This window comes from Prionailurus bengalensis (genome assembly GCF_016509475.1).
Source record: "Prionailurus bengalensis isolate Pbe53 chromosome B2 unlocalized genomic scaffold, Fcat_Pben_1.1_paternal_pri B2_random_Un_scaffold_46, whole genome shotgun sequence".
Classification (NCBI taxonomy): domain Eukaryota; kingdom Metazoa; phylum Chordata; class Mammalia; order Carnivora; family Felidae; genus Prionailurus; species Prionailurus bengalensis.
Window position 1 is genome coordinate 838011 of NW_025091153.1, and position 103742 is coordinate 941752.

At 50.8% G+C, this 103742-nt stretch overlaps 10 protein-coding genes and 1 long non-coding RNA gene across 19 annotated transcripts; 4 read left to right on the top strand and 7 right to left on the bottom strand.

Annotated features, from left to right (window-relative positions):
- Positions 1-351: 351 nt before the first annotated feature.
- On the bottom strand, positions 352-3961 carry PRRT1 (proline rich transmembrane protein 1). The gene is given in 5 exon segments (XM_043571829.1): positions 352-1430; positions 1573-1742; positions 1745-1757; positions 2383-2921; positions 3821-3961. Coding segments are annotated over 5 exon segments (918 nt in total). The 5' UTR covers positions 3840-3961; the 3' UTR covers positions 352-1253.
- A 1133-nt stretch (positions 3962-5094) lies between these two features.
- LOC122478252 lies at positions 5095-6492 on the bottom strand. The gene is made up of 2 exons (XR_006295924.1): positions 6144-6492; positions 5095-5738 (listed from the first exon to the last, which is right to left on the bottom strand). It is a non-coding gene; the product is annotated as an uncharacterized LOC122478252 (long non-coding RNA).
- PPT2 (palmitoyl-protein thioesterase 2) lies at positions 5397-12768 on the top strand. The gene is made up of 9 exons (XM_043571828.1): positions 5397-5559; positions 6491-6684; positions 6937-7090; positions 7552-7647; positions 7736-7843; positions 8599-8682; positions 8802-8886; positions 11721-11775; positions 11950-12768. Exons 1-9 carry the CDS (start codon positions 5550-5552, stop codon positions 12091-12093), a joined length of 930 nt encoding a protein of 309 aa, XP_043427763.1. The 5' UTR covers positions 5397-5549; the 3' UTR covers positions 12094-12768.
- A 120-nt stretch (positions 12769-12888) lies between these two features.
- On the top strand, positions 12889-16474 carry EGFL8 (EGF like domain multiple 8). 2 transcript variants are annotated; one of them, XM_043571832.1, is made up of 9 exons: positions 12889-13828; positions 14280-14406; positions 14618-14740; positions 14843-14952; positions 15051-15146; positions 15253-15423; positions 15497-15576; positions 15659-15812; positions 16082-16474. In XM_043571832.1, exons 2-9 carry the CDS (start codon positions 14306-14308, stop codon positions 16165-16167), a joined length of 921 nt encoding a protein of 306 aa, XP_043427767.1. In that variant the 5' UTR covers positions 12889-13828; positions 14280-14305; the 3' UTR covers positions 16168-16474. The 2 variants fall into 2 exon arrangements, with proteins under 2 accessions (XP_043427767.1, XP_043427766.1); XM_043571831.1 differs by having other exon boundaries at positions 12889-13786.
- On the bottom strand, positions 16394-25447 carry AGPAT1 (1-acylglycerol-3-phosphate O-acyltransferase 1). Of its 3 annotated transcripts, none has more exons than XM_043571827.1 (7): positions 25275-25447; positions 19401-19609; positions 19050-19183; positions 18581-18756; positions 18349-18444; positions 18151-18223; positions 16394-17636 (listed from the first exon to the last, which is right to left on the bottom strand). In XM_043571827.1, the coding sequence occupies exons 2-7, from the start codon at positions 19598-19600 to the stop codon at positions 17452-17454; spliced, it is 864 nt and encodes a 287-aa protein (XP_043427762.1). In that variant the 5' UTR covers positions 19601-19609; positions 25275-25447; the 3' UTR covers positions 16394-17451. The 3 variants fall into 3 exon arrangements, with proteins under 3 accessions (XP_043427762.1, XP_043427760.1, XP_043427761.1); XM_043571825.1 differs by lacking the exon at positions 25275-25447 and adding an exon at positions 23452-23745; XM_043571826.1 differs by lacking the exon at positions 25275-25447 and adding an exon at positions 23452-23717 and having other exon boundaries at positions 17410-17636; positions 18151-18204.
- A 700-nt stretch (positions 25448-26147) lies between these two features.
- Positions 26148-28571, top strand: RNF5 (ring finger protein 5). 3 transcript variants are annotated; one of them, XM_043571834.1, is made up of 6 exons: positions 26148-26385; positions 27322-27340; positions 27436-27548; positions 27656-27710; positions 27786-27903; positions 28010-28571. In XM_043571834.1, the coding sequence occupies exons 1-6, from the start codon at positions 26246-26248 to the stop codon at positions 28105-28107; spliced, it is 543 nt and encodes a 180-aa protein (XP_043427769.1). In that variant the 5' UTR covers positions 26148-26245; the 3' UTR covers positions 28108-28571. The 3 variants fall into 3 exon arrangements, with proteins under 3 accessions (XP_043427769.1, XP_043427768.1, XP_043427770.1); XM_043571833.1 differs by having other exon boundaries at positions 26191-26385; positions 27322-27548; XM_043571835.1 differs by lacking the exon at positions 27322-27340 and having other exon boundaries at positions 26292-26385.
- A 184-nt stretch (positions 28572-28755) lies between these two features.
- AGER (advanced glycosylation end-product specific receptor) lies at positions 28756-32141 on the bottom strand. Of its 4 annotated transcripts, XM_043571823.1 has the most exons (11): positions 31643-31927; positions 31361-31467; positions 31037-31229; positions 30791-30855; positions 30560-30647; positions 30277-30459; positions 30034-30161; positions 29695-29836; positions 29401-29424; positions 29154-29280; positions 28756-29030 (listed from the first exon to the last, which is right to left on the bottom strand). In XM_043571823.1, the coding sequence occupies exons 1-11, from the start codon at positions 31692-31694 to the stop codon at positions 28928-28930; spliced, it is 1212 nt and encodes a 403-aa protein (XP_043427758.1). In that variant the 5' UTR covers positions 31695-31927; the 3' UTR covers positions 28756-28927. The 4 variants fall into 4 exon arrangements, with proteins under 4 accessions (XP_043427758.1, XP_043427759.1, XP_043427755.1 ...); XM_043571824.1 differs by lacking the exon at positions 31643-31927 and adding an exon at positions 31934-32141 and having other exon boundaries at positions 31037-31467; XM_043571820.1 differs by having other exon boundaries at positions 31361-31927.
- Positions 32142-32251: 110 nt separating this feature from the next.
- Positions 32252-37393, bottom strand: PBX2 (PBX homeobox 2). Its single transcript, XM_043571819.1, has 9 exons — positions 37158-37393; positions 36148-36221; positions 35663-35910; positions 35374-35564; positions 35056-35191; positions 34788-34941; positions 34305-34393; positions 34112-34198; positions 32252-33985 (listed from the first exon to the last, which is right to left on the bottom strand). Exons 1-9 carry the CDS (start codon positions 37376-37378, stop codon positions 33893-33895), a joined length of 1293 nt encoding a protein of 430 aa, XP_043427754.1. The 5' UTR covers positions 37379-37393; the 3' UTR covers positions 32252-33892.
- An 881-nt stretch (positions 37394-38274) lies between these two features.
- Positions 38275-40408, bottom strand: GPSM3 (G protein signaling modulator 3). Its single transcript, XM_043571836.1, has 4 exons — positions 39966-40408; positions 39648-39756; positions 39252-39451; positions 38275-39028 (listed from the first exon to the last, which is right to left on the bottom strand). Exons 1-4 carry the CDS (start codon positions 40005-40007, stop codon positions 38891-38893), a joined length of 489 nt encoding a protein of 162 aa, XP_043427771.1. The 5' UTR covers positions 40008-40408; the 3' UTR covers positions 38275-38890.
- A 1266-nt stretch (positions 40409-41674) lies between these two features.
- Positions 41675-64729, bottom strand: NOTCH4 (notch receptor 4). The gene is made up of 30 exons (XM_043571837.1): positions 64552-64729; positions 63685-63766; positions 63198-63490; positions 61331-61678; positions 61131-61253; positions 60776-61012; positions 60506-60661; positions 60003-60197; positions 58488-58601; positions 57003-57116; positions 56793-56915; positions 55888-56047; positions 54489-54634; positions 54055-54207; positions 53722-53839; positions 53417-53504; positions 52909-53062; positions 51919-52103; positions 49234-49486; positions 48894-49006; positions 47549-48072; positions 46607-46990; positions 46326-46501; positions 45568-45787; positions 45342-45414; positions 45100-45238; positions 44276-44571; positions 43899-44046; positions 43281-43378; positions 41675-42911 (listed from the first exon to the last, which is right to left on the bottom strand). The coding sequence occupies exons 1-30, from the start codon at positions 64607-64609 to the stop codon at positions 42207-42209; spliced, it is 5976 nt and encodes a 1991-aa protein (XP_043427772.1). The 5' UTR covers positions 64610-64729; the 3' UTR covers positions 41675-42206.
- A 24080-nt stretch (positions 64730-88809) lies between these two features.
- On the top strand, positions 88810-102446 carry LOC122478257 (butyrophilin-like protein 1). Its single transcript, XM_043571843.1, has 9 exons — positions 88810-88911; positions 91302-91649; positions 96001-96286; positions 96400-96599; positions 96841-96861; positions 96954-96980; positions 97990-98016; positions 100987-101013; positions 101435-102446. Exons 1-9 carry the CDS (start codon positions 88827-88829, stop codon positions 102097-102099), a joined length of 1686 nt encoding a protein of 561 aa, XP_043427778.1. The 5' UTR covers positions 88810-88826; the 3' UTR covers positions 102100-102446.
- The last annotated feature ends 1296 nt before the right edge of the window (positions 102447-103742 follow it).

Consider the following 103742-nt stretch of genomic DNA (forward strand, 5'->3'; position numbering starts at 1 on the left):
TTTCTCCCGATTTCCTGGAGTTCTGGGATAGATACTTGGGTCTACTTGTAAATTCCCTCTCTCCAAAGCCCTAAGCCCAGTCTAATAGAAAGTGAAAAATGTGTGCTGGGGGAAAGAAATCCCCACCAAGAATGGACCCCATACCAGATTTCCCTGGTAGGATTCCTAAGGAGCCTCCCCTCCCCCCTCCCATGGTTGTGTCTGTCTCTGTGGTGTCTTGGGAATCTGTCTCCTCCCACATTTGTCTCTGTCAGTTTTCTTTTATCTTTCTTTCCCTCGGAAGGGAAGCTAAGAGGAGGTAAAAGAGGGAACCAAAGGAGGAGGGTCTTTGTAAGGCGGCAGTCTTCGGAATTGCGGGTGATAAATCCACTTAGTCTCTTTAATATTCTTTCAGAAATTCACACACACACTCACGCACAAATCAGAACAAGGTAGGGACTGCCGAGGGGAGCGGGGAACGGGGCTGGCTCCTCCTGACGTTGGGAGGTCCTACCCTGGGTTACCTTCTGCCCGGCTGCCCACTGATTGGAATAGGTGGAAGGGAATATTTACAGAGAACGGGGACGTTCGTCATCCCAGGGTGAAAGGTCCTAAACTGGGAACCTCCGAAATCTCATTCCAAAATTACCAAAAGTAGAGGTTCTGGGATTAGCAAGAAAATAGTAAGAGACCTGGGTGGAGAAGACAAAACTGTACCACCAAAAATGAGAGAGCGTGGGGGCGTGACTACCTCGGGGCTAGGTCCCCGAGCCAGGAGAAGGGGAGGAGTGTGTCAGTCTGGGGGCGAGGCCTAGCGCCACAACCCAATCACCGGACGCAATCACCTCGCGGGGAAGGAAAAGAAGGCGGAGCCTGCCGCCCTGGAGGCGGGGTTTTGACAGAGCCAGGGCGGAGCCTATAGAGGAGGCGGGGCTTTGGGGACCGGTCTCCCAGCTGCGAGCGGAGACCCAAGGAGCTCCGCTGGGGTCGCTGCATTTAGAGGCGGCGGGGTACTGGAGTGACTGAGGGCCCGGCATTTGGCGGGGATCCCGGAAAGTGGCATCCCTGGGGGGGGGGGGTTTCGGGGTTCCTGAGGAACTGGATTCGGAGCGTGCCCGCAAGGCGAGAGGTTCCGTGGAGGCAGAGTTTAGGATGTAACGAAATTCGGTGGCCCCAGAGGCATGTGTGCGGGGCACCCACTGGATCCGCTGCGTGGCTGCAGAACGCGCTTGGGAGGTTGAGGGGCGCGGGGCGGGGCCAGGCCGGGTGCGTCCTTACGGATCCCAGTAGTTCTCATGGTGCTGAGCGGCAATGATGATGACTACGGTGAGGATGGTACAGAGCACCATGGCTGCGATGCCCACCGCTAGGGAGATGAAGGAGAAGTTCCGGGCCTCGCGGGAAGCGATCTCGGCAGACACCATGTCTCCGCGGGCCAAGGCCGTGCGCACCTGCGGGAGACGGGCGGAAGAAAGCTGATCAGAGCTGCTGCTCCCTCTGAGATGCTTCCCAGAACATTCGGCACTCCCTTGGAATAAGAAAAACCGGGTGAGGGCTCCCTTCCCAGATGCCCGCCCTCTGCCCCACTTCCACCTGCACTGCCTTGAAGATGGCGATGATGCCCGTAGGCCAGAAGCAACAGATGGTGGTCAGCACCGCGATGGGCATGTAGTCGTGCGGCGGGCGCCTCGGCTCTAGCAGGGCCAGCCCTGGGGCCTGGGGCGGCGGGGGGAGCGTGGAGGTTACTCCCGTCCCCCCGGGGTCCCGCCTGTATAGGGCTGTGTAGAGAAGGTTGGGGGGAGAGAATGTCATTCCCATCGTCTCTGAGCCCACCAACATTCTGTGTCTGGCACGATGGTTTTTAAAGTACAATTCTTGCACGTTGCTTCTCAGAGAAACTTATCATCCACGACCCTTCCAGGACACCCATAAATTCCACTAGGTTCTTCTCTCTTCACTGCTGTCATTAACCCTATATTCTTGGTGATCTCCACACTCCCTCTCCCAAGGTATGGCCGCACCAGGGCTGCCCTGGCCTCACTTCAGACCTCGTTTCTTCTCTCCAAATATCTGCCAGGCCTTCCCTATTCAGTCAGTTCCAGGTTTACTCTCCCTCATCCTCCTCCATGGTTCCCAGGTTTCTTCTCCCCCTCTCTCCAGGCTGTTTCCTTCTTTCAAACCTCCTCTGGACTTCTAGGCTCCCTTCCCCTTCTCTGACCCCAAATGACAACCAGACCCTTCCACCCCCCCCCCCCATCCCCATTCCCAAGCCTTTCCTAGTCCCTCCTCTCTCTAGGCCTTGTCCTAGGAACGCCGCCTGGTCCCAGGCCCTGTTTCTCTATCTCACTAGCCCCCTGTGTGTCCCCACCCCTTCCTCCCAGGCCCCATCTGCCCTGTACTCACCGTGCCCACTGGGTAGACCGGCACGTAGGCAGTGCAAGGCTGCAGCTGTAAGGGGTAGCCGGGGGCTACATAGCCCCCCAGTGGCAGCGTGCCTACCGCCCCCGTGTGCGTGGGCACTACGAAGCCCGGAGCCTGGGCCGTATGGGAGGGAGCCGGCGGGGGTGGGGCGGCGGCGGCCGGCGGCGGCGGGGGCAGTGGGCCCTCGAAGCGAGTCTCCTGCAGGTAAGGGTCGGGTGGCATGCGGGGCAAGGTAGCGCAGCCGGGTGGGGGCGCCCCGGCGGCCGGGCCAGGTGGAGCGTGGTGTGGCGGTCGTGGCAGGGTGGCGGAGGATGAGGGACCGCGCTGACCAGTGGCCACGGAAGAAGCCAGGCCGCCTGCCCCCAAGCGCGGGAGGGTGGCGGTCCCGGACTGGTGGTAGTGGTGGTGGTGGTGATGGTGAGAGGAAGGGGCTGCCTGTGGGGGTGGGGCAGGGGGCTCGGCCGGGGGCTGGGGGGCATTATAGGGTGGTGGAGAGGTGTGAGGGACTGAGTCTGAGAGGCCTGGGGGCAGTGAGCACAGGAGAGGGTATGGGGAGAGAGGCAAGACAGGCAGAGAAGAGATAAGGGGGTAGGGGGAGACACAGGGCCAGGGATGGAGAAAGATAATGGGAGAGACAGAGGAGATGGGTGAGAAGCCATCTCTTGGTCTTAGGGGCAGGAAAGGGGTTGTATCTAAGCCATCTGCCCACCCCCCTTGTTTCTTTCAATCTAGTTTTGAAGTGGAAACCCTCCTCTGCTCATCTCCCCCTTCAGCAACGGTGCCCACAGCTTTCACCTGCACACCCAAGCTATGGCTGCCTTGGGCTTGCCCATCTGAGCTAGTCCTGTGTGTGCACGTGTGTAGACATGCAACACTGTGTTAACATGTGCTCAATTCAACAGTTGTATAAACACATGAAGGATGACATATTCCACTCTGTCTTCTTGCACTGGGGATGGGTGCCCTAGCCTCTCTGGGAATCTCAGCACCTCATTTAGGGCAGATGAACAAGGGTCTTCTGGATTCTACTCCCCTGACAACCTCTATCTCATCATGTTTTTATTATTTCCCCACTGGATGTCTCCATGTGAGCCAGTGTCATCTGTCCATCTGTCACTCCCAATGATGCTATCCCTGCAGTACCTGGATGATGCTAAGCCACTCTTGTACTTCCTTCACCCTTTCAACCTGTCCCCTTTCCATGTTGTTGGCAAGGGGACAAGGCTGAGATTGGAAGGAGAGGAAGGAGGGGAATACAGAAAGAGAAAGGGATGGGGGGGTTGAGAGCTGGACCCAAATGAAATGAAATAGAATCGCCGCCCCCCCCCAACGGAGGGGTGAGGGAGGGGGTTGGGGCCAAGGATGGGGGGAGAGTCTGGAGATGGTGGAAAGGGCAGGAGGTTTTGTTGTTGTTTTTTACCTGACTTTTCCGATGACATGCCTGTGGTGTCGCTGGGACAGGGTGTCTGCAGCGGGAGTTGGGGTCCCTGGCTGGCGTCAGAGTCTTGGTGTGCGGATTGCGCAGCCGGTGGCGGGCGGCAGCACAGAGATGGAGAGATGAAGACAGCGGCGGGGGGCGGAGGGAGAGCCGGGAAGGGGGGGGGAGCTTAAAGGGGCCGAGGAGAGGGAGGGGGAGAGTTTCCGAGGTACCCTCACTAGGTCTCTCCTCCTCTCACCCCAGCATTCAGGCCCCCAGTTTGGGCTCCCTTGGAGTTGTCATGGAAACAGGGAGGCGAGCAAGACCAGGCAAGGCGGGTGGGACTAAGGGAAGGAGGGAGTGGGGGGGGGGGGGGAGGGGGGAGAACTCTCTAGAGTCTTCCCCTCCAAGACTGGCTACAGTGATTATACTGTGGGAGGAAGTGAGCAGGTGCTCGGTGGATTCAATACCCCAGTCCCCACCGGATCTGGTTCACCCTAGTCAGATGTCCCCCTCCTCAGCTTCCCTCAGAGTCCCTGCAAGTTCTCAGGACCTTCTCCCCAATGCTTGGCCTTAGCTGCCCCCACTTTAAGAAAGATAACTGCGTGAGAGAGAACTGCAGAGTTGAGACCCGCGATGACCTGAAAGAGTTCCCAGGGTTATGGTCTGGGTGAATTGCAGGTAAAATGGGGGGCTTGGGTCTAGAGTATTTCTACGGGAGTTGGACCTGCGGTTGGGGGGGTGGGGGTGGGAGAAGGACAGAGAGTAAGTTTGGGGGATAATATATGCTCTTTTCCCACTTGATTATCGGGCTTCTTAGAGTTCCTGGGCCCCTCAGTGTTCAGATCCATTTTTTAAAATCCCACCCATCCACCCACCACCTCTGCCAAGACGCAACGCCACCTCCTGAGTCGACGGGAGTGCGAGGTTCAGGGCACAGCAGTAATTGCAGTCTTGTATTTGTTCATTGTATCTTGGGGGCACGTATATGGGGAGGGGAGGTGAAGACAGGCCGTCTACCGAGACTTACAGGAGTTGGGCTTTTTGCGAAAACGCAGTCGGGGACCCTCCCCTACCTCCACCTTCAGATTAGTACTGCCCAACCCCCACCCGAGGCAGTCGCTCTCCCGGGCTGTGTCCTCGCCCTCGCGTCCAAGTGGAGCCTACAGAGCTCCAGACATTTAGGTCACGGCCCCAAGCTGGTTGTTCCAGTTTCCAAGGCGTTTGCCTGAGCCCCCGACCCCCCACTGCCACCCCATCCTCACACTACACAACTCGGGGCACAGATTGGTTTTATTGAGAGACTTTAGACCGGCAAAGACCTTGTGAACAGGAGGGATTCAGACAAGCTTCGAAATCCTTTTCTCGACGGAAGCGTCTTTAAATGCTAAGCAAAAGCCCACCTAGGTATCGGGTAGGAATCAAGGCGGAGTTGCAGGACTTCTGGAACTCGGAAGTCTGGAAGGGGTTCGAAGGTCTGCGTCGGGAGCCGCACACAGGAACTCCCGGCTAAAGGCCGATTGTGGGGGTCTCTCAAGTTGAAAGACTGGTGGAAACCACGCACGCGTGAGTCAGCGCTGCCCCAGGGGCCCTCCGCCCCTTGGAGGTGGGTCGTGTACTAGGAGTGGAGTAGAGTAGGCCAGGAGAAACTGGGCCAGGCTGCACTTTTAGCTCGAGGGGCCTCGAGGACTCTTCGCGTCTCTGGAGACAAGGGCACTACACGCACTTCATAATGAAGAGTTGTAAGACGCTGACCTGGGGCCTGCCGGCGGGCGGGTGGGGATGGGGAGGGGTCCGCTTGGGCTGGCTTCAGCCCTGATCCGGTGGCCTGAGACGAAATGCGGAGGACTGCTTTTCCGCAGCGCCCTCCCACCTCCCGCGGGGGCAGGGGAACTTCGCGTTCCGCAGCGGAGCCGGACGCCTGAATTGGGAAGTGGGGCGAATCGAGACCAGGAATTCGGACCCTGGTATCGCTGGTGCCTGGCAGGGCCAGAACTGGCCTTCTCACGATTCCCAGGATTTGTTTGATGCTTCTTCCTCTCCCCACCAGTCTAAAATGGATCGCTCTGTCTTTTTCCTCCCCCCGCTCGCGGAGTGCAGTGGAATGTTCCATTGCCCCTCCAGTCCTGGGCCTGCGTTACAGGGGACGCGGGCACGGTTGCCAGGGAAAGCCCCGGACGTGACGGCGAAGCGCGACCCCTTGCAGCCTCCCCTCTCCCATCCGTCATTCCCCTGCGCGAGCTCTCTTCACAGCCTTCCCCTCCCCCCACCTTGCGGGTTCCAGTCTAGGGAGAAGTAAACAGCTGGCGGAGCCAGGCTCACGGACCTAGGCCAGGTGGGAGCTTGCATTCTCCAGAAGCCTGCGCTGCTGCTCGGGGGTCTTTCTTGCAAAACCCAGGGTCGTGCATGGCTGGGATGATGCATTAAGAAGATCCTCGGCCTAGGGCCCGAGTCCCCGTAGAGTTGGGGGCGGGGCTTCGGGTGCGCGTCCGTGCGCAAATGTGTAGGGGTGTGTGTTTCCCCACAACCTTGAAGTAAGTTAAAAGTAGGCTGTTTTGTGACCTGAACCTAGTGTGAGCACGGGCGGGGAGGGGGATCTTGATGCCAGGCGTCTGCTTCGAGGGGAGGGTATGTTGTCATCTCTCTCACAGGCCCTCATCGCCCCCTTCTTAGGCGGGAGCATGCTGGGGCTCAGGGGGCTGCGGCTGCCCCCGGCGGGGATCCTGCTTCTGTTGCCGTTCCTGTCGCTGCTGCTGCTGCCCGCAGCCCCCGCGCCCCATCGCGCTCCCTACAAGCCGGTCATCGTGGTGCACGGGCTCTTTGACAGCTCGTACAGCTTCCGCCACCTGCTGGAATATATCAACGAGGTCTGGTAGGGGACACCCTGTTGTGGGGCGTTGGAGGCGTCTGTAGTGGCTGGGGAAAGAGAATGGGGAACCGAAAGTTGCCATTCTGGGCCTGCTCAGTTCCTGGAGGAGCTGGTGCTGGCGTTGGGAGATCGGGGGATGAGATCCCTGGTTCTAGCAGGGCACAATTAGGCATGTGGACACTGCCCAGGGGGGCGGTGTGGAGGGGCTCCACAGTCCATCCCCTGTTGCAGCATTGCCCCCTTCCCACAGACACACCCCGGGACTGTGGTGACAGTGCTCGATCTCTTCGATGGGAGAGAGAGCTTGCGACCCTTGTGGGAACAGGTGCAAGGGTTCGGAGAGGCTGTGGCCCCCATCATGGCAAAGGCCCCTCAAGGGGTGCATCTCATCTGCTACTCGCAGGGTAGGCGCCCTCCCCCTCCCAACTCCTAAGCCCTCTCTGAGGCTTGATCTTTATCTGAGGGACACATTCTAGTGTCCCCTTTTCTGAACCACATTCTTCCAGCCCTGGTACCTGAGCCCTACTTTTCTGACTTCCTTCAGCACTTGGGTCTTATCTCTGTGTCCTGAGTGGGAGGGAGGCTCCCTGCACTGCTGTCCCCTTTTGCCATTACCCATGGTTCTTGGAAATAAGGGATAATGGGGAAGTAAAAAACACCCTACAGTTAGAGTCAGAAGACCCAGAATCTAATCTGGCTCTGTCACTTACATGATGTATATAGCCTTTTGCCACAGGGTGTGCCTGTTTTCTCTGGGCCTCAGTCTCCTTGTGTACATTGTGGTGGGTGGAGGGGGGTGCCTAGTGGAGAGGCTGTTGGCCTGGCTGTCCCTGAGTCCCTGTCCAATGTGGTATTCTGCCTCCAGGGGGCCTGGTGTGCCGGGCGCTGCTCTCTGTCATGGATGAGCACAATGTGGATTCTTTCATCTCTCTCTCCTCTCCACAAATGGGACAGTATGGAGGTGAGCGGGGATCATGAGGTCAAAGGGCGCCCCGAGTTTTGAGGACACAAAGGTTTGGGGCCACTTGATACTGCTGTTCTCTTGCCAGATACAGACTATTTGAAGTGGCTCTTCCCTACCTCCATGAGGTCTAACCTCTATCGGATCTGCTATAGCCCCTGGGGCCAGGAATTCTCCATCTGCAACTACTGGCACGGTGAGTAGGGGATGCCAAACGGGATTCCATGAGAGGGCGCCCTGGAGGGTAGGGCCGGCTGCTCCCACCTGTACCATAACCAACAGCAGTGATGATGAAGATAACTTCATGTAATGAGCACTTACTGTGTGAACAGTCGCTGTTCAGAATGCTTTATGTGTGTTACCTTATCACCTCAGAGTATAGTCTGGTGCAGAGATCACAAGCCAGATAGTACATAATTTTGGTTTAGCAGGCCATATGGTCTCTGTCGCAAATACAATTCTGCCACAGTAGTTTGAAAGCAACCATACACCATATGTAAATGCATGTATCTGTGTTCCAAAAAACTTTATTTATACAGGTAAGCAGTGGGCTGGGTTTGGCCCATGGTCCATAGTTTGCAAACACCTAGTGTAGTTTTTAAGACCATGGATGCTGGGTCCAGACTACTTGTGTTTGAAGCTTGACCCTGTCGGGTGACTGTGGACAAGTTACTTAACCTTACTGTGGCTGTTTTCCTTATCTGTAAAATAATAATCTAGTATCTACCCTATAGGTGGTTGTGAAGATTGAATAAATTAACAAATGTAATGTACTTTGAACAGTATCTGACATAGTAAGTGCTGGACAAAGGTGTTTGGTATCGTGTTTACAATTATTATTATTGTTGATACTATTCACCTTACCTGCTATTGTAGTCTCCTGGTCGTTTTTTCAGACTCTGATCTTGCTTCTTTTCCCTGCTTCTCTTTCTAACTGCTGTTTGTACCTAGACCCCCACCACGATGACTTGTACCTCAACGCCAGCAGCTTTCTGGCCCTGATCAATGGGGAAAGAGATCATCCCAATGCCACTGGTGAGACTCTAGGCTCCTGCCTGGGTCCCGTTTTCTGCTTCTCCAACCCCCTGTGTTTCCCTCTCCAACCTGGCCTGACCCCTGTGACTGACTCAGGCTCTTTTCTTCCCACCCTTCAGCATGGAGGAAGAACTTTCTTCGTGTGGGCCGCCTGGTGCTGATTGGGGGCCCTGATGATGGTGTTATTACCCCCTGGCAGTCCAGGTAATATGGGACTGTGTGGCCCAAAGATTGGCTAAGGATACCCCTTAGCCCCCAACAATTAATCTCCTGCCTGAAACTGGCCTGTACCTCCCACTGGTCAGCTAATGCTCCCATCCTCCATATATCCTGTCACTCAACAACAAAACCTGGGAGTCATTCCTCAATGCCTTGTATCTAGCCCGTCAGACTCTACTTCCCCTCCATCCCTAAACCCCTGCTTTGTAAAAACTTTTAACTTTGAAATAATTACAGATTCATAGGAAGTTGCAAAGATAGTTTAGAGAGGTCCTACATAGGTATCTTTTGCCCGGTTCCCCCAGTGATTGCATCCTATGTAACTACAGCACACTATCAAAACCAGGAAATCGTCATTGGTAGGATGTGTGTGTATAATTCCATGCCACGTTTCCTTCCACCTCTTTTATATACCTGGACTTTTGTAATAGCCTCCAGCCTTATCTCCTCCATCCGATTCCTCAGGAAAATCTATGGCTCCATTGTGCTATGTGTGGGCCTCTGCTGCAATTCATCATGAGTGATCTGAAATGTCACCTAAGCTCCTTTAGTCATTCAACAAATATTTATTGAGCACTGTATATATGCCCAGGCCCTGTTCTGGGCCATTGGGATGCAGCGGTGAATGAAAGAGAAGTCCCCGCTCTTACGTAGTTTAATGTCTAGTGTGGGAGACAGAAAAATAGATGCAAATATGTATGTCAGGTGGTGATGAGACAGGCAGGGGAAGGGATTAGAGGGTGACTGGACCCTATGTCAGATAGTGGCCAGATAAGTTCTGGAAGACTTGTCATGGGAGTAGAAACTTAAGGAAGTGAGGGAAGGAGCTGTGCAACAATCTGGGTGGGGGGGGGACGACTCAGGGAAAAGGAGTGGCACCTACAGAGGTCCTGGGGCTGGTGTGAGGAATAGGGTCGCCAGTGTGGCTAGAGCCCAGGGAGCCGGGAAGAGGGTGGGAGAGGAGATGAAAGAGGTAGCAGGGAGCCAGTAATATTGACCCTTTGTAGGGCAAAGTAAGGCCCTTGTATTTTATTTTTGTTTTTTCCTAAAATATACAGAACATAAAATTTACCATTTTAAGTGTGCAGTGCAGCGGCAATGAAGCACATTGGCATTCTTGTGTAACCATCACCACCATCCATATTCAGAACTTTTTTTTTCTTCCCAAACTGAAACTCCATAGCCATTAAACAAGAACTCCCCATCCCTGCCTCCCCCCAGCTCCTGGCAACCATGGCCCTTGATTTTTTAATCTGAGTGAGATGAAAAAGGCATTGGAGGGTTTTAAGTGAAGGAGTCCTGTTCCTTATAATAGCAAGGGTTGGGATTTATTCTATCTCATTTTACATCTATGACCCTCTGAAGATTGTAATAGCTCACAGTTATATAGTACCTTTTATGTCCCAAGGCACAATTCTAAGTACTTTTCAAATAAATCTCCTTTAATCCTCCTTTGACATATAAGGAGACAGGGTTCATGGTAATTACTATTATCCTTGTTTAACATGTAAGGAAACTTAGGTGCAAGGAGCTTAAATAACTTGTCTCCATTCATAGAGTTAGTAACTGGTGAAGTCAGGCTATCTAACTTAATCAGGGTGTTTCACTTCCTCTCTGAAAAGGAAGTATTCTTAAATAGGACAAAGAGGATAAGTAATATGCTCAACCACATACATTTGGGAGTGTGTGGCAGAGCTGGAGTTCCATCCAGGTCTGTGTGCCCCTACTGCTCTCCTATACCTGATGAAATCCAGCCCCTCCATGTGGTCTTCAGGCCCCCAACCCAGCTCCTCCATGTGCCCAGCTGGGCCTCACCTCTGTACCTTTGCTCCTGCTCTTCTGTTTGCTGGGGGGATCAGCCTTCCCTAGTGGAGAATACCTCACTGGGAAGGCTTTGTTGGTGCTCTAAAACCAGCGGGGTGGTCTTTTTTTGTTCCCATTGTCCCTTGGACTTAGCACTATTAACGTTTGTTGTTCATGGTCAGTGCCCACTCACTGCCCATGCCAATTAAATATTACTTTTCAAAATTTTAAGAATTTTTTATTTTGAAATAACTTCATACTTAATAAGTTGCTTAAGTATTACAAAACAATTGTGTATACTCTTCACCTAGATTTTCTAAAGGTTACCATTTTGCCATGTTTATGTCCTCATTCTTTCTTCCCTCTAAATATGTATACGGGGGTATAGGTGTGTTTGTGAACCATTTGAGAGTAGGTTGTAGACATGATATCTCTTTACTCCTAAAACTTCAGTGTGTCAGTGTCTGTTTTGTGTATACAGGACTTCTCTTTACATATCCACAATATAATTATCAAAGTCAGGAAGTTAACATCAATAAGATACTCTATAGACCTTATTCAAATATTTTCCAGTTGTCCTCATAGGGGAAAAAAAAAATGCAGTGCAAGATCTAACCTGGGATCATGTGTTGCATTTACTTGTCCGTGTCTCTTTAGTCTCTCTCTCTCTCTCTCTCTCTCTTTTTTTTTTCCCCCTGGGATATTTCCTCTGTCTTCGTCCATTACATTGATATTTTTGAACTATTTTGTAGAATGTCCCTCAGTTTGGGTTTGTTGGCTGTTTCCTCATGATTAGATTCAGGTTTGCATTTTTGATGGGACTCTGTAGAAGCAACGCTGTAGCCTCTGTGTCACCTTGTGAGGTACATGATATCCACTTGAATATTGTGAGTGTCTTCCTTGCTGCCTATCTCCCAATAGGCCATGAGTTCCTGAGGTCCCTCCCCTAGCCTACCTTGATTTTCTCCCGCTCTCCTGATAACCTCCTCCCCTACCCGCCCTCAATCTCTTTGTAGCTTCTTTGGTTTCTATGATGCAAATGAGACGGTCTTGGAGATGGAGGAGCAACCGGTGAGCCCCCTGGGATGACTTCCCCTTTCTTCTGGCACAGCCCCACCTCAGTCTGTAGCCCTCCCTGCCACTGACCCCTTGAGCTGAAGGGTTCACCCTGTGGGGAGGGGACCTGGGACACCAGGAGGAGCTCACTTTGTTTCTCCTTTTATGACTCTTGAACCCACCTTGAAGGTTTATCTGCGGGATTCTTTTGGGTTGAAGACTCTCTTGGCTCGGGGAGCCATAGTGAGGTGTCCGATGGCTGGGATCTCCCATACGGCCTGGCACTCCAACCGTACCCTTTATGAGACCTGCATTGAACCTTGGCTCTCCTGAGGATGTCCTCAGGGATCCCTCAGGAACTTCCCAGCCCAGAGACCAAGCGGTGGCCTTGGAAAGCAGATGTCAGCTCCGGTGTGCCTGCAACCACCCCATTGTTCCCACACTGCCCCCACCAACCAGGGCTCCCAGGACTCCCTTCCTGTGCTCCTCTGTAGATGACAAATCCTGGTCTCCCCCACCCTCATGTCTGGGGTTTGCTCCATGCTCTCACTCTCCCGAGGCCAACGCCGAGGTCGGGAAAAGAGAAACCAGGTTTTTATCTCGTGGCTGCTCCTGCTGCTGTGGCTGCTCTGTCTCTGGCTGTATAGGAGAACCCAGCCCCTGCCCACTACAGGGGTCTCCTTCTAGGCCACTCAGGACATTTTTAGCTCCTGTTCTCCCCATGTTCCCTTTTCCCTTTTTCTCAGCCCTCCCAACTCCCAGGAAGGACTACCCATGAGAGTGGGGTTCTGAGGCTCCCCTATGGGGACAGTTCCGTTCTTGAAATGTCAGTGTTGGGGAATATCTATGGCCTGTGAGGCCCATCTCAGGTTTGGGGATCCCCCAGTCCCTCTGTTCAGTGTTGGGGTACCCCCTGGGAGCCTAGTGTCTTTGAGGCCCCAGCCCCTTTTAGCTACCATTGAATGGGTGTTAACCCTGTATTTATGGAAATAAAAGTCCATTTCCTCAGTGTGGTTTGGCTCCTTTCCAGGTGAGGGGGACCTGGCTCCCCAAGGAGGGTGGGGATGGAGAGCCTGAGGTCTGGGTGCCCGGATGCCTGGTGTGGGGTGGGACCCCCTTGGTGTTTCCGCTCTCTAAATGCCCATTCTGTGTGGGTTCCTGATTCTCTGTGGGTTCTTTCCTGCAGAGGACAATTCTCTTCCTGTTCCAGCCTAAGCCTGGGGGGCTGAGCCCAGGGCTTCAGTGGTTTGTGCCCTAGCCTCATGGGTGGAATGTGTCTGCCACCCCCAGGCTAGACGAGGGGGCTAAGGGTCAGGGTGGGCATTTGTTGCACCCCTTTTCGACCTTTGTAGGCCTGAGTTGGGTGAGGGGCTGGACAATGAGCCTCCTCTTCCTTAAAAGAAGGAATTTTGGTGGAGACAATAGGGCCCTGTCTGCTCTGGTATGGGGGGGGGGGGTGGCTGACTCAACTCTGCCCCCCACCCCCAGGCCCTAACAAATGTCATCATCAAATGGGGGCAATTTCCCCTTAGTGCCATGGGCTTCCCACCCACCTCCCTTGTCCCTTTGTGACGATTTGCCCTCCTTTCTTTCCTCATTGAATCTTGCCTCTTCTCCCATGACCTGACCCTGCTTTTCTCTGCCAGCTCTCTCTCCCTGTTCCTCAGTTCTCCCCGAGTCTGTGTTGGGTTGAGGGGTGTGTCAAGAGCCAGGGGTACTGGTGGTGTTACAGAGCTGGTAGCCTCTGCTGATCTGGGGAGTCCAGAAATAAGGGGGTTCGAAGAGTTTGGAATTTACTTCTAGGGGGCCCTTTGCTGGGGTGGTGGTGAAGGTAGTGGGACTTAGACCCCATGGAGCTGATCAAGCAGGAGCTGTGAAGGAGGCTTGTGGGAGGGGGCAGGGATGGGAGGATTCTGTCTGGCCCAGCCCCTCCTCTCCTTTCCAGCCTGCCCAACCCGCCCACCAGTCTGAGCTGCTGTTGCTGAGGCTGGTCTGCTGGAAGTCTCCGGGAGAGAGGGAAAGACAGGTGGGGAGACAGTGTCAACAGGGAATGAGCCTTAGCGTGAGTGTGAGTTGGGGAGTGTGGTAGGAGTGAGGGTGTGGGTATGTGGGGTAGTAGGAATGTGTTTAAGGTGCAGTTTCCAGGTACATGGGTTTGTGTGCAGGGTGTGAGGGGGTGTAATGGTGAATATCTGAGACTTTGAAGGTAGAAAAATTAAGATAGAAGAGGGTTTGTTACAGATAGGAAGGTTATGGGCAGAGTGTGTGTGTAGAGAAGATGGACGGAGTGTGTTGGGGTGTGCAATTGCATGATGCATGCTTGGACCATGCTGTGCTGGATGAAGGGGTTGTGTTAAATGTACACGCAGGTGTAGACAATCCTGGTGGCTAGTGCAAATGTGTACAAGTGAACGTACTAACTCCCTTAGAGGGCACTAGCAGACTGCTTTTGGAGGGGCTGGAGCTGGAAAAGTTATGGGAGAGGGGAATGGCCTCCATTAACCTCTTCTTGCCTGCAGCCTGCAGTTTGGAGTCAAGGAGAATCATGGGGTCCAGGGATGAACCGTGCAGTCTCTTAGGCGGACTCTCATTCCTCCTGCTACTGATGTCAGTCCAGGGGGCCAAGGGTGGATCCCTCAAAGAGAGGTGATGACAGGGGGGCGGGTCCAGGGGTGAGGTCTTCAGAAAACCTGCTGGGGGTGGGGCGTCAACAGGTGACAAAACCATGAAGTTTAGAATGGGGGTGAGGTGGTCACCTCCAGGGAGGGCAGGGCCTCAGTGGAGACTTAAGGGAAATGGGACTCCTGACTGCTCCCAGGTCACTGAATGTGTCTTACCTTCTCTGGCATGGGTGCAGCCAGGGGGTCTGCTCCAGGCAGATGCTCGTGGTCCCCCTCCATTACAACGAGTCCTACAGCCAACCAGTGTATAAGCCCTACCTGACCGTGTGTGATGGAAGACGCATCTGCAGCACCTACAGGTGAGGGATAGGGAGGCTGGACTCTGGAGTCTTTCAAGAAGAAATTCAAGAACCCAGACCAAAACCCATAAAGCAATGTTCAGAGCCGGGTCTATGTTCCAGGACCACATACCGTGTGGCGTGGAGGGAGGTGAGGAGGGAGGTGCCGCAGACCCACGTCGTGTGCTGCCAGGGCTGGAAGAAGCGGCATCCAGGGGCCCTCACCTGTGATGGTGAGACTGGGTCTTCCCAGGCCTGGGGTCAGGGTGCCCCGCAGGGCTGGGGAGGCAGGCAGTGGGTCTGGTTTTGAACCACCCTTCTGTGCCCACAGCCATTTGTGCCAAGCCGTGTCAGAACCGAGGCGTCTGCGTTAGGCCAGAGCAGTGCGAGTGCGCCCCAGGCTGGGGTGGGAAGCACTGTCATGTGGGTGAGTCAACTCGCCCTGCACCCCCATACAGTGGCACCAGGACCTCATACCTTTGGGGTGCCAGCTCGCCCCACCCTTCAGCCCCCATCTTCTCTCCCATAATTAGACGTGGATGAATGTAGGACTGGTGTTGCCCTCTGCTCGCACCGTTGCCTCAATACCGCAGGCAGCTTCACTTGTGGCTGTCCTCAAGGCCTGGTGCTGGGTCTGGACAGGCGTACCTGCACAGAGGGCGCCCCGGAGCCCCCAACTGGTGCCAACATCCTCAGTGTGGCAGGTGAGTGGGAGCATGGGTGGCAGTGAGGGCCTGCACTCAACTGGGCAGTGGGTCATGTCCTCTTTTGTCCCAGTTCGGGAAGCAGAACAAGATGAGCATGCGCTGAGACAGGAGATTTGGGAGCTTCAAGGGCGCCTGGAGCGGCTGGAGCAGGTGAATGTTGGTGCCTGGGTCCAACCCCTCTTGGCAGGGTGTGCTCCACCCCCAACACTCTGAAGCGTCTCTTCCTTTGTAGTGGGCAGGTCAGGCCGGGGCCTGGGTCCGAGCCATGCTGCCCATGCCACCTGAAGAGCTACAGCCGGAACAGGTGGCAGAGCTATGGGGCCGTGGCGACAGGATCGAGTCTCTCAGCGACCAAGTGCTGCTGCTGGAGGAGAGGCTAGGTGCCTGTAAGTCCTCATGCCCTTCTCTGCTTGAATCCCCATCCCCATTAGCTGCTCCCAGCTCTCCCGGACACCCTTCCCTGGTTCACTTTTCTCTTTTCCCCAAACCCTTCCCCAACACTCAGTCTCCGCATACTGTCCTCAGATACCCATATTTCACCCCCTCTTCTGGTACCCTGTCCCCAGTCCACTTATTGCTGGGTGAGAGTGTCTCCAGTGCCCTGGCAGCCCCAGAAGTCCACAGCCAATGTGTCTGCCTCCTTGTCATTCACCAGGCTCCTGTGAGGACAACAGCCTGGGCCCAGGCCTCAATCTCAATCGGCGGCCAATAAGGAACCCCTCCAGAGCTCCTGCCCCCTAATTTATACAGAAACTGGCCCCACTAATCCTCTGGGATTGGCCAGCTGGGGAAGCGAAGATAAGGTTATCTGCCACTAAGGAGCAATGAGTGACGGAAACTTACGAGAGCTGAAGGAAGGGGGAAAGATGGGTGCCTTGGGCCCACCCCTGAGTCTTCTGGCTGGGGGAGGTGGCCTAGGCGAGAACCACTTCAATGCCTTAACAAATGCAGCCAGAAAGTGCCCAGATCTCTCTCTCTCTCTCTCAATCTTTATTCTCGGGTTTCTTGCTGTTATCCAGATAATTAATAAAAACCACACAAAACTGGGTCCCACCCTCTCTTTTTGCTCCCAGCCCACCTGCCCAGTTGTGGGCACAGGTCTGGGGTGGGAGGCAGGAGTGGCTAATGCCACAGGGAGGAAATGAAAACTGGCTCAGAGAGGGGAAGCCTCAAAAGAAAGAGAAATAAATTAAAAGCCCTCCCATCCCCTCCAGCCAGGGTTCAGTTCCTTTCCCCAACTTCCCAGGGAGCAGAAGTGAGTGCAGCACCTAATGTCTGCCTCTTCCCCTTGTGTCTGGTTAGAATGGTACAGCCGGGCTGCAGGGGACTGGGTTGGGGCCAGGACCACTGAAGAACTGTACCACAGGGATGGGGGGAAGCAGAAATGTGGAGACCAAACTGGCATCTAGGAGTATGCTCACCCCTGGGCACCTGGGTATGGGCAGGATGAAACCTCTGAGTGAGAAGAGTCCAGCCTCCACTGATAGGAGGCTCCATGGGAGGGAGGGTGAGGGTGCTGAGGAGTGTTCCCAGGATAAGCCAGGAATGTTCCAGGCATTGCTTCCAGCCACAGTGTGAGGAGTCCTCACAAACGGATAAGTCCACTGAATCCATGGACTTGTGGTAGGGTATTGTTCCATAGAATGGATGAGTCCACTGGCCAATGTGGGGTGGAGAGGGAGAGAAGATCACAAAAGAAGAGGGTCCCCTGGGGAAAGGATGGTGTGTTCCCACCCTTGTGTGGGTGAGCCACTGGAGATGAGGGGGAGGCAACCGTCCCAAAGACAAGATGGCACAGGAGGTGGGTGGGGGTCAGAGTGGAGACTGCACCGAGGCAAGAGAGTCCATGGGGGGAACTGGGAAGGGGCAAGGAGTGGTGCTATATCCACATTCACTTCAGAAATTGAAGATTCCAAAGAGGAGAACAGTGGGGAGAGGAGAAACAAGGAAGTGGGCTTGGCCCTGCTTCAGGGCCCACTGGGTTGGTAGGTGTGGGAGGAACATGGGGGTAGATGGGAAGGGAGCTCAGAGCCGGGCGTCGCCCACCCCTCCAGGCTTCTTCAGACAGTCACCACCGCCCCGGCCATCAGTGGAGATTTCCCGGAAAACGGTGAGCATGGAGTGCCGGACTCTGTCAGCCAGAGCTGGGACGTCATCTGGTGTCAGCCCTTCTGTGGGCACTGGGGGCAGCACCCGTACCTGACATCGCCCTGGGAGGGGGTGAGCACCATCATGGGCTGTCTACCTAGGCCTTTGCTCACAGGCAGGGCCCAGTTCCTGAGCTCTCCTGTTACTCCCTCCCCAACCTTTCAGTTCTCTTCCCCCTACCCTGGACAATTGCCCCTCTGCTTGCCAGCTGCTATCTGTTTTAAGGCCCTCTTGCACAAAACCTTCCCAGTCCGGACACCTCCTTAGCACCCTTCCAGCCCCCATCATCTAGGATTAACTTTCACTGCCAAGTGTTATTACAGCTTTGCACACACAGGTCTTATCTTTCCCTCTGGGCAGTAATGGCCCCTGTTGGAGGGATCAAGTGTTACCCATGTAGCAGGGTATGGTGGGCGCTTAATAAATATTTATTAGTTGATGTGGGGTCACTGGATGATCCTTTGGACATCTCAGTTCTGACACTGACCAATCCTCCTGTCTCATGGGGATGTCCACTCTCTCTCTCCCATGGCCTTTCTAGCCACCCCCAGCCCCAGATCTACTCAGAGCCCTCACCCGAAGTGAAGCGACGCTCCTTCTTGCAATAGAAGTCTTGATAGGAGGACATGACAATGGGGACAATGGGAACCTGGGGAAAGGGAAAAGCAAACAGCCCACAGTTCCCTTCCAAGGCCCCCATGACAAACCTCTGCCAAGAAAGAAAAGAATGGTGGAAGCTGGGGGCTCAGTAGCAGAGGGGGAAATAGTAATTACCTGGGCCTGTACTGCAAGGTGGAAGGCGCCACGTTTGAAGGGCAGCATGGAGCCATTGTGGTTTCTCGTGCCCTCTGGAAAAACCCAGACCCGCACCTGAGGAAGACAGAGGTCAAGAAGACATACACAGAGGGGTCCGAAAACGGTCATGAGGCTGTAATGGACCTTTGAGGGCCGCTGGCCCTGCTCTACTCCCCAGTGTTGCCACCCCCCTTTGCCACAGGGGACTCACGTCCTGGGTGAGCAGGGTCTGGGCAACTTCAGACATGACACTGATGGCATCCCCAGTGCGCTTCCGGTCGATGAAGATGACTCCTGCCAGCCAGCAGGCCAGTCCAGCAGAGCCAGCCCACAGCAGCTCACGCTTGGCAATGGGCACACAGCGGCCTGGCAGTACCTCCATCATCCCTAAGGCAAAGGTCAGGGGTGGGAGTGAAGATCAGGGTAGAGGTAAAGTGTCATGGGAAACAGGCCATCCCCCACATTCTTAAGGACGGAGATGGGGGAGAGGGGGCGGGAAGCCCTGAGGAGGATGGGGTGATTAAGTACATATTAGCCTACTTATGAGGGTAAGAAGGACTGGGGGAAAGGGAAAGGGAACAACGTCCAGACGAAGGGGAGTTGCGGACCCCTAGCGGAAGAGAGTCTGGGGAAAGGGGAAGGGCATAACTGGGGGAGGTATGCCCTACGAGGGGTCTCACCAAGCAGGTCGAGTGAGCTCTGGTGGTTGGAGACCACGACGTAGGGCTGTGAGGGAGGGAAGTGGTGGGCCCCACGCACCTCCACTCGGATCCCATACAGGTATTTGATGTGGAGCAGCATCAGACGCAAGATCCTGTGGGGTCACGGCAAGGGGTTCCAGCAGGACCCACTGATGTCCATCAGCATGCCTCACCCGCCCCCTGCCACTGCCTTTCTGGGCATCTGCAGTTCTCTCTCCTTCCTTGTCCCTGGGCCCTCTCCATCTTCCTTACACATCCCACAACCTCCCCACCCACTGCTCACTTCGGACTCTTAGGTTCTCTCATCACCCAAAACCCCTTGGCCCTCACTTCATGTTCTCAACGTTGCGTCCTCGCACAGCACACACAGGGATGGCGAGCACCGCCAGGAAGAGGATCCAGCCATTGTAGAAGGCCATCTTGAAGAAGTATTTGGCACTGGGGCTGCAGAACCACAGGGTGGGCAGCAGGAAGAGCAGCAGCAGGAAGAGCAGCAGCAGCACAGGCCATATCCCCGGCCACAACTCCATTCTGGCCACCTGCAGGGGACAGGCAAGAGACAGTGGGCCTCGTTCCTGGAGGGGAGTGGGACGGGCAAGGCACAGAAGGCATGGTTTGGGGAGCTAGGAGGGCAAGGGCCAGAGACACAGGATGGGGTCAGGGCTCCCATCAAAACCTGCCCAGACAGCCTCTCTAGGATGGGGGCGGTGGGAACAGGAGCTCGGGACTGCTCACCCAGCCCTCTCTCAGAAACCTCCAGAAATATTCACAAAGACAAGAGACATGACACATGAACACCCACAACTCACAGACATGTGATAATAGGACAACAATAACAATAACAAACACTTGTAGCTGGTAAGGGTCTTAGGATGGTCTATACCTGTCTAATACAGTAGCCACCAGCCACATATGGCTACCGAGCACTGGAAATGTGGCCTAGTTTGAACTGAATTGTGCTGGAAGTGTAAAATATGTATCAGATTTCAGACTTTGAATGAAAAACAGAATGTCAAATATCCCATTAGTAATCTTTTGTATTGATTACATTTTGAAATCAACCTTTCTGGATACTGAATTCAACAGAATATATTATTAAAATTAATTCCACCTTGTTACTTTTTATGTCTTGATGTATCTTCCAGAAAATTAAAAATTACACTGTGGCTTTTATTATATATCTGTTGGATTAGGGTTGATCTATAGACTATGTTAACCTTAAATATGAACCACATAATTTACATTTTTCGGAGATAGGCCCAGAGAGGTTGAAGAACTTACCTGTGGTGATATGGCTCCTAAGAGGCACTTCCTAGTTGAAACCTAAGTGGCTTGTGTTCCTAACCACAGTTATGCTGCGGCCAGTTTGTATGCACACAGGTGGACACACAGCAGACAGCAAATACAGTGAAAGGCACAAAACACCCACAGACATTCTCAAGGGCAGACTGGCAAGAATAAAGGCTCTGTCACTAACAAAAACAAAAACACACAGTCATACGAAGACTGACCCACTGACACACACATGCAAACTTACAATCACACCCAGTACCAGATAAAGGAAAGTAAATGCATAACTAGAAAAATCCCTCTCCACCAAGGTGTCCAACCTCCCTCCCCTTCCTGTTTCCAGATAAACCCATGGACATACCAGGAGTTGCTGCCTCTATCAATCCTGCCTCCGCAGGCAGGCAAACAAACCCTTACTCCTCCTTCTTTCCCTTCCAGGGACACCGGAGGCGACCTGGTCAGGCAGGTATATAATATGTTAAGGCCTGACCAAATGAAAGAAAGAGGGGAGAGAGTAAAAGCGACTCACACCATCTGCCCTGGGAGAGGAAAGTGTTGAGGAGGAAGAGGTGCAGGCACACAGAACCTGCCTTTTAGGTTCTTCCTCCTTCCTCCACTCTGTCCTACTGCTGGGGGCAGGGTCACAAGTCACAAAAAGGTGTTCAGGCAAATACCTGTCACTTTCAGCAAAGCTACAGTCACTGTCTTCTAATGACAGGAAGGACTGTGTTCAAAGGTAAAGGCCATTGCCAACCAGTGAAGGTTCAGAAGCAATAGAGGAAACAGGAGACTCTGCCAACTCTAAAGCTGTAGGCCTTGATTTGCTCTATCCCACTGCCCTTGTAAGTCTGGACCAGCATTTCTCTCCCCTGGACTATTTGCGACAGGTTCCTAACTCTGCTCCTCCAATTCGTCATCCACATGGCAACCACAGAGATTTTTCTGTAACACAAATCTGAGCATTTCTCCGTCTTCTAAAAGGCCCTTTCGACAAGTTGACTTCTGCTTACATCTTTGGCCACATGCCCACAAGAGTCCTTTTTGCTCCAAATTGATTTACTTCAGTTCTTCAGACACACCATGATCTTTCATGCTTCTGTGCTGTGAACAGGCTGGTCCCTTTGGCTGGAATGCCCTTCTGCCTTTCACTTGCCTGACCCAGCTCAGCGTCACACTTTGGAAGTCTTCTTGAACCCCTCCTGGCCTGAGTTTTCATTACACTTTTATCTTGATCACTGGTTCTCAAAGTGTAGAAATACATATTCTTGGACCTCACCCCAGATCTCCTGAATCAAATTCTGGGCCTTAGGCCCAAGAATAGGTATTTTAACTCCCCCAAGTGAGGGACAGCCCTCCAAGTGAGTCTGATGTGCACATCAGTTTGAGAACCACTGATCTTGACACCACAGTGTAAGTAACTGCTCATTTTTGTTTCCTTCCCCAGTCTGTAAGCAGCCTGAGGGCAGGAACTCTGTCATTTCCCCAATACCCAGGACAGAAGGAGGAGATAGTGCTCAATAAACATGCTGAACAGATTATAACGCTGTATACACAGCCTGTCATAATTAATGACAGAGCCAATCATGAATCAGATAGCTACACTCTTGAGGACTATTAACTATGAAAAGAAAAGTCATCAATAAAGCAATGAACACAACAAAAAGCCTAACAGTAACCTACTGTGAATATACACATACACTATATGGTCACACTGAGGGAGGCAACAACAATCAAGATGGTACATCCCATCTCACACAAAAGAGAAACATACAGAATGGGGATTAACATGCCACCAGGGAAAGATGCTGCTGTCATCAAATACATGCCAACAGTGCAAAAAGAGTGAGGGACAGATAATGTGCACAGCAGGGTTGACCTGAGGCATGCATTGAGCTCCATGAACACAGACTGTACACAGCCACGAGAGAGATAATGTATGTGAAAAGACATAGACGAGGAAGGTCAGCAAGGTAAGGCATATGGGAATGGTTCTCTGGGGACATGGAGGCCCAGTTACCTTTCTCTCTAGTACGTGACATTAAGTGACCCTCTCCGGAGCAGAAATGTCAGAAGATTTATAAGCACTGTGAAGTGCCATATGGGTTAATGGGCATATGACTCACAAAATATACTGTCAATAAAATTATTAAATAAATAGAATGTGTAACTAGAAGCACACATGCTGCGGTCATGTCACATCAGCGTATCATGTGAAGGAGCATGCGTATGTGCGGTGTAAACCGTGACTGGGAAAACATGCAGCAAACAGGCCAATCCGATCACATCATGAGTGTGCACTAGTGAACTAAACCACAGGATACCACACATGAAGACTTGCATACGACAGGATCATGGACATAACATACGAACCAAAACAAGGAAGGTATAACCTTTACACGCAAAAAGTAAACACGCAAAAGCATAAAATGTGCAAGAAACATGAAACCACATAATAGATGCAATATATAAAAACTCACACATTTGAACAATGTCAAGACTGGACATGAGATATGGACATAAGATATGAGAATGGGCAATTCTGATGGAAAATAACACATCATCTCTCCACAGTCCATGGATAGCATAGGGAGAAGCTAGCCGCACATAAGCCATTAAACATGTCAAAGGCACACAGATTCAGTGTAGAAAACATGGCCCCCCACAAAGCATCTGTGTGTCAGTAAGGATCTAGCCCAGTGTGGATGGCCACTGAGAAAGGTCCTGTGCCTAGATGGAAACAGAGGTGTCTGAGGGCATTCCTAGGAAGCAAATTCTGCTGGGGGAAGGAGGGCAATAAACCGCCTTCTCCCGGCCACAACCCCCCAAGAGTCATGTGGGGCTAAAGGGCAGGAAAAGGAATTGGGGAAGGTGTCGGGAATTCCCTCTTCAGGGCCCTGTCCACACCCCCATGCCAAATTCGAGGGGTCTCCGCCGTGTCTCTTCCATCCTTCCTCCCTCTCAGGGCCCCTCTCCTTTCCCCAGCAACCCTCTCCCCAGTCCGCCTCCCAGACCCAATCTCTCCCCCATCCCCTCCTCCAAGTCCCTCTCGGCACCCTCCTCCCGCCTCCTCCCATCCCATTCCCGCCCCCACCTCAGTGGGGTGGGGGGCCCGGGGGGCTGGCCCCCTCCCCAGCCAGGCTGCGGCAGCGGTGGTGGCGGGTGGCTGTCTCTGCCTCGGTCGGGGTGTCGGTGCCAAGGGGGCGACAGGATTTGGGGGTGTCCTAGCCCCGGCCGATGGAGGGGAGGTGAGAGTGGGAGGCTGGGCCCATTGCGGTAGGAATGGTGGGGGGGTTGTCCCCCCAGCTCCCTCCCTCCCTCCCTTCCTGCTGTCTCTCTGAGGGCTGGGGCTGCTGTTGCCGCTATCCCCCCCTACCCCTCCCCAACGCCTGCCGGTTTCCGGGGCTGGCCAGGAAGTAGAGGGCGGTGATGGGCGGCCTGTTTTGCCAATCGACTCCCAGGGACCCACGCATCTTTTCGCCGCATCGACCAGTGGGCTCTTGGTAGCTCCGCCCCGCGAGCGCTCCGCTGGGCTCTGCCTCCGCCTCTGGCCTTCTCTGGCTCCAGCTGCATCCTTTTTTTCCTCCAATTCCCTTTCAGCACACACGGCTCGTGTGTCCCTTGGTGCTGTATTCCTTCCTTTGCCCATTCCTTCTTCATCAGGTCTCCTCTTCCTGGAAATTTCACTGGGTTTCTTCCTTTCTCCTTAACTCCCTTATCCGCTGTTTATTCCCTCCAACTCTTCTCCAAAAACCTCTTTCCTGTCCCCCATTCATTTCCAGGTAGTTTCAAGCACCTACTAAATGCCAAGCACTGAGTTCTTCACCTGTCTTCTCTCAAGGGCCCCATCTCACCTCACCTGGCCCTCCAGCTCTCTACCGGTTCTCTTTGACCTTTGCTCTCCCCACCCCTTCCCGCATTAGCTCCCAGCATCCCGGCTCCCTCTTCCAGACGCCTCTCTGGTCTTTAAAGAGAAGGGATACTTACTTTCAGGCCTTCTCCCTGCCCCTGTCCTCCCATGCTCTTTATTTAACCTCAGTACTTTTTCTTTTCTAGTTCCTTCCTATCCGTCTCCCTAGTCACTGAGGCGGTGTGAGACAGCCTCCCTCCCCAACACAGAGTCTGGGTGCATCTTTTCTTCCAATGAAAACTGGGTATTAGGGTTGCTTTTTTAAAAAAAATGAGAAAGAATGCTAGATTACTCTGGGATGAGCATGCCTCCTTAATTTTGTAGCCATGTATCTGTTCCCTCTCCAGTCCTCGATATCCTCTTTCCCATACTTCCACATCCCTTTACCAGGATCATCCATCACTCCTCTCCTTGTTTCCACCTCTCTGTAACTTTTTTCCTGAACCTTGACAGGCCTCCGGTACTTTAACCTCCCCCGCCCTCCTCTAGGGAACTCCCAACTTCTCACCATGGCTCACTTGAGTCACGTGGGACCTTTTAGCTGGGTGTTGCTGTACTGCCCTCAGCCTGTGTCTGTCCCCGCTGCCAGACACACCTTCGCCCTGCTTGAATTTACTCTCCCTGAGGTAGAGGATGCAAAGAACACTGGGAGTGGGAAGGCTGTTACCTAGTTCTGCTCCTTGGGCCACAGTGAGGGTCACTGACTGTAGAAAAGACCCAAACTCGTACAATATGCCCAAGCTCTGAAGCACCTTGCCCAAGTGCCAGGGGTCCAACCCTGGAGGAAGACCCCAGTTCTGCGGGACACATTATAGGACGGAAGGGGCGGGCCTAACCTCATTCCGCCTCGGGTCGCCCAAAAAGGGGCGTGCCTTGCCCCCTCGGTACCCACTCACAAAGAGGGTTTAAAACCTGCTTTTAAGGTTTAAAACGGGAGTCGAGGTTAACTCTGTCATACTGTGTCACATTAAAAAGGTGTGGGCCTTTAGTTCTGTTCTGCAAATCACCTAAGGAGGAGCGGGCTGAGTCCTCCAGCCGAGGGAGATGGGCTAACACGAGCTCCGCAAATATGTGTTCGCACAATCCAAACGTCGAGCTGATCCCAGTTCTGCTCCCTTCTTCACTAAAAGGGAGGGGCGAAGCCAAGCTCTGCTCTCTACGTCACCGAAGGAGGCCGGAGCCATTTTGAACCCTGAGACCCTAGTACTTGCTCTCTTGCCGAGCTCTTCGCCGTCTTTTCCGACCTCGGCCAATCAGAGGTGAAAGAAACGGCCCAATCAGCCTGGAGAGACCACAGCCGGAGGCCCCGGATGAGGCCGAGCCAAAGTCTTTGAACCTCAAACCCCGCCAATCGTAGAGCAGTCACCATGGCGACAAGCTAGAGGTGAAGGGGTGGGACCAGAGAAGGCTTAACCTTCACAGGATTGGCCCACCTCTTCCCGCCGCCTGGAGCTCATGCGCACTTTCCTTAACCACCATTTTCCATCGAGTTCCAGCCAATCAAGGGCTTTGGAGCCCTAAGCTCCAAAGTCCAATAGGAATCCGGACATTCTCTGAAAGGGGAAGTGAAGGAAAGAAAGGGGACTTGTAGTAGGCGAGGCCTGTGTAGTCCCGAACCAATTGCTTATGGCCTTTGCTTATGATTGGCAGTTACTCAGACGAATAAAGCTCCCCCGGGTCGGGCGACCGGACGTATCGAGTTGTTACCAATCCCGTCGCATTGCATACTGACTGAGACTGTATCAGCCAATAATCATTGTGCAAGGGCGGGACAGCGCAAACCTCACCCCTACCTTTGGACCAATCCTTCCTTTTGAACTGTGTGATTGGCGGGCACTCAGGCCAATAGCGCCTAGAAAACTTTGAAGCCCGCCCAAAGATCGTGGGCCGGAGGCGGTTTCTTGTTGGGGCGTGTGTGTGTGTGTGTGTGTGTGTTTGAGGGGATTAAGGGGTACGTAAAGGCGAAACAGAACAGTCCATGTCGGCAGCGGAGGAGGAGGACGGGGGCCCCGAAGGGCCAAACCGCGAGCGGGGCGGGGCGGGCGCGACCTTCGAATGTAATATATGTCTGGAGACTGCTCGCGAAGCTGTGGTCAGTGTGTGTGGCCACCTGTACTGGTGAGAATCCGGGAGTGGGAGAAAAGTGGGGCTCACCTCCATACTAGGGAGGCTGGGGGCGGGGTGGCATACAATCATACAGATAATAGAGGTCACGTCCCCATAGGTGAGGCCCGAGAAGGGGACTCAATGTCTCTTTGAGTATGTGTGGGCAAGAGAGTCACGTCTGTACAGAGGAGTCCCATAGAACGGAGAGTCATTGGAACTAGGAGCTGAGAGGTATGGTGTGTTAAGAAGAAGTGGGGCCGGACCGGGGGTAGGGCGGGGACAGCACATCTGTACAGGCGAGACCCGAGCTACCTTACCCCGGAAAGTGAGGGGTCTTAGCTGTACAGGTTAGACTCAAAGGTTAGGGGTGGCACACGTTGTTTGAGTAGGTTGAGACCTAGGGATGTGGAATCCCATTCAGATGAGATATTGGTAAGCAGTGGTATGACAACCTGAGGACAAGGGCACTGAAGGAGCAACCCTGAGAAGTTAAAGGTTTGTGGAAATAGGGACTTTATTGAGCCTAGAAGAGAGGAAAAGGAGTAGTGGGAGAAGGTGCTAGTAAAAGGGGGTCTGGTTAGGGAGTGATAAGGCCAAGGACAGGGCTGGGACTGAAAGAGGAGATCTGGAAAGCTGTGGTTGAAAAGAACTGGAAACTAAGTCGAAAGGCAGAGAAGGGAGGAGATGGGTGTGTGTGTGTGTGTGTGTGTGTGTGTGTCTTTGTGTGTTTGGGGAGAGGAAAAGGTTGAGCATGTTGAGGATGGATATAGCTTTAGATGTTGTAAGATCAGAGGAGAAGGAAGGCCAGATTGGCATGGTAGAGGTTGCAGAAAATGGGAAAAGAAGCAGGTAGTACCTGGGAGAGGGGGTGAGATGGGACTCTATGAGGTTGGATCCTTGTCTCTTTTCTGTAGTTGGTTTGACCTTCTTTTTTTTCCCCCCATCCAGTTGGCCCTGTCTTCATCAGGTGCGTACTCAGAGGAGATGAAGAGGGAAATGGGGAGGTCTGAGGAGTTCAAAGACCCTGCTGTGTACTGGAAACCACTTCATTTTCTCCCCCAGTGGCTGGAGACACGGCCAGAGCGGCAAGAATGCCCAGTGTGTAAAGCTGGGATCAGCAGAGAAAAGGTTGTCCCTCTTTATGGTCGAGGGAGCCAGAAGCCCCAGGACCCCAGGTGAGAGAGAGGGGCTGGTGCTGAGGGAAGATGGAAGGCTTCTGCCCTGGCAGTGGGGTGTAGAAGGGGAGAGAACACTTCTTGCTAGTCCCTCTCCTATTCCTCAGATTGAAAACTCCACCCCGCCCCCAGGGCCAGCGACCAGCTCCGGAGAGCAGAGGGGTGAGTCTTGTCTGATTGTGTTCTTTCCTTGCAAAGACCTGCCCTGTTCCCCTCTGACTTTCTCCACCTTCCTAGGGATTCCAGTCATTTGGTGATACCGGGGGCTTTCACTTCTCATTTGGTGTTGGTGCTTTTCCCTTTGGCTTTTTCACCACCGTCTTCAACACCCATGACCCATTGCGTCGGGGTACAGGTAAGAGCCTTCCCTCAGCTCCTAGCAGGGAGCCCTCTGAACCCCCTCAGTCCCCTTCCCAGCGTAGGAGTGGATGCTTCTTCCACAGCTTTCCTCTCTCCTACAGGTGTGGATCTGGGACAGGGTCACTCGGCCTCCAGCTGGCAGGACTCCCTGTTCCTGTTTCTCGCCATCTTCTTCTTTTTCTGGCTGCTCAGTATTTGAGTTTTGTCTCCTTCCTACCCACCTCCGGCCAGAGGAGAATCAGTATTGGGGGTCCTTGCTGACCCTTCCTGACTCCTGGCCCCTCCTCCCCAACCACTCCATTTGTACTGGCTGAGGCCAACCCTGGCCACTTTCTAGGAGGGTGCGGGGAGGAGGAGTGACAGAATATGGAAGAACCTTCTGCTCTGAACTCACTGAGTAACATCATAACTCCCAGCTCTGGGACGGGAGGACAGACAGAAGAGAATGTCTGTTTCTTCTCTCTACTGATCCTTTGCTTCCCCCCACATTTCTTGATTTGGTATTGAAAGATGGGCAAGTCTCCCTCTGATTCTCCCCTACTTTCCCCTTGTTGATTTAACTTAATTTTTCTCTCCCCAGTGTCTATTATGGGTTCTGACTTAAGTGCTTCCTTCCCCTCACTACCTCCTTTATTATAAATTGAATAAACAAGGTGAGATGTATTGATGGAAGCTCTGCCCACCTTTGTCCTTACCTCCTTCCTTCCAGAACAGGAGCAGCTTCTCTCTAACTTGAGTAAATATCTGCGTGGTGTGGGGAAGCATGAGGGTGAGCTTCTCTCCTTCAAGGCTTTCAAGGGTTCAGGGGTGAGGGCATCTTACACATACACATACACACACACACACATGAGCAAATAGGGCAAGGTGTTTACTTCTCACTGTTGGGAGGCTCTGGTTGTGGAAGCACGTTTGGTGAGGTGGGTATAGTTACACAGGAAAGAACTAGTGTGGGGCCAGAACAGAGCAGGGGTGGGGGGAAAGAAAATGGAGGTGATGGATGGAGTCTGGCTGTGCATCCCTCAAGGCCCTGCTGCACTGCCCTCAGCTGCCTCAGGCTCCTCTGACTGATTCAGCTCTTCGCGCTCCTCCTCCTCCTCCTCCTCCTGGTTTTCTGGGGCCTTCCTGAGGAGGAAGATGGGGGAGAATACTGCACATGGTTCCCAGCACTCCATCATTGCTCCCTCTTACCTCCCTTCTTGCTGCCTGGAAGTCTCAAGTCTGAGGTCTCTGGCTTTCTCCACTTACCTCTCCTCTCCTTGGCGTCGCTGTCTTTGCCATATGATGGCCCCAATGAGCAGGGCAGCTATCCCCAGGCCTCCCAGGATCCCCAGGGCTAGGGCTACAGTTCCCAGCCCCTGCCCTTCCAAAGAACCTGTAGAGAGATGCAGAGAAGTGAGGGCCTGGCCCCTCCCACTCACCATTCCTTTCTTGTCAACCATCCCCCCCCCCCCCGACCATCCCCCAGTCACTTTGGCCTTTGGGAAAGCCTCACCTGCAGTTGGCCCCTCCTCTGTTTCTGAAAGACAAAGTCAGAGCAAGTTAGAAGGGAAGGTCTCAATGTGAGAGAAAGTAGGCTATTTAGTGGGAGCCCCAGTGGAGTCTTTCCCTTTCTTCAGTTCAGAGGAGAGAGGGGACAGGCTGTCTTGGTATGGCTTGGGTGGGGCAGAGGAGGCCTGGGTATGGGTACATGGAGGGGACAGTGCCAGGATGGAGTAGGGAATTCGAGTCTGCACCATCCTTTAGCCCAGCCCCAGGGTTCCTGGGATTTGGAGAGAGGTCTCCTCACCGATGATGTGGACACTGACAGCACGGCTTTCCTGGGGCCCATGGCTGGGATGGGTGGCTACACAGCTGTAGGTTCCCTGGTCCTGAGGTCTTACCTCAGAGAGGAGCAACACAGGGTTGGGGGTAAGGGGCAGGGGCACGCCCTGTGGGGAGAAGGGGGATAGGAGACTATTACAACGTGTAATACGTTTCCACACGTCCCATACTCCTATCTTTGTCTCCATATCTTCCGATATTCTGTCTTCCCCAGGTCCTTGCCTGCCTCTCTCTGAGTCTCCTGTCCTCCTAGTTGCCAGTGATGTGTCTGTCTACTTCCCAGCCCCCTCTCCAGGTCACTCACGTCCTTGATCCAGTGGATTTGAAGGGAGGACTGGGCAGGGGTTTCACAGGTCAGGGTCACGGTACCACCAGGAGCTACTGTTCCACCTTCTGGCTCTACCACCAATTGGACCTCCAGAGGCACAGGCTCTGGGGGTGGGGGCATGAGGTTGAGAGTTATACCTATGTGTGGTCCCTGTGGCCATGGGCTTCACTCTTCCCTCCTTGAGGGCCAAACTTTCAGGCCCTCCCCACCTCTACTCACCCCAGACGCTGAGCTGGATGGGGGCCGTGTGTAGGGCTTGGCGCCGGGGAAGGCCAGGACTGAAGCTACAGGAGAAAGTGGGATGGGGAGCTCCTCCCCGGGCTGGGGTCACCATCAGTTCTGACTGGAGTGTGAAAAGCCCTGTTTCAGGGTGTCTCCTGGTCTCTTCCTGCACGGACACTCCTATGGCGGGGAGGAGAAGGGAGGACAAGGCAAGACCTCCCAGGGTGGATATGGGAGGGGTCAGAAAGAAGGCAGCAGGAGGGGGAACTTTGGGACTTACCTTTGCCATCAGGTATGAGGGGTTTCCCATCCAAGTGCCAGTTAAGGGTTCCGGCAGGGTAGCCCCCCTTGGACAAACATGTCCCCACCTGGGGAGAGAGTAACCATCATCTTTGAAAATAAGAGACCACACACACATGCGCACACAAACGCATACACCTACACGGACACGGCTTACACCCCCTTCGTCTTCTCAGGACTGCTTTCTACTTCTCCCCTTTTCTTCCACTACCTTATTGGGGACACCAGCCATGAGTTCAGAGGCAGGATCCACGATTTCTGGCTTCCCAGGAATCTCTGAAGGAGGGAAAATTTCAATCAGAGGCTGCAGCTCTGAAGACTCTCATACCCCAGGTGCGGGAACTGGGGCATCTTAAGTCACAGGTTCTCACACACCAGGGCCAAGGAGTCAAGGGCTGGGGTTGAAGACTCTTCCTTAGATGAAAGGTGGGCCATGGAGAAGGCCCTGAACTCTTACGGTAGACTCGGACTTGGTAGGTTGACCTCGTCTCCTTTCCATTCCTGCTTTTTGCCTGGCACCGGAAAGTCCCCTCATCCTGGATCCCTACTGCCGGCAGGAGGAGGGAGCCATTGGGGAGCACTCGAGCTACACTATCCCAGGGGCCTCCCTGGGGAGACAGGACCTTCCAAGCTTCTGTTCGGCCTGTGTTCTGGGGACAGAGGAGAGGGGCCTGAGCAGGGCAGGTCCTTTGGGAAAGGACTCCTGAGGCAGGGAGGTGGGGATACAAATCATCACTGGTCTCTCTGGAAGTGGGGAAGCTGTGACAGGAGCCCTGCTTACCAGTTTCCATTCCAACTGCTGGGGTGGTTTCTTGGGGGCCCCCCTACAGTTCAGCACCAGTGGCTTCCCAATCCGGGCTGTGACGTTTCGGTCGCCTACTACTGCTCCTGGGAGACAGTACAATGGTGGAAGGGTAGGAGGGAAATGGGGGCTAATAAAACTAGGACAAGGTGGGTGAGGGAGCTTGAAGAGCAGTGCCCAGGTTCCAGGAAAGTTCTGGGCAGATTTGGGGAGGACAGAGTGCTTTCTGCAGGGAGGATTGGTGTGAGGGGAGTGGCTCACCCCACAGACTGAAGACCAGCACCCAGGCTCCAGCTGCTGCCCCTGCTGCCATCCTGCTTCCTTCCCAGGCTCCTTGCTCTGTCTGCCCCTCACTGCTGTGGCCACCGCCCTAGGTGGGGCTTGCACCTTCTCCCCTACCCCCATCTTCCCGTCCTGTCCCGTCACAGGGAATGCTAGGAATTCATGCTTCTTGGACAAGAGTACTTCAGATACTAGGAGAAAGTTATCACCCCACCCTTAGGCACTGCCAGCCTCTGGGCCCAGCCATATCCATGGGGGTGGGGAGTGTACCTCCTAGGGTCTCTTCTCACTCAGGACCCCCAACCCATCCCGTCAGTCCACGGAGGGCTTGCCTGGTAGACAACTGGAGACCACTGAGGGCTTGCCTGGTAAGACAATGGGAGCCCCATATGGCTTAGGCAAGGTTGCTAGGCAACAGGGTTCAGGCCAGGCTTTTTCCCTTGAGGAGGTGGTGAGGGCGAACCATGGGGCCTGGGTGGTGAGGGCAAGGCTGAGGGAACTTGGGAAAAACACCTGTTTGGGGCTTTATGAGGAAAAGATTTTTTTTTCTGGGGTTTTTCATGTTTTTGAAAATAATTCTCAACTAAACCCAGGGAAAAAAGAAAATTCTTTATTTAAAACTGTGTGTGTGTGTGTGTGTGTGTGTGTATGTGTGTATGTGTGTATGTGTTTTCTTTTTTCCTGTGAAACTACAAGTTTACAAGTGAGGAGAGAACTGCCCCCAGCCCGTGCCTCCCACCCACCACCCATCACCCATCTAACCTGCTCCCCTTCAGTCCTGCCTGGATCTTTGACAGAAGAGGTTCCCCACTAGGACAGTCTCGTAAAATCCTGAGGATGTTTGAGGGGTTCAGATGTTAAGAGTTCTGGCCAAGGATGGGACAGTGGTGATTTTACTTTCCCACATACCTGGCTTTTTGCAACCTCCCTCCTCTCTCCCCACCCTCCTGATTTTGGACTGAGAATAAAAGATGCCACATTTCTGGGGAAATGGAGGGAGATAACATAACACAAGCACCCAACCCACATTAACATATTTGGCAATAAGCCCCTCCCCATTCTTCCCCCTCCAATCTGCAAATAGTAGTTAAAAAAAAAAAAAGATTTAAAGACGTGTTACTCACAGGGAAAGGTGGCATTTCCTCAAAGTTACTGAGTCCAGCCCTGCCCAAGGATTGAGGGAAGTGGGGGGTGGGGACAGGTCAGCAGAGCAAGCCCCTGACTATCTCCACAGCAAATGCAGCAAAGAGCTGCCTGCATAAGCAAAGAACATCCAACTAAGTGATTTTAGGGGTGCAGGCTTGGTGCCCTGCTAAATGTACTTTCTGGTGGACAGGACTGGAGCCAGCTGGGCCTCTTTACAAGTTCTATTTGTTCCCCTTTCTCTTATCATGACCCCTTTGGCTATCACCCCTAACATGGGAAAGCAAGAAATTAAAAAAAAAAAAAAAAAAAAAAAGTCAATATATTTATAAAAACATCTACTTCCCCAAACTAAAAATTAAGAACCAATAACAGCAACAAAAATTTTTCAAAATACAGATGGATCCCAGGGTTTTGTTTCTTTCCTTAACAAAACAAAACAACAACAAAAATTCAACCCCAAAGCCCAGTCAACAATTCCCTAAAGTAGCAGAAACTCCCTCCGAGGTAGATATCTGAGTCAGACACTCTAGTCCACCGAGCGATTCTATTGGTTTAAGATGAGCTGCGTATGAGGTAATAAAGCCATCTGGAGGGGCAGGGGGTGGGGAGGCACAGGGTTCATGGCCCATGTCCTCTGTCCAGAAGGTATGTCCCCAGTTTTGGCATCTCTGGTTGGGCAGGGCTGGCTTCTCCATAGATCCCAGAGCAGATAAGTGGGGTGGGGGAGCCCAGAGAAAAGAGAGAAATGGAATATAGTACGGGGTGGAGGGGGATGGAAAGACAGCAGAGGGAAAGGGATCTGAACAATAGGATTCTGGGTTTTGTGACAGAAAGGAAGAGAAAGGCTGAAAAAAAAGTTAAAAAGAGGGAGACAGACCCCACTCTCCCCTTAGGGGAGCCCATTCTCCCTGCCACGTAGTCAGCACCCCCAGCACTGAGAGAGTCTGGTTGGGGAAGGGATGACCCCATTTGCCCTTCTCTGTCTTGTGCTTCTCCTGTGTCTGGGGTTTGTCCTCTGGATGCCTGTGTCCTCTTCAAGAGTCGCCTTGTGAGCCCCCACCCCTGTGGCCCTGAGGGGCAAGATCAGTTGGAAGTGTCAGAGTGAACGCTCCCTGGTCCCTCTGTCGGGGACGTCACTGAGGATGGGGTTACAGCCTCCTGCCAGCCACCGTTTGCCTGAAAAAAGAGAGAGACGGTTGGGGCAGGGCTCTGGGAAGTCTAGTGTGGGGACAACACTGCCAGCGAAAAGGCCCTCTTGTCCTGGTGAGAGTTGGACAAAGAGAGCTTCACATATCCACTCACCCTCATTTCCCGAGGGCTGTACATCTGGCCTCCCCCAAGGTTATCCCCGTAGCCCCCTGGCCCCATTGAGTGTCGGAGTGATTCCACCTGCAAGCAGCAAAGAAGGATATGACACAGTGACGAGTCTTATACCTTGAAGAGAGGGAAACCGAGTTTGGGAAAGCCCTACTCAAGGGGAGATGGGCCATCTGACCTGGGAAGCAGAGTAGGAATCTCCGTTGAGCCCGGGCATCCCCAGAAACATGTCTCCGGATCCTGAGAGATTGAAAGAGCCGCCAGAGCCTTGGTGGGGGGAGAGTAGAGAAGGGATTAGAGAAAAGTATAACACAGCCTTTGATGGCAGACAGGATTCTCACCACAGCTCTGGTTTCCAAAAAGCCCTATGAACTAGTTCTGGGGGTGCACCGCTATATGCAAATTATCCATAAGACAACACTGCAACACTCAGAAGGCGCAGGCAGTTTCTGAGCCTCCCCCCTCCGTCCCTGGCCACTTGCTGGAAGATAGAAGTAACTTCGCTGGAGTGGCCTCTGTCCCCTGACATCTCCATCCCATCTCAGCTAGGTCCTTCTCACCCCCAAAGGCCCCCTCTCAGCTGTGATCCTGCCTAGATAGGAAGTGGGAACAAAAGCAGGAAGCGTGCAAGACAGCCAGCCAGGATGGCAGTGGGGTCCACCTGCAGATGAAGGGGGTGTCGGGGAGCTGGTGCGGCTGTGGCCCCCCTGGGTGACTGACACGGCGGTCTTGACAGCATAGATGTTTGCCTCCTCTTGGAACTTTCCAATATTTTTCTTATACCGAATCCGCTTGTTGCCAAACCAGTTGGAGACCTGTGGGGTGTTGAGCAGAAAGCAGGGTCAGGTAGAGAATTTATGTTAAGTCCCTCAGTCAGTAGAATCAGAGAGCTTTTGACCTGAAAACTCCTCCCCAAGCCTCCCCAATACCTGAGAGACAGTGATTCCGCACTTCTTGGCAAGCTCCTCCTTAGCCTCCTCACTAGGATATGGGTTACTCAGATGCGAGTAGAAATACTCATTGAGGACCTCAGTGGCCTGTTTGCTGAAGTTGCGGCGTTTTCGTCTACAGAAGAGGGAGAAAGGTGGTGAGGAGGCCGGCTGTTCGGGCAGGGCCTCCATCTTGCCTAACTCTGGAGAATGCCACTGCTATAGGGTACCATGTTGTGTTGCACGGTGGCCCAGGGGCTTGGAGAAGAATGGGAAGGAGCCCAGGGTTGGGGGCTGGCCTGGGCCTCTGAGCCCCACCTGGCATCCAAGAAGCGGGAACGCAGAATCATGACAGCCTCACAGGTGCTCTGCTTGAGCTGCATCTGGATGGCGCTGAACTTCCGATGGATGATGCTCACCATGCGCTCCATCTCCTTGGGTGCCACAGGCCGTGTGCGGCTCTGTTCCCTCAGCAGGTTCATGACGTGGGTTGTGAACTCGTTACACGCCTATAGTGGGAGCCAGTGGGTTGTGAGGAGGGGCCCTTTGGCCCTGGGATTCCCCTCAGGAGCCTCTCCTTTCACCCACTCCAGCCTTGTCTCCTCACCTGCTCATATTTCTCCAGCTCCGAGTGGTAGATGTGGCGGATCTGAGCAAGTTTGCTGCGATAGTCCGAGTGTTCGATGGAGTTGTCAGGGGACACGCCGCCCCCGGAGGCTGCTGCGGCTGCAGCTGCTGCCGCCGAGCCCCCTCCTTTCTCAGGCCCAGCCACACCCTCTGCCAGAAGCATGTTGTCCAGGCGCATCAGCTGTGGGTCCACCGGCTCCTCCTCTTGGGAGCTTCGAATGCTAAGGCCTAGCATACAGGCCAATGAACTTAGGGACCCAGGGAACCCACAGCCAGCTCTCAGCCCTCCTAGTGTCTTCCTGGAGACCCAAGTTTCCAGGTTTTGGTTCCCTCCCTAGTTCCCCTTAGCAACTTCTCTAACCCCTACTGTTCTCAGGGCCCCAGGGTATCAAACTCTGAGCCTGAGTCCTATAAAGAACAGGATTCTGTCCCCAGAAGGGAGAAATCAGAGGGGGTCCCACATACCGGTTTTCTCCTTGATTTCACACAGGACACTAAAGAGAGCAGGCTTCATTCGGTGGCAGTTGAGGGCGTGTTTCCTTGGGAGGAAGGGGAGAGAAGAGTTGAGGAGCTATAGAAACAGAGGAGGGATTGAGTGAGGGAGACCATGAGGGTGAGAGGGGAGCCTCTGAACCAGCAGGGAGGTACAAAGTGGGGGTGGGGGCAGAATGGAGTTGGGGGGTTCTTGGGAAGAGATCAGCTCCCTGAGTGTAGAAATGTGGGGAAGCTGCTTGGCTTAAGGAAGATGGAGGGAAGATGCAGACAGCAAGATAAAGGCACTGTGGGCATGCACAGGGGCTGTGGGAAATGGGTCTACAGGGGTAGGGAAGGAGAGTTTGGGGGTGACTGCTGACATGAGGGTGACTAGGTAGACTGCAGAGGAAAAGAGATGCAGACTGCAAGAAGAGTCAGAGTTTGAGGTGCCAGAGAGGGGTTGGAGGAGTTGAATATAGATGTGTGTGGAGGGTCCTGGGACTGAACAAGGCAGAAGGCTCTGATGTTCCTAGTGTCCCGCTGAACAGGGGCCAAGGGTGGGGGAGGACCCTTGAAGGCTGGGCCATGGTGGAGAGGAGCGGTAGGAGCTTTGGGAAGGGCTGTGGAGGTCCCCAGGCCTGGAGGGTATGGGGGTGGGCTGGGAGGAGAGTTAAGACAGCATAGCAGTTTCTTAGTCTGAGAGCCAGAACAGGGCTCTGGAGATGGAACCTGTTCGAGGGAGTATGGGGGTCAGTGGGGAGTTTGGGGGGGGGGTGATGCCACCCTGGGTTCCCCTCTTTGAAGGTTTCAGGGCCTGGGGGTGAAGGGAGGTTCGTGAAGGAGGGCTTATCTTGGAGCTCCCAGGAGTAAGGAGAGAAGAGAGCTTTAGGATCCTGGAGCCGATCCTGGAGTAGGGGGTGGGGGCGACTCCCAGAAGATTCAGAGCTTGTGAATGGGGTTTCTGCTGGGTCTGTGTGGGGTCCCGGGGTGGGGGCACTCACTTGGCCTGGGCCTCGTCCAGGCTCTGGTCGGTGATGGTCATTATCTGCTGCAGAATGTCCCCGATGTCTTGCTTCCCTCGGCCTCCCGGGACCCCCCCGCTACCCCCACCGGGGTCTCCGCCACCAGGAGGCTCGCCAGGGCCCCCAGGCTCCCCACCCACCAATCCCAGGCCCCCCCGGCCCCCACCTGGAGGGGGCGGCCCCAGCAGCCGCTCGTCCATAGTTGGGGGGGGGGCCCTGAGGCCCCCTCCCTGCTCCGCCCCTCCCCCCGCCTGGTTACTTCCCCCCCCCCACAAACTCGGTGGGGCCGCTGCTCCCTCCGCCCCAACCCCCGCCTGTCTCCCCCCTCCCGGCTCTCCCGGAGGTTCACCCCGGCCCTGAAGGGAGACCTGGGGTACCGGCTGGGCCCCCCACAGGAGACCCCGGCCCCCGGCGGCGGAGAAAATGGAGCCGGAGAGAGAGAGGAGGCCCAAGCGGGGGTGTGTGTGAGAGAGAGAGAGAGAGAGGGAGGAGGGAGAAGGGGGGAGCGAGGGAGGGAGGCGGGGGGGGAGGGGAGCGGGAGAGGAAGAGGAGGGGAGAAGAGAGGAGGAACAGGGAGGAGCTGGGGGCGGAGAAAGACACATAGAAACAGAGGAACTAGCATCGAGTGGAGGAGGGGAGAGGGAAGAGGGGACGAGGGGAGGAGACTAGACCTTGTGGGGGCGGGGCGGGATATGCTTAGGCCAGGGGGCTGGACTTCGGTGGCCTCGGAAGGGCGGGGTGGGGAGGCGTATTGGGGCTCAGGGGCCGCAACTTGGGTTCTGAATTAGGGAATCTAGGTGTTGTGGACTCCGGCCCCTAGAATCCCTGGGTTCACAGACAGCTCAGTTCATATTTCTTCTCCTAATGACTCCCCTCCCTGTTCTACTTAATTAAAACCAGGAGAGGGGGGGCTGGGGGGGTATAATTAGGGAGGTCTCCAACCGCTGCTTAATGAGCCAGTAATTAACCAGCCAGGGAGGGGAGCTGGCCTCTCGCCAAAGTAGGGAAGGAGGCGGCCTCTTGGCCTCACCTTCCTATGCCCCCCCTCGGCCCCCCCCCCGCGTCGCAGCCCAAACACCAGTCTTCTTCAGTCCAGAGAGGAGAATTACATTTATTCATACAACCAAAACATCGGACTCGGAGCAGCAGTGGGGAGGGAGGGTGGGCAGTGCTAAGTGTCCATTCACAGCCTGTAAGGCCCCTCAGTCCTGGGGTGGGAGTGCTGGTGGTGGGGTGGGCGAATGGTCTTACCTTTTTGTAATGCCCTCTCTCCCTTTCTTCTTACTGGGAAGGAGGGTGGAACTGTCTCTCAGGCCCTAACTTTGGGAGATTTGCCTTCTCTTGGGAGATAGAGGCCTGAGCCCTCAGATCCTGCCTAGTGGCTAGACTACTGGGGGTATCCCCACAGCTCAGGACCAAGACTTCCAGCCACTCCTTGGGATCAGGGGAGGGGGTGGGGTGTTCCTCAGTGGCTGGGATCTTCTCACTGCTTCAAGCTCCCATGTACTGGGGGAGGGAGTTAAATGACCATCCTACCCTATTCCCAGGACTTTCACCTCCTCTGTTCCTCGGGAAGGTGAATGAGGATGATGGATATTGAGATTTCTCCTGGGTCTTCCAGTCTCTGGTGCCCCTGCCAAGCAGGGGTTGAGGGCATGCTGCCCAGCTTTGAGCCCCAGGAGTGTGGAGGGGCTGGTGGAGGGGCTCACGTCTCAGCAGGTATGTGTGGGGGGCCGGGACCTTTGCTCCTCCATTCGACCTCCACCCTGAACTCTCAGCAGCAACTCCAGGAGCTCCTGTCCCCCTGGGGGTAGGGGAGGCTCTGACCGCTGGGCTTCCATCCGCTGGCACTAGAGGAGTGGAGGGAAGGGAGTGTTGGTGAGATTTTAAGAGGGGCAGGCCTTGCAAGGAGCCAAGGCTGGCGAGAGGGGTATGTAGGATACCTGTGATGGGGATGGAGGGACCGGGGCCTGGCCAGGGGGTAGATGGTGGGGAGGAGGGGTAGAGCCCAAAAGAGAACAAAGGCCAAGAGACCAGAAAGCCTGGGTCTTGCCTTCTGGGGAGGTGTCTCACCTGGTGACTGAGGATAGTGCTGTAGAGCTGTTCTCTGTCCTCAAGAGGCCGAAGTGGGGCTGGGGCTATGCTTGGGGGGTTCTGGGGGATGTGGAAGGTGGCTCTTTGCTCCTCTAGGCGGCGGGACTGGGCCTCAGCCACCAAATCCAGAAGGAGCTCAGTCTGCAGGGAGAGCAGGGAGGCCGAGCGGGGCCCCAGGGCTGGGGAGAGGAGGGGTAGGGCTCAGAGACCCAGAGAAGTTGGCAGACAGGAGGGGTGGTGGTGCTAGATGACTTGGAGTGAGAGCTGAGGGGGTGCAATGAGGAATCAGGAGGAGGTGGGGAGAGGGCCTTGGTAATGGGATCAGGAAGGATGTGGGCACCAAGATGAGGGAGCTCCCTGGGCGAGTGAGGGTACCTGTGTGGTGGGTCCCTGGAGGAGGAGGGGACGGAGGAGCAGATCGCCAAGGCCGAGTGGTGGTGTTCACAGGGGGCCAGCCATGCTCATCCTGATGGGGGCCCTGATGCTGGGAGACATCCGGTCCAATCAAGTGGGGGTGTGGTGGGCAGGGGGCTAGGCTGACAGCCCATTTCCTCTTTCTGTGTCTCTGTTCCTGCCTCAGTTTGCCCAAGCCCTTCCAAGTCCCCCGAGTCCCCTTTCACTGCGTCCCTGCCCCACATCCTCTTACCTCCCTCTCTCCCAGTGTCAGCCTCCCCAGCCCAGTGCGCAGCTCACCTGGTCACCATTCTCTTCTTCCTGGGGTCTCTCGGCCTCCATCCCCTGGAGGGGAGAAATTGATGGGGGTGGGGTAGCTGGGATTTGGGACGAGGGCTGGAACCCTAGGTTCCTGAGGGGAGTGGGGGCTGGAAGGGGTGGGGGTGAGCCAGGGGCTGGATGCCTGGGTACTGAGCAGGAAGCTGGGTTCCTGGTCAGCCCCCCCACGGGCCCCGCCCATCCCTGTCAACTTCCTCCAGTTCTCTTTTCCCACCCAAACTACTTGCTCGACCTCTCTCTCGCCCCAGGGGAGCACAGAGACTGGGAAAAGCGTCTCCAGCTGCAGTAGTGGAGGGGGTTTATCATAGAGAATGACTCTTGGCCTTCACATCTCCAGAGGTTCAGTAGTCCCTCAACCCTAGGCTCTGTTCTTTCCACTCCCCTCCTCCCTTTCAGCTCTTTCTGTCAACACAGGAACTAGCTACACAGGAAGTGGTTTTACTCCTCAGAACCCCCCCCCCCCCCGCCCACTCCCCCAGGTCCCCTTCCTAAGAGGACCCTGATGTAGGCTTTGTCCCTCTTCTGTGTCCCAGCTTCCCACAGACTTATGGGGACTGGGAGGGGCATGGTTCCAGTGGGAAGCAAAGTACTCAGACCCAGGGATGTTGGGCCCTCAAACATGTACATATACCCCTAGCAGTGGCTCCAACACACAGTAAGTATTCAATAAATATGTGTTGGATAGTTATCCCTGCCCTCTAGGTGCTTATAGTCTATTCAGGGGACAAGATATGTACCAAATATGAGACAAGGGGCAGGGGAAACTTTCCTCTGGTTATGAATGAAGGGTATAGAAATGGAAAAGGGAGATGACCTTCTCCCTGGCTTGGTCTCAATACTGGTCAGGCGTGCTGGCACCAGGGTGGGAACAGGATAGAGATATTTGGAACCTCTAAATGGCAACCTGCCATATTATGAAGTTTACAGGTGAGTGACTTGGAGCATGAAGTCAACTCTAGTGATCAAGAGATCTAGTTCTACCACTTAATGCCTTGCAATCTTGGGCAAATAAAATCTCTGTGCCTCAGTTTCTCAAAGAGTAAAATGGAGCTTTAATAGCGCCTACCTTATAGAATTGATGTGAGGATTAAGTGCGATAATTTGGCATATAGTGAATGCTCAATAAATGGTAGTTACTGTTAGCTTTCAAAATGCCTCATGCCTCCATGTCTCAGGCCCATCACCATTAAAGACGTGTAACCGTGTTTCTGAAAGGTGTATGTTTGAGATGCTCTCTCCATCTGCCTTAACTTGAGGCCTTAGGAATCTCCTAAGTGCTCATAACTAAATGCCCTTTGAAGAGGATAAAGGGTATACATAGTTATGTGTGGTTTCTCCCTGGGCTACTAGAGACTCTTACTTTCAGGTGATACTCTAAAATAACAACAGTATCCCGCAAATCTTATTCTCGCTCTTGAACTGTACTCAAAGCCTCCATCCAAAGAGATGACTTTTTTTTTTTTTTTTTTTTTCCTACGTAGGCTTCACACCCAGCGCAGGGCTCTGAACTCATGATCCTGTGATCGAGTCAGACGCTTAACCAACTGAACCATCCAGGTGGCCCCTAAAGGGATGCCTTTGTTCTTAGAGCACAAAATTCTGAAGACTCTTTGCAGCCATTCCCATAAGTGGAATTTTTTCCCATTCCACTCAACTCTTCCAAAAAAAGGTTAACACTTCAAATAAGCTTTATTATGGGATGACAGATTTGAGGTTCTTAGATAGTGGTGGCGAGAAGAATGACGCTTCATCCCTGGGATGGTTTGTTGAGGAGGGAAGTGGGTAAAGTGCAAGGAGTCATCAGCTGGAGTGGCCCTTGGCTCACACACTTCAGCACCTACACAGTGCCTGGCACATAGTAGGTACTCTGTAAATATTTGTCAGCTATTTGTGGATGACAGAGGTTTCCTTTGGATACCGTATACAGGAAAGAACTTACATCCTTTACGTTTGTAGTAATTGGTTCCACTCCACCCTTCTGTAGCTCCTCACCCTTATTTTCTGGGAGAAGGGCTGGGCCCTCTTCATTCAGGGCTGCAGCTTCTCCACGTGTAAGACGAGGAGGAGTGGGCATAGTCACTTTGGGAGGGACACAATACTCTTGACTCCTCACTTTTGGGGATCCAGGATCTTAAAATCTGGAGTGTTTCCAGGCTGTCCTATAATGGGTGCTCATTTTTAGAATCCCTGTCATGTAGCGTCCTATTTTTGACCCTCGCCTCCCGCGTTTAAAGTTGTTACTTGGTGGGTTGGAGGATCCCAGGCGACTTGAGGGGATCCCCGCTCCGGGGACGGCGTAAGGCAAGGAGGCGGGATTGGAGTGTTGGAGTCGCAGGCTCTCAGGGTCACCCAATCGCAGGGCCAATCGTCGGCTGAGGCCCCACCCCCGCCCCCGGAAGCGGCCCCAGATCTTCCTGGCACTACAGCAGGGTTGGGCCGAGGCCCGCGCATGCCTGGAGAAAACCTACGGCCTCCGGGGGACAGGCCGCCTCCTGCTCCTTTCGATGGGCTCTGGCAATGCGAATAGGCTCCACCCCCACGCGCGGCACATTCTAATGACAAAGTCTGGGTTTGCAGACATGCTCCGCCCCCACGCGGACCAGCCCCAGCTGACAGCGTCCGGTTGCGCGGCAGAGCCCCGCCCCGACGCGGGGGCAAGCTTCCCGACGCGGCACGCGAGCGCGGGAAGGCTTCCGCCCCGCGGCCGGGCGTGGCTTTGTGACGCGCTTCCAGTGACCCCGCCCCCTCCAGTAGCGTCAGCAGATCCCAGTGGTTACGCTGGCGAGCGATGTCTCCGGGCGCTAGCCCGGCGTGGTCCCGCAGTCCTCGGGCCGCTCCTAGTCCCAGCAGCAGTTGAGCTACTTCCACCGCCCCTTCTCGGGCCGCCAGGAACAGCGGCGTCTGCTCCTGTACCGGAAGAAACAGCCAGAGGGCGAGATCAGGGAGGGCCACGCCCACAGGGCTGGCCCTTCCGGACTCCACTCTCTTGACGACTGGCCCCTCCCCATTCAGGTTGCGTGGCATTCCCGCTCTTTTTGCCTGTCCCACGCTCGTTTTCTTTTCTTTCTTTTTCTTTCTTAATTTCTTTCTTTCCTTCTTTCTTTCTTTTTCTTTCTTTCTTTCTTTTCTTTCTTTCTTTCTTTCTTTCTTTCTTTCTTTCTTTCTTTCTTTCTTTCTTTCTTTCTTTCTTTCTTTCTTTCTTTCCTGTCTCTTCCTTTTTCTTTCTTTAATTTTCTTTTTCTTTTTTTTTTGTAGGGAGCCCACTCTCGGTCTAACCCTGCCGTCCTGGGCATCTTTATCGGCTCCGGCCTGGAGAAGGGAGCGGGCGGCCCGGGCGTTGTTCACGGCGGCGGCCCAGTGCAGCGCGGTTTTTCCTAGGGGACAACATGGGAGGTTGTTACACAGAGGCTGGGGACCAGACACCTGGGTTCCTGTTTCCCACGGATTCTGGTTTAGAGGGAAGGACTTACTCGGGCTGGCTGGGTTACTTCAAAGGCGGAACCGTTGCCTGGGTGACCGCCGGTTGGCCGGAAGCCTTGCTTCTAGTAACGTCACCGGCGCGCGGGAGGGACAATGGGGCTTTGTTCTGGGCACGGTGGGACCGGGAGACCTCCCCCCACGAGACCCTTCCCTCTTCTCACAGACACTTCTTCCCCAGCCTATTTTCCAGTGGATTAGGGCAGTGTGTGTATGTTGTTCAGGATGAAAGGGGAAGACGACGTTTTATACTGACACCACACCGCAGGTTTACCACCCTGACAGCTAGGTGGGATGGAATCCCCCAGCCTCCAGTTGGTCCTTCAGCTGCTTCCTTTTTTTTTTTTTTTGCCTCATACTCACACCCCATCTGTGCAACTTCTCCATAGCACAACTCCAACCTCTCCGGATTCATACCCCATTTATCTCTGGCCCCCACATCTGCTTGGGCTGCAATCAGTTCTTCAACCAGGTCCTCCACCGCCAGCCTAGCGGCCAGCATCAGGGCTGTGGTCCCGTCCTCTGTCCGTGCATCCACTGCAGTCTGTCTGCTGCGGAGCAGGAGCTGGGGGGCCAAAGAGGGGCAGTGATCCCTGGTATGTTCCAGACTGCTAGCTCAGGTCCCTCACACTCTTAACCACCCCCAAACCCATATTCAGTTATCTGTTGTTTTTCCTTTCAGATCCCCAATCTCGTATCACCTTCCTCTCTGCCAAACCCTAGGGGATGCTTTTGCCCAGGTTTACTTATGAGTTTGCCCCCTGTTCCCTTTAGCGATCCCAGTGTGCACTGACCTGGCAAACCTCCCGAGCGTCAGCAGCCACAGCGGTGTGAAGAGGGGTGCGCCCTGCTCGGTCTGGCTGGTTGGGGTTGGCTCCAGCCTCAAGGAGACGGCGGGCAGCGGTTGGCCGGGAGAATCGGGCAGCCAGGTGCAGGGGTGTCTCCCCAGTACCCACAGTGTGAGCCTGGGGACAGGCCCCTCCACCCAACAGAGGTTCCCAGGGTTCAGGGCTTCCCAACCATGACCCCTGGAAGGTCCTGGACTCCACTCCCCCACAGCAAACTGCTGACATCAGGGCTGTCACCCCATCTGTGGGTGAGAGACATGAGGGATGGGAGACAAGTCAATCAAAAGGACGTAACTGGGGTAGGAGGAGAACTTGGAGGTTAATGGAGAATCATAGCCTCAAGTGTCAGGAAGCCCAGCTCTGGCTCTTGATTTTATGTGGCTTTAGTCAAATGACTTTTCTACTTTTCTCTGTGCTTCAGTTTCCTCATCTGTAAAAGGAGCCAGTAGGCATAATTCTTTAACATTCTAGGGCAGTGGTTCTCAAACTTGAGTCTGGATCAAACTTACCTGGAGGGCTGGTTAAAACACAGATTTCCCAATATCTTGAATTTCTGAGTCAATAGCTCTGGAGTGGAGCCTGAGAATTTGTATTTCTAACAATTTCCCTGGTGAAACTGATTCTTCTGTCTGGGGACCACACTTTGAGAACCACAATTCTAAGGCACTAACTCTGAGGTTAGTTTTTTCAGCTCGAATATCAAAAGGCTTTCTGATTCTAGAAGAGTCAAAGGGAGTTTTCCTTTTCTTGATCTGGGTTGTCTTACATACCAGGTCCACGGGTATCCACGTCAGGGACATCCATCTCAGATTCCTGGGGAGGAGTCAGCATGGCTGCCTGGGGGAGCTCCTGACAGTCACCCCTCAGAGGACAGAGCTGGCACTTGGAGGGTGAGGCCATTTCCTCAGCCTTGGGGATTAGAACAAGGATCAGTGAAGGAAAGTTGACTTGTCCCTTTAACTCCACCATCACCTCAGGACCGTTTCTGTCCCAGTGGTTTCACCTGGCCCACCTCTTCGCCTTCTTTGGTGCCTGAGCACATCACAACTCCATCCTCATCAACTTCTGCCTCTGGCTTCAGTGCCCTGGAAGGGGGTGTGTGGGTAGGGGACCTTCAGGGTCCCCAGGATTTCCAGCAGCCTTCCTTCCCCCCTCCCCTTCCTCTGTCATCAACTTCTGATCATCAATCTCCACAGGAAAGAGTCTTTCCCAGAGCCTGGGTTCATCCTCACTCTTACTTGAGGCCGATGCTATCTTCACCCAGGGGAGGCCGGCGTCTGCGGGGAGTGGGCTGAGTTCGAGGCCTTCGAATGAACCCAGGGGGCAGCCAGAGGGCCCCATGCTCACGGCGCCGCCGCCGGATGAGCTGAAGGACGAGAAGAGCCCCAAGGGCCAGGAGGAGCACCCCAGCCACTGGTGAGCACAGCACAGGCCAGGGAAGCTGGTTGGTTGGTGGTGCTGGTGGGAGAGACACAGTCACAAAAAGAGACCATTTCTGGTGAGGCTCAGTACTACTGTGAGACCTTCGGGCAAGTGCAGTAACTTCTTTTTGTTTCAGTTTCCCCATCTGTAAAGTGGGAACAATAATTGTACCTGCCTCGTGGCATTGTTGGAAGGATTAAATGAGTTAATGTTATAAAGCGCTTAGAGAAAGGTCTGGCACCTCATAAGTGCTATAGGAGTTCTTTCATGTACTGTGAGCTGTGTGGCAGAGGGATGATTGGACTTAGTAGACAGGATAGACCAGAACCCAAGGTTTGTGGGAGGTCTATGGTAAAGGTTAGGATAAAGTACTTTGGGAAATAAGGGAGGAGACTGGAGAGCAAATGGGTCATGAGGAGATCCAATTAGAGAATGAGAGGTTCATGAGGGTAAAGTCTCCACACAGAACATTTGGGGTCCCTGCAATCCCATGTCATTTGGCCTCCATTGCTCGTTGCTGGCATGAAAGGGGGTCTGGGAGCAAAGTCAGCAGAAATGACAGGGGGTCACCTACCAGTGCCAGCACGAGGATGGGCAGCCAGCAGCGGTCCTGGCAGTAGGTGCTCCAGGGCCCCCACTGCAGCCATTGCAGCAAGGAAGCGGAGCAGGAGCCCAGGGTCCCAGGGACAGCGCGATGCAGGGTGGTCAGGGCCACAGCGGGACAAATCCACACCCATCACTACCACAAACCTGTGGGGGAGGCGCCTTAGAGTCCTGTGTGTTGCTTGCTGGCTCCCTTCCCTCCACCCATTAAAACACTAGTGTCTGCCCCATCCTCCTGCCCGGCCTTCTTACCCAGTGCTGAGAGAGTCTGTTTCCTTGCCCCCAGGCTCTGTTTGAGGGGTTGCTCTCTCCTGATGAGAGGGATCCAGGGTTCCTACTAGCTCCTCTTCTGCCTGGGCCCCAGGATAGGGGTATACCATGTCCTTGCCATCACTGTCCTTCCTTACCCAGAGCCCCACTCTCAGAGTCAGGGATAGCACCCGGGCCAGGGCAAGCAGCTGCTGGTCCAGGGCTGGGGGGCTCAGCACCACCAGCAGGGCCAGGGAGGGCCCCCATTCTGAATCTCCATCTTTGGGCCTGCAGTCACCCCCATCCCAGCCACATTCTGCAGTGTTGCAGCCTTTCTCGCAGTGCTCGTTGTGGAAGTGATCACGGCAGTACTGGTCATAGGCTGGACTGTGGGGTGAGGAGAGAGGGACTCAGGATCCCCAAAGAAACTTCACCCCCTTCTTCATTCCAGAGAGATGCCTGATATTCCACTGCCTCTAGGGCACAGGTTGCTAAGTGGGTACAGCTCCAGAGCAATGGGCTTAGTCAGGCCCTGGGTGGTAGGTAGTCGAGACGCTCTAATGTCTATGACACCCTTGTTTCCTAAGACTGTCCCTTCTCCCTACCCTCCCAAGCTCTCCTGTCTCCCTGAAGGAGAGTCCAAAGACCTTTTCCCTCAGGGGTGCTGGTTGTTAGGGGAGATACTCCATGGCAACAGGTCTTAGAGAGGCTTGAGGCCAGAGCTCTCAGAACTCTTAGGAGCCCAGACAGAGGCAGTGCCCTCCTTCCTGGTTCCCATGTTAAATGTTGATGCTGCCCTATTCCCCTGGGCTGGAGCCTAGTGTCTTCCACCCCTACTTGGCAATGGTTATCAAGGGTGGAAACTGCCTGGAGCCTGAGGCTGTGGTCACACTGTAACTTAGAGGCCTCCCCACCCCCAACCTGAAGTCAGGGTTTTAGGCTCACGTGCAGGCTGGAGGAGTCTCACAGTCGTAGCCATCAAACAGACACTCTGCAGAGTCACACTGTGGGTGGCACTGCCCATCCCGGAAGAGAAGCCAACACCGGGAGTGGGAAGGACAGCCCTTCCAGGGGTCTGGGACCCCTAGGGAGCAGTCTCCCCCATCCCAATTTCCTCCAGGGCCACTGCAGCCAGCATCACAGGCCCCATCTCCACCTCTGCCCTCACATCCCTTTGCTCCAGGCCTCTGACACCGGGGCCCTGGAGAGCTGGGAGGGCAGGAGCATCGGAAGGCTGGGGACCCCAGCCCAGGGATCTCTGAGCAACTGCCATTGTGTAGGCATGGAGAAGGAGGGCCACAGCCATGAGGAGCAGGTGGGGTCAGGCAGTCAGGGCCCCCGTAGCCATTGAGGCAGGCACAGCGGGGTGGGAAGCCAGGCTTGGGGGAGGGCAGACACAGGCCACCGTGGTGGCAGTGGTGGTGGCCACAGGAAGGGGCTCTGTGGTTGCAGGTGGGGCCCTCAAAACCCTGTGGAGAGGAGAGAGATGTTGGGGAAGGCCCTTGTATTATTCTTCCCACTCCCCCCCAAGCACTCTCGGGTTAAGATAACACAGATGGCCCTAGAATCTCATATCTGGAAGGGGCCTCAGAGAACATCAGGTTTATATCCAGTCATTTTATAGATGTTGAAACCATGGCCCATGGTTTTTTCATGTAATGACATATTACACAGTGAAAATGGACGAACCACCGCTGTGTGCAACAACCTGGAAGACTAAACACTTAATAGAGTGGTATTAAGTGAATATTATCTTAATCCTTGGACATAGGGTGATAAACTCTTTCTCTGGAAGCAGAAGAGGATAGAGGAAGATATAAGTACATGTGAGTCATCGTTACTGTTGTAATTCTTAGGTTAGGTTCCTGGGTATTATGTTGTGAGAATAATAAAAAGAAGGCCATGCACAAACCAATGATGATAGTGTATCATGAACAAAGGCTTATGATTAACCTGATTTCATGCATCTGAGGTCCACGCGTGCGCGCACGCGCGCACACACACACACACACACACATAAAAGAACTTACCCAAGGTCACCCAGCTTGACTCTGGGGCCTTACCTTAGGCAGTGCCAATGATTTCTGAAAATCCATTCATGCTAACACCTGATCCTGCCTGCCCCCCTGAACTGCTTCTGAGAGCCACTCATCGCCATTCACATGGGCTGGTTCTCATCAATAATTCCCACTCCAGTGCTCCCTAGACTCCCCTCTAGGATCCCACTCAGGCATTCTCACCTGGCACCAGTGTTGGGGGAAACAGAGAAGACTGCTTTGTGGTTACTTACCTGGAGGCAGTGGCAGGTGAAACCCAGGGGTGGTCCTGCTGTTGTCTCACAAGACCCTCCGTTGGAGCAGGGCTGGCTCTGGCAAGGGTCTGTCTCTACTTCACACCACTGGCCTGTGGAGGGTGGGGTTAGATGTCATACGCTACTTCAGTCATTGCCCCCTTCCTAGCTCATTACTGGGAATTGACCCAGTACTACCTGCACAGGAAGGGATCCTGGGGCATATTCCCTGGGGTGGGGAGGCAGGGGGATGGACATGATGACTAGGCTGCCTTGTGGGTGGGGGTTGTCAACTCAGCTGTGCCACAGAGATGCCTACACACACCCTCCCAGGCCTCACCTGTGTATCCAGGCAGACATTGGCAGTAGAAGGCATTGGCCAGAGAGTGGCAGGCTGCAGTGCCTGGGGGGTGGCAGGGCTGGTCCAGACACTCATCTACGTCCCCTTCACAGCGCAGCCCCACAAAACCTGGAGGGCAGGTGCAGTAGAAGCCTCCAGGTTTGGGGGTGCAGGTCCCATGGTTGTGACAGGGCTGGGATTGACAAGCGTTGGATTCCTTTGAGCAATTCTGTCCATTGTAGCCTGGGGCACACTGCGGGCAAAGAGGGTCAGAAAGGGAACCAATAATCCAGCCCATCTCAACGGTACAGGGGAGCCAGCTCAAGACATTCTGCCCAATCCCTTCCCTACCTTCCAGTTCAGAGTATCACTCAACTGATCATCCATCACAGCCCTGCGTAGCTTCACCCTTGTATCTCAACTCCATGCTATACCCTTGTTCAATAGTGGGCAATTTAACCGCTCCAGCAGTCCCAAACCATCTTATGATACAATGCTATTAAACATAGTTCTGTTTTTGGTAAGACCCCCCTCCCTCAATCACACGCCTCACCCCCAGGCTCTGTCATGCTTTCGTTCTTTTTTTTTTGTTTTTGTTATTTTTTTTCAACGTTTATTTATTTTTGGGACAGAGAGAGAGCATGAACAGGGGAGGGGCAGAGAGAGAGGGAGACACAGAACCGGAAACAGGCTCCAGGCTCCGAGCCATCAGCCCAGAGCCTGACGCGGGGCTCGAACTCATGGACCGCGAGATCGTGACCTGGCTGAAGTCGGACGCTTAACCGACTGCACCACCCAGGCGCCCCTCTGTCATGCTTTCTTAATTAATTTGTAAGTGTTTATTGAATGCCTGCTTCGTGCCAGGCACTGTTGTAGGCACTAGGAATATGAAGAAAATTAGAACTCATCCCTGCTTCCATGACGTTCTCAGTAAACCAGAGAGACAGCTAGCATTTATTGCATGATTTCTATACATAAGCTCATAAAACCCTCCCAACAAACTTGTATGTGAATTATCTCATTTGATTCTCACTTTACAGAAAAGGCAAATGATTCCTGGAAAGACTGCATGACTCGGCTAGCAGGTGGCAGAGCTGGGATTCAGTGCAAGTCTGTGACTTCATAACCAGTACCCTTAGCCATTTTCCAATTGTTTACCTTTCAGCTAGTGGGAGAAGGGTCATCGATGAGGTCTGTACCATGTGCTGAGTTCTTGCAAGAGGAAGGAGAGCATGTAAGACTGCAGTACCAGGCTTCACAAAGGTGGAGCAAAAGGGAATTGCAGAGAGTGTGAGGAGTGGCTGGAGGGCTGGGAGAAGCGGGTGAGGGGGTATCTTGGAGATATCAGAGGGAAGGAGTCTCAGGAAAGGGGAGGTAAAGCTGAGTGTTGGGTGAAGGGGTGTTGGCTACTAATTAGTACACTGCTTTTGTGTATGTTTGAAAATGGTCATAATAAAAAGTTAAAGAATAAAATTAAAAAGTTAAAGAGGATGGTTGGGGGATTTGCATCACACCTTTTATCCAAAGTCAGCCTTCTGAGTACAGGCATCAGGCTGCTTGGACTTGAATCCCAGCTTTGCCTCTTCTGCTCAGTGATCTGAACCATAAGGGAGAGGCCCACACCCAGTCTGGAGAGAAGTTAGGGACATTTCCCTGAGGAAGGCACCTGTTGAGCACCGTCCAGTGGAAGTGGGTGGGGAAGGACACTGGAGAGCCAGTATAAGGGGTGTGTAGGGAAGCCAACAGCAGCTGGAGCAGAGAGTAGGAGGGCGAGGGTGTGGGGACATGAGACCTAAGAAGCAGGCAAGGCTGGGTCACACTGGCCTTAGATTTCACTATCAAAGAGCCACATTGTGCGCCTGGGTGGCACAGTCGGTTAAGCTTCCGACTTCAGCCAGGTCACGATCTCGAGGTCCATGAGTTCGAACCCCGCGTCAGGATCTGGGCTGATTGCTCAGAGCCTGGAGCCTGTTTCCGATTCTGTGTCTCCCTCTCTCTGCCCCTCCCCCGTTCATGCTCTGTCTCTGTCCCAAAAATAAATAAACGTTAAAAAAAAAAAAACACAACAAAACAAAGAGCCACAATGGGGCGCCTGGGTGGCTCAGTCAGTTGGGCGTCCGACTTAGGGTCAGGTCATGAGCTCGCGGTCTGTGAGTTCGAGCCCCGTGTCGGGTTCTGTGCTGACAGCTCAGAGCCTGGAGCCTGCTTTGGATTCTGTCTCTCCCTCGCTCTCTGCCCCTCCCCCGCTCATGCTCTGTCTCTCTCTGTCAAAAATAAATAAACATTAAAACATTTTTTTTTTTTTTTAAAAGAGGTGGGCAGCCACTGAAGGGTTTTAAGCAGGGGAGTGACAGGTCAGCTTAACGTTTTCAACAGAGCACCCTGGTAGTGGAGTAAAGGTTGAGCCTATAGGTGGACAAGTGGGGAGGCAGGGACAATAGGAGGGTGCTCCATGTGTCCGGGTGGAAGGCAGCAAAGGCCTAGACTGAGGCAGTGGGACAAAGGGTGAAGGAGGAAGGACAGAATTGAGAAAGATTTAGGAGGCAAAATGGCATGACTTGGTGGTTGGTTGGGTATGTGGGTAAAGGAAAGGGAAATGAATACATCACTACACGCCCCCTCAACTGCTTTTCCCACATCCACCCACGCTTGTCTCCCCTACTGCTCTCCTCTAGACCGGCTTACCTGGCAGAGATACCCAGTGGGCTGGGCCATGCACGTGGCCCCATGTTGGCAGGGCCTGGAGTCACATGGGTTCACCCTGTCCTGACATACGCTGCCTTGGAATCCAGGGGGGCAGTGGCAGAAATAGGAGGAGCCACTGTCGATGCAGAGACCTCCATTCTGGCACAGGGAAGAAACTTCTGTGCCTGAGAAGAAAGGCAAACAGGGATAGATAAAGCTAAGTTAGGTTCTCAGGGGCCCCAGACACAGAGCAGAGAGGCTCATGGGGATCACTGACATTCCTGGGGTGGGTGGAGGCCACTTGGAGCCTGAGGAGTCAATAAATTCTGGTGCTGAAGAGATTAAGACATCAAGATCCCCCTCCTGCCTGTTCTGCCAGAATGGAGAGAGATAGCTCTTGTTAAACTTATTAGAGCATTATAAGCAACTGTATTCTTGGCTTAAAACAAGTGTCAAGGAAGAAAGAACTCAGCGGAAACTTTAGGTGCCTAAGTCTGTCCCCTGAATTGGCATCCTGTGATGTTCTGTCACTGTGATTCCCATCCCCTAACCCCACAGTAGTCTCTTTCGTAAGTTCTGCTCATATTAAACCTCATTTGAATGAGGGGGCGGTATTCTTTCACAAGGGGGTTGGCATAACATGAAAATGATTGGGAGCAGCAGCTGAGTGAAGTTGGGTTAAGTGTGATCCATTCTAGCTGAGTTATGATGATAGTGACAGAGTTGAGTTGCTTCACATGGAGTTATGTCTCAGTGGTTGTGATAAACTGGAGTCTTGTGGTCTGGGTTGGTTGGTGTTGCTTGAGTTGCTTTGAGCATGGTGATAGGAGGGCTGAGCTATAGAATCAGCAGTAGTGGTTGGTCTGTGTTACTTTGACTCTTAGTTGGTTGTTTTGGTCAAAGGTTGTATGTGGATGCCCTTAGGGATCGGGTAGAGAGGGACACCCTTTCTCTCTTCATCTGTTCCCCAGTTGGTCCTTGGGTTAGTACCTTGGCTCAAAGCGGCCTTCTGGCAGGAGGACAGCGGAAGGTTGCAGAGAGGCCCGGTCCATCCCTGGAGGCACAGGCACTGGAAGGAGGGCCCAGTCTGGAGGCAGTGGGAATTGTGTGGACAGGGCTTCTGGGCACAGATGTCCACCAGAGTCTGAGGTTTAGGAGAGGGCATGGGGCAAGACTGAGTGTCATGTGTTCAGGCCCAGAGATGGTTTTCTGCCAGCTGCTCAAAATCCTTCCCTGTCAAGCTCTCTCCTGAATGGTCTGGAGCCAGGTGATAGCCTCCCTCCCCCACCCCCACATCCCAGAACAGTTCCTGGGATCAGAAATCCTTTCCTTACTTCTACTCCATGCAAACCTCAAGCTAGAGCTCAACTCCCAGATTCCACACCCCCTTTCATGTGGTTACCTTCCCAAGCTCCCTGCTCTTCTAGTCCCTGAGACCCTCCCACCAAAGCCCTTCAGCCACCGCCCTCCTCAGCACACTTGGCTCAGCACCCCTCACCTGGCAGCTGTCTCCTGTGTAGCCAGGGGGGCAGAGGCAGTGGGGACCCTGAGGGCCATCTTGGCAGGTTGCCCTGTTCCTACAGGGGCTGGACAGGACAGAGACAAGGCATGGTGGGAGGCAGTCCCGGCGACCAAAGGGGAGGGAGTGTGTGACGCGGTGATGAGATAGGAAACCAGAAAGGGAGTCATAGTGAAAGGATGTGGGATGTGGAATTCAAGGCAGCCTGGAGCCCCAGAGGAGATGAACAGGAAGGGTGGGAAGGCTGAGGGGCCCCTTCCCTTCCTCTCGGGGTCTTTGCTCACTTGTCTGCACAGCTAGGACGGGTCCTTCCCTCACAGCGTGGGCCTTGGAAGCCCGCAGCACAGAGGCAGGAGGAGGTGCCAGGCCTGTTCACACAGGTACCCCCATTGAGGCATGGGGCTGGAGAGAGGAGGCTGTGAGGGGTTGGGTTCCTTACCCATACCTGGCCTGTGACCTTAGTCACACCCCGCACAGGACATACACGCACTCCCTGTTGCCCCCATCAAAACTGCAGCTCGTGGTGGCCAGTTGATTTTTATCAGACGGCACCAACACACCCTGACCAGTTCCTCCATCCACCTGTGGCCCAGCCCCAGAACATGGTAGGTACTCACCAGAGGCACAGTGGTCAGTGCTTGTCTGGCAGCGGGGCCCAGTGTGGCTCCAAGGGCAGGTGCAGGAATAGCCCCCAGGGCTGGGGCTACAGGAGCCACCGTTGAGACAGGGCCCTGAGTGACAAGCCGCTAGCTCCTCGCTGCAGGTGGGGCCTGAGGGAAATGAGTGGGGTCTGAGAAAGGGCATCCTCTTCTCTCTGTCTTCCTCCACTTATCTCCTCTTCCTTTTCCTCATCCCCATCCCTTTTGTCTTCCATCCAACCTCTTTTCTTTTCTTACCACCTCCTGCATATCGCCTGTGGTCCCTGCAGCACATGCCCAGTTCTCCTTGGTGGTGACCAAGACCCAGAGGCCTTGGACACATGCCTCTACTGGTCTTGCTCTTGATTAGAGGTGGCCAGCCCAGAATGTCTGTGGTTTGGGAAGGGCCTCACCTGTGTAGCCTGTGGGGCAGGTACAGTTGTAGCCCGAGGGCTGGGGGTGGCAGGTCCCCCCATGCGCACAGGGCGTGGAGATGCAGCCCCCTAGCTCTGCTTCACATTCTGGTCCTGTCCATCCCACATCACACACACATGAGGATCTGGTCATAACGAGAAAAAGAAGGGTGTTTTTCTTCTTCTGGTGATTTTTTCTTCTCCCCTCCCCACTCCTCATCATTGGTTAGACCCCTATGACTTTCTTTTTTTTTTCTTTTTCATGTTCATTTTTGAGAGAGAGAGAGAGAGAGAGAGAGAGAGAGAGAGAGAGACAGAGAGAGAGAAAGAGAGACAGGGTGTGAGTGGGGAGGGGCAGAGAGAGAGGAAGACACAGAATTTGAGGCAGGCTCCAGGCTCTGAGCTGTCAGCCGTGAGATCACAACTTGAGCCGAAGTCAGATGCTTAACTGACTGAGCCATCCAGGTACCTCTTCTGTTTTTAAGTAGGCTTCACGCCCATTCCGGAGTCCAATCCAGCCTGGAGCCCAACGTGGGACCTGAACTCACCACGCTGAGATCACATCCTGAGCTGAGGTCAAGAGTTGGACATTGAACCAACTGAGCCACCCAGTCCCCTGATCTCTTCTTTTTTTTGGCCCTGAGACTCTGGTCCCCTTCTTCAGTGGCTCTGTTCTCAGCATTGTCCCCCTTCCATACCTGCCTCCTGCTTGTTTTCTCCCACTACATGTATGAATATGTATATACATTTCTTCTATAATTTGTTTATTATCTGTCTTTCCTCATTAGAATGAGAGCTCCATGAGAACAGACACTTTGTCTCTTTTGTTTTGTGCCATTCCTCCAGTGCCTGGAAAAGTATCCACACATAGTAGATGTTCAATATTTGTCTAATGTATGATTTTTTTTTCAAATTTTTCAATTTTTTATTTTTGAGAGAGAGAGAGAGAGAGAGAGAGAGAGAGAGAGAGAGTGAGAGTGGGAGAAGGGCAGAGAGAGAGAGGGAGACACAGAATCTGAAGCAGGCTCCAGGCTCCGAGCTGTCAGCACAGCTTGGACGCGGGGCCTGAACTCATGAACTGTGAGATCATGACCTGAGCCGAAGTCAGACGCTCCACCGACTGAACCACCCAGGTACCCCTCTAATGTATGGTTAATTAGCCCTGGGATTCCATGTTTTTCTTCCTGTTCTGACCCTCTAGCCCTCCGTTTCTCCTGTTATTTATGAACTCTCCCCTCACGGGATAGCACTCACTAGTGGATCCCTCACCTTGGCTTTGACCTCAGAACTTGGCCATTTCCTTCTTCTTCCCTATTGGTCATTTCTTGCAGACTCACCCCTCCGTGGTTGTCTCCCCCTGGCCTAGCTGAGGAGGACCCAGAGGACAGTGGAAGGTTACCTCTGGCAGTGTCCGTGGTGGCAGGTGCAGTTGTCCTCAACGGGGGCACAGCCAGGGCTTCCGTCAGGGCAGAGGCAGTGGGCCTTGTCTTCCTGATCTTGGCATTTTTGCTTGGGCTGGCACAGGTTGGGGGCACACAGGGGAACCTCACAGAGATGACCTGGGGTGGGGAGATGGGTCACAGGGAAAACAGAGTCCCTCTATGTCCTTGATGGGGCCAAAGCCACTTTTTACATATGACTTGCTCACTCCCCACGAACCTGTCCTTCAGTGGCTCCCTGTTGCCTCAGGATACTGTCTAACTTCCTCAGAATGGCACACAGGGTCCTGCATGGCATCATTTCGCAATGCAGTTACCTGCAGCTAAAACATGTAATCATTCTGTCTTGACAAACTCCTACTCATTCTTCCAGACTCAGCTCAGCCATTACCTCCTCATGAAGTCTTGTCATCTCTAGTCTGGTTGGCTGGTCCTTTGTGCTCTTACAGAATCCTGTGCAGTCTCTCTCAGAGCACCTGTGGCTATAACCAACAGGAGACTTCTTGGTCTCTCTGCACTAGATTTAAAGCCACTTGAGGAGAGCAGGTCTCTTACCAACTTGTGTCTGTGTCTGGCTGTGCATAGTAGGCACTTAATACATTCTAAATAAGGAAATGAATGGCTTCCTCTTGAACCCCATCCTGTTTCTGAGCCCTAATCATACCATTCATGTTGGGCCCAGTGTGGGCCCTGTAAATAACACCTGCTGTCAGCCTCAGGTTGTGCAAGTTTTGCATTGAATAATTTGAAGGGGTTCCATTCTCATTCTCTTTTTACAGTCCAACCCTTGAATATCCAGCAATGACCTCTGCTCCACCCCTAATGGACTCAACTATCCTGCCAGTCTAACACCTCCCCTGCTTACCTGTGAAGCCAGAGGGGCAGAGGCAAAAGAAGGCTCCTGGGAGATCCAGGCAGCTTGCTCCAGTGGGGCATGGGCCACTCAGACACTCATCCACCTCGGCCTGACAGTGAGGGCCTTCAAAGCCTATGGCACAGCAGGAGGGTCAGGGACCTGCAGGGGAGTCTGCACTTGGCCCCCACTCTTCCCTGCAGTGTTTGAGCACTGGTCTACCTGGAAGACACTCGCAATGGAATGATCCAGGCTGGTCCTGGCACTGCCCACCGTTGCCACAGGGAGAGCTTCCACACTCATCGATGTCCTCCTCACACCGGGAGCCAGTGAATCCTGGGGGGCAGGGAGTAAGTGGGGAGAGATGGTAAAGGTTATCTTTCCTCTCCTCTCCTCTCCTCTCCTCTCCTCTCCTCTCCTCTCCTCTCCTCTCCTCTCCTCTCCTCTCCTTCTTTTTCTTTCTTTTGTGACTTTGGATTCATCAGGGAGTTTGTTAGAAATATTTGTGACTGAGATGTACAGGTATGATTTCATGGATTCAAACAAGAAATTTAGAGTTAATGCCGCTATTTAACCTTCTATTTACACAGACAGAAATAACATTCCTATGAATTGCAGTGAAGAGAATCTTGTTTCAAATGGCTTGGTTTGGAGGTTCATCTGCATGTATCATTATATAATGAAGGTACCAATCTGGGGGCTGCTCAAAGAGTGATTTGAATTTCAGAACATAACAGCATATCTTAGTAACTTCATTCTTTATATAAAGAAGGTATAACTGGTTGTGTGTGTGAATGGTGAAAATACTATCTATCAAAAGCATAAATGCAAGTCGTGGCCCCTCCCCTCAGCAGGAAAAGTGAACCTGGGGGGCTTCCCAGAGAAGACACCTGGGGCAGGTGGAGGTGACAGGAGGATGATGTTCAGCACCTGCCAGTTGTGTGACTTTGGGCAAGTTACTCAAGCTGTCTAGGCTGCAGTGTCCTCTTCTGTAAAAGGGGAATAATAGAACCTACCTTATGGTGTCATTGAAAGGATTAAATGAGGTAATGCCTGAAAAGTACACAGCCAAGTTCCTGGCCTGGAGCAAATATTCAAGAAACATCTGTTATTGGGGCGCCTGGGTGGCGCAGTCGGTTAAGCGTCCGACTTCAGCCAGGTTCACGATCTCGCGGTCCGGGAGTTCGAGCCCCGCGTCAGGCTCTGGGCTGATGGCTCAGAGCCTGGAGCCAGTTTCTGATTCTGCGTCTCCCTCTCTCTCTGCCCCTCCCCCGTTCATGCTCTGTCTCTCTCTGTCCCCAAAATAAATAAACGTTGAAAAAAAAAATTAAAAAAAAAAAAAAAAGAAACATCTGTTATCACATCAGGGATAGAGGGATCGATAATGGTGGAGAAGGAAGGCCGGGGGCAGTTTTCCCTGCATCCAGGGTGAGCAGTGCCAAGACCAGCCTGGGATCCCCACGAGCGGACTCTGGAGGAGGGCCAGAAAGGACGATTTGGGTAATTTGGCAGGACAGAGATAAAGGTGGATGAGTACGGGAGGAAGGTTTGGGATGTGACAGAAGAGAGTTGGGGGAGCAGAGGAGTTGGGAGAAATGGGAGCCTCGTTGGCCAAGCCAGGGTGAACTTCCAAAGGTTTGGGATTGCCGGGCCTGCACTGTGGTTCAGGGGGCTGGGCTGAAGGACTGGAGTGGAATCTGTACTCACCAGGCAGGCAGACACACAGGAAGCCGTTGAGGAGGTCCTGGCAGTCAGCCTGGTTCAGGCAAGGAGCAGAGGCACACTCGTCTGTCTCCACCTCACAGAGCTGCCCTTCTAAGCCTGGGACATGGAGATGTGGTGCAGGCTGAGCCCTGCCCGGGCTGCTCACCCCTTCTGCCCAGGAGGACCAGGGTTCTAGAACCCTCCCAGGGTGCTGTCTGCCTGAAGGTTGGGGCGACGAGCCTGCGGTCCTGCTGCTCTGCTGTGTGTGGCTCTGCCCCCTTTAAATGTGAAAGCTCAGGGAGCAGGGCACCTGCTGGGACCCGAGGGGGCAGCAAGGAAGTACCTTTGGGGGCCATTCTCTGTGCCCAGACGGCAGGCTCACTGGGCTGGGCTAATGAGCCTGGAGGTCCTCAAGGTCAAATGAAACAAATGGGCATCTGCTTGGAGGTGAGTCATGCCTCTTGTTCTACCCCAGCAGGCTCTGTGCCAGGGAGACCAGGAGTCCCCAAGGGGGGGTATTTGAAGGGCATTTGGGTAGCTTGTTGGTCACATATTTGTCCTGTATCTTTGGGCTTGTCCTGGTATCCGCAGTCTCACCCTGAACTGAAGCTGGATCAGCCTCTGGACCTCGGCTGCCTCCCACTTCTTGCCTGGGGATTCTGCCTCTGAAGTTCCTTGGTATCTATGACCTTGTCCCTTGGAGGACTGCATGGTTTTCTCAGCTTTTTTCCTTGGATGCTGCTCAGTTTAGGAAGGCTGTTTGGTGTAGTGGTGAAATCTACTGAAGCCCTGGGTTTGAATCCCGGCCATGCCACTTACTGGCTGGACAACTCACTTAATCTCTCTGTGTCTGTTTCTTGTAAAATGGGCACAGTAACAATACTGACCTTAGAGGGTTCTTGCCAAGATGACAAAATGCATGTAAGATGTTCAGGTGGTACTTGGCAGAAAGTAAGCTATTATTTTTTTGGTTTCATTCAGCTTCCTGATATCGGGTTGGTCACTATACCCCTGGGGAGACCTGTCTCCCTTAAAAGTAACTTGGAGGTAGGTGCAGCCTTGTGGCACTTTTTTTTTTTTCCTATTGTACCAAATTCAAGCATACAGGCCCTTTGGGGGTTTAAGCATTTACTCAATCTCTACAGGGGAGAGTTTCTGTGATTAGGAGGAACATTCTGAGTTGGCATGAGCCGAGGCTGCTGCTGTTCTGCTCTTCCTTGATGGGCCTCTGTGTACAGTGGACCAGGCTGCACACTTTACAATGACTATGAAGTGAATGCTCTCCTCTCACCCCCAGAGTTGAGCAGTGTACAACCTCAGTACCATCTGTGGCTGCCCTTCTCCTAGAGGCCATGGGTTTCCCAGAGTGTTCATCATGGGTGGGGAGATGAGAAAGAGGTATTCTTTGATAGCTGATCCCAACTGGCCTGGGGCTATCTATGTTCTGGAGGGGTCATGCCTAGTGGGTTCAGGATTAGTCCCCTGTGTCCTCTACTCAGGGCCCCATCCATCTAGTACCTGGTGGGCAGAGGCAGTGGAAGGTGGCAAGCAGGTCCAGGCAGGTGCTGCCTAGATGGCAGGGCTGGGACAGGCACTCATTGTGATCAGCCTCGCAGCGGGAGCCCGTGTAGCCAGGGGGACAGAGGCAGTCAAAGGAGCCAGGGGTGTTGAGGCAAGAGCCGCCGTGTTCACAGGGACTGGGGCCTTGCTGGGCTAGGAGGAGAGGAGTCAGAAGTTCACAGGGGCCCAGGGCAGAAGGGCAAGGGGGCCAGACCGCCAGGGAAGGCATGAGGGCCTGCTTGTGGCAGAATGAACACATCGGAGAAAGGGCTGGTGTCTTTAACACAGACGAGGACTAAGTGGGGCCCGGAGGGCTAAGCACTGGTGAGAAGACCGTGTAGGGAAGAATTGCCAAATCTGGACAAAATTGGGAAAAAAGAGATGATTGTATTTTTAATTTGAAAAACAATTTGCAGAGGCTGTTTGGGACTCAGAGAGGATCTGATGTGGGGGTGCCTTACCCATCTGACACTCGTCTAGGTCCTGGTGGCAGGTGGGCCCCGAGTAGCCAGGCTGACACAGGCAGAGTGGAGAGCCTGTCAGGGGATTGGTGCTGCACTGGGCTTCCCCGTGGCATGGCTGGCTCAGGCACATGTCCTCCATGTGGCACAGGAGTCCTGGAGGGCAGGATGGGCATGAGGCTCTTGGGCCGCTTGAGGATCCCAGCTGCCCCCCTTATGCTTCTGTCACTTGCCATCCTCACGGCCATGTCCCCGAGCCCTCTGTCACACCTGTGCGGCCAGGTGGGCAAAGGCAGGAGAAGGAGCCCACACGATCGATGCAGGTGGATCCCGGGGCACAGGTGGCAGCAACACAGTCGTCTAGGTTCTCTTCACAGCCTGTGCCTCCCCAGCCGCTCACACACACACAATGGAAGCTGCCAGCTGAGTTCTGGCAGGTACCCCCATTTAGGCAGCGAGGGGGACCCTGAGCCTCACATTCATCCACATCTTCGGAGCAATCCCAGCCTGTGGGGGATGGGATGGGAAGGGGACAAAGGCTGGAGTTGGGAGCCCTGTGAGGAGGGGAGGCTAGGGGCTGATCATATGGGCCACGGGTGCCATGGACTTGGCTTAAACGACTCACCTGTCCAGGCCTCTGGGCAGAGGCACGTGTAGGTGCTCAGCCCATCCAGGCAAGTGCCCCCGTTCTGACACTGGTGCCCAGCACAGTCATCTGGATTCACCTCACAGCTCGGGCCTCTGAAACCTGACAGGGTCATGGGATTAGCGAAGGGAAGGGGACCTCCCTGCCCAGAGAGAGGGGTGGCAGACGTGAGGACGCACCTTGGGGGCAGAGGCAGAGGTGGAGGGTGGAGTCTCTCCCTGGAACCAGGTGACAGGTGCCCCCATTGGGACAGCCCGTAGGGGGGCAGGGTCCTGGCTGGAGCTCACAGCGTGGACCCTCCTGCCCAGTGGGGCAGTGACACCAGAAAGATCCCAAGGTGTTATGGCAGGAAGTGCCTTTGGGGCAGGGCCCTGGGTCCAGGAAACACTCATTGATATCATGTTCACAGGCATGACCCTCGAAGCCAGGTGGGCAGCGGCACTGGATCTGGGGGTATGTGGCCAGACACACCCCTCCATTGACGCAGGGATTGGCTGAGCAGAAGTCCCGAAGCTGGCACTGCTCACCTGAGGCAGAGGACAGAGGGCGTTGTTCAATCCCCGCCCCCTGCTCCGCTGGGAGAATCCAGCTCTCAGTCTGGATTATCTGTGTCTGATTTTCATGTTGCCTTCTCTTTGTTCCCATACGCTTTTTGCCCTGCTCCACCACCCCTTGCCTCAGTTTTGGCATTCTGGAAAATGGGAGCTGTCGTTGTTGGTGGGAGTATTGCAGGCTGGCCCTGCTGAGCAGACCTGAGACACGGTGTCCTTCCAAATTTGGTGGCCTTTCCGTGGTGGGGAGGAGAAAAGCAGCTGGCCTCCAGACTCGGCACCTTGCTGTGCCACCACTGCTGTGTGCCCTCAGGTGTGTCTGGCCTCCCTTGTCTGGATTTCCTAATCTTTAGGTGGGTACAGTGTTGCAGATAATGATAAGGAGACAGACGTCTCATCTGTTCCCCCCAGTGGCAACGGCGGTGGTGGCGGTTGGCACTGGGCTAAGTGACCACCTCCTGAACATCACTCCCTTTCCTCCTCTCGACAATGTTATGAATTGTGGACATCAGCTGGCAACTGAGGATGCAGAGAGCTTAACTACCTGATGCAAGGGCGCACGTCTCATCGGTGGCAGAGCTGGCACTGGACACGTGGGCCGCTGCTTGAAGCACAAGGCCTGGCAAGTTGCCATTGACAGTCCTCCTTGTTGTCACACCACAAGAGGCTGGTCTCCCACCCCCAAATCCTCAGAATTACCCAGGCACTCAAACTATCTCCATGCCTGGGCCCACCCCAGACCCACTAAAGCAGCCTTTCTGGGACGTGGGCACCAGTATGTTGCAGGCTTTCCAGGTGATTGCTGTGCCTTGCCACGTTTGAGAAGCCTTGCTCTTCTAGTCCACCCCTCACAGATCACTTTCCTCCCCATGTGGTCTTCACTGCCCTGTCCAGTCCCCTCCCTCCTGGTAGATCAGAGGAGCCTTCCTCTCCAGGGGCTTTCACCTCTGTCCCATACCCCTGACTGCTTCCCCGGGCTAGGACACCCTGCCCACCAGGGGTCCCACACCCTCATCCCCGGGTTGCACCCCTCTTCCTTGCCATGATACCCGTTCCTCTCTCTGGGTCAGATCCCTTCCACCCCCATTACACCTCCCACCACCACAGTCTTTCCAGGTGCTGTTATGGGCTCCTACTTGGAAGAATAAAGGCCAGATGCCCATTATGCAGAATCTAGGAGGTTCCCCTCTCCCTGCCTTGTGCTAGGCGTTAACCCTCTAGCTACTGAGTCGAGGGGCCAGGCTGGGGCACTAAGGGGCTATGGCAGTAGCCATTTACTAACGGGTTGGAAAACACTTCAACGTTTTAACCATTGGTACAGCCATGCTGGTGAATGTGGCTCGGGTCAATGGTCAGCAAGAGGGCTTGTTGACTCTCACAGCCTCTGTCCTCAAAGGAGCTGGCTGTTTTGCAGACTCCAGTTCCATCTTTCCCACCCCACTTCCCAGTCCAGTGTTCCTGCCTGTCCCGTCCTCCCCACCACTGCAGCGCTCACCTGTCCATCCAGGCAGACAGGAACATCGTGGGCGGCCTGAGGCCTGGATATGGCAGCGGCCCATTTTGGAACAGAAGGAAGAACAGGGGTCCTTGAGTTGGGCCTGGCACCTGTGGCCAGTGAAGCCAGAGGGGCAGGTGCAGGAGAAGCTGGGGGCCAAGGGAGAGGGAAGGCTGGGGGAGCCTGGGAGGGTGGGAAGCAGAGCTTGGCAGCTGCCCCCATTCTGGCAGAGCTGGTCATCCTGGCAGGGGTCAGGAAACTGGCATGTCTCACCCAGGAAGCCAGGGGCACACCTGAGCAGGGGAGGAGAGTGGAAAACTTAAGTCACTGGGTCCTCTTTGCCTTCTCTGCCACCTCCCTTCCTTTGCCTTCATTTGTTTCCCTTTAGTGCCTTTACCTCCTCCCTTTCTCCTTCCTTCCCAGTCCCTCCTCCTCCCCAGCTCTCCCTCCCCATTTCTGGTCTCCCACTCCCAGGAGACACACTCACTGGCAGCTCCCTTGTCCCTGAGATAGGCTCAGGCAGGTGCCTCCGTTGGCACAGGGTTCTGGGAAGTCCCCACACCGAAGCACTAGGGATGGAGATGAGGAAGGCATGGGAGTGGGGAGCGCTGTGCTCCCAGATTTCTCTGGGTGCTTTGCTGCCTGCAGCAGCCCCACACGTGCTCTCAGCCACCACCACTTCTGCACTTGCCTGATCCCTACCAGAGTGGTGCTCTTGCCCTCGCATCGCCCCGCCCCCATCCCAGGCCTAGGGATCCTCTCAGTTCCTAATCCCCACCCCCTTTCCTGTTTATTATCCAGCCTCAGGCTCCATCCCTTGGAATGGAGACAACAGGGCTCAGGAGGGGGGCCCAGGGGACTCCTGGAAGGTGAATGGCTGAGACATTGAAGGGATTTCCTCCCGGAAGGGCCCAGCATTGAGCCATCCGGGGGGTGGGGACAGCTGGGCCTGGAAAGGGACTTGGTCAGCCCTTGACCTTCCCATGTCTCCATCTCCTGCTTTTTTCTCATCGCCTTCCCTAGCAGGTGGCCAGTCTTTTTCCCTCTTTACCTCCTAAATGTGATTGCAAGAGCCTGCTGTCCGCCAGCACTAAGGCCAACTGGGTTCTCCCTGAGGCGGGCACCCTCCCACCCATTCCCCAGACAGTCACCGCCCCTGGCACAGGCCCCAAAGCCTTGGTTTGTGCAGCTGCAGCAGCAGAGTCTTCTCTCCCTGCGTTTGGGGGGTGATGGTGGTGAGATTCTCTTCCACCCAGTGTCCTCTCAAAGCATGGGGCTTGGCCCTCCGCCCCCAACCCATCAACACCCTCTTAAGGAAGATGGGTCCCGTCACCTCTCCTACCCCATGCCTCACCTCTGGTCTTGACGACTGAGTGACACAGCAGCAGCAGCAGCAGTGAAGGGGGCTGCATTCCAGAGCACCGCCCCACACCCAGATCCTCTGCCTCCTCAGGCAAGGACCCTCAGAGCCCTCACCGAGGCAGGAGCCACCTCCTCTGCTCCCACGGCCCCTTCCTCCTCCTCTGCCCACTGCAAGCCTTACGTCTGAGCTGTTTCCTGAGTCACACAATGTCCTGGACACCCTAGTGATGGGAGGGGGAGGAGTGGAACAACATTGAGGGGGATGAGGGAGGGGCCTTCTGTCCCTGACAACCCCTGGGGAGAGGGGGAGTGGGATGGTGTGGCAGGTGAACAGGACGGGAGCACCGGGCTGGGAGGGGAGGTTCTGGGTTCACTCCCAGCCCTTTTGTTGTTGTGTGGTCTCCCCTTTCTAGAGATGAGAATGACAAGGTGCCTTACCCTTGCCCTGGGAGGGTCAGGGCCTGGAACAGAAGTGTGGGGTGCTGAGGCATCTTCTATTCCAGGTTAGTATCCATGCTTCTTGGACACTCTGCAACTTTCTATAAGTCGAAACCACTAACCTTGGCAGTGGGAATGCAGGGCACTCCTAGCCATTACCTTGGCCCTTGCTGGGGACTTAGTTTTCTCCTTTGGGGGAATGGGCAAGTTACTGGGCTGGTTCTGGGGGAAATCTTGGCCTTCCTTTGTTGGGAAACGTATAAAACCAATATCAATGATAAATGAAGGTTGTCGGTACTGAAATGTGCAGTCTGGATTATCCAGCGCAAACTGTATATTTAGGTAAGTTCCCTTCCCTTTATCTACCACAGAGATCTCTGAGATGTACGGAATGTCAGTTTCTGAGTTCAGAACTGGAGTAAATAAAACGACAAAAGAGAATTCATTTCCCTGACTCATCCTACCTTTTTTGAGTCAACCCAGGACAGCTCCAGGGTCAGTCACACACTGAGTTTCCTTAGTAGCACAGAGAGCTGAGAGTCTGGGGTGGCTGGAGGTGTTATCAATAGCCATGCACAGCCCCAGCACTGTGGTACCCAAAGCTGCAGCCTGGTGTGCCCGGAGTACCTTCCCTTTTTAAAACTCTTTTTTATTAGCATAAGAGACTCTTAGAAACTGAGAACAAACTGAGGGTTGATGGGGGTGGGGGGTGGGAGGGAGGGAAGGGTAGGTGATGGGCATTGAAGAGGGCATCTTTTGGGATGAGCACTGGGTGGTGTATGGAAACCAATTTTACAATATAATTTCACATATTAAAAAAATAAAACTCTTTTTTATTTGGAAATAATTTAAAGCTCACAGCAAAGGGGCAAGAATATAATTCTAGGATACTCTTCACTGAGATTCACCAACTGGCATCATGACCACATCTGCTTTATCATTATTTCTCTAAATAGACAGTATTTTTTTCTGAACCACTTGAGAGTAAGTTGTACACAAGGTATTCCTTTACTTATAAAAACACGGGTATGAATGTTTTAAGAACAAGAACATGTTTTATATAACTACAGTACAACTATCAAAATTGGGAAACTTAAGTTGATACAAGAGTATTATCTAATCTACTGTCCATGTTCCAAATCTGCCAATTGCCCCATAATGTCCTTCATACTGAATTTTTTTTCTTGGTCCAGGATCATGCCTTGCACTTAATCATCATGTCTTTTCAGTATCCTTTAATATGGATACAATTCCTTAGCCGAACTTTGCCTTTTATTATATTAAGGGTTTGAAGAATACAGGTCAGCTATTTTGTAGGTTGTTTCTAAATTTAGGTATATCTGATGTTTCTTCAGTTTACTCATTTTGGGCCAGGAATACCACCAACGTGAGGCTATAGCCTTCTCAACGCAGCACACCAGAAGACACACGGGCTAACATCATTCTTAATGGTTGGCAAGTATCCCACTGCTTGATGAACCCTCGTTCATTGAATCCAGTTTCCCATTGTGGGGGCATTTAGTTGGATCTCAATCCTTAAAATTACGGTAAGGCATGCTGCAGTAAATATTCTTGAACATACATATTTGCATGGTTGCCTAAGTGATTCCATAGGCCGAATTCCTAGAAGTGAAACCACTGAGTCAAAGCGTCAAAGGATAGGCTTATTTGGAAAGCTTTTGGTATCTAAGTGTTGCCGAGTCATTCTCCAGAAAGCAGCACAGGACCGCACCTGGGCCGTAGTGTCTGTGCATGCCCTTATTCTCGCCGACCCTGCTGATCAGAATCGGAATACCTACCACTTTGACAGGTGAAATGGTGTCTCATTGTTTTCAGTTGTGCTTGTTGGAGAGCTGACATTATTTTCATCTATTTAGTGGCTATTCTTGTTTCTTCTTCGTGAATTTCCTGTGTGTGTTTCTGTCCCGTTGTCCTGTTTATGTCATTGCCACTTTCCCATCATCTTTGTTAGTTGGTGGCAGCTCTGAGGATGGAGTCTTGGGCAGAAGAAACCTAGTGTGAAAAGTCTCTCCTTCTGGTACCTTCTGGTTTGTTGACTGGTGGACGGGGTGAGATTTGATGTTTGTGAGAAGGGAAAGGAAAATAAGAAGGGATACTACGCTTCTCGCGGAACTATGAAGACCTGAGTGGAAAAAATGAAACTCTCCATTTCTTCCATATTCTTGACCCCACATTTTTTTTGTGTGTGTGTGTGGAAAAGGAGGCTAGTGCACTAGGCTTCAGCTTGAGACAATGAAAGGATAACAGAGACAGAAAGGGAGTGGTTGGGTAGAAGGGGGACCTGGGGTGTGATAGGGCAGAAGCTGAGTTTAAAGACAGTGTCAGTGGGGTGTATGGGTGGCTCAGTTAGTTAAGTGTCCAAATCTTGATTTCAGCTCAGGTCATGATCTCGTGGTTCATGAGCCCAAGTACTGTGTTGGGCTCTGCACTGGTGGCTTGAAGCCTGCTTGGGATTCTCTGTCTCCTTCTCTCTCTGCCCCTCCCCTGCTCGCTCTCTCTCTCTCACACAAATAAAAATAAGTAAACATAAAAAAAAAGATGGGGCACCTGGGTGGCTCAGTCAGTTGAGCACCCGACTTCGGCTCAGGTCATGATCTTGTGGTTCATGAGTTCGAGCCCTGAGTTGGGCTCTGTGCTTACAGCTCGGAGCCTGGAGCCTTCTTTGGGTTCTGTGTCTCCCGCTCTCTCTGCCTCTCCCCCACTTGCACTCTGTGTGTCATTCTCTCTCAAAAATAAATAAACATTAAAAAAGAAGACATTGTCAAGAAAGTGCACAGCCCACTTCTTGCCTTATCCCTGCCTAAGGAAGACAGCATGCACCTGTTCAGGTGTTATGAGCTGTGCTTGGGTCACAGATACTCTCCCTGGCCTTTAGGATCTTACCATCCAAAAGAGTATTGATGCTTTCCTAAGAGCTTGTTTCTCTGTCCCAGGAGACACAGAAAGTTCTTTCTGGTGTAAAGTGACCTCATTCCTTACAACATCCCATCAAATAGAGGTTTGTTTTACTCAACTGACTCTTCTTATATTGTATATCCCCTGAGGAGAATAAACTTGTCAATCATTCACACTTTAGTCCTGGGGACTTTTGACTTTAAGATAGGATCCATCTCTGAGCTGGGCCTTGATAATGTGACCAAACACAGAGAAGATGCTCACGGTAGATGTAGAAATGCACAACAGTTGGCCCACCCTGAGAGATTACTTGTGATTATATAGTTCAGGAGACTTGGAGCCTCTCTTGTTCCCTCAGACCTCCCTTCCCTGCTGGTGACTTCTCGTCTCCTCAACTTTGTACTACTGTAGTGTCCATGGTGCAATCTCTGGGCCTCTTCTATTTTTCATCTGTCCCTGAGTGATTCCATCCAGTCTCATGTCTTTGCCAGATTTAAATATCACCTAGGAAGACTACCTTTGTGTTGATGACTCCCAAATTAGTGTTTCTAGATCAGACTACTCTCTTAAACTCTTAATGTACACTTCCAGGGTCTCATGAGTACTTCAGACTGGTCATGTCCAGGACTGATGCGATCTTCCTCTCCAAACCTTCTCCTTCCTCTCAATGGACTTGGCCTTTGCCTATTCTTTTAGTCGTTCAGGCCCAGATCCTTGGAGACATTGCTGACTCCTCTCTCTCATACTGTATATCCAATCTGTCTTAAATCCTACTGGCCTACATTCACAATCTTTCCAGAATCTGACCACTTCTCATCTCTTCTCATCCCCACTGGTAGCACCCTAGTCCAAACCACCATCATCTCTTGCATCTCCTAACTTGCCTCCTTGCTGTTGTCATTGCTCCCTTGGCTATTTGTCTATACAGTAGTCACAGTGAATCTGCTAAAATATGAGTCAGACCATGTCGCTCCTATGCCCAAAACTCTCCAATCACTTCTGCATTCACTCATAGTAAAGCCAAATTTCTTAAAGGGCAGGCACGGCCCTACATATTGGCTCCTTTCCTCTCCTGCCTTGTTTACCTCTCTGACCTCGTCTCCCATTACTCCTCCCCTCCACTGTGCCACACTGGCCTCCTAACTGTTCTGTAAACAGGCACATTCACACCTGAGGACCTTTGTACTTGTTCTTCCCACTCCCTGGACTGCTTTTCCCCCCAGCTACCCGTATGGCTTGCTCCCTCAACTCAAAAACTTTCATAAAATTCATAGGAAATATGAAGGACTCAGAATAGCCAAAACAATAGATTTATATTTCCCAATTTCAAAAGTTATGACAAAGCTATGGTAATCAAGGCAGTGTGGTATGGACATAAGACATTATGTGGTATGGACATATGTGGTATGGACATAAGACATTAAGCTCAATGTGATAGAATTGATTTATGGTCAATTGATTTTCAACCAAGGTGCCGAGACAATTCAGAGGGAGGAAGAAAAGTGTTTTCAACAAATGGTAGTGGGGGGCACCTGGGTGGCTTGGTCAGTTAAGCACCAGACTCTTGATCTTGGCTCAGGTCATGATCTCATAGTTATGAGATCAAGTCCTGCATCGAGCGCTGAATGTGGAGCCTGCTTGGAATTCTCTCTGACTCTGTCTCTCTGTCTCTGTCTCTCTCTGCCCCTCTGTCCTACTCACTCTGTGTCTTAAAATAAATATGTTAACATTAAAAAAACCCACAACCAAATAGGGGCGCCTGGGTGGCTCAGTCAATTAAGTGTCCGACTTCGGCTCAGGTCATAATCTCTCACTTTGTGAGTTCAAGCCCCACATCAGGCCCTGTGCTTACAGCTCAGAGCCTGGGGCCTGCTTCACATTCTGTGTCTACCTCTCTCTCTGCCCCTCCCCCACTCATGCTCTGTCTTTCTCTCTCTCTCTCAAAAATAAATAAACATTTAAAAAATTTAAAAACAAACAAACAAACAAAGAAACACCAAATAGTACTGGGACAATTGGTTCTCTACATACAAAGAATGAGTTTGGACACTTACCTCACAAAATACACAAAATTTAACTCAAAATCAATCATAGACCTAAACATAATAGCTAAAGTATAAAAATGTTAAAAGAAACCCTAAGAGTGAATATCATGATTTTGGATTGGACAATGGTTTTAACATGTGATACCGATGCGTAAGCAACAAAATAAAATTTTGATAATTGGACTTTATCAAAATTAAAAATTTTTGTGCTCTGAAAGGAGCCTTAAGAAAATGAAAAGACAAGCAACAGAATGAGAGCAAATATTTGCAAATCATATATCAGATAGGGGACTTGTATCCAGAATATATGAAAAATTCACAACTCAATCATGAGACTCAGAAATGGGCAAAATATTTGAATAGCCTTTTCCCCCAAGAAGATGTACCAATGGCTAATAAACACATGGAAATATGCTCTTTGGGATTCACTCAGCTTCTTTTTTTTTTTTTCCTTTTTCTCCCCCAGGTAAAAATTGAGACATACCTTTATTTATTTATTTATTTATTACTTTTTATTTATTTTTATTTATTAATTTAATTTAATTTAATTTAATTTTTTTGACATTTATTTATTTTTGAGACAGAGAGAGACAGAGCATGAACAGGGGAGGGGCAGAGAGAGAGGGAGACACAGAATCTGAAACGGGCTCCACTCTCTGAGCTGTCAGCACAGAGCCCTACGCAGGGCTCACACTCACAGATTGTGAGATCATGACCTGAGGCGAATCGGACACTTAACCGACTGAGCCACCCAGGTGCTCCGATTTTTTATTTTTTTAAATTTACATCCAAATTAGTTGGCATATAGTGCCACAATGAGTTCAGGAGTAGATTCCTTAGTGCCCCTTACCCATTTAGTCCATCTCCCCTCCCACCGCCCCTCCTGTAACCCTCAGTTGGTTCTCCATAGAGTCTCTTCTGTTTTGCCCCCCTCCCTATTTTTATATTATTTTTGTTTCCCTTCCCTTATGTTCATCTGTTTTGTCTCTTAAAGTCCTCATATGAGTGAAGTCATGTGGTTTTTGTCTTTCTCTGACTGACTAATTTCACTTAGCATAATACCCTCCAGTTCCATCCAGGTAGTTGCACATGGCAAGATTTCATTGTTTTTGATTGCTGAGTCATACTCTATTGTATATATATATATATATCACATCTTTATCCATTCTTCCATTGATTGCTTCGGCTATCCAGGGTCTTTTCTGGTTCCATACACGTTTTAGGATTATTTGTTCTAGCTCTGTGAAGAATGCTGGTGTTACTTTGATTGCATTGAATATGTAGATTGCTTTGGGTAGTATCGACATTTTAACAATATTTGTTCTTCCTATCCAGGAGCATGGAATCTTTTTCCATTTTTTTGTGTCTTCTTCAATTTCTTTCATCAGCTTTCTATAGTTTTCAGTGTATAGATTTTTCACCTCTTTGGCTAGATTTATTCCTAGGTATTTTATGGTTTTTTGTGCAACTGTAAATGGGATCAAGTCCTTGATTTCTCTTTCTGTCGCTTCATTGTTGGTGTATAGGAATGCAACCGATTTCTGTGCATTGATTTTATATCCTGCCACTTTGCTGAGTTCATGAATCAATTCTAGCAGTGATTTGATGGGATCTTTTGGGTTTTCCATATAGAGTATCAAGTCATCTGCGAAAAGTGGAAGTTTGACCTCCTCCTGGCCAACTTGGATGCCTTTTACTTCTTTGTGTTTTCTGATTGCAGAGGCTAAGACTTCCAATGCTATGTTGAGTATCAGTGGCGACAGTGGACATCCCTGTCTTGTTCCTGACCTTAGGGGGAAAGCTCTCAGTTTTTCCCCATTGAGGATGATATTAGCATTGGGTTGTTCCTATATGGCCTGTATGATCTCAAGGTAGGCTCCTTCCATCCCTGCTTTCTTGAGGGTTTTTATCAAGAAAGGATGCTGTATCTTGTCAAATGCTTTCTCTGCATCTATTGAGAGGATCATATGATTCTTGTCCTTTCTTTTATTGATGTGATGAATCAATTGTTTGTGGATATTGAACCAGCCCTGCATCCCAGGTATAAATCCCTCTTGGTCGTGGTGAATAATTTTTTTAATGTATTGTTGGATCTGGTTGGCTAATATCTTGTTGAGGATTTTTGCATCCATGTTCATCAGGGAAACTGGTCTATAGCTCTCCTTTTTAGTGGGGTCTCTGTCTGGTTTTGGAATCAAGGTAATGCTGGCTTCATAGAAAGAGTTTTGAAGTTTTCCTTCCATTTCTATTTTTTGGAACAGTTTTAAGAGAATAGGTGTTCACTCTTCCTTAAATGTTTGGTAGAATTCCCCTGAAAAGCCATCTGGCCCTGGACTCTTGTTTTTTGAGAGACTTTGATTACTAATTCGATTTCCTTACGGTTATGGGTCTGTTCAAATTTTCTATTTCTTCTATTTCTATTTCTATTTCTTTCTATTTCTATTTCTATTTCTATTTCTTCTTTCTATTTCTATTTCTTCTAGTGTATATGTTTCTAGGAATTTGTCCATTTCTTCCAGATTGCCCATTTTATTGGCATATAATTGCTCATAATATTCTCTTATTATTGTTTTTATTTCTTCTGTGTTGGTTGTGATCTCTCCTCTTTCATTCTTGATTTTATTTATTTGGGTCCTTTCCTTTTTCTTTTTGATCAAACTGGCTAGTGGTTTATCGATTTTGTTAATTCTTTCAAAGAACCTGCTTCTGGTTTCATTGATCTGTTCTACTGTTTTTTTTTTTTTCTTGGTTTTGATAGCATTAATTTCTGCTCTAATCTTTATTAGTTCCTGTCTTCTGCTGTTTTGGTGTTTTATTTGCTGTTCTTTTTCCAGCTCTTTATGTTGTAAGGTTAGGTTGTGTATCTGAGATCTCTCTTCCTTCTTTAGGAAGGCTTGGATTGCTATATACTTTCCTCTTATAATTGCCTTTGCTGCATCCCAGAGGTTTTGGTTGTGGTGTTCTCATTTTCATTGGTTTCCATGTACTTTTTAATGTCCTCTTTAACTGTTTGGTTAGCCCATTCATTCTTTAGTAGGATGTTTTTCAGTCTCCAAGTATCTGTTACCTTTCCAAACTTTTTCTTGTGGTTGACTTTGAGTTTCATAGTGTTGTGGTCTGAAAATATGCACGGTATGATCTCGATCTTTTTGTACTTACTTAGGGCTGGTTTGTGTTCCAGTATATGGTCTATTGTGGAGAACGTTCCATGTGCACTGGAGGAGAATGTATATTCTGCTGCTTTAGGATGAAATGTTCTGAAGTTATCTGTTAAGTCCATCTGGTCCAGTGTGCCCTTCAAAGCCATTGTTTCCTTGTTGATTTTCTGATTAGATGATCTGCCCATTGCTGTAAGTAGGGTGTTGAAGTCCCCTACTATTATGGTATTGTTATTAATGAGTTTCTTTATGTTTGTGATTGATTGATTTATATATTTGGGTGCCGCCACATTTGGAGCATAATGGAGCATAAATGTTTATTATTGTTAGGTCTTTGTGGTGAATAGACCCCTTAATTATGATATAATGCCCTTCTTCATCTCTTGTTACAGTCTTTATTTTGAAGTCTAGATTGTCTGAGATAAGTATGGTTACTCCAACTTTCTTTTGTCAACCATTAGCCTTTGCTGCATCCCAGCATGGTTCCCTGCTGCATCCCAGATTCTTTGCTGCATCCCAGGTTATTTGCTGCATCCCAGATGGTTCTGTGTCCCCTCACTTTCAATCTGAAGGTGTCTTTTGGTCTAAAGTGGGTCTCTTGTAAGCAGCATATAGATGGATCTTGTTTTCTTATCCATTCTGTTACCCAATGTCTTTGGATTGGAGCTTTGAGTCCATTGACGTTTAGAGTGAGTACTGAAAGATATGAATTTATTGCCATTATGTTTCTTGTAGAGTTGGAGTTTCTGGTGGTGTTCTCTGGTCTTTTCTAGTCTTTGTTGCTTTTTGCCTTTTTTTTTTTTTTTTTTTTTTTTACGTTTCTCCCTTACAGAGTCCTCCTTAAAATTTCTTGCAGGACGGGTTTAGTGGCATGAACTCCTTTAATTTTTGTTTGTCTGAGGAACTTTTTATCTCTCCTTGTATTTTGAATGACAGCCTTGCTGGATAAAGAATTCTTGGCTGCATATTTTTCTGATTCAGCACACTGAATATATCCTGCCACTCCTTTCTGGCCTGCCAAGTTTCTGTGGCTAGGTCTGCTGCACACCTGATCTGTCTTCCCTTGTAGGTTGAAGACTGTTTTTTCCCTTGCTGCTTTCATGATTCTCTCCTTGCCTGAGTATTTTGTGAGTTTGACTATGATATGCCTTGTTGATGGTTGGTTTCTGGTGAATCTAATGGGAGTCCTCTGTGCTTCCTGGATTTTGATGTCTGTGTCTCCCCCCAGGTGAGGAAAGTTTTCCGCTATGATTTGCTGACATAACCCTTCTACCCCTATTTCTCTCTCTTCCTCTTCTGGGACCCCTATGATTCTGATGTTGTTCCTTTTTAATCAGTCACTGATTTCTCTAATTCTTAAATTGTGCTCTTTTGCCTTAGTCCCCCTCTTTTTTTCTGCTTCATTATTCTCTATAAGTTTGTCGTCTATATCACTGATTCTCTGCTGTGCCTCATCCATCCTTGCCGCTGAACATCCATTTGAGATTGCAGTTCAGTGATAGCATTTTTTATTTCATTCTGACTAGCTTTTACTTCTTTTATCTCTGCAGAAAAGGATTCTAATCTATTTTCGACTCTAGCTAGTATTCTTATTATCATATTTCTAAATTCTGGTTCTGACATCTTGTTTGTATCTGTGTTAGTTAAGTCCCTGGCTGTTTTTACTTCCTGTTCTTTCTTTTTGTGTGAATTCCTTCATTTCATCATCTTGAAGGGAGAAAAGGAATTAATGAGGGAAAAATTTTTTTTTAATTAAAATTAAAAAAACTTAAAATTAAGGAACTAAAAACAGCACACACACACACAAAGTCAAATAAATGATGCTAGATCTAAGCTGTGTTTTGGTCTGGGTGTTGAAAGGGGCATGATAGATTAGAGAAAAAAGGGAAAGAAAAAAAAGAAATCATTTGAAAATTTGAAAACATGAATACATTGGAAGAGAATAAAATGAAATGATGGAAGTAAAATAGAATTTGAAAATATTTACACAAAAGTCAAAAATATAGTAGAAAAAAATTAAAAATATTTTTAATTAAAATTGAAAATGAAAATAATTTTTCTCTTTGTGCATTCAAGAAAAAGAAAAGAAATGAAAAGAGTAAAGATAAAAAGGAAAAAGAAAGAAAATTGAACGGATGGACCAGCGAACAGACTGAAATATGATTGAAATTAGTTCGTTTTCCCCTAGAAGTCAAACTATGAAGTGCTTTATAGTCTGTAAACTAAGCAGGCAGAGAGACTTGTGTTCCTGTAGAGTGAAGTTGGCCCAGTTTGTTGGGGCTTAATGTAATGGCCTTGTTCTCCACTAGATGGCGCTGCTTCGCTTCCTGGGGTGGATTGTTGTGGCGCTTGTAGGGGTGTATGTGCATGCGCCACAGTGGTGAAAGTGGTGTCACCCAGCTACCCAGTCTCTAGTATCGGAACCCTGTTTTCCCCTATCAGCAATCACTCACCCATCCTTTGTTTTTGACTTCTGTCCACTCCCCAGTTTTACACTGTCCATGACCAAGGCCCAGGCAGCACCTCCCTCCTGAGTTTCATCTCAGATGCAGCTGTGTTTCCTGACCCCTTAATTCTGAGGGCCTGTTTCTTTGACCCATTCTGTCCCTCTGTGGGAGGGTCTCACAGAGCAAAGGACAGGTGCCGGCTGCACCCAGAAACGTTCGTGGGACTGTGCTGCTGCCAATGCCCAGAGACTATGGCTGGGTGCCAGCCTGCTCCAGAAAGAGTTCACACGATTGTGTAGTAGCACTGTGTCAGGGATTATGGCAACTCAAACATGCATCTGGCACCAGGCTTCACCCCCAACAACCTTGTTCCAGCACCAGTAAATATGATTGTTCTCCTGTATCCACTGGGGCCTTTGCCTTAGCGGGGGGGCCACACAGCTTCTACCAGATGTCCTCCCAGCAGGGGAACCTCCTCTCCCCGTGTGGCCTGAAGATCCCCGGACTTCACTCTGCTCCTGGGGATTCACCCTTCCCACCAGAGCACCACCAGGTATCGGGCTGTGGAGTTTCAGACTCTGTGCTCCCCCTGTTTATAGAGTTTTAATGGAATTTAAACCCTCTCCTTTCTCCTTTCTCCCTTTTTAGTTTAATCCCTGTGACTGTTTCCACTTTTCCCCTTTCTCTCCAGCTGGTTTGGGGGGATGCTTTTCCATATTCTCCCCGCCCCCCTGTCTCCATCCTTTCTCTGCACGCAAAAACAGCTCCTTGCCCTCCGTGGCTTCTGTCTCCCCCAGTTCACCTCTCCGTGCCATGTACCTGCTGAATTTTGTGGTTCAGGTTATGCAGATTGTTGGTTAATCCTCAGATCAGTTTTCTAGGTATGCAGGATGGTTTAGTGTGGAATTGGATGTATTTCATGGACGCAAGACACAAAAAAACCTTCCATGCTGTTCTGCCATCTTGGCTCCCTGCCATTTGCTTTTTAGGATAGGAAGTATACCATGTTTGTTTTCTTGTGGGTGTGATTTTCAGAGGGAAAGGCAGCATTGCAGAAGAGGGAGGGTTGCAGGAGGAATGTCCTTGAATAGGTGGGAGGGGCTGGGGTTCAGTGACCAAGTGGAGGAGTTGGTTATCAGTTGAAAGTGGAGGGGAGGGAGGGTGTGTAATTAAGAAGAAAATGTGAAATAATTGCCTTGAAAGTTTGTGAGTGAGTAAACGGGAAAATTCTGTGTCCTTTTATCGACGAGCTTGAAGTTTGTGATTATAAATATTCCATAGGCATGTTTGAGTATTTTTATCCAATCACTTAGCTGCTTGTATTTAGACATGGAGTAGGTGGGAAGTTGGATTTAGGCAAAGCTGGATTTTTCCAGGGTGGTATGATGGAGAGAATGCGGAAAATGGGAGTTGAGTGTGCAAGGTAGTTATAACAATGGGTCTGGAAATCTAAGTGGGATATTGTTAAAATCGGGCAGAAGCGGTTGGAAGTCTGGGAAGAGGACAAATTATAGGGGTGGGGCAGAAGAGTGACTTGCAAAAACAGGAGGTGTTGAGCACAGTGTGGGATACTTAAAATTTTTCAGTATTTCCTAAATGACCTCCTTCCAGGTTCAGAGAAGCTTTTCCATTTCCTGGATCCTGGGATCTTGTGAATCAGGCTAATTGCCTTTCTTATAGGGACTGCTCTCCCCACATGCATCTCTCAGCTGCCCTGGCCCTCTCCCCACGGATGACCATTATGCGGTTCTTGGTTCTTGGATATTCTGGAGAATTAATTACATCGAGTGACTGCTCTGTGCTCATGGAAGGTATAGATAGGGCCCTTGGGGCTTCTGGACAGTGGCTCTGAAGGTGACCCTGAAGATGCTGACATCCTTTCATGATGTGAGAGCCCAAAGTAGTACCTTCTGGAAGGTCTGACCTGGGAGGAGGGGTGGGCTGGGGAAATGGTTGCCTCTCTAGGTCTGAGATCCAGAAGGGGCTGAAAGCGGCACCTGACATAGCACAAAGTGTGTTCTTCCTAAGTCAGTGAACTGTGCCTGTCCCTTTTCCTCAGCACACTACTGGCCCTGGGCACTCAGACCTTGGCCGGGGAGGTTGGGGCTAGTGTGGGTCAGTCAGTAGGTGCTGGATTCAGAGCATGGGAGGTGCACAGGGAGGTTCATGGGTACTTGACCAGTCAGATACTGTCCTAGAAGACCCTAAACTAGAGCTGCTGGGTGGAGCAGCTGGGTGGTGGTTATCCCTTTGCCAGAAAGATTGGCAATTAAACCCGTAAAATAGACTAACATTTTTACTGGACACACATGATCATAGACTGATTCAGAAAATTCTCCATTTTAAAATTACAAACTATTGCATAAGCAGACAAAAGTTAAAGATAGCACAACGACTTATTTATTCTTTTCCTGAAGAGAAGCAGTCTTGTACTGGGGCCTAGTATGAGGAACAAATTTATTTAAATATTAAGGAAATTTAAGTCCACAAGTTGATAAGTATTAAAACAATTGGCAGGATAAGTAAGAGAAGCAAAACTACTACTTGACCTCTAGTAAATGTCTCTACGTCCTAAGCCCCAGGGACCCAAAGGGTTTGTGAATCTGTGTGTTTTCTCCTTTTTTTTTCTACCTCTTTTGCCAAAGTTTACTGAATTCTTGGTGAAGAGAGAGGACTGTTGGATGTGTTTTCAGTGGAAGGGTAGTGCTTTCTCAGTGGTAGGAGGAAGAAGCCCTTAGGCAGTGGCTGGGAGTGGGGTGGTGGAGGGTCTGGAGTGGGCAGGGGACGTGGCTGGGGTGGGGGTGGGGTGGGAGAGTTGAGGTTAGGATGGGGAGAGTGGAGTTGGGGAGGTAATGGGGGTGGAGTGTGACTGGGGTGGGGGCAGCAGGCTGGGGCTTTAGGACTTGTCCTGGGGGGAACTGTTTAGAGGGAAGACTCAGTGAGGATGCAGAGGGTCCCAAGATGCATGATGTGGGGGCAGGGAGGTCATCGTGCAGCGAAGGCAGCCAGAGGTGTTGAGATTGGCAGCTAGCTACCTGCGTGGGCTGCTCTGGTCTACTCACAACCCACCCTCCCTGGGTGTTTGGGACAAGAGGTAAAGTCTCTGGTCCATGGCCCATGTTGATGGAAAGGCTGGGAGTGGCTCTCCTGGGTCCTGGGCCCCAGCCTGGCACAGTCACGGGGCAAGAGCTGCCCAGCATGGTACCTTCCTCATGGGTTCTCTGGGCCTGACCCAGCTTTAGGTGTTGGGAGGATCTGTCTACACTAAAGGATCTTTGACCTTCCACTGCCCTCCAGAGGTTCCCAAACTGTGTGGGACACCCGGACAGTTATAATAAGTAAAACTGTGGATGTGAAGGGAGGTGGTATGAACATCCCCTGTGGAAGCTCAGAGAGAAGCCAGCTGTTCTCCATCCCCACAGCTCTGACTACCATCAAATGGTCCTGTAGCCACACAAAGGATGTTTCCAGCCCAGAACTTTTCTTTTTTTTAATAATGCTTATTTATTTTTTGAGAGAGAGAGAGAGAGAGAGAGAGAGAGAGCATGAGCAGGGGATGGGCAGAGAGAGAGGGAGACACAGAATCAAAGCAGGCTCCAGGCTCTGAGCTGTCAGCACAGAGCCCGATGCAGGCTTTGAACTCACAAACTGCAAGATCATGACCTTAGTCAAAGTCGGATGCTCAACTGACTGAGCCACCCAGGCGCTCCAGAACTTTTCTTGGGCTTAAGACCTACATGTTCAACTGTGTCTTCCACTCCCCACCAAGATGTCTAACAAAAAAGTCAACAGAAACACATCTAACCCCAAACTCTTGATTCCCTTCCCTGAAATGGAGCGCTCTGGGCTGGATGTGGGCAGAGGCACTGTGGATTCTGCCCTTCTGGGCACAGGAGCTCCTTGGGTGCAGTTGAGGCCTGAAGACTCTCCCCTTCTGTGACCTCTGGGACTTGGGAAAAGGGGAGGCCCTTAGGAAGCTTCTGGAAGACTTTTCACCCCATACCCCCAAAGCATATCCTTTGGTGCATGTGACCTGTCACATGCTCCCTGGGGAGAAGGCCTCCTTGAAGCGTGGGTGCTGGGCTTCTGCCCACTGAGGGTGTCCAACTCTTGGCTGTGGAAAGGGGGAGGAGCAGGCTGACCCCTGTCTCCCAGCAGGTGCTGATGTGGCCTGTGCCCTGCAGACCTCTTCAGAAGCCAGTGGCCAGGCTTGGCACTCTGGAAGAGGGGCAGTGTACATGTGCTGGGTGCAGGTCTAGGGCATGACAGGACTCTTACCCTGCAATGGGGGAAGGCCCAGGGCCAGGGAAGGCCAGGTTGCCTCAGGGAGAGGCAGCCAGCCACAATCATTGGGAGCCACTCCCTCTGCCCATCTGTATTTTTAGCCAAGGAGAAGGTATCACTTTAGAGGTAGAGAAGATAGAGTGGGAAATGGTGAGCAAGGTCAGTGGATAATTTGAACCCAAGGGTTTGAACTAGAAGTTTCCAGGGCTCCTTTGGGTCTCCTATCTGACACCTGATGGCAGTGAGTAATTTGAGGAGGGACTGAGAAGAACTGAGTGGCAGGGAAGACTTGGAGGGGCCGGTCAAAGGAAATTGAGGATGGTTGTTGCCCACAGAAGCTAGTCTGTGTGGGTGAGGGTGGTGCACGAGAATAGGGCTGGTGAGTGCAGGAAGGCAAGGCGGGAGAGGGGGAGCTGGGATCATGGGGTTAAGGCACTGGGCTTCCCAGAGCAGACAGGTGTGACAGGAGAGTCCTGAGGGGATGGAGAGACATCTGCAGAGTAAATCTGGGGCATGGGGAACAGCCTCAGAGCTCAATGGGGTGAGAGATTTGGGGAGAGGAGGTGGTTCTGGAATAGCCTGAGGCTGGTCCCACTCAGCTACTGTGCTTGGCCTCCTGGCCAGCTGTCATTGTATAGGCCTGTGAGAGCCTTGTATGTTGACAATCCTTCTTTTCTGTGTCCTTATGTTTCCTTTTGCATTTCCTATGCAAAGTTCTCTAAAAATGAATCTCTACCTTTTGAGTGTGAACTAAAAGGATGCAGGGGGTGATTCTTCCTGGCCTCTGTGATGGTGATGGTGGCAGAAGTGGATGGGGGCTGTCCCTGGGGAAGGCTCCTGGGGGTGAAACCTACATAGAACCTAGTCCTCAGGTCTTTGTAAACACCTGCTGGGAGGCTCCCCACCGTTCCTAGTCTGGGCTATGACTTTGGGCCTGGAGACATCAAGAATTGTGTTTTGTCCACTCCAGAGCTGCCTGGCAGGCCTCCCTACCTCTCCCACCTCTATATGCACCCAGATTCCCCACTCACTGGGCTTGTCACTGGTGTCCTTATCTTTGTTGGGGGGAGGGTTGTCATCTGGCAGAAGCAGTAGTTGGATCACTTGGGAAGGTGCTTGTGGCAGAGATGGATCAGGTGGGGGTTCTCATGTTAACCTCTTCCCCTGGGTCCCTTTGTCCTTTGTGGTGTTACTCCCTGTCTGCCCTTCCTTGCTCTTCCTTGTCTTTTCTCACCTTTCCCTGCCTCACTCTGTAACTGGGGACACTGACTCCCTGGACTGATCACAGGGAGCGAGGGCTTAGGGACTTGCTGGTGGCTTCTCTCCGGGTACAGCCAATGGGAGGCACTAGAGGGAGGCTTTGGTGGAGGGAGAGTAGGTGGGGTATTCTCCCTCCCTCCCTGCCAGTATCTGGGCTCCTCTTCCCTGTCCCTTTAAGGCTGGGAGGGGGAAGAAAGGCTCTCAGGTGCCTCAGAAGCCCCTGCTTCTCCCTTGTCCCACCCATCCCCAGATAAATTACTTCTTTACAACTTTGTAATTGAACCATCTAATGGAATTCTGCTTCCTTCTGGGGCCCTCCACCTCTCTTCTCTCACACTCTGGCCTCAGGTGGGCTGGCTAAGAACTGAGTTTCCATGTGGGGGGAGACACGCTCTCCTCACTCAGTGCTGTGCTTTTCTCACCACAAACTGTAAGGCAGAATCTTCAGCTTCCTTTCCATCGCTCACCCTCTTGGGATTCAGTCTTTAAGTCCCTCCCTCTACCTTGAATCTCTGGTTCCAACTCTGAGTCAGTGTCTCCTCAGCAAGGAAGCTGTCTTCTCAGAGGTGTCACACTTGGACTAGCCACTTCCAGCTTTGTTCCAGGGAATTTGGAGTTTCTCAAGGGGAGTCAACATTGCAAACCTAGGGCACTTCTCCAGCAAGTCTGCCCAGGGCCTCCCTTAGGTGTATCGTATCTTTAGTGTATCTGAGGGTCCACACTTCTTGCTCACATTGCCTTGCGGTTTCTCTGCTTTGCCATGTGTCATATTAAGTGGCCAGGTTGTGAGAATGTCTGGGGCAAGAGACTTTCTTTGTCTCCCCCAGATGCTTGAAGCCAGCTGTCAATAGATGCCCACTGAACAAGTGAGTGTAGAGATTGTGTCCTATGACCTTTCACTAGGGGCACAGTGAGGGGTGAAAGGGAGGGGGCAGGTGGAGAAGATAGCTTTTGGTTTGGGGGAAATGGCAGAGCCAAGGCCTGGCAGTGTGGACCTTTTGCAAAGACAGGATGCAGTGGTGTGTGTGTGTGTGTGTGTGTGTGTGTGTATGGGGGTGTCTGTGAAGGGGGATCCTCACCCTACCAGGCTTTAGAGGAACAGTGAGAATGAGGAGCCAAACCAATGTGTGGAGACTTGGTTGGACAGAGATGCTGACATCTGTCCCAGCACTTTCCTGTGGGAACTCAGTTTTGTTCTTTAAAAATGAATAATATTTAATTACAATAAATACATAAAATAAAAATAATAAATAAAATGTATAAGCTAACTTCAGTAAGTCGATAAGTATGAATTAAGCCCTACCACCCCAGGATAACTATGTGGTGTCCTTTCCTGTCCTAACTACCCCTCAGTGCCCCGGAACTCCTCATCGGCCTTCTGCCACCGCGGATCCGTTTTACCTTCCGTTTTGCCTGTTCTCTAATTTCATCTATCAGGAGTCCTGTAGCCTGCGGTCTTTTGTGCCTGGTTTCCTGTGCTCCCATCCACATTTATAAGATTGTATCTGTCCCTCTGTCCTCCCGCAGGGAAGCGCTCCTTCGGTGCTGTGCGTGCTGGCCACAAGGGGGCAGCAGAGCCTGATGCAATCTGGGAGACTTGGTAGGGTCTCCAGGGTTGCTCTCCCCTCACAGCACCCTCTGTCTGGTTGCCTCCCAGGCAGCTGCTGCAGCATAGTCCTCCTGCTTCCGTCTCTGAGACCTGCTGCTTTAGAGAGGATTTCTGGGCCCAGGGCCTCCAATCTGGTGCCCTCTGTTTAGGGCTCACCTGAGTTTTGGGGTGGACCTGCCTCAAGTAGGGTTTGGCCCTGGGCAGGTCCCTGTGTCCCCGTGTATTCTTCAGCTTCTGTCTCTCAGCTTTAAAGTGAGGAAAGACTCTCCTCTGAGGATTAGAGTAAGTCATTTATTGAAACAAAGTACATAATGACCAGAGTGAAATAGCACTAGATAAATGGTGGGCCTGAGTATTTGGGGAAAGTCAGTAGTGAGCTGGGGCCTGGCCTCAGGGCTTCAGCCTACAGCTCAGCCTGTGGAGGCAAGTCTCCCTGACATGGAGGAACAGGGTGTTGGGCATGCTGGGGACTGTTAGAATCAGCCTCTCAAGCTTGGCCAGGGCCCCTCCTGACTTTTCTGCCTCGGGCCTCTCTCCTCTGATTCTTTCAAGGTCAGAGGCTAAAGTAGCAGATCTCCAGGCCCTTTTCCCATAACTTGGCACTCACCCTCCTACAAGGACTTAACTGTTTCAGCCTTGACTGTGGATGGGCCTGACCTACATGGGATTGGGAGAGTGAGTAAATGCTTCCCAGGTTATGACTGGGTCACCTATATGTGGGCGGTACTTGTATTCACTCACTGAAAACATTCACTGACATCTCAGTGACTAGTGAATGTACTTGAGACACTGTGGGCATACCTGTGTCCCATTCAGGTGTCTTGTCCCCAGATATATCAGGGCTGAATGCAAGGTGGGGCTTGCACCTTCTCTTTTCCCTTTCCTTTCCTCCCTGCTTGCCCTTCCCTCCCTCCGTCATTCTGTTCTCCCTTTTCCTCTCCCTCCTTCACTTCTTTCTTCTTGCTCTTTCCATTCTTTTTTTCCCCTGTTCTTTCCATTCTTACACCATTTTTCTCTTGGCTTTCTTTCAATTTCTTATTTATCTTTTGCTAATTGATGGCATAATAAAATTTATTAAAATTTCTATAAGAATGTCTTTCTCCCTGGTCTCAGTCCTTTGCCTTTATATAGCTCAGAGGGGTGGGAGTGATGCCTCTTCATGTCCCCAGGAATCTCAGACTTTGGAAGCAAAGGGACTTGCCCATTCAGAGGGTGCCGTGGCAGGTGCCCTGGCCAGTTGGGCTTTGCCGTCGACCTGTGAGAGGCCTGGGCAGGCCCCACTCCTGGGAATGAGTAAGGGTCTAAGGAATTTTCTGAGGCATCTTTGGTTGGATAGTTCAGATATGGGAAGACAGCCTCCATTAGGAAGGTCTGTGCTCACCAGAGGGGCAGGTGTGCAGACTCAGGGGATACTGATCATCCCCACTGAGCCCTTGGTCTTGTCCTCAGCAGACTCCCAGGGCAGAGCTCAGCCCACCAGCAGGGTCATGCTGGTTAGAAAAGGAAGGAACATTTTGAAATCTACACGGAAACTATCGCCTTATGTGTGTGTACGCGCATGTGTGTATGTGTGTGTGTGTTTCCTGTTATTTTTCAGTTTTTCCAGATACCAAACAAGCAGGAAACACTTGTATAAACTTTTTTCCTGCAGTGGAAGATAACCCAGTGAACCTTCACCTTCACAGCGTCAAAATAAATTAAGATTCACCAGATTGCAGATTTTTAAAGATGAGGTTTAATCCTTTCCACCAAATGTCACATTTTAAAATTACACTTCTTTTTATATTAGCCGTTGATTTATGGCTTAATATTTATCTGAAAAGTGTTTCAAAAGTACTTGAAACAACTAAAGATAAGAGGCATTACATGGCTGTTAAAGGAGAAAGTATAATATTAACACACTAGCATCGGGATCACTTATATTGAGCAAGAAAAATCATTCATGGCCAGTGGACAGTATTTGTTGACGAACAGCTGGAACATGAGTCTGAGAGCTGGGGGAGGACGGTGAAGTTTGCTGTGTGGTGTCCTTCCTGCAGTGTCCCCAGGTGTCCTTCCAGTGTCCTTCAGGAACATCTTCCCTGTGCTTTGTCATTCCTTCCTCTCCCCTTCCTCGCATCCTGGGATCGAAGGACTGGCCTTCAAGGGAGATAAGCTTTCTGGCCATATCATCCTGGTCCGTTGCTGAGTTCAAGGTCCTCTTCCTGCTCCTCTTTCACCCAGAGCTGTGTGGAGCTAGGGGCTGGGCTGGGCTCGTGGACTGGGTCATGTGGGGCAGTAAGGAGGGGTGCACCTTGCAGGTCCAGCCTTCCCTCCTCTTGGAAGTTCCTGGATTAAAGGTTAATAGAGGGCAGGGCTCATGTCTTCCTTCATCTCTGTGTGCATGTGTGAAAATGAAGTGTCATAAATACAACTTGTGTAGCCCAGTTCCTGGCACTTAGTAGGAACTCAGTCAAATTCTTCGCACAGTCTTTTCATCAAATTCCCCTAATGTCTCTTAGGCATTGAGGAGTCTCCCCGTTGGGCAGGGATTGGTGGTGGCATGGATGGGGGGGTGGACCTGGAAGCTGATATTGGTCCTTATCTCATTTGTTATTTTTCTTTCTTTTTTTTGAAAAAATATTGACTTTTTAAAAAGTTTATTTATTTTTGAGAGAGAGTGAGTGTGTGCACCCACGTGAGTGGGCGAGGGACAAAAAGAGAGGGAGAGAAAGAATCCCAAGCAGGCTCCTCTCTCAGCACAGAGCCCGACAAGGGACTTGATCCCACAAACTGTGAGATCGTGACCTGAGCCAAAATCAAGAGTCAAATACTTAATGGACTGAGTCACCCACCCTCCCCTCATTTGTTATTTTTCCGTTAAGGTACATTTTCCCAATAGTCCCAAGTCTAAGTGGATATTGGCAGAATAGACCTTTGCGGATGACAACCTGGGATGTGTTCAGATATACCCAGAGGTCTTGGATTTGTGCAGAGTTTTAATATCTCAGACCAGACATCTAGGCAGAAAACTATCAAGCCCATGCACCATGAGCCAGTCAGGCCTTGTTTCATGAAAACAAATCCAGTGAATTATTCAGAACAATCAAGAGTGAATGCAGGCTGGGTGAGGCTTTGCTGGGTGTGTGGTTGCAAAACTCTGAGAGATTTGGTTTCCTCTCCTGTAGAATGAAGATAAATGACAACAACCTGGCAGAAATGTGACCAGGGAAGCTGTAGCCCAAGCTAGTGTCTTAACACCAGTCACTTAACTCATGAACACCTGAGCACTGGGCAGGCTTGAGGGAGTAAGCAAAGGTGGTTGAATCTGAGTTTCTAGCCTGGGGATGTTTCAGTGAAGCATATATATTTGGGGCAGGAAGGAAAAAGGAGCAGGAAAGATGGTGGGGTTGTACCACCGAGGGGCTGGGATGACTTGTTTAGGTCAGAGTTAACCGTCTTTGTGTTTCTCAGTGGAATGAAATGTTCTCCAAATTTGGACAAGGCTGAGTAGCCAATGGGCTGCTGCAGTGAGTCCTCTGCAAATGAGCTCAAGCAAAGTTTATTGTTTACTGTGTCCTGGGCATGTGAGCAGGGCACACAGTGCCTCCCTTTGTGGATGCCACAGACATTCCACAGAAGAACCAATGTCAGAGCTGTGCTGGAGGACAGGGTGCCGGTAAAACTCCAACAAGTACGTGTATGGGGCACGTATGGGGATGAGCAGGTGGGCGAGGGTTCCTCTGAGGAAGGTCACATTAGGCAAGACTGAGACGTTAAGGAGTTTGGGGGATGAGAGAGAGAGAGAGAGAGAGAATGAGAGAGCAAGATGATACAATGACTTGTGAGAAGGCCCGAGGCTTCGGAACGGAGGAACTCACTGGAGGAACTAACTCAGGCCAGTGAGGGACAACTGGCAGAGTGATGGAAAGAGGTCAGAGAGGAAGCTGTGCCCTGGGAATCACAGACAAGAGGTTTATAGGGGGATCCCTTGAACAGATAAGGCAGATCTGACTTGAGAGGATCATGACCTTGGAAGGAAAATGAACTTGAGGAGGTCAGGCTGGAGGTGGGCCGGGGACACTCATGGGGAAGCAGGGACACCCTGCTTGGGCCAGGGGAGAAATGGGGGTGGCCAGGAACTAGATACTGGCCACGGATATGGATTTGAGAAAAGTCTTGAACATTTCTGGTGCATTGGAGGTAGACTGGGTGGGAACATGGACTGTGTAGTGGAATGACCCTCCAGTTTCTGGCAGATGTAACTGAGTGAACCAAGGTGTCCTGCTGAGATGGGAACATACAGGTAGGGAGGGGCTGGAGGAAGCTCCAGTGCTCCAGGGTTTTCCTTCAGAGACCATAACATCCATCTTTCCTAGAGCACACTGCAGCCTGGCAGGGAGGGGACCGAATGGTGTATGCAGGCCATGCATACTTGTAAAATACTAACAAGCCACAGGGTGCTGTCCATTCAGCTTGGGCAGGGCCAGAGTCCTGGAACTGGTCCTGGAAGCTCCTGATGCCCAGTAGTAACCTCTCTGTTGCCACACCTATGTGGTCTCCGGGTGAAGAAAAGCAAAGCAGCTACACCAGGGGCTTTTCAAAGACTCTTGCCTGATGGTATTCACCAACTGTCATGAGTAGTCTCAGTAGTGAACAGCCATGCATAGGGCTAGGTATTAGTCTTGGCTGTGCCATACACACTCTCTGCTTATGGTTTAGAAGTTAGCCAACCTGGAGAGTAGCAGTTGTTCATCAAACTATTGCTGAGTCTGTCCCTCTGTGTGACTCCCTGCAGGGTGGGTCAGTGGACCTGTACCTGCCCTGTTTCTGTGGCTCTGATCACGTTGCTTCCTTACTGATAACTGGGGTGCACCATCCAGAGGGCAGGGCAGAGTCTGCTGGGATTGTTTTTTGTAAGCTTTCACTTTCAAATGGTGCAGGAGTCAGAGAAGGGTGGATTCTCCTGTTTGGGAGTGCTTAGTGGGGGCCCAGGACCCTGTTTTGGCTCAGACTCCTATAACCTGTTCAGGTTCTGCTTCCCCACTCATCTGGGAACCACCTGCCTCTCAGGCAAGAAGACCCTATGGCACCCAACGTTGGAATTGGAAGCAGGGTTTGGGGCTCAGAGCAGCTAACTGCAAGTGCAATCTCTGAGAGCAGATTTGGGGTCTGCTGAGATCTCACACTACTGAGTTAGAGACATTCCAGAAGTCTCAGCTTTCTAAGCAGGTAAGTTGGTTCTGAAGATGCTTTTGGCCAATAAAAGGAAAGGTGGGAGCAGCTGGCTTTGAGGAAGTGGCTGAGATTGTGGTGAGGGTGTTGGTGCTGGGTAATAATGAGGCTCTGAGAAGACCCAGGACAAATACAGTGATGCCTGCACTTCATTCACTTACTGACATTTGTGTAGCACTACATCCTTGCATCTTGGGGTGAGATCCCGTTACTATCCCCATTTGACATTGAGGAAGCTGGGGCAGAAAAGGTCAAGAAACTAGCCTAAGGTGGTTGCCTAGAGAGTGGCTGAATCTGGCCACTAGAGAAGTCAGTAGTCACCTCCAGCATCTGTTCTTCTCAGTACTATTTGCTGCCGGACCCCCACTCCACCAGCAGTAGGTGGTTTGAAGCTCTTTTTTGTCTGACCAGGACACATTTTATCATTTCTGTGCTCTGTCTCTCCTGGGATCCTCTTATTTTTTTTTTTTTTAAGTAGGCTTCACACGCTGTGCCAACGTGGGGCTTGAACTCATGACTTGAGATCAAGACCTGAGCTGGAATTAAGGGTCAGATATTTAACCGACTAAGCTACCCAGGCAGCCCCCTCCTGGATTCCTTTCTCTTGGGGCAGAAAGTCCTCAGAGATATAGAGGATGAGGATCAACTTTTCATGGGGAATTGATGGAGCCCTCTGTTGGGAGTAAGGCCAGTTGCTTTGTCCTGAGCAGCCTTTGTCCTGGGGCCCCCAGCCCCATCAGCATAATGACTAGTAGCAAAAACTCTTCTTGTTCTGGGGATTATTATCAGCCTTGAGCCCTTCTGTCTGTTCTGAGGCCCAGAGCTGTGGGCTGGCCCTCCTCATCTCTGTAGGTGTTCTCCTGCCTCCTGCCCTGTGTCACCCCAGCCTTGAGGAAATGGAGGATTGCTGCAGAGGCTCTTTGCTCTCCTGTCTCACCTCCCTGCTTCTCTTCTTCCAGTTGCCTGCTGGGGGGTCTGCAGGTAAGTGTGTCCCCATCCCCCTTCCTGCATCTCCCTTGGGTGGGCAAGAGCCTCTGGGAGCCCTGCTGTGTCTCCATCAGGACAGATGGTTATTGGTGGAGGCCCTGGCTGTAGGAAAGGTCTGGTGGTCCCCCAACCACTAGGTATAATTAAATATTTAAGAAGAGTCCCAGAACCAAATGCAACATGGTGCAGCCACTCTAGAAGACAGTATGGAGGTTCCTCAAAACATTAACAATAAAACCACCCTACAACTCAGCAATTGCACTACTAAGTATTTATCCAAAGGAAACCAATGTACTGATTAAAAGGGGCACACACACCCCAATGTTTATAACAGCACTATCAACAATAGCCAAAGTATTGGAAAGAGCCCAAATGTCCATTGACTGATTAATAGATAAATAAGAAACAGTATAGATGTACAATGGAATACTACTCGGTGAGCAAAAAGAATGAAATCTTGCCATTTGCAACAATGTGGATGGAACTTGAGGGTGTTATGCTAAGCGAGATGAGTCAGAGAGAGACAAATACCATATGATTTCACTCATCTGTAGAATTTAAGAAACAAAACAGCAGAGGGGAAGGAAAAGTAAGATAAAAACAGAGAGGGAGGCAAACCATTAGAGACTCTTAAATACAGAGAACAAACTGAGGACTGCTAGAGGAGAGGCGGGTAGGGGATGGGCTAAATGTGTGATGGGCATTAAGGAGGGCACTTGTTGGGATGAGCACTGGGTGTCATATGCAAGTGATGAATCACTGGGTCCTACTCTTGAAACCAATCCTACACTGTATGTTAACTAATTTGAATGTAAATAAATACATTTAAAAAAAAAAGGAAGAGTCCCAGGACCATAAAATAAGGGAAGGGGACCAAGACAGTTGTCCAAAGAGGAGTTTATGTCTTACAAAGTAAAAAAAAAATGTGAATTTCACTATGAAAAGTGTGAAAATAAATTTCCTTTTATTTTTTGTTTGCTGGCTCTATTGGTATCTAAGTAGTTATTCGGTTATTAATTCATTACATTCCATAAATATTTACAGGGTATGAAGTTTGTGTAAGGTGCTGATCTATGTACAAACCAGAGTCCCTGTCTCCACAGAGCTTACATTCTGGCAGGAGACAGTTAGTACTAACTACCTCAACTCCATGGAATCTATGTCTGTTAGAGGAGTGGACAGTATGGGAGAAGGAAGTAGAGCAGGGTGGGCAGTCAGCGGTGCAGGAGGGTGTGTGGGCAGGCAGCAGTGCTCCATAAGGTGGTCGGTGTAGGCAGTGAGATGGGAATGAAGATGTGGAGTACCATCCTGTCCGGATCCCCATGGAAAGAGGGTTTCCAGAGTGGGGAGCAGCCAGAGCAAAGCAGGCAGTGTGCCTGGGTGTTGAAGGAGCAGAGGAGGCACGTGTTGGGTGGAACAGAGTGAGCAAGAAAGAGAAACAAGAGTTGGATGTCAGAGAGCACTGAGGGATCATCCTTATTGGGCTTGCAGGTCACTTCGGGAACCAGAGAGGCATTGGAGGGCTTGGATAGAGAGGGGACCTGGTTTTACTTGCAGGTTAAAAGGGTCACACAAATGGGGCTGGGAAGAGGATAGTCCCAGGGAGACTAGTCACTGTCATTCCTCAGGTGAGACAGATAGTGACTCAGCCAAAGTGGAGTAGCACAGGAGATGAGAAGTCACTCTTTGGAGATGCAACAGGGTTCTTTCTGCAGAAGTGTCATGTCATGACGTGTCCACCACATCTCAGAAAACCAAGGCCTGTGAAAGGTGGTGGTGATTTGGGTGCTTGTGTGATGGAGTGAGGGCAGGTTTTAATGGAAATAACTGTGGGCTCTAGTTTTTAATGCACATGTAATTCAGCAGAGGAGAAACACATGGGCAGAAATAATAAACTTCAACCAGTTTTCAGTCCTGTTCTAAGAGGAGCCAAACTGGAGCTGTGATCTCAGAGTATGGTCCCTGGAACATCAGTCTCAGCATCCCTGAGAACCCCTTAGAAATGTGCATCGTTGGATCCACCCCAGATGTACTGAGCCAGAAGCTCTGGGGGTGGAGCCCAGCTGTCAGTGTTTTACAAGCCTTCCTGGTGATTGTAATGCTTGTGGAAGGTTAGAACCCCTGAGTTAGAGAGTCCTTCATGGAGGGCTGGAAACCAGGAACACAGGCTGCTGAGGGAGTCTCTTTGATATCATTTCCAGGTTTCAAAGGTGTGGTAAGATGATCTTGTCCCAATTCAGAGTGGTCACAGCTCAGTCTGTCAGGTCAGAGCCTCCCACCTGCTACTCACCCCTGCCTGCCTGGGCCCCCCACCTGACAGTATGTGTTCCATGCCTCCCTACCTGTGTCTCTCCACTTTCTCACTCCTGTGTCTGTGTCCACAGAGGAGTTTGTGGTGATTGGCCCCTCGGACCCCATTGTGGCAGTGCTGGGTGGGAACGTCACGCTGCCCTGTCATGTGTCCCCAGCCATGGATGTGGAAAACATGGAGCTGCGGTGGTTCCGCTCCAAGTTCTCAGAAGTAGTGTTCATCTATGAAAACCAGCAGGAACAGAAAGAAGAGCAGCTGGCTCAGTACACAGGGCGGACCTCGCTGGTGAAGGACTTCCTCAGCCAGGGGGAGGCCACTGTGCGTATCCACAAGGTCCAGGCTTCCGACAACGGGCTGTATACCTGCTTCTTCAGAAAGGGAAGTTTCTATGAAGAGGCCAGTTTGGAGCTGAAGGTGGCAGGTGAGTGGTTGATCTATATTTAGTGTCCTGAGTGTTGGAGTTGGGAGCGACCTCAGGGGCCAAGTGAATCAGTCCCCTCATTTTAGAGATGAGGAAAGGAGTGATTTTCACTTATTGATTAGTTCAATAGGAATCCTTATAATTCTTTTTTTTATTTTTAATGTTCATTTATTTATTTATTATATAATTTATTGTCTAATTCGTTTCCATACAACACCCAGTGCTCATCCCAACAGGTGACCTCCTCAATGCCCATCACTCACTTAATTCTTTTTTTTGTTGTTAGAAAAATCATCAGTTTATTTCTTTTTTTAAATGTTTATTTATTTTTGAGAGAGACAGAGACAGAATGCGAGTGGGTTGGGGCAGAGAGAGAGGGAGACACAGAATCTGAAGCAGGCTCCACGCTCTGAGCTGTCAGCACAGAGCCCGACGCAGGGCTCGAAGTCACCAGCTGCGAGATCATGATGTGAGCTGAAGTCGGACGCTCAACCGACTGAGCCACCCAGGTGCCCCAAACATCAGTTTATTTTTAAGTTTTCTTTCCTAAAAGAAAGTATTACGACTCGAGTATAAAGTTACATTTTTGTTAAATTGATGAAAAGTAAATCAGAAATATTTCTTTTGATTTACAACTCTGTCATCAATGCATGCAAGTTCATGAGTACATTCTTTTAAAATTTTTCCTCTAAGGACTGGCTAATTATCTGTTACTCAACACCCCTTGCCCCCATTTTTGCATTAATTTGTCTGTCCTAACAATATACATACCAGTATCTTTTTTTCCCCACGCCTGAACTTTATTTATTTATTTATTTATTTATTTATTATTTTTTTAATTTTTTAAAATTTACATCCAAATTAGTTAGCATATAGTACAACAATGATTTCAGGAGTAGATTCTTTAGTGCCCCTTACCCATTTAGCCCATCCCCTTCCCTCAACCCTTCCAGTAACCCTCAGTTTGTTCTCCATATTTATGAGTCTCTTCTGTTTTGTCCCCCTCCCTGTTTTTATATTATTTTTGTTTCCCTTCCTTTATGTTCATCTGTTTTGTCTCTTAAAATCCTCATATGAGTGAAGTCATAGGATTTTTGTCTTTCTCTGACTGACTAATTTCACTTAGCATAATACCCTCTAGTTCCATCCATGTGGTTGCAAATGGCAAGATTTCATTCTTTTTGATTGCCGAGTAGTACTCCATTGTATATATATACCACCTCTTCTTTATCCATTCATCCATCGATGGACAGTTGGGCTCTTTCCATACTTTGGCTATTGTTGATAGTGCTGCTATAAACATGGGGGTGCATGTGTCCCTTTGAAACAGCACACCTGTATCCCTTGGATAAATGCCTAGTAGTTCAATTGCTGGGTCATAGGGTAGTTCTATTTGTAGTTTTTTTGAGGAACCTTCATAGTGTTTTCCAGAGTGGCTGCACCAGCTTGCATTCCCAACCCACTTAATTCTTTATACCCTTTTAAGATATATAGAATCCCTACTAAGTGCCAGGTCCCCTCTGGGCACCTGAATACATCAGTGAACCAAATAGAGATCCCTGTCCTGCAGAGTTTATGTTAAAGACAGTAAATAGACAGACAGATGGGTTATAGAGGATGTTAGATGGTGGTGAGTAGAGACTTAGCTAAGTGGGTATCTGGGGGTGAGAGTTCCAAGCAGAGGAATACTCATGTGAAACAACCAAGGTTGGAGTGTGGCTGGTGTGTCTGGGCAGACAAGGAAGCCATGTGGTTGGTGAGACAGGTGGATGGGAGGTTGGTGAGAAGTGACAATCCTGGTCCACGGGCAGAGAGAAGGGATTGATCTTGAACAGTGCATGAGGAGTACACACTTGAGCAGGTACTTGAGTGAATCCAGAAAGTGTTCCAAAGAGCCCTGGTGGTTGATGAAGGGCACAGAGAGCATGGTGATTGTGGTTATGAGCAGTTCAACAGTTAACCAAATAGTCCTGGGGCTGGAGTGGCCCGGGTGGGAGAACTTGGGAAGAAGTGTTGAGGGGTTTTGAGGTTAGGGGCGATGCCAGACCATAGAAGGCTTTGTGTGGTGTATTACAGAGTTGGGAGGAAGAGCTGAAGAAATTTTAAACAGAGCAGTGAAGGGAGGTGTTTTTGGGAGGAGGTTTGCTTTGACACTGTGAGAGAGGGTACATAGAAGGTGAGCAAGACTGGAGAAAGACATGTAGTTACAGGGTGGGGAGGATGGTTCCCTGAATTGATGTCAGAGCAGTGAGGTGGGAGAAGAGAAGGGGTTTCAGTGTCAGAGATGTTTGGAAAGTAGACCCAACTGAGTGGGTGGATTTGGGGACACAAAGAGTTTGGGGGTTGGAGAGAAGGGACTGGAGACTCCCAAGTTTTTTTTTTTAATTGTTGTTTGTTTGCTTGTTTTTTTGGCAATTTGTTGTTTAGTAGTAGTATTTAGAAGTATTGCTATTTTGTGTTAGTTGTTGATTGCTGTCATAATGCTGTGCAACATAGACAGAAATCTCAGCTGCGCATAGTAACAACCATTTATTTACTGTTGAGCATTAGGGGAGTTCAGCTCACCTGAGCTGTGTTTGACAAATCTTAATGGTGCTTACTCATACATCTTAAGTGTAGGGGAAATATAATTAAAGACAAAGTCTCCGAATCCAGAAATCCTCTTCACAAAGGTAGTAGGGAGAGAAAACATTTTTATTATGGCATTAGCATTAACCAGTAAGTGATGTGCATCCCAGAGAATCTACCAAGGGGTTGCAAAGAGAAATCTCACCTTTTTACATAGCCATGCAGACGCAACTTGTTACATACATGTTCTCTGGATAGACAGTTACTAGCCCTCAAGTAAATGGACTTGACAGTATCATTTGTCATGGGCAGCGCACCCTAAATGTACTTGGTAATTGTGGTGACCATCTATGTTAGCTGATTGGCTTTATCCCAAGGAAAACAAATTCTCCAATCTTAAAAGTTAAAAAAAAGCTTTTAAATTCCAGTGTAGTTAACATGTAGTTTTATATAGTGGCTCAATATAGTGCAATATAGTGGTTCAACACTTCCTCCTGTTACTCAGTAGAGATTTCAACAGAAACTTGTCAGGCCAGGAGGGAGTGGCATGATATATTCAGAGTACTGAAAGGAAAAAACATGCAGCAAGGCTGTCATTCAGAATGGAAGGAAAGATGAAGAGTTTTCCAGACAAATAAAAGTTAAAATAGTTTGTTTTTACAACTTCTCCCATCTTTATGACAGGAAGTGGTTTTGCACTTGGGCCCTGGTCCCCAATGAGGTTAGGCTCCTACACTCCCCCAGTAACTGGGAGAGAGGGGTGCTGTCCACCTTGGTGTTAACAGTTCAGAAAGAGGGCTCCCAAGGTCTTGAGAAACACATTCCTGGATCACAACCCTGACAAAAGGCCTATGTAGTTTTCGCAAAGGACATGTATACATTTCAAAGAGGAGAGAAAGCCCCCACAATCACAAATTTCCTCAAGTAAATGGCATAAGAAAAAGGATGGGAAGGGACCTTACTTTCAACAGGGACAAGAAGCCTCTGCCTTTTAATATATTTTGTCCTGACAGTCGACCTTGACTAGGTTTACTCACATGGGTGAAGTTCATTGGGCTGTTGGCTGATCTAGGACAGCTTTGGCTGGAAGGACTGCTCTAGCCCAAGCATGTCCGTCCTGTGGCAGAGGGCAAGGCAATGGCACAAGTACTTTCCAACTCTGCTGGAGTCACATTCCCTGACCTCTCAGTGGCCCAGATAAGTCCCATGATGGAACCCGGAAGCAGAGTGTGAAGGCATTAAAAATATGTGGCAGAAGGTGAGCTGGATGTGAAACAGGCTTAAGGATTGGGAATATTTTCATCATCAGCCTATTACAGAGAAGCCAAATATGAATCAGTTCAGGGTTTGAGTTTGAAGCATCTGTGAGGAATCCTGGCAGAGTTAACATGTGGATATTAGCGGGGGGAGCTCAGGAAGTAGGTAGGGCTGTCAAGGATGGAAATGATTTACCACAGGGTACTGAGTGTGCTAGTGGATGCCCTGGAGAGTGTGTGAGGTGAGAAGAGCAGAGAAGGATAGAACTTGGGATGAAATTCCTTTGTGTTACTCTGGGTGATGGACTTCCCAGCTTTATGGATGGGAGAAGAGCCCTGCCCTCTGCAGGTCCCCATGCTCCTTCCTTCTGTTCCCTGTGGCAGGACCCCTGCTCTAATCCTTGCAGGGACCACTCCCCAGGGAGCCCTGGAATGCAATGCTACACCAGAGTTGTGCAGAGGAAGGCTCTGCTGGCATCCCTGGATTCTGGAAGGCCTCCTTGTGCTCTCCAGCTTCTCTCTCACAGGTGTGGGCTCTGTCCCTCAAGTGCACATCACAGGGCCAGAGGAGGACGGGGTCCGAGTGGTGTGCACGGCCTCGGGATGGTTCCCAAAGCCCCAGATACAGTGGAGAGCTGCTAATGGGGAAAAGTTCCTGACATTCTCTGAGACCCATGCCCAAGACACTGAAGGGCTGTTCAGCGTGGAGTCTGCTCTGGTGGTGAGGGACAGCTCTTCAGGGAACATGACCTGCTCAGTCCTCAACCCCGTCCTGGACCAGAAGAAGGCGATGGCCATTTTCATCCCAGGTCAGCACTACTTCCCATTCCCAGCAGGGCCAGAGGGAGTGGCCTAGGGTTTCTGTGAGTGTTGGGCTGGGCTGCCCTGGTCTGTGCTGCTGATGGGGTCTCTGGCTGGCCACAGAGCCCTTCTTTCCCCCAGGCCTCTCCCTGGAAGCCAGCTTTCATAGTGAGCCTCGTGGTGCTGATGCTCTCACTCCTTGGGGCTGCCTATTACATCAAGACAGAACATACTGTAAAGAGGCAGGAGATGCAGGAATGGGAGAGACTGCACAGGGACAAGGAGGAGGCCCGGCGGACAAAGGAGGAGGCGTTGAAGGCCAGAGGTAAGGCAGCTCAGGAGCCAAGGCAGGCAAGTGTGGAAGGTGGTGCAGAGGACAAGCTGACAGCAAGGGGCTTGGCTGGAAGCAGGTGGCTGAACAGGTCCAGAGAGGACAGCTGGAGCTGTGGAGGGGGGTCTGGAGTTAGATCTTCTAGGATACAGAGAAGTCCTTTTATGGGTTTTCTAGGTGCAGTCTTTCCTTTCTTAAGGATGGGAGTTCATACTTATTTTTCACTCTCTTTCAGATGAACTCCAAGAAGATCTCGGTAAATTCTGTTCTTTCCCCAGCAGTTCCTGAGTCCCCTGTGTAGGAGACACTCTAGTTATTAGCTCACCAGTTTCCTGTGTTGTCTTTCAGGCAGGAGGAAATCCATTTACCTGGGTGGTGAGTGACTCTCCAGTTGTCTTTGGGTCTCCTGTCCTACCTAAGCTAAGGTGTCCCTTCTCCTTGTTTCAGGCACAGACATACGGACCCTTCCCTGGGGCAGATGTGGAAGCTGGTGGGGGGCAGGACCCTGCTCCATGGACTTTCCCTATCTGGGGTGCTGTTTCCCACCCAGTGCTTGGGAACCTGGGGTGATGGTGGTCCCTGGAGTCTGTCACGCATCTTGGGTTTATTCCAGTGCTGATCTTCCCACCATCTTGCCAACTTTTTAGCCTTCAGTGCAACTAGTTCTCATTCAAACTGGATGCTCTGAGATTTTGGTAAAGAAGCTATGTAAATAAATGGGGTCATTAAGTTTAGGAGTGTGTCCCCTCCATATAACACCACCCAGGGAGAGTCTTTTCTCTCCAGTGCCTGGAGGTGCTGGTCACAAAGTGATGGGTAGAGGACTGGGCAGACCATGGGTGGGAATGTGGTGGGGTCAGCTGTCAATGCTCCAGAACAGTGATGTGTTTTCTGAGAAAGTTTGGCCCCTTTTACCCCACATCTTACCTAACGTCCCTGTCCTTAATTCATGTCCCCTTTTGTGTTCTTTCCCAAATATCTCTTTGCTGGAAAACATTGGATGTAATAATGATTTCTGTTTATAATTATGGAATAATTTATATTTTATTCCCTAAAATATTTTCATAGAAGCAAAACTGAGTGGAGATAGAATAAAAATATTTGAGGTTTTTAAGGCACAGGATACTAAATGGCTTTGCAAAAGGTCACACAGCTGCAGCAGGCTGGGGTGGAACTCAGCCTGCAATTCAGGCTTTCTGACCTGTGATCCAGGGAATTTCCCCCAATACCCTGCTGTCTGCACATCGCAGGAGGATATCTCCTCTCCAGCCTCCCTACTCTGTTGGGAGTGTCACCTGTAGTACAGAGAGGAGGCAAGGCCAGTAGATCAATGCTAAGCATTCTTGTTCTGGCTCATATTTCACTAGAGTGTGTCCCTTTTCAGGCTGGAGGAAGGCGCAGTTGTATGCAGGTGAGTAACTCAGTTTTCTGTGCCCTTACCCCTTCAGCCTCAACTCTTCCCCCTTCTCTGTCAGTGGACCCCATACCAGGACAGGGTGGGTGTCCCTGTTCTCCTTGTCATGTTTGTCGTTTCCTTGTGAAGACTTCAGGGACTCTTCTGGGAAACACAGATCTGCCTCTATTCTGACCAGTCCTCTACTGTAGGTCACTCTTAGGATTAGCAACTTCATCTGAACACACCTTGTTCAACTGATGCTTTTGCTGGTGCAGTGACAAAAGAGTGCTCATTTATAAGGACAGTTGGAACACAGTAATGGCTTTGTAGACCAGAAATTGCTGTCTCTAGAAGATTTCAGATATCATTCTTGCTTGCTTACGATTCAGGTATTCCTAAGGGGATCCTTGGTTCTGAATCCATTTTACCCTGAAATTCCTACATCTTGCGGATCTACTTTTGATTTTCCTGTTTTTGTCTTGGTCCCCTGGAATGGTGGTCATCATTTGTTTCCTCATGCTCCTTGTCCAAGTTGGGTTTCTTCCTGTAAACTTCCCTGCTTGCTGTGAAAGTAATTGCTTTAAATTGCCTGTTCTGAATCTGAGATCCAGAGCTTCCAGGATATTTATGGACTCCTGGTGGTGGGTCTGAGAGCTACCTGCAATTATATACAAAATCTTATGTGTATGTTTGTGTAACAGAGGAAGAAGTTAAAAAAATTTTTTTTTGAAAGAACTGTAACGTATAATTGTTCACAACCATTATCTCTCCTTTAGGAGAATTGCATGTTTACCTGATGGGCTTGTTACTGGTTTGATTTATCAGGGCAATGTGTGAAGATATGGTAGGAGAAAGTTAGAGGAGTGAAAATTGTTTATCAGAAAAGTTGGGAACAAATCAGGGAAAGAAAAGCAGTGAGGAAGAGAGGAGATGAGAAGGGAGTAGAAATCCTGTGATTCCTCTTGGAGAGATTTTGGGTAGCTCAGAGTGGTGGAAGAGAGACCACAAATCATAATCACGGTGGTTTGAGTGTAAAGTACACAGAGGGTGTGCAAAGTTTTTGGGTGCACAAGAAGTAATAAACTCCCTGATACCTCTTTGAGAGATTTCTGAAAAGACTTACAGTATTTTGAGCAGTTTTGAAGTACTTTCTGACTGAGTTTGCTTCTGATCGTGAGACCATCTCAACCTTCCAGTAGCAGTTGGGGCAAGAGTGTGGTGAGGGGGATCCTAAAGCAGTGAAAGGTTATCCAGAACACCACTTAGCACCGGTGTGAGTTAAGAATCTGGGTCCCTTTTGAACCTGTAGTGAGGTGTGTATGTGTGTGTGTGCACGCGCGGGTGTTTGTCCCAGCTGTTTTGTTCTATGATCATGAACATGGACTATGAGAGCAGACAAGGGGGAGCCAGGGATGCAGGAGACCTGGGGCTAGATGTGTGAGGAAACCGCCCTTAGAGAGTCTCACTGATTCCTGGGATTTATTTATTAAAAATAAGGATCAAATAGTCTTCTTTTAGCATTTCCCCCTTCTCTGATGGATTGAAGTCACGTGTTTTTATTTATTTATTTAATTTTATTTCCAAACATTTATTTATTTTTTTGGACAGAGGAGAGACAGAGCATGAACGGGGGAGGGGCAGATAGAGAGGGAGAACACAGAATCTAAACAGGCTCCAGGCTCTGAGCCATCAGCCCAGAGCCTGATGCGGGGCTCGAACTCGCCGACCGCGGGATCGTGACCTGGCTGAAGTCGGAGATACGCTAACTGACTGCGCCACCAGCAGGTGCCCCTGAAGTGCATGTGTTTTAATGTATACCTTGTATACCTTTTTATTTTGTAAGGACAGATACCTATTACAGTAGAATCAATATTTGCATATTGGTCAGCTTCATAGCGTGAGGTGAAGTAATATCTGATCTCATCGTATTTAAAAATTGAAAAATAATTTTTCAATGCCATGAATAAGGGGGCCTAGGACATGACCATATTTGGGTACCTACTACGTGGGGTTTCTCCTGGTGATTTCGATCTCTCTGAGCAGTTAAGGGGGGAAGCAGATGACTAGACCTGATATTTTTGATTTCCCCTTACATATAGGGATATTTTCCTCCCAATAACCCATGAAAAGGGGAAACAAGTTCATAGTGTCTGTCCTTTCACTAGATGTATGTCTTTCCTGCTTGAACTTCTGTCTCTCCCTTCCTTGAAACCTCTCCATTGCCTTCTGACTAGGGACAATTTCTCTGATGCTGTGTCCTGAATTCTCCTCGCCCAGGGCTTGTAGTTGTCTTCCAAGTTCAGCTCTGCCAGGTTGTATGGTCTCTACCATGGCTTAGATTCAACCTCCAAGTTCAGTTTAATCAATTCTTTAGAAATAAATGGAGGCCTCAGAATTTTTTATCTCCCCAATTCTTCTCAAAAAAACCTAGCTTTCAGGATAGATGTGTGGCTAAGGATTCTTGAGAAAGCATAATATGATGGTGAAATCTGGGTCTAGAGCTTTCTTTTCAGGTTGTTATCCAGCCTCTCAGTGGTTAAGTTTTATAGCTGGGCTTTTCATGGGAAGGCTGTAGCATGATGGCTGTTGTTGTGTGTGTGTGTGTGTGTGTGTGGTGTGTAAAAGAAATAAATGCTTCAGTTGAATTGTTTCCCAGCGATTTTTCCAAAAGATATCAACACTGGGGCGCCTGGGTAGGGCGCAGTCGTTAGCGTCCAGACTGCAGCCAGGTCACGACTCGCCGGTCCGGGAGTTCGAGCCCGCGTCAGGCTCTGGGCTGATGAGCTCGGAGCCTGTAGCTGTTTCAATCTGGTCCCCTCTCTCTCTGACCCTCCCTGTTTACGCTCTGTCTCTCTCTGTCCCAAAAAAAATAAACGTTGAAAAAAAAATTAAAAAAAAAACAAAAAAAAGATATCGCCATGATATGTACAGTCACCTCAAATCTCTGATTTGTTGTCACATTTGTGAAATATGGTTCTCTTGTAGACTGGCGGAAGGAGAAGTTCCAGGCCTGTGAGTTACTTCTCATTCTTTCTGGGTACTCCTACTGCTGCCCCATGGCCTCTGATGTCTCCTTTAGCTTGCTGTGGTGATACAAATGCTGGCACCATCAATGGTTGTGCAGTGGGATGGGGCAGTGAAAGTCACATAGCTGAGCTTAGTGGATGTGACTGATGTTGGATTCTAAATAGATATCTTTCAGTCCTTGAGTCCAGACTAGTCCTCAAGTTCCCTGTGACCCATCTAACCCTCAGATCAGTCTTATGCTTACTTCTCCTGCTTGGAGAGCTGTGTACTTGAGTCACAAGACTCTCATCTCAGGAGGCTTAGCCCTTCCCATATGCAACTAGGTGTCTGAGGGTGGTGGTGGTGGTTGTGTGCCCTTGTTATGGGGCAGGGGAAGGTCTTGCATGATTGGCAACTCTCTCTGCAGTGTCTGTCACTCTGGATCCAGCGTCTGCAGATCCGCACCTTGCTGTCTCTGGTGGACAGACTAGTGTGACCTTGGAGGACACAACTGAGGACCCAGAAAGACGCTGTAGCATCTTGGGCCAGGAGGCCATCACATCAGGGCGCTGTTACTGGGAGGTGGAGATCAGGAGTGGAAACAGAAGCGAGTGGGGTCTGGGGGTCTGTAGGGGAGGTGTGGAGAGGAAAGGCTGGTACAAAGAGGACCCAGAAGTGGGGTTCTGGGTTCTGAGGTGGTACGGAGGTAAATTATATGCCATTCTCCTCTCTGAGCATCAGGAAATCTGTGATGAAGTTCCCCACAGGGTGGGTGTTTTCTTAGACCTCAAAGAAGGGGATGTCTCCTTCTATAACATGACTGATGGATCTCACCTTTTCTCCTTCCCTCTAACTTCCTCCACTGGGACTCTGTTTCCATACTTCATGATTCAGTCAGGAGATGTGTCCCTGACCATCTGCTCTGTGGTGGGTGTGCCTGCAGAGACCCCTGTGCCCCTTAACAATCCTCCTTCTTCTTTGGAGGAACCTGTAAGCCTCTCAGGGGATGGGTTCAGCTCAGGCTCTGCTGTTGATGGTGCTCTCCCAGGGGCCGACTCTCCATTACTCCCCTATGGCCCTGAGGCTATGTGACCATAGGACCCCAACACTGTCCCAGACTCCTTATGGTGGCTCTTTCTGGAGCTTCACATTCCTTGAGACAAAAGCCTCTGAGGTCAGTCCTGGATGACCTGGTGTCTTGCACTCTTGCTCTGGATGCAGTCTCCTGGGGTATGGCTATGAGAACACTCAGTTCATGCCTTATGCTAAGGCAACAGAAGATAATAGTTGACTGAGCTGGTTTAGGGTAGGCTGAATTTAACTATTGGAAGTAGTGCTTCTTTTGGTAATGAAAATTATTTCATACAGTCTTTATTCTGCTTGGATATGAAGGAGATGAGGGCTGAATGACTCTGCAGAATTAAATGGTGTATATTTTATCCAACTTAGTTGTGCAGATGAATCCCAGAGGCTATGAGTAGGTCACCAGTTCTATTTTGGGAAATGTGCACTCTGACCAGAGACATTGGCCATCCAAAAATTTCTGGAGAAATGAATGGCTGATTGATGTTCAAGAGGAAAGCAGTCTAATATTCTACTGTATATACCTCCTATTCTGGGATGGTTGGAAGCACACTTATCTTACCAACCTTAGGAAATATCTGTTATTCGTGAAATACCAGTGCTGTGTTAATTCAGGAATTAAGAAGAAGGATCTGGTTCTTCCTGTGTGTCAACTCCAGTTGGAAAGAAGAGAACTTCTACCAGAATAAAGATATGAATGAGGAAGAGAATTTTCAGATGCTGGGTGAATTTCAAGAAAGCTTTGACTATGAGCATGGTTTCCAGAATCTGTGTAGTGCCTCTCATTACTTCCAAGTCCAAAGGTGGAGTGCCTGAGTGGCTCAGTGGGTTAAGCGTCCAACTTCAGCTCAGGTCATGATCTCACAGTTCGTGGGTTCAAGCCACACATCAGGCTCTGTGCTGACAGCTCAGAGCCTGGAGCCTGCTTCAGATTCTGTCTCCCTCTCTCTGCCCCTCCCTGCTCATGCTCTGTCTCTTTCTCTCTCAAATGTAAATAGACATTAAAAAAATGGGGGAGGGGAAGAGGACCTAATAGATATTTTTCCAAAGAAGACATACAGATCACCAATAGACACATGAAAAGATGCTCGACCTCACTCAACATCAGGGAAATGCAAATCAAAACCACAATGAGATATTACTTGACCCCTGTCAGAATGGCTAAAATCAAAAAGACAAGAAATAAGAAGTGTTGGTGAGGATGTGGAGAAAGGGGAACCTTCTTGCACTGCTGGTGGGAATGCAACCTGGTGCAGCCACTGTGGAAAACAGTATAGAGTTTCCTCAAAAAATTAAAAATAGTATTGCAAAATAGTAATAGTAATAAATGAATGATTGATTAATATCACTATTAGGTATTTACACAAAGAAAATGAAAACACTAATTTGAAGTGATGTATGCATCCCTATGTTTGTTGTAGCATTATTTACAAAAGCCAAGTATGGAAGCAACTTCAGAGTTCACTGATTGAGGAATGGATAAGGAAAAGTTGGTTTATATACATAATCGAATATTACCCAGACATAAAAAAGGATGAGATTGTGCTATTTGTGACAATATGAATGGACCTAGAGGGTATTATGCTAAGTGAAATAAGTCAGACTGAGAAACACAAATGCCATATGAGTTAACTCCTATGTGGAATCTAAAA

Bases quoted from the DNA above. Each gene is read 5' to 3' on its own strand.
- PPT2 (XM_043571828.1), top strand. The intron at 6,685-6,936 runs GTCTGGTAGGGG...CCCTTCCCACAG, and splicing joins TGCTGGAATATATCAACGAG to ACACACCCCGGGACTGTGGT. The intron at 8,683-8,801 runs GTGAGACTCTAG...CCCACCCTTCAG, and splicing joins AGATCATCCCAATGCCACTG to CATGGAGGAAGAACTTTCTT.
- EGFL8 (XM_043571832.1), top strand. From the start codon at position 14,306: ATGGGGTCCAGGGATGAACCGTGCAGTCTCTTAGGCGGACTCTCATTC. The intron at 14,407-14,617 runs GTGATGACAGGG...GCATGGGTGCAG, and splicing joins GGTGGATCCCTCAAAGAGAG to CCAGGGGGTCTGCTCCAGGC. The intron at 15,813-16,081 runs GTAAGTCCTCAT...GTCATTCACCAG, and splicing joins GGAGGAGAGGCTAGGTGCCT to GCTCCTGTGAGGACAACAGC.
- AGPAT1 (XM_043571827.1), bottom strand. From the start codon at position 19,600: ATGGAGTTGTGGCCGGGGATATGGCCTGTGCTGCTGCTGCTCTTCCTG. The intron at 18,757-19,049 runs GTGAGACCCCTC...CCTTTGCCTTAG, and splicing joins GAGCTCACTCGACCTGCTTG to GGATGATGGAGGTACTGCCA. The intron at 18,445-18,580 runs GTGAGTCCCCTG...TGTCTTCCTCAG, and splicing joins AGACCCTGCTCACCCAGGAC to GTGCGGGTCTGGGTTTTTCC.
- RNF5 (XM_043571833.1), top strand. From the start codon at position 26,332: ATGTCTGGAGACTGCTCGCGAAGCTGTGGTCAGTGTGTGTGGCCACCT. The intron at 26,386-27,321 runs GTGAGAATCCGG...CCCCCCATCCAG, and splicing joins GTGTGTGGCCACCTGTACTG to TTGGCCCTGTCTTCATCAGG. The intron at 27,711-27,785 runs GTGAGTCTTGTC...CCACCTTCCTAG, and splicing joins CAGCTCCGGAGAGCAGAGGG to GGATTCCAGTCATTTGGTGA.
- AGER (XM_043571820.1), bottom strand. From the start codon at position 31,786: ATGGGGGTAGGGGAGAAGGTGCAAGCCCCACCTAGGGCGGTGGCCACA. The intron at 29,425-29,694 runs GTGAGGAGACCT...TTTGTCTTTCAG, and splicing joins TGTCAGTGTCCACATCATCG to AAACAGAGGAGGGGCCAACT. The intron at 29,281-29,400 runs GTGAGGCTTTCC...ATCTCTCTACAG, and splicing joins AGAGGAGGGGCCAACTGCAG to GTTCTTTGGAAGGGCAGGGG.
- PBX2 (XM_043571819.1), bottom strand. From the start codon at position 37,378: ATGGACGAGCGGCTGCTGGGGCCGCCCCCTCCAGGTGGGGGCCGGGGG. The intron at 35,565-35,662 runs GTGAGGAGACAA...CTCCCACTATAG, and splicing joins AGCTGGAGAAATATGAGCAG to GCGTGTAACGAGTTCACAAC. The intron at 33,986-34,111 runs GTGAGTGGATAT...CTCTTTTTTCAG, and splicing joins ACAGCCCTCGGGAAATGAGG to GCAAACGGTGGCTGGCAGGA.
- GPSM3 (XM_043571836.1), bottom strand. From the start codon at position 40,007: ATGGAGGCCGAGAGACCCCAGGAAGAAGAGAATGGTGACCAG. The intron at 39,757-39,965 runs GTGAGCTGCGCA...GATGTCTCCCAG, and splicing joins AAGAAGAGAATGGTGACCAG to CATCAGGGCCCCCATCAGGA. The intron at 39,452-39,647 runs GTACCCTCACTC...TCCTCTCCCCAG, and splicing joins TCCAGGGACCCACCACACAG to CCCTGGGGCCCCGCTCGGCC.
- NOTCH4 (XM_043571837.1), bottom strand. From the start codon at position 64,609: ATGCAGCCCCCTTCACTGCTGCTGCTGCTGCTGTGTCACTCAGTCGTC. The intron at 53,840-54,054 runs GTGAGTACCTAC...TCCTCTCTCCAG, and splicing joins CACTGACCACTGTGCCTCTG to CCCCATGCCTCAATGGGGGT. The intron at 45,788-46,325 runs GTAGGTGACCCC...CTCTCCCACCAG, and splicing joins CCATCCTCGTGCTGGCACTG to CACCACCAACCAACCAGCTT.
- LOC122478257 (XM_043571843.1), top strand. From the start codon at position 88,827: ATGGAGGATTGCTGCAGAGGCTCTTTGCTCTCCTGTCTCACCTCCCTG. The intron at 96,862-96,953 runs GTAAATTCTGTT...GTTGTCTTTCAG, and splicing joins TGAACTCCAAGAAGATCTCG to GCAGGAGGAAATCCATTTAC. The intron at 96,981-97,989 runs GTGAGTGACTCT...GTCCCTTTTCAG, and splicing joins GAAATCCATTTACCTGGGTG to GCTGGAGGAAGGCGCAGTTG.